Below are 144,179 nucleotides of genomic sequence, written 5' to 3'. Positions count from 1 at the left end.
AAACCAGTGTAGACAGTGAATATGGACCCCTGACAGCACAGTACGCCATTGCTGTTTCGGCCACTCCTTTTCTCATCATCTGCTCCTTTGCCAGCATGGATTCCATCAATGTCTGGTCCTTTCCAGGGTGGAAGGACCCTGCCATGGTATGCATCTTTATTGCCTGTGTCCTGATTAGCTGTGCCATGAACTTTACCACCCTTCACTGCACTTACATTAACTCGGCTGTGACCACCAGCTTCGTAGGGGTGGTGAAGAGTATAGCCACCATCACGGTAGGCATGGTGGCATTCAATGATGTGGAGCCCACAAGATTATTTATAGCTGGTGTTGTGGTCAATACCTTGGGGTCTGTCATTTACTGCGTGGCCAAGTACATTGAGACCAGACGGCAGAGCAATTATGAGGACCTGGAGAAAGAAGCTAGAGAAGAGGAGGGGAAAAGGCAGGCTGGGGACCAAGCTCTGTTTGCCATGGAGGCAGTTTCCCAGGGGAAGGGGGCCGAGGAAGCACCAGTGGAAGGATCAGCCACAGGGGACAGCCAGAGTGGAGAGGAAGAGAAGGACATCACTGAGAAGTCTGCCAAGGCACCTGTGCTCCAGGGAAAATTCACCATCACACAAGAAGTGAACAGGAGCTCGCTGAAAGAAGCCTATCTTGGAGTATGGAGGTTGGTGAGGGGTGCTAATTATATAAAGAAGGATTATTTGATAGAAAATGAAGAGCTACCAAACCCTTAAAAAGCAGATTTGAAAACTATTTCTTGAGGACAGACACCTGGTTCTCTGTACAGGGGAAAGGCAGAGCATACATTTTACATCAACGCTTACAAATCCAAATCATGCAGGATGACTTTACCTCATTGTCAAAAAGCAAAAGGTCATAGTTTGCTCATGCTTTGGGCTTGCTTTCAGCTGCTTTCAGTACATCACTTTAGTCCCACCTCAGCTAAGGTGTGGAGTCCTCTGCTGCAGACACAGAGAGAGAGTTGGGTAATGGAAGTCATGGGGTGCTTGCCCAGCAGCCTGGACTATGAGGGACATCAGTACCATTGAGTTAGTCGGCAGTGCCAGTGACACAGCAGTGGCCTAGAGCTTAGCTTGTGTCTGGAGCCTTGTGATTTTAACACATTCGGAGGCTCTGTCAATGTTCTTCCATGTCTATATCCATCCAATTATAGGTACTCTGTATAAATATATTCCTACAATATAGACTCCTATTGACTGTACTTTTTTGTGCTCCTCTATGTCAATACAACTGCAACAGAGCTAGAGGTTGTACCAGTTAAGTTATATTGGCATAAAATCACCCTCTTAACTGAAGAATTGAAACTCTCCAGGCTGAGACTTGGACCTGGTTTAAATTGGGTACTTTGTGTCTTCGGTATAAGTACTTTTGTCTTGTGGTGGTGTACATGAAAGCAGAACCAGGTCTGAACGTCTAAGAAGCTTTGATTAGCAAAAGAAGGATGTTTATCTATGAGCTTTAACTACACATAGCATTTGGAATATTAGCTTGACTCAAGTAAAAGAGTTTGGAAATGTTATGTGTTGATTGGATTTGAGATGGCTATAAAAAAATTAGGGACAAAGTGTGTGCCTTCTGTCATCCCTCCTTGTACCCTAAAGTCAGGTGAATCAGAGCCTGGGCTGGAACCTAGGAATCGTCTCCATCCATTCTTTCATAAGTAGAGGCTGATAGCAGAACTGGGGACACCAACGCTCCGGAGTTCCCAGGGATGCTTTTGCAGGACAGTGCTTCTATATCCTGGCCATGTGTTGGTACATGGCTTTGTGCGTATGAGCCCTTGCTGTCCCTGTGCTGTGTTGTCCAGTGGAAGGAAGCGTGGATGGGCAGGCGAGAGCTGCAGTGTGCTCCAGCAGATCCCATGGCTGAGCACTTGTGGGTCAGGATGCTCAGTGCGCTCAGCACCAGGATGTCCATGGCTTTCATAGTAGCAGCTCCCCAGTGCCCACACTGTCCCTGTGGGCTGTGAGGGACAGAGCTGCCTCTACCCCCAGCCACTCAAGTGCTCCTGTGGGAAGTGTGAAGCAGTCACTTCAGTGAGGCCTCTGGTGAATGTGACAATATTTTGTCACACATCTGTTTAACTGAAAGGACCATGGAAACAAATGTTCGAGTGTTTCTTAGCCTGGGGATATCCTTTTGGTAGGTGGAGGTACTTGAGTGAAACCTTTGCTCAGACTAGAGAGAGAAAAGATTGGACACTCAGTATTTCTCATCCCAAAAGGGTGTCATGGCCATTGGGGCCGTCTTGACCATAGACTGAAACAAGCTATTGTTATCTCCTGAAAAAACGAACCAAGTTTGTTGTTGTTGTATTTAATATTGTTATTGTTGTTGTTAATAATTATTTATTATAATTTATTAAGCCACTGAACTGAAAATCAATTATTCCCACAGCCCTAATTAATCTGTGCCTAGTCCAATACTCTCTCAAGCTGAGCAGGCAGCATTAGCTCACAGCACATTCAGCACTGGAGTCCAATGTGAGCAATTTGCCCAGCAGGGAATATTTGCAAAACTGCTCTCTGGGGGAGCTTTAGATTCTTGTCAATAAATGCAGGCAGAAACATCAGGTGCTGTGACAGTATGTTTTCTGAGCTAGTGCAGAAGCTGGCTGACCTGGCATCACCCATGGATTTTGAAAGAGATGTCCATAAAGACATTTAGGCTAAAAGCCTGTAGCTGCTGAGCTGGAGGACAGGGCATGGAGATCTGTACATCACAGGTTGTGTATAGTTTGTGTTTGAGAGTTGAGAGACGCTGGCTGGATGCCAAAATACATTTACTTTCTGTACAAGCTCCATATGGGATGTTTCCAATAAAAGCACTATTTATTGTTTCTAGGCTAATATAATAGGGCTTTTGTTAGTTTTTCAAATGCATCCTAGACTAAAGACACTTGTGCCTATGAATTATAGTTGCTGTATTACTGGACTCATTATGATATTGAACTGCATTGTAATCATACAGATGGCTGGAGAGAAACCCACGTTTCTGATCTGTCCTCACTGTGCTCAGTGTTTTCTGTCCACAAAAAATGTGGATCTTTTTACCACCTGGATACAAGTCTTAGATCCTGTAGTGCACACTCCCATGTTTGACACGTGCTGTATGAAGCTCTTCCCCTGGACTCCTGTTTCAGGAATTTTTCTCAGGGGGAGTAAATGTTTTGCCACTTACTGTTGTTGAATTATTCTTAGGAATCTGTGGAAATTCAAACAGTTCTGATTATTGAAAAAGCTGCTGTTACAATGTTGTACATTTGCATGTATAATCAAAAATGTGATTATATTGTATTCTGTTTATACGTGTAAATTCCCTAAATTAAAATGGGAATTTGGCAAATGCAATCCACTTTTTCAGTAACAGATGCTGTCGCACAATAAAATAAAAATACTGCCTCGTGCTGAGGTATTTTAATGGCATCAGCGGAAGACTGCAGAATGAGATGTGGGAATAAAATGCATTGCTTTCCAAAAGCCTTCTGGTTTTCTTATTGTTGCTACTCCAGGGTGCTCATTTTTGGTTCATTTATAGTTATTCTTGTGCCTTTATACCATCCAAGTTTTCTCAACATGTGACCACATGCTATAAATACTGTTATGGACAGAGGGACTAAGAACAGAAAAAAGGAATACAGGAATTTGAAGTGCTGGGCCCTCTGTACAGCTTGAAGTTTCTCTGGTTCTCAGCAGTGATTTCTTTGGTTACCTGTTTAAAATGATTTAGTGTCACTGGCGTAACTGCTGTAACTTTAGAATAAATAAAAGTAAGATGATGCTCATAATTAATAGTTCTATTATAAAGTCACTGTATTATAAAATAACTTAATATTAATTTATTTATCAATGTTAAGTATTTGTATTACCAGCTATGTCACATGGCAACCCTAGGAGATGACTTAAGCATTAACTTTTATCTTTTTGCTTCAAATGAAAGGTACATAATGAGCCTGTGGCTGAAACTGAGCTGTGTCAGAGGAGGCTGCAGTTGGTGATTATTACCGAATTCATCTTAGAGCTCCACACAAATGTGCCTCCAGGTTGATTTAGAGAAAGAAACTGTCCTTGTTACCAGATAATAAATGAACCTGATGCACAATGACCGCTTTGAGAATAAACATGAATTTCAGTGTCAACATATCCTCGAGTAACACCTGCTATAGCACTCTTAGATCTTCCGATAGACGCACAGACATGCGCACAAATACACATGCAATAGGACAGCAAAAGCCAAACTGGCTTGTCTTTTCTGAAATAATTTTTTTTCTCAAGGAAATTAAAGAGAGGACAGATTATTTGTAGGCAAGTACAGTTAAAATTTCTAAGGATAAATTCAAAATTTCATACACTGCTGACAAACAAATCTTTTATTTGCCATCACTTCCACAAGAAAAAATTTGCAACAACCTACAGAAAAACATCTGAGAGTGAAAGAAACTTTACAGTTATTAAGTAACACTCCAGAGTCCTGTGTATGTCCGGGGATAGTTTATTGCCAGTGCTTAACAACCTCCTGTAATTCGATTATGTCTGTTTGCTGCAAAGGCTTCAGGAGGCAGAAAGGTGCAAGCCCCTCAGCTCTGGTCTCTAAATTAACATTTGAGCATTTTGCTGCTTATCACGGTGAAGGCTTAACACCTTAACCCTCTCTGCCTGTGTCCTGTATAATTTCACATATCGCTTTGAGGTTTCTTCTGTGTATTTTTGAATTGAAGTGCTGTGCAGGCAATTGACTTTGCGTCTCAATTAGCTGCTATATTCATGCTTCAGTAGCTTGTTGGAGGTCATCAGGAAACCTTTCACTTCAACCTCTTTCCTGTCAGGAATTGATGAGCATGCACAACCCTCCTTTCTCTTTCCTTGTTCTTAATGTTTTTTTTCAAATGTTCTTTTCAGTGCCCATCCTGAAAACCTCTGCCAGTAGTGAAAGACTTGCCACAGAGACTTCTGCTATGGTTTTGGGTTTTTTGTTGTTGGTTTTTGGTTGTTGGTTTTTTTTTTATTAGAATGGCAGGGAAGGATTGGACCAGAGGGAACTTGTATGAGCAGATTTCTTCTTACTACCTTTGTGCATGTTTCTGCCCACCAGCTCCCTGCATACCAGCTCCCTATATAGCTCAGATGTGGCTGTGTACCAGCTTCTTGTGGAGCTGCGCCGGGGCTGCGTACCAGTGTCCCGCAGAGCTGGGCTGTGCACAGGACAGACGCAGGAGTGAGGGCTCTCACTCTGCCAGCCAGCCAGCACTGAAATCTGGTTGTGCATGCCAGTGTGGATATTTATTATACACATAAAACTAGAAGGAGATTTTTTCACAGTAAGAACATTTTAAGTAATAAGGCTATAAACCTGCTGTAAAGCAGCTGGTTTTTATTATAGGTGGAGGCTAAGAAAGCCAGTCACACTTCAACAGTAGACGTATTTGCAAAGCAGAGAGACCATCTGAGAGAGTGGCAGAGAGCATGAAAACAATGCTCAAAGTACCTGGAATGGGATAAAGATGGATGGGGAGAATATGTGAATTACAAATTAGGATGAATGGGGAATATGTGATAGTTTGCAGGAAAGTAAATGTTCTTGCATGAAGGAAAATAGCGACAGCATTAGAAACCCGTGGCCAAACAATACAGTGAACCCGCAGTGAATAAACTTGAATTTGGGGCCCTGAAAGAGCAATGCACATGAAGGACAGAGGCAGAATGAATGACCTGGTTGGTGGAAAGACGAGTGGATTTGCTTTTTGTGGTCCTGTGATTTTTTTCCTTATTGGACAGTTGTGGGAAATTTTGCTCTGGGCACATTAATTTTATTAATAAGTTTGTCCTTTATCAAGTAAAAGCAATGTCAGTTCTGTTCTCAAAATTGCAGCACTTTTTATAATTAGCTGCTATTGATTTTGTTTCTGACAGAACAAGATTTCAACAATTCTTTAACAGAATTCAGGATTTCTCTGAAAAAGAGCAATAACTTCTAAGGTCACAGACTGTATCATACCTGACATGGCAGTCAAATGAGAGAGAATAATGAGTTGGAACTGGTCATGGTAGTAAACCGGTCAGGTTTTCTGGCTGCCATAAATAATGAGTATCATTATTAAATAAAAACAGCTACAGGCTATGTATATCACCATTAACTCCTTGTGTCTTGAGTTGTCTTAATTCTCTTAAGGGAATTTTTTGTCTTCAGAGTATCTCTGCAAATTTGTCCTTATGGTTAGTCCGATTCCAAACCATGTACACCTGATTAAAAGGTAAAATACAGATTTTCCCTTCTGATTATCAAACCACTAGCCAACCTGGGCTCTGAAAAGCAGAGGGGTTCCCTCTGTCAATGCATCTTCTTGAGTGAGTAATATTCAGGAGCACAGAAAAGGTCCAACAACATATGTTATTGAAAACATACGAAAAACAGCTAAATATGTCCTCATCACAATTTTACAGGGAAAAAAATTGCATTCCCTCAATCACAGTGGCTGAGAGGCCACTGAGTCTGCATATTCATTGAACACCAGAAAGCCGGTGCACACACAACACACCACAACTGAGTGCACAGATACACAACTTTGGCCCTGGGATTTACAATATTTTCTAAAAGAAGAGAGACTGAGGTGCATTTGCCTGGCACCGTGGAAAACATTGCTTAACATAGGAAAACTGGGGTGCAGGTCTCTGTGAAGAAGGATCCTTCAAAGAAGGGTCACTGCCAAGCCAGAAGAACATTTCAAAGATTCCTGAGACAAGATTGGACTTTCAAAATGTCTCAATTTTTTGTTTGTTTGTTTTTTATTCATAGAAGTTATGCATGATCAGAATAATTTGTAATATCTGGTCATGTTCTGGGGTGCTTTCTGAGTGCTGAACTCCTCTGGGCCACTTGGATGTTGCAGTGACTTGATCAAACCAGTGCAACTCATGCTGCGTCCAGCTCTGTTATCCAACACAACCAGCACACATTTTAATTCTGGAGAATCTGCTTAACAGTGATTAAGTAAGCTTGTCTTTTATAAAAACAGCTGCTCCAAATATTCAATGCTATAGTTCAAGAAAGACACTAAGCAATAGCTGGCTCATGTGGAAGATGAAAACGACAATCAGAGCTGCCTTTTTAACAGAATGTTTTGCAGGAGGAGTTTGGGTTATTTGCTGTAAAAGCTTTAGACTTTTCCCAGCTTTATCTACTTCAGTGCCTTTCTTCAGAACCTGCAAATATTGGTCTTGGCTGAGCTTTGGTGTTGATTTGGCACTATTAATTTTTTTACTTTTTTTCTGAAAATTTCACCTGTCTCTCTGTTGTGGTCAGATAGGGCACAACATCCAGAGTCCTAGAACACAGCCTGTGAGTCCTCTTCAGGGAAATCAAAGCAGCAGCCAGCAGAAAAAAAATGTCAGATGCCACTCTCACAGACAAAAATAAGGACACATTGTTCTGTACTTAAGCTTCATTACAGATTTATAGTCATAATGAACAAGTACAGTGAGTAAGACCTTCAAAGCCAAGATGGTTTCGCTGCATGTCTGCATTTAAAGCACGAGTTGAAAACAGAGATTATTTCTTGGTGGGGCTCTTCTTTGTGGATTGTATAGATCCAACATGTTGGCACATAAACTGGTGAACTTCGAAGACTCAGGTTGTAGTGTGAACACAGATTCCTAGGTGGCAATATAGAGCAGTCATCTCAACCCTTCCCAGTTGCCATCACAGATGCTCTCATCCAGTAGTTCTCTCCTTTGCACTGAAACATTTACGCATATGTTCATTTTATACCTTTTCTGAGCCTTCATTCAGTAGGGCATAAACCTAAATGAAAGCATTTTGCTGCATTAGTGGCTCGATAGTGGCTGGTGTTCCACTTCCCCAAGCCAAGGAGAGTGTTGGAAGTGGGTTTTGTGATTACTTTTCTATCCCACCAAGGAGGCATCTGTGCTTGAGAAGCTAAGACTCACAATTCCAGCAGTGCAAAGTCAAAGAGACAGCCCCTCTGCCCCAAATCTATTTAGTGACGTTGCTGTGGCAATACAACTGATCGTAAAAGCAGCTGCTGCAGGAGAAAAAACCAGTTCCTTAGAGGGAGCTGGCACACCGCAGTTCACTCGGTCCCCTCCCCATGCACGGTAACAGGTCAGCTCATGTGCTCAGTGGTATGGTGAGGGAGAGGAGCAGTACAGATTTAACCTGTGCAGTTCAGGCAGGCTATTACTGCAGAAAAACAGTTCTTTTATTACTTTTTTTTTTAATGCCAATCACATCTCCCTCTATACTTCTGAAAGGAAATACGCAAATGCATTAAGTTTTCTTAGAAGAAAAGATTTATTTCAGAAGCAAGTTCCTGCAGGCAATACAACGCTGGCTGAGCTTGCAAAATAATTCAAGGTATGGAATGAATAGGTATGGAATTCATTGCCTTCAAAGTGGCTGGGAAAACTAAGATGTAAAGGTGAGGACTGTAATAAAGAATGAGCTCTGTAAAGTGTCTTTGCTACAGTGAACCTTCAAATCCATTTGAGAATGTCAGGGATTTACCATTATTCTTGAGCTGACTTGACAAACCATTCTGGCATCTTTACAGTTTGAGCCTTAGAATAAAAAAAAGTCACAAATTCAATCCCCTGCAAGATAAGAACTAGCCAGCTGATTCCCAGAGTGCAGGCAGCACTGATCTGCCCTGCTATTGGTGAGCTCTGCTGTGATGGGATATCTAATTTAGGTAAGTGCATTTCCAGCATTAGGGCACATAAAGTCTGACTTTGAGTGGCTGCCAGTAGAGACACACAAGATCAATTTTGCAGATTCATGCAAAAAACTACTTTCATTTTAACTAAAATGCTAAACTTGTGTAAGTATTATAAGCTATCAGGGAAGAAGGAAATCTAAGGGAAGCAAAAAAAGTAGAGGCCCCCAGACACATTTCCAAAGACTTACAGTTGCTCTGCATTGTTCAGTCAAAATAATGAATAAACATTTGAGTAGTAGTAAGAAGTACATTGATAATTTGGATTATTTTAAATCCAGCATCACTATCTGAACCAAATACAGGTGTGGGGACCCCATAAGGTGCTTCAGCAGGAGATGCCTGGATCTGAGCCACAGGCATCCCAACACACCACAGCACTTTCAAGGCTGGAGAAGCCCCCATCCAAGGCACGCAGGGATCTGGGAGGCTGTAATACATCTGCTGCCTTATTTTGCCTTTGTGTATCCAGATGAAATTTTAAACTTTACAACTATTTCATTTGCTGACCTCTTTCTTTCAGGAGCAAACCTCTCTCCACCCATACTTTTTTGTGGCAATGCCTCAACTGGCATTCACATTGCAGTATTGCCAGAAAAAAAAAAAAAAGCCAGAAGCATTGTGGTTTTTTTTCTGGACCACAGCCTTCAGACTAATTTAGTAATATATTTTTTTTTTCTACTAGCTTGCTTTCTTAAAGACTGGCAAAGATTTAGATGAACTACTCCATTTGCTTTTGGTCTATTTGGTATATGAGATAAAGGTAAGATGATCCACCAAAGTTAGCATTTTTTTACACCAGTTGTGACAGGAGCTGCTGTGTTCCAGGGCTGATGTGTATGTTTAAATAAAGTCCATTAGACTTGGACTATATCCAGGTTTTTCATTGCTGGGCTCTTTTTAACTGTAAAGAGAATTGTACTCCCTCTGAAACTGTGCTCTCACTCACTTTTGCAAGAGGACACATGAGTATTTGGGGTTTTCATCCATTGATTTTGGACTGTGGGTTAATTCTGTAGATTTGGTGAGATCGATGTGCTTCAAAACAAGTAAAGAGCTGGCTTGCTTCTGCTACACTGTCACTGTCCCATAATGCCAATGAAATTGATTGGGAAAAAGTTGTTTCAGGACAAAAAGGTCCCACGTGAGCTATAAACATCTCTCCTGATCAGGAAATGATGGACATAAAACTACAGAGTTCTGTGGCAGCAGAGAGAAGCATAAAAAGCTCTTGTGAGGGGAGTGTGGTTTGATATACCTGTCACAACAGTTGCTGAGATGCTGTTCAGGATTTTTGCCTTGTTTGTTACAATTTCCCATGCTGTGGAACAGTTCCCTTGTGGGACTTGTTGTCTATCCAGAATTTAGGGATAACAAATGGAAAGCTTTTTACTGGCTATTTTGTCTCTTGGTGCTACACAGTTTGCTGCCATTTTGTCATTAGTTAAGGTTTTCACCCCACTCCCTGTGTCCAACCACAAACACTGTGCTGGGAGATACCTGCCTCCTGAGTTCAGATGCAATCTACAAGCTGTGAATCTGCTTGGCAAAATTCAGGGGCAGGAATGTCTGATGCAGGAAACGGGGAGCAGATGAATTCAACAGGGGCTAAAAACTTCCTCCATCAATGGCAGATCCATTTGAGTTAATAACTGCCCTTCTCCTCCTTCCAACTGCCCACTGGCAGGCTCCTCGTCTCAGTCATCAGCTTCCTTGTGGAAGGACCTAAAGTGATTAATCTTTAGCTAAAAGGTACATTCTAAAAACGACAATATTTTTTACTATTCTGCTGCATTTCACACTGTCAAATCTCAGGCTGATCTTGCACTGTTGACCCTTCGGGACATATTACACTGCAAACAGGGCAAAATTATTATGACTATTCAGTGCCATCAAGGGCAGACTGGCCTCTTCCATGTTTGGCCCTGAGTTTTCTTTTGGGTCTCAGGTATAATTATAATTTGCTTTATGTTATTTTTATTACAAGTAGAATTATCTGATATAATGAGAGGACTGTGCAGTAGCTCTGGGTTCAAAACAAGTAGAAATGTCCTTCACACAGGAAGCATTACACTGGTGTCACTTGCTGCCAAGGGATGCAGCAGAAGCTAAAAGTTTACTTTACAACGTAGATACATGGAAGAGAACTCCATGTACCCATGTACTGCAGGTACCAGAGGGTTAATAAATACTGAAACCCTCATACAGATCAGGAAGTCCTTTGAAATGGAAATATGTTGAGTCTGGGAAAGCATTCAGAGGATGTACCATGCACAGGCTCCTGCTCTCATCCCAGGCACCTGCTTATGGTGCTGCTGAGGATGGGATACCAGGCAAGATAGAGCTTTGGTTTGACCTAGTATGGTCCTTTGTATGTTTTTCTCTAATGCATTCTCTAGGAAGAAAGTCTATAAGGGTTTCTTCAAGATATACTCCATCTTCAAGGGTCTTATAAAACCTTTCCATCAGCCATTTACTTACTCCTTTCTGCCACTGATCCTTATTTTAAAAACTGTGCTTACCTGCTGTCAATTTCTTTCTTGCCCTCTCTGGCTTGGTTTTTATCCTCTGCTGTGCCAAAATAGTGACTCATCATGGTTAGAAGCAAAGAAAGGTCCTTGCAAAGGCCATTGAGTTCTGCTGAAAAAGTTCACCAGCACTGACTGCTTTAGAGTGTATGCCCTGCTGGAATCCTCCACCTCCTCACCTATAAAACACCACAGTAATCACAAACAGACATATAATATCTATCATTATTATGAGCAATGCCCATTTACACTGTGTTCTTAAGAGTGAGTTAGCATACCTTGTAAGTGAATGATGTATCTGCTCCAATCCTCTCAAGGAGCTACTAGACAATGCCCAGTTTACAAGCACAACACAAAGCTGTGTCAATAGATAGCCATCAAAACCTCCATTTTACTACTTCTACCCATCATGTCTACAGAACGTGAATGGATATGGGCTGGTGTCTTGTTGTGCAACACCAAGAGAGGATTGCAGCTTTAGGAGGTAAATGCTTTAGGGTATATGCTTCCCCTTTGTGGTATCCACCATTTGCTTTCTGCTCCCACATCCTTTGCAGGCATCAGCTCTTTGTATTGCAGAATGGAAAATATGTTTCAGGGTACTTTGTGACACAAAAAATACTCCAAAGTTGCTAAAAATTAGGCTCCAGAGGATTGATCTAGCTGGATCTTACATGTGGAAGCAGAGGACAGTTTTAAAACAGCAAGATTCTTTAGCAAATCTAATCAGCCACAGCTGACTGAAATCTGTAACTGCATCTCTAAAATAATCCCAAGAGCACAGTAAAATGCTTTCATTGATTTTTATGTATTTTAATCTGAAGACTTACACTTGTTCTGATTTGAAATGACTGGATTCAATGACAATTTGATTCACATCTCTTAATAGCTGAACAGAGGCAGGGCTGAACTCTCCAAAGACAGAAAACAGTGGATTTAAGCCATGTGGCTTAAAAAAACCCAAACCTGATTTTAGTTGCTCCTCTAGCTGTGGAGCTCTCCACCGTTATATTAAGGTGACCAGCCCCTCCCAGAAGCCAAAGGTATGTATCATGCTGAGTAGTTGAGATGGAGACTTTCCTGAGCTATGTGTAGCCAACAGGGCTGCAAAAAGTAGGATGGGGACAGTGATATGTTGCACTTATGGCTTGGTCTCAGGAGCTGAACCCTGCACCCTCTGGCTATGCCAGCCAGATCAGAGCTCAACAGTTGTGTCCTGTGCCTCGGAGAGAACTGAGGTAGTCAGTCATCATGGTAAATTTCTAACTGCTGCAGCCCACCAGAAAACATGCCAACATATGTTCCTTTGGTGCAGGACCTCAGAGATAGGCAGCAGCTGAGGAATACTTCTGTAAACACCTGGATACGTGTGTATGTGTTTGTGTTTCTCCTTGGGCATATAGTTTGTATTTTTTCCTTGTACTTTTGCAGTAAATGCACAAAGATTTAATTTTGTAAAGGAATAGACACAATGCCAAGTGCATTATACCAACTTTATGCAGTGGAAGGATTCAGGAATAGTTCAATCTTGTGGATTGATAATATTTAGAATTTCCATCCAAAAGTGTCTGGAGGACACAGACAAAATGAGGTCCCTATTGCATTAGGCTCTGCTTATATGAGAGATAGTCTCAGTCCAAAGACTTTGCAATCAAAATACAATGTTGAGTGATACTCTTCAATTGTATGTGCTACTAGAAGATAAAACTGCATCAAGTACATAATAAAATTGCTCACAGTTCACAAACCTGTCAGGGCAGATAGATAGTATTGCCTCATCTAATACCAGGTTCCATCTGTGGGTAAATTCTTGTTAATAAAATGTATTATGTAATATTCCTTAACAATTCATAATAGCTTGTCTCTGAAAAGAGGAAGATGAAGCAATGAAGAGAGCTCACAGGTGTAGAAGTGAGATAAAGAAGATGCAGTGACTCCTCCAGCAGAGCAGCTGCTGTATGCTCTTTTTTGCTGTACAGAAAAGTCCTCTGAGGCCAGGGCATATGGTTTGCAGTGAAAGGCTCAGCCAAGCTGTCACTTGGGTTCATACTGTCTAGTGTTCTATAGCAATGAGCTGAGCATATATGTTGCAGATGAAAAACGTTGCTGCTACTGCTGACAGCTCTTTTTACTCTTTGGTAGAAGAAAAAAAAGTCAGCCTCTTACTGTAAACCAAGTAAGAGAGAGTAATGTGCAGGGTTTTTTTAAACACTTCCTTGCTTCAGAAAAAGTCTTGGGCCTGTGGAGTTACTAATCACATAGACTTAGGCATGTGTGAACATCATTTACTTTAGAAGATAAGGGAAAGTGAGTGCTAAACAGTTTTTCTTAGCTGCTTCTTGTTTAGTTGAATGGAGTTTCACAGATGACTCCAATGGGACCAAACATACTAATAATCAGTGGTTATTTGAAAAAAATCCTGGAGAATTTCATACTGTGATAGAAAATGTTTAATCTATTTCACTGGTAAGTATTCATTCACTAGTAAGTACTTCTGTACGGTGAATCTTTTGTGTTTAGTAGGCTCTCGAGTAACAACATTTTGAATATGATGTTTCTGTGGTAACTAAACAAAGAAGATGTAGAGGACTTGGGTTAGTCCTCATTAGCAATGCAAAAACTAGAAAAAAAATGGCAAACTTCAAGTTTTAGGCAAATTACCACAGGCACCAAGTGAACAAAGAACTGAAATTACCTTGCCAACAACGTCTTCAGGTGCACTGCCTTGATTAGCATTTCCTATGTTAGCAGGTCCTGGTTGGCAGCCTGAGTCCAAACCCCAAGCTTAGGCACCCATTGCTGCCCTGAGCCAACTGCAGGCCTGCATCCCTCCTGGGGGACACAGGACTCCATCGGGGACTGCCTTGCCCAAGGTCTTCTGCAGGGCTTTGAAATTCTTGTTCCTTCTCTGTTAAGTGGATTGTGACACTCTTGGGTTGGTCTGCTTTGGGGATTAGTGTAGGAGTTACTCTCTATAACTCCTGATTGTTCTTGGGAAGATTATCTAAGGTACAGATTGCCTCAGGTGTGGAGACACCTGAGGTAGCCCCGTGTGACAGCATGGGATTACTTGGATTGATTTACATGAGTGTAGCACCATGTGAACAGAGCTGCATTGCTCCTGAGCTGCCCAACTCACATGCCTGGCCACAAAAGCCCTGACAAGACAGCTTTCTGTGCCTCCATAGTATTTTATTTTGTCTTTTTTTGGTTGGTTGGTTATTGTTTTTTTGTTTTGATATTTTGTTCTGTTTTGGTTTGTTTGTTTTTGTGTGTGGTTTTGTTTTTTGTTTGTTTGTTTGTTTGTTTTTAAAACCAGGCTCTCTATTCCTGATACCAGAGAGCATGCTATAGGACCTATGGAAGTAGCTACCCAGACACCTGTGACAGTATACTTACTGCCCTTGTTGCAGACAACTGTTTCTATAGCAGGGAACAGTGTAGTCTCCAGAAGCAAGTGAAAATGGACAAGACTCTCCAGATAGGTGGAGAGTGATAGGATAGTGACTGTCAGAAGGTTGCAACAAATCAACCAAGTTTGTCTTCTTCAGAGGCTCCCTCTATGGTCTTTAGTCTGGGGCTGTCAGTGAGAGAGGAAAAAACCCTCAGCGGGGTCAGGCTTCTATTTCCCTGTCCTTAGAGCCAGAAGGTTTGGGACTTTGAGGTTTGGAGCTGGAGCCCATAAAGAAGGGCTTGCATTTTGTGAGAGACAGCAGATAATTGTCCTATGGCCAAGAAAGCAGAAGCATTTCTCTGTCGTGACTGAGCATAGCACGTTCTTCTCTTTGCATCATGCTGTCACTGCAGAGTTGTGCAGGAAACACAGGTCCCAGCTCCCCCCATCTCTTCCCAAAGTCACAAGTATGGTAAAGGCTTGCACTATGTTGAACAGCAAGTAGTTCTTCCACTTAATATGATATGTGCGATAATCCATTGCAGTGCATTACAGTGCTATGCTCCAACCTCAGATTTTCCTACAACCTCTACAGCTCTCACAGTTTCTGATCCTTCCTGAGTGTTTATGTGAAGCCACTTGTGATTTCTCAAGCAACGTGTCTCTGCAAAAGAATAGGCTCCAACAAATCCAAAAAAGGTGCTGCACTCTAAAAATAAAATTAAATTTTAAAAGGGTTATAAAAATTTGTCATTGACTGGATCTGGATCATCTCCATGAAAGAGAGAACAATATTCTATTTGTCTAAAACCCCAAGTTCTTCTCAAAAGGCGCTATAGAAAACCCTTCAGAGACATAATGTAAATTAGAAAGCCACCAACACAGCTCATACTTGAATGAAACTAATTCCTACAAGAATGTCATGGGTTTACTAGCCCTCCCCTGGAGCTGGTTAGTTCCAGGTGGATTTCCTGGTGTTGAACCAATGAGAAGCCGTAGTAACACCTCTGTGAATTACATATTTAAGGAGCTGGAAGAGAAGGCTTGTGGCGCAGAAGAAATTGGAGCCAAAAGGGTGAGAGAGAGAGAGCCTGGGGGCCCGGGCTGGGGTGGTTTCCCGCCGCTTTTTCCCCCACACTGCGAGCGAGGGCAGCGGCGATGGCCCGGAGCGGCCAGCTGGGGACAGAGCCGGGCCCCCCGGGGGGCAGGCGCAGCGTTGGAGCTGGGCTGGCTTGGGCCGAGGGGCGGCAACCATGACCCTGGGTCCACGGCAGCTGCTGGCCCGGGGGCAGGCACGGCTCTGAGGCCGAGCCAGGCCCCTGGCCAAGACATGAAGCAGAGCTCAGAAGAAATTCCAGAGAGGGAAAGAGAAACTGCCTGGGAGTTCTCCGACTGGCCTCGCCGCCTGCTCCCACCGCGAGGGAGGGGTGGTGGCAGGCTGGCCGGGCCCTGAGGCGCCTGGCGCGACAGCAGCATGCAGCACACAGCGAGTCGGGCCCAGAGGGGCTTGAACCTGGCCCGGAGCAGCAGCAGCGCACGGCACAGAGCGTGCCCTGGAGTGGAGCGGAGAGGAGAGGAGAAGCACAGCCAGCACAGCTACTGCCACTGCTCGAATTTACAACAGACAGAAGGAGAGAGAGAAGCCACACTGGAGCAGGTTATTTCTGGGTAGGACTCTGGTGAAAACTATTGGGGTATAAAGACTGAGATGAACCCCAGAACCTGCGACCCGGAGGACGGGTCCCCCGAGAACCTACTGCCCTGGGGGGGACCCCACGAAGCAGGGAAAAGACTCAGAGCTTTAACTCCCTGTAACCCATGGTGAAGATCATGGTGAATCAAGTTGTACCCTCACAGCCCATGAAAGGACCTCGGGGGGTACAGAAAGCCCCCGCACCCCTACTGGAAGAGAGACTTTAGCTATCACCCTGAGAGTTCTTCTCCTGCATTGATGCAGGGGCCGAGGGGTGGTTAAAAGTGTGTTTAATACTGTGTATTTTGTTACTTTTTAGTTTCTATTCTGTTAGCAATAAATTTTAATATTATTCCTCACATTGAGTCTGTCTTGCCTGTTGTGAACCTCTCCCAACTTATAGCAATTTTGTAGGAGTTTGAAAAATCTGGCCAAAGTAAATCCACAACAAGGATGCAGCAAATATGGCATAAGCACAGCACCACTCTTATTTTTTTATGCCACCAAAGCCTTTCTTTCCTTTGAAGATGGATAATTGTAAGGAATACACTACTTTCGACTTCCCATGTAGCATTATTCTCCCCAGTCTCTCTAGGTTGCACAGTGTATTAGCTACAAGTGATTAAAGCTGGCCTCTTTGGTTGTTTTTCAGAGACTGTCAGTGTCTCCAGTGGGCTGAAGTTACCTAGCAGAAGACTGAGTATGAACATAAAAGCACCCTATTTATCTTCAAAGAGAAAATTAATTGAGAAGTCTCGATAGATCTCTTGATTATTTTGGTTTGTCAGTAAAAGGGTTTGATTTTATTTAAATAATTTTCAAAGAGTAAGTAAACTCAAAGCAAAATACTAATTTCTGGTATTATTATCTCTGCAGGATTGCTACCAGGTCCATATGGTCATTCTAGCCATGGCTCATACCTTCTGAAAATTTATTAATCTTGAGCCATTGATTCAAAGTAGGATCAGGTTGTTTGCAGTGATCTGAAAGTGTTCCAGGGAGTCTGGGCAGCAGCACTTGCCCTTTCAGGAACAGAGCCTTCATTTTCTGGCAGGTCTATGAGAAAGAAGATGCAAGCACCATGCTTTTTCTGATGCACTAGCAAAGAAACTAACTGTGGTACATGCCCAAGTGCTAGTGCAAGGTGAACTCCATTTCAAATGCACTTTTGTGGCATTGCTCCAGCAGAAGGGGGGAGCACTTGTTGCAGAATAGACATCCTTCTCATCCCTGTATATGAGACTTTACTGCTTCTCTGGCTTTGCAGCCTCATGGTCTGGTACTACGGTCTCCTCATTTTAAGAGTGTCAGGAATAGAGGATTGCTGTCAGCATCTGTTTTTGAGTACGATGGTAACAAAATGTTCCCACTCATTTTGAGGACTCATGTCTCCATGTGTCCATACAGGAAACAAAGAGATGGTCCAGGATTTGCTTGAAACATGTTCATTATAGACCACAATCAAGACTAGGAACTTCACTCATATGTAATGCGAAAGCTGAAGAACTAGAAGCAAAATTTGGCTTTGTCTGCATTGTTACCTGATCTGGCTGAAATTTTATTCTATTCTAACAGTGGTTTTGATCCAACAGAAGGGTCATTGTGATTAAGCCTCTCAGGGACCTTGTTAAGTCTCTGTTCTCTGGTTTATGAACGTGAACCTGGAACTGCTAAGGATATCTAGGGTCATTTTGGTCTAGTCAAGGCTGTTCCTGTTCTGGATGTGGCAGTGTGACCACAGGCCTCTGTCTCAGTGCTGCAGTCGAACCAACAAATGCTCATACACCTCCTTCCCCACACCCACCAAAAGATGACTCTCCTCTTAATACTGATGTGTGTCTTCAGACTCAAGTTTCTGCTCACCTGCTTGCAGATGGATAAACTTCTGAATCAGTGTTTGGGTGGCTGTTTCTGAAGTTCCCCCTCAACTTGATAATGAAAGGCTTCCTGTAGAGGAAAATTCCCAGGAATGTTGGCCACCTCATAGATGAAACTATCCAGGTGGATGAACCAGCTAAAAGTATTTAGCTTGAGACACTAATTTTGATGAATAGAAATCAGAGAAGATTATAATCAGTCCTTGAGATAAGATGCAAAATCATGGTCTAGCCTTCCCAAAGAGGTCCCACTTGGAAATGAATATAAACATATGGATGAAAGTGAGTCTGAGCAGTGTGTGTGCTCATCTGTGCTTAGTTAGAGAGCCAAGACTGCTCTAGGTTTATGCAGTAGCCTCAGTTATGTATAACAGTCATGCTCCTTTGGAACAGCCTGTCTGGTTTAGCCTTCTAACGTTATATTGTAATATATTCATCTGGGAGACATCCACTTGGTTTATACTTTTAGATATCAAAATAGCATGTGGATTTCACCCACTGCAAGCTTTTACCTCTGTAGATGTGCTTATTATAGACCAGAAGATTCATGTTGAATCTGCTACTCTGCTGTTTTAGTCCTTTTTCTATTACTGAAAAGATGGAGAGAAAATGAGATGTGTCTGAACTGTGTTCTGAAACTCTTACAACCTGGACAAATAACATAGAAATGGAGTAGCTGAGAAAAAAGGAGATGGACAGTGGGGTTCAGCCTAAGGCAGAGGAACCAAATTCTCAGTCATCTGCTCTCCTTGAAACTCTGACTGACGAGTGTCTGGCTCTCTCCTTCCTCTTGTGCTGCTAGCAACAGCTTTAAAATGTTAAAAAGCAGCAGTGGATTTAGTCTATCCATTTGTGATTTTAACTTCCTAGTCTGTTTGTGAAGATTTTTATATTCAATGAGCAACTTTCTTGGGTAGGCTTCCCACCACATACAAAGACTTGACCATCCTTGGTTTCTCTGATGTACAAAGGGCCTGGACAGCAAACCCTCCCTCTGAGAAATCAAGAGCTTTGGAAGGCTAGGGACTTCTCATCTTGGGGCATTTATGGATTTGCTGACAGGGTTTCAGGTGCCGTCCTGGCCTCCCCACACAATAGTGACACATTTCTGCCAATCAGCTTTCATGGTTTAGCGAATGAATAGGTGGATTTCCCCTGTAGCTCCTGGTCCTAGTTATAAGAAGTTTCAATGTGTCTTGCCAGCCAAAATGCTCCTGCTTCCTTCAGTTCTGCTCCAGCTGAATGAAAGCTGTCTTAGGCAGAAACTGAGTCCCTGCACGTATTGCACCAGGCAAACCAAAGCTGAGAGAGGTTTGGAGAGCTTTCTAAATAGTAAATATGGAGTAATAGAGGCAGAATTGAAATATAGGAAGAAAAATTGCTTTGCCTGAAGTCCTAGGGAAGCATGTTGTAAGCCAGAGGATTAAAGTCTAAATCACTGCTCTGAATCTGAACTGCTAAGAGTTTTCCATCCATAACTGAAGCTACATGTTGCTATTTCTACTGTGCTTGTTACCGTGAGATTTTTATTTTTAATAGATAAAATTTAGACTACCTAGTTCAGGTGCTCAGTTTAACTGAATTTCAACTGTGGCTTCTGGTGTTTCTTTGCTACCAGGAGAGCTGGAGATGGCACTGGATCATGGAGTAATGAGATTACCTTGATGAGACTGTTAGGACAAGGCTCTTTCCAGCTAACTCAGTGTGGAGTCTCATGTGCTCTCTTGCAGAAGAGACAAAAACAAGTAGTAATCAAATCAGACTGAAAGTAATCTTAGCCATCTGCCCTGTGTCATGGTGATCAGAAGTTAGAAGATAAGCAAATTTACAAACCTAGTCTCAATGAAGTCGCTTGATTTGGTCTTTATATGTATTTCCTGGGAACTCTGATGGCCTCACTGTAGCAGATAGCTTTCAGATAAATGTTAACAAAGTTATAAGGAACAGATCTGCCTTCTTACTAATGAAAAACAGAACAGTAAAAAGCTAGGGAAAACAAGCCACAACTGGTCCATTGACTTAATGGATTTTGATAATTGCTGTTTACTGGAATATTTGACATTGGATCAGCCGTGAGCCTTGAAGATGCATGTCAGGCACTTAAAACACTCATTTTTAAGAAGCCAGTAGTAACATGATCACTGCACAAACTACAGATGATAGGGAGCTATGCTTTTTCTTTCACAAGTTGGACTTCAAAACAATCGTAGTTACTGAGAAGAAAGCCAGTAATGGGAAATTCTGCATTGCTGAATGCCACAGAAATATGAGGAAAATATCTGTTGTTAAAGAGTGTTTCAGGCATTCAGAACAAAATCTTCAGTTCCCATTTTTTGTCTTCACTGCATCAAATGTAGGACTGAACCCCCTTTCGTGGGAGAAGGTGGAGTTTCTATTCCAAATTCTCCAGTCCTTGTCAGGAGTGTCCAGCGCTCAGTGCAATCACAGGATTTTGGGTGCTGACCACACTGCTTTCGAGATTCCCCAGGCCTGGCAGAAGCCATGGATTTCTCTCCTTCTCACTTTCCATGTGGTGTTGAGAAGGAAGCTGGCAATTTGGCAATGGCTTCTCTTAAATTTCCTGCATGCTGAGGTGGCCAGGTTGCATACTGGATCTGAGAGAAGCATTAAAATGTCAAGATTGTGCTGAGATTTCCTTTGACATTAACTAGGAAATAAAAACTGGGGTTAACCTTAAAGGACTTGAGGAAACAGAATATGGCACAAGCAACAGGATAAACCATCTATTGCTCTAATAATGTACCACTCACTTCCAGGAGAATGAGAAAAATAGAGCATGTAGTAGTGAGATCTAAGGCCATCTGAAATTTAATGTTGCGCAGCATTCTGCTGTAGAAGAAGGTTGTGGCTTGGCTACTCAATGTCACTTAGTCTGAGGTCAGCTTATTTCTGTCAATCGTTGTAAAGTGATAGAAAGTCTACACAAAAGGAGAAAAAACCCTCCTGATGGTTTCCTGGAAAACCCCAGCACGTGGGGAGACATTCCCAGAAATTGATAAGAGGATTAAAGTGAAGAAAGGAGTGAACATCCTGGCTACCTGGAACTTGGGAAGTGGACCCTTGGGCCTGTTTCATCTATCAGTCACTCCAAAATTAGTTTCTTGTCTATAGACACCCAAACTGCCTAAGAAAAAGGTATAAAAGAAATTGGACATAAGCAAAAATTGGGCAGAAATTCCATCAACTCTGCAGAGGTAACTGATAGGCTACCTTTTCTCCCTCCACCTCCTCGGGACACCTTGGGTTGAGCGATTGCTTTATACATACGTACTAATTTTACTTTTGCTCCATAGCACTTTAAAATTTTTACTTATTCTTTGTAAGTTGTCTTACTTGTTTGTAAGTTGCTTTTGCTTTAGGGCATGTGCTTAATGTTTTTTGCTTTTAAGTTAGTAAGTTGTATTAAGTTGCTTTAGAGCCTGTCCTTTGTAAGTGGCTTTGCTTTAGAGTTTTTGCTTAGGTTTTGCAGTATTAATATTCTTTGTAAGTTTCTTTCCCTTAGCATGTGTGCTTATGTCCAGTCTTGTTGTTGTTGCTATGTGGCTTCAGTATAATTTTTGCAGTTAAACATTATCACCGATGACACAAACCCTATAAGTTGTCGCAAACTTGTATTAATAAACATGTTATTTTGTGAACTGTTAGAGTGAGTCTGCTTTTAGGTGCTGACGGTTTCGTCAACAGCAAAATAATTCATAGGAGAAACCTGCTGAGGGGTTTTCCTACTGCTATTAAGTGCAGTCCTTAAAAGGTATCAAATGTCCTGTCCGTCTGAGCGAATCTGTTAAGTGAAGGGTCTCATTAGGTGAGACGCTGACAGACTGTTTTGGATATTAAAAGGCTTTGATCTCCTGGGGGGACAGTGATAGACAAAAGAAACAAATTAATACAGGTTGGACAGAAAATTCTTCTTTTCTGCCCCTTGTAATGTCACAGTGGTATTGATGCAATCTTGGAAAACAGGAGTGCTTTCTGGTCCATAAGCATACTCTGAAATTTGAAAATGAAAAGGGATAGAGAGGCATGATAAGATTAAACTTGTGTTTGTTATGGAGAGGTTTCTATTAAAGATAATGATGTAAGTGGGGTAGAACTGGTCCCTCCTGAGAGACCTGTTTATAAAAAATTTATTAGTTGGCATAATGGAAGTAAGAGTCTTTTTTCTGTGCCATACAGTTCAATTGTGTTTACTAATTGGGTAAAAGGTGATAGATAATCTTGCATCAGTGTGTTGGACTGGAATGTGTTTACAGAGACCTCGGACTGTTTAGATAAAGGCTGTGAGGCTGCGTAGTTCTGATATCTGTGTTTTTGATGATCTAGAAGTACAACTATCCCAAAAGATAAAGATCGTGATTAAACATTTGTGACGGCAATGAGAAATTATGGATTTTGCAAAATGGAAACAAATTGGTATTTAACTAGTGGTGTGAAGTACACCAAAGGCATTGCAAACTAGCCATCAAGAGATGAATGCAGTAGATGGTTTCAAAGTTTTTTTAGGTTCTTGCTCACATTCTTATATTAAAAGACTTGGGATCAGTTTGCTGACAAACCTTTGCTTCCTTAGTAGTAGAGGAACACACAGACTAGTTCACTGCTGGTTCCAGAGGCTCAGCAGAGCAGGTGACATTGCTGCAGGTGACATTGCTTCAGGCCCTTTCTTAAGCAGCTGCAATAAAATCTCTTAGCAAACAGGAGACTGAGAGAAAGGAGCAGAAGTCAGATTTCCTCTCACTACCCCTGTTGTTCCCTAGAAATATCTTTGCTTGTAATACAGAAGCAGTTTGAGTGCCAGCTTCAGGCAGAGGCTAAAACTGTAGCTAGAATTAATTTGGAGCCTTTGGCAAATGTTGTCATTTTTCATGCTGAGAATCCTGGTAGGTCAATGCTGGGATGTAGGCACTCCTATTTCCAGGAGGCAAGAAATTCCTGCCAAAAAGAAGAGGGGGGGCAGGCACAGGGCTTCTCTGCTCTTCTCTAGCATGATTAAACTCCTGATTCAGTAGAACAGAAGACAACCCTTAAACAGCTTTCACTGTTTTCCTTTGCTCTTTGGCAATGCACACTGTCTTTACTGCAACCAACTGCACTGTCTGTCACTAATTTTGCTGGCTATCTGTGGAAAACTGCCGACTGTTCCTTTCCGACCGAAAACTGCTGGCCTACCATCAAACTGCTTTTTGGCTACAAATTAAAAATGTGAACCCCAGGGAGACCGGGTGTAGCAGGAAAAGAGAGAATAGCATAGAGCAGCAGATCAGACTGCTACCTGTGTTTTCCAACTGAAAAATCTGGAAGGGTTTAAAATTTCTGATTGACCATGAAAGTTATGTGAAGGTTTCTAAAATCCTCATATAAGGATATAATACATATCCTTGGTAAATAATAGACATTTGTTTCCATCAGTCAGTGAGCTATGCAAGATCAATCTTGCATGCCAGGGAAAAGTCCACACCAAGAGTTTTTAGGATTTATCTTTAAAACCTATCTAATTGTAAACATTAAATAATTTTGTTTTCTGTTAGGATGCATATAATATGTGATAACTGCTTAAAGAGTAAAATGTTTTTGTGACCACACGGGAAAACATAAGCACATTCAATCTGGGAGAATTATTTTGGGGTGTTTGAGTAAGTCAGTTTAGAAGGAGACAAATAGAGCATACTATGTTTTTAAGTCCAGTGGGAGAAGAGTAAACAAGTCTCTAAATTACATTACACAAGCTGAATCCCTATGATCTCTTCATAGATGTGGTGGTGCTGCTTGCATTGCAAGGATCAAGGGGTAACCTTAGGAATATAATTTTACCAGAGACAGGGTGAGAAATAGATGTACATACATATTCCAACAACTGTTTATTTTGCACAGAGAATAATTCAGTGGACTCAGAAACTTATAAACATATAAAGAATTTTTATCTTTGAGAGTTTGCAGAGCAGAGCTCATTCAGGAGGAGCACTGGGCTAAGTGTGAAATGACTATAGCTCAAAAGGCCAGAAGCCTGGAAGGTAGCACAGGTAGGGAAGAGAGTGACTGAGAAACCTGAACACTGGTGGAGAGAGCCCCATCTCAGCCCAGGAAATAAGTTTTCAAGAGCAGAACGACTTCCCTCAGCCCATACTTCGTCTGAGGACAAGAGCAAAGGAGAAGTGTAGCAACAGTCCCACCAACATGCAGTGTGATTTTTCTTTACTGTTTGGGTTGATACCGTTTGCTGTATAAAACCGGAGCAGTTTGTTTGATTCTCACCCTGCGCCCTGAAAAGATCGACTGTATTTAAACCACTGTGACAGATGTTTCTTTTTTTTTTTTTTTTTTTTTTTTTTTTTTTTTTTTTTTTTTAAATTCTAAAGGGCTATCTGCTCTTTCCAGACTATCTACTCCACTGGTCTAATGTCCTTCTTGGAAGAAAGAAGTGTTACAAAATAAATTAGCAAACAAACCACATCCAGCAATACAATGTTAATGTCAACGTTAATGAGGCTGTGGAGCAGAATGGGAGAGCATGGGGGCAGTGGAGATCTCACCCCACTCAGCACAGCAGAAATTAATGCCACCTTATGATGGCTACATGGCATGGCTTGGTATCTTTTCTCCCCTAGAGAGTGGTTTACTTAGGTCTTTTTGGCTGACTTTGCCCTGGGGGTCAGGTTTGCCAGACTTCTGCTCTTCTTGTTGGCCTGGGCTGTGCAGCTGGTTCACATACTAAATTTTTACCTTTATTAATTTAATCTTTTTAATTCAAGGCAAACTGTGGGTGTGTATAGCCTTAAACAGCCAACAGCCTGGAGTAACCAGCACTATGGTGACATACTGCTGAGGGAAGCTGTGACCTTAGCACTTAATACATTGGGGAAGAGGGAATATGTGTTTTGTCCTCTCCTGCCCTGCACTCTACACTTACTATATGATGTTTTCTCTCCATTTTAGCCTTTCCATGTGTCAGTTTGCCTGTCTGTAAAACTGGGAAAGCAACTTCTCTTTCTTTGTGTTAAATGACTATGAAATGCTTGGAGGACCTGAAATGAAAACCAAGGCAAAATTAAAATATGAGAATGATATGCCAAAGTGCTGAAAAAGGCTTAAGTATTTTGATCTCTTTCTATCACACCGAAAGAGTCCAAATATTTTTTGGACTTCCCTGCTGTTTTCAGTAGGGGATCCTGCTGAACGTTTTCTTCCATTCCCAGATTGCAATGATATTATCATTGAGAATTTAGAAACCCAGAGCAATTTGCTGCCCTGTTGCTGGGCCACACTGCTGTCAGCTTGCTGACTTTGGACATCTGGAGGACGTTGCTTCTCAATGGCAGTTTTTGGAAGGCAGAGCTGATGATGCATGTTTACAGCATAGGCTGCTGCTAAAGCCAGTACCTGGGCAAGTTACTGGAAAATGAGAATAGGTTTTGGCACTATGGGAGTCACTGCAGCAATTTCAGATGCTAGCAGACAGCATTTGCTGGATGAATAACTCCTTGTAACTTTGACAAGGTAACAAGAAAGGTGGAGTGAGATCAAGGAGGCTGCTTTGCAGTGATACAGAATTAGGACTGTTCCCTTTCTGCATGTTTCTCGACCTGCAGAGACCTTGTGAAGAGCAGTGGCAAGCACCACGCCTTCAGAGCAGGGACCTTAAAACCTAACTTAGTCCAGAAAAATCTGTCTCAGCTAAATTGATCCTGGGGGTATTACAAAACAGAAGGTTTGGGGTTTTTTTGTTTTTGCTTGTTTGTTTGTTTTGGTCTTATTTTTGTTTTTTTTTTTTTTTTTTGGGGGGGGGGGTGTTTGGGTTTTTTGGTATTGGTTTTTTTTTTTAACAGAAAGAGAAAAGACAGTGAGAAATTAAGGAGACCTTAGTGTTACTGTCAGTACAAATTACCAAAAATTGATGGTTTCTGAGAGATTGCACTAAACATGAAAATGACTTCCTACACTTATTGCTGTGTGCTCCTGGGCTGATGAAGCTTGAAACCTAGATGCAAAACCAAGGCAGAAAAATCTTGACATGTTGCTGTAAGGAGAACACTGGCATTTTGAATGAACAATGTGAGACAGCCAAACAGGTTTAAATCTTTGACTTTGCAAGAATGAATCACAACAGACATAGAAGCTGCAACCATTCAAAAATATGGTGCTTGGAATAATTGGTTTTTAGCTCCCCTGTATAGATGAACCAACATTTTTTATTTAAAGGAAAAAAAAAGGATTAATCAATTTTTAAGACTTTACAGCGAATGAACAATTATGTGATTTAGCATATTCCAGGCAAGAAATGTCACCCATCTCTTAGCATTGTCTGAAAGACCTACAGGTATTAGTGAATTTTCACAGCCCTTTGTAAATACTCAATTGTCCACATTTTAAAATGTTCAAACCATTCTGCTGTTCTATTTTAAGTTTCACTTACTTCACATTCCAATCATTTTGTCTAGTTGAACCTGTGTTAGCAGGTTAGACCATGTGGAAGTCAAGACCTACTTTTGTTTTGATATACTTTGATAGATTTTGTCAGTCCCAAATTCAGGAATTCATTCCGTTTTATGGAAATGCTAAAGCATAACTTAGAATTTAATTTAAAATCAGCAAAAATTGAGCATGTTTCTGTGCATTTGTTAATAATGTTGTATAATAATGTTAATAGTATTGTGCAATTTCTAGACCCTGAGAATGTTTCTCAGGGCTCTTGCTGGATGTACCCTACTGTCCATACGAAGAACTGTGCTATCTAATCAATAGTGTTAGCTGCTCTTTCCAGAGCCCATCTCAGGGCTCTCTTGATCACTTCCCTATGCTTCATGTTACAGGTTATCCTGCATTATGTATTAGGAAGTCATCATGTATTCCTCACCTACCCAACTTCATGCCCACTAGATGGGCACTTCGGTTGCAGTCCTTATCGCACCAGGCACATGACTCATACTGCATTTTTTCCCTGATGTATTTGGACTTTTCCATCTGGTCATTCTCATTCTGCAGCAGCTTTACCAGGTCTGCTGTAAGTCAGACCACAGGTATCCTGCACTCAGCTGCCTGTTTCAGTCTCTCCTTCAAAACCCCTGTCACTCTGTTTATGTAGTAAGCAGAAAAACCACACTTACAATTATACTTGCTTTTCCAAAACTGTGTGTACCCACACCTAGCTATCAGTTTCATCACCATTAGATCTCACTTTGATATCTAGGTTTCTTGTTTTTCAAAATGCTCTGAAGAGCATTGCTTTAGCCTTTTATAGTAGCATTTGCCTTTTATCTTCATGGCTTGTGTAATATTGTAACCTGGATGCAGTTTTTCCAGTAGTAGTCACATCAACCCTGTAAACACAGGCAAAGTTCTGATTTAGTTGCTATAACAGTCAATATACATTCTTTTGTCCTCAACAAACTGCTACTTTATTCTATTCATCTCCTACATAATTTTCAAAAGCACTGATTTCACGGCTACAAGCAACCGTATGTTTGAGTACAATCTGTAGTCTAGATATATGCTTCTAGATATATGACCTTGCTTTTGTCTACATTAAGTCTGCTATATGTGACTAACCAACCTTTAATAAAGTGCAATAAAAAGACTAGGAACGTCTTAGTGCTTAGCTCTTCCCTGTACTTAATAGTTACCTCTTGTCTGAAATCTTCTATGTAGAATAACAATTTTACATGAAAGTATTTTGCTCCTTGCTGACTGTTAGGTTTACTGAAGGTACCATGTCCAGTCAGTTTCATTTCCTTGACATAGTTACAAGAGTTTAAGGAAAAATGTCAGTAACTCTGAGGATATTAAGAAAAGCCATCAACAGTTTACTGGTATGATATTGATAGAAATTGGCACTATTTTTTCTGCCTCATCAATTCCAGAACTTAACTAGCTAACCCAAAAAATTCTTTTGCATATAAAGAAGTTCTTAGCTTCATTAATGTGTTTTCCACCACATGGGTTGTTTTTTTTGTTGTTCATTTGGAGGTTTTTTAGGTTTTTTGCTGTGATCATCGTAACACTTTGAAAGTGTAACCTATAAATATGAAGAAGGACTGTTTGCATAATCTAGTATCAGTTCTGAATTTAATGCAAATTCTGATCAAAAGGAAGCAACACCAAAAGTGCTGCAAACTTCTATTACACATATTTTGGTCCAAAAAATTACCACTATTTCTAAGAATAAATTTATCATGAAAATAATTGCAAGAATCTCAATACCTTGTGCCCTAATCATTAGTAATGCTAACTAGGAAGGGGATGCCTTTTCAAGTACAAGAGGAAGTAAATACTATACAACTTAACTGTTACTGAAAAGTAAAATGCCAAGGTCACGCAACAAAAACATTAGCTGAGAGAAAAGATATAGCTGAAGGTCTTTCAAAATACACCTAACCACATACCTAGTTTGTAGGGTACAATTTTTAAACAGCACAGAAAATTTTTTTTCTCCTTTTTTGCTTATCCTCTTCAAAACCAAATAAATCGTTACAGTGTACATACTGTGTGCTGTACATTTTGGTGTACAAAAAGAAAAAAAAATAAATGAAAAAGCGACAAGGTTTGAAAAAAAAGGGTCATCTGCCCTAGTAAGTAATCTCTAGAATATCCTGTAATTTTACTATCATAAATAAATATTACATGACATGAGGAAAAAGTGAACTTGCATCAGAAGTGCTGGTCAAGACATCAGGTAATTAAAGGAAGCCCACAGGTACACTTTCTTGGCCTGTAACAGCAAGTGTGATGTTTCTGAAGAAGCAATGGTGTGTCTGGTGCAGACCTCTCTGTCTGGGCTAGTGCTGCCGTGCTGCCACTCAAGTCATTGGAGCAGAACAGGCACCAGCAGGACCCGATTCACACAGATGCTCTGCTGCACGTGTCCAAGGCTGTGTGAGACACGGTTCGTGCAGTAAGATTATAAGCGTTTCACGGAATTGCTTTGTACTGCATTTTGTCCCAGTTCAAAACACAGCTACTGCTTGCTCTCTTCTGTCCCTTATGCCTGTTGAGCCTGTAGGCACACCTGCTAAAAGGATCGTTTCTGACTGCTTATCAGCACAGCAAAGTATGGAAAGGACCCTGCACCCCAGACACGTCTTTCAAGAGAAACAAGTAAGAACTTCGTTAAGTAGAAGAATATTTGTAAAACAGAAACAAAATGTATACTGGAATACCCTTAACTTGCACAAAGGTCAGCTCAAACCACTACAAGTAGCAGGTATGATATCTAGAAATGACTGCATTGTATCAAGATACATGAAATAGTGCAGAAAAATGTCAGATTGTTGCTTTTTATTTGCTAAAAATAACTGTTTTCAAACGTTGATAATTTTTTTTGGCAGGAATTATGATGTGAAAACATCATCTGTAAAAATATTTATTTTTAGTATTTATATTTAAATTTCTTTTATTTCTTTTATTATTTTATTTTTTAAAAATAATATAATGTCATAACAATCATATTTTACACAAGAGGTATATGATGAAAGTCAACTAATTTATATCGCATCTGGAAACTGTTATCAATAACAGATAATGAATAAATATTCAACTGTGATGGTTCCAAAAACTTCAATACATTTAGATGTGTCTGCTCCCCTGAGTCCATCACTCTCTTTAGCAAAGTAAACAGGATTTTGCATTTTTGAATATTTAAAAAAGTTACTTTTCAGTCTTCCATTTCTACATGAAGCCCCCATTGTTCCTTGAACTGCAGGAGATACATTCCTTGGTCCTTTGATGATTCACTAGATACCTCTTTCTTATACAGTCTGAACAAAATTTCGTCTTTGTTTGGATCATCATACTTGAATACTCCTTCACACACCCGATTTTCAACACTGGACAAAGTAGGAATATACAGTCTTCCATTGTCAGGATCCCAATCAACTACTGTCGTCTGTTCACCTTCTTTATCTGTGAGGCCCTGTGTGATTTTTTCCAGCTGACGATAGGATGTCTGCCCAGATTTTTCAGTATCCAGGTCCACAAAGCTCATATGGGTCTCACATGTCAATTCATCTGCTACATCAACCATCTTCAAATTAAGTTCCTCTGTTTTCTGTCCCAGACAAAGGTCTGCTACCCTCACCTCTAGTTGGGGGGAATATGGCTGTCCTATTTCCATATCAACCAAGTCCCTCAAAGTGATCTGTAGCTCACAGATCTGTCCCCTGGGGGCAGAAAATTTCTCTTCTATTTTCTGACCAGGTCTAAAGTCTTCAGTCCTTACATCATGTTCATACTCTACAGCCCCTGCATTTTTCTTTCTCAAAGTATTCTGTGTCCCAGACTGGCCATAGGATGTCCAGTCTCTAGTTTGGTCCCTTTCCACTAGAATATCTTCTTCGTGTGAAATCTCTTTGTGTGAAATCTCCTCGTGTGAAATATCAACCAAGTGTTTTGTTTCCAGCACTTCTGTAACAACTTCCTTAGAAGGCAAATCCTTCCCTTCACTGCCAGTGTAAACAGTGTAGTAGTGGGCACTTTTCCTTTCCGATAGATGATTGGATTCCTTAAAGTCATCCCCAGTAACGCTGATAAGATTAAGCATCATTTTTTCACTTGGTATGAAAACCTTTTCATTGCATTTGTCAGTGTACTGCCATACCTGGAAAGTAAGAAATATTTTGAGTGAAGTATAATAAAAATACCATCTTGCTTATTCTTATACCATCAGATATTTTTAAAATATAAGGCTAGGTTAGACTTTATTAGGAGGTTATTCCAATTTAGAGAAGAAAAAGGTTCATTATATAAATATTCATGAGTGTCAATATGCTCCCCCTTTTTTATTCTATCCAAAGTAAAATTATATTATGACCAGTTCTAATATCCCTTTTCTCATCTTTCCCATGTCAAAATAATGGTTAGAACAATTCTATCAAATAGTGTTTTTGTTTCCACCAACATAAACTCAAGCAACTTTAGAGAAAACATGAGAGTTGTCCTTGGATCAAAGGTTACTCTTTTTAACCAGTGCAGAGAAAATGCAGCCAAAACCAGTTTCCACAAGCGGAGTCAGGTAGCATGTTAAGGTATAGCTTACAGAGAATAGAATCATATCAGGTTTCCTTTCAGAAAGGAAGCTATACATCAGGTTGAAGTGCTGTGTATGGAGCCTACGTTGTGCAATCTGCCACAGGCTGCTTTTGTGACTCTGTGAGAAATCATCTACTTTTCCTAAACAGGAATCTTTCTGAAATGACTTATATTTCTAACAGGAATAAATTAGTGTGTGGGCAGCCACTAAAGTGAAGTGCAATAGGAAAAACAACCAGAAGCTGCATTTGAATGCTTTCAGGCTTGAATAGAGGACTAAGACCACTAATCGATGTACCAGGTAGTCTGAAAGGTTCTGCAGGTCAGAAGTGCTGGGCCAAAACAAACTGCTTATTCCACCTCCACCTGACTACACAGTGTGCTCACGTGAAATAGTCTCTAGCTTGGGAAAGATGGAAAGCATCATTAAAATACCAGGTTTTTATTAATTTTTTACTTTAAGTGAATCTAGAGGTGGAGGTAGGGTAGTTGAACCAGGTGTCTTTGAAGGCCTCTACCAACCCAAACCACTCTGTACTTCCATGGTTTTGTAATAAAGTTGGTGCCTTGTCTAGTGCAGGAGGTGTCTGTGCACATCTGAACACGCTGCAGCAATAGCTGCTCTACTCCTTCAAAGCCATTCTGAACCCACAATCCCTCTGTGAAGATTTCTCCTGTCACCTCTGTGCTGCTCTAAATTCCTTCAGAAAAGTCAGCGTGTTGAAACCAACTCCCTTGTATCTCCCATCCCACGGTGTCATGCAGATTGGATTAACACTGAAGTGTTAATCCAATTCATACTGTAATTGCGTGTTTATGGTTGAGCAACTTGTTTAAAGATAGCCGTGAGAAAGCTCTGCTCAGCTCATGAGCTGGAAACCAATAACATTTCATAGACTTTATGTGTTCTTTCTAAAAATTAACAAACTCTGCAGCACTAGAAATTTGCAAACATTTTTTGTAAAAAGTGTTTCTGGGCTGTCTAAATAACAGAATGTGTTTGTTCATACTTTTTTGGGTGTCAGGAAACAGTACAGTATTTGAAAATATTCTTGAAATCCAGATTAAATAATCTGTGTGGTACACGTGTTTAGTCCTTCACGAACACAATAAAGTGGCAAAATCTGGCATTACCCAGCAATAGTCCAAGAGAACATCATGAGGTTTCTGTACTGCTTAATGGTCTTCCCTTCCTGTTTCTGAATTCAACAAATTAATAACATTTTCCAGCTGACTTTCTACAGTGCTTCATCTTAGATACATTAACTGAGTTCTGACTTCCTAACAGAGCTTGCCTCAGTGCACCTCAGACCTTAAGGTTCCAAACTCTTCCCAAACCAACAGCTCTGTTCTGATCCTTCTTACCTCTAGTCATCTTTTCAGATGTGGTCATCTTTTTAGACACGGTTGCTAACTTGAGTAATTACTCTCTTTTTCTTGCATTTAATAACCCTCAATGTAGTTTTCTTTTCTTGATCTCAGTGGCAACTAGAGTTTTTATTTGGAGCTAGATGTGGTTTCCTCCAAACCTGCTCGAAAACCCAGGAAAATGCACAGCTCTGCTGTGACTGCCAAGGTCGGTAGCGACCTCCTGCAACAGAAAACACTTACCAGATTTGTTGGATGTTTTTGTTTGTGGACATGAATATACTTGTGCACACAATAGCATGTCACTGAAATAAAAAGGACAGCCAGCATGGTAGGGAGAACATATCCAAATGCGATTCTTATAGTCTCATCTTCTGTTTTATCTGTTAACAAAACAAAAGTTTTCATTGTAACAAACAACTTTTTAATGCATTCAGATAGTGTATGCATTCACCGCATTGCTTTTTGGATACAGAATGCAAATGTGCTAGATAAACAAGGAACTTGCAGGAAATAAATAAATAAATAACATTTAAGCTACAGACAATTTTTAGTATTGCCTAAATCATAAATGAAATTCTAAAATGAAGAAACAATCCCTCCCTTAGGTTCTCCTGTTGCTAACTTCAGACTGACCCAACTCTGCCACTCCCAAACCTCATCATCATCATGGCTGGGCTTCGCAAACGAAGATTTAGGAAGGCTCTATCCACGTTTGTTACAAGCACGCTGGTGGCTAATGAGGCCAATACGAGATAGACATGTCCGATTGCAAAAGGCACAGCAGAAAGACTCCTTAGGTGGTATATTCTGCAGGACACGATTCTTTCTGCGTTGTCTTTTCTCCTCGAGAGTGATCCTGCGTGTGTTCTCAAAGGAGACAGCAGCGTTATAGATGGTGTGTCTCCAGACCTCCCGATTGGAGGCCAGAGTAGACCAGTTATGGTGATCAATATGGCCAAGGCTGAGATGTTGTTTCAGGGAGTCCTTGTATCTTCTCTTTGGGGCTCCTCTCATGCGGCAGCCAGTGGCAAGTTCACCATAAAGCAACATCTTAGGGAGGCGGTGGTCCTTCGTCCTTGAGACGTGTCCTGCCCAGCGCAGCTGTGTTCTCAGCACCATGGCCTCAGTGCTTGTGACTGCTGCTTGTTCTAGAACAGATGTATTGGTCACATAATCTGACCAGTGGATGTTTAGGATTGTTCAGAGGCAGCGTTGATGGAAGCGTTCTAGGAGACACAGGTGGTGGCCAAACTTCATTCGAAGAGAAAAAAAAAAAACATTCTCCACGCACTAAGACAACTGAAAAAATGCAGATACTCTTCTTCAGAAGTACTGATGTACCTTCCTGTCAGTAGTTCCCAGCTATGTTTTTTTTAAAGGCAAAGATTTTTTCATTGTTACAAATCCACAGAGAAGGGAGAAACCATGCTAGTTTTCACTCTCAGAATGGATACATAAAAAACTCACAAATTCAATCACCATGATTTTTTCTAACTCACCTCTTCTTTTTGTAATTTACTAGCTTGAACATACCTTTCAAGGTAGCAATGCAATATTCTTTGGAAAAGCCACTGTCCAAAAGCGGTGTGGTGACATGTATCTGTGCACTGACACAATAAGCTGTTTCAGGTTCTAACCAGGGCACAACCAGGGTGTGGTTTCTGATGGAGAAGAACCACTGGAAGACATTAAAAATAGATATTTCCCCACCCACCACTTTTAATTCCTCAGCTACAGAACAGTAACAAGCACACACATTTTCTGGAAAGAATAATGATACTGTAAGAGCTGCCAACTGCATCCTTTTTTTCCAAATGCAATCAACATTCAAGTTACTTAGTAGGTCACATCCTCTCTGAATATTTTCTCTTCCAATCAAACATTCTTCTATCACTATTGAAAAATTTCATGCTTCATATGAAGCAGGACTATGTGCCACTACTAGCCCACGTTCTCATGCTGATGTTGCAACAGAGCTAAAGCATCACTCCAGCCCTGTCCTGATGCATAAGCCAATGAAAAGCATGTGGTACAGTTCCACAAAATCCTTCCAACTGGAATGTTCTGGTAAAGATAGAAGCCTTAACATAACCGATCTTACATAGACTTTGGAGTCCAAAGTAAAGGAAATGCTATATGTCCTGCATCTTTATGAAAAAACAAACAAACAAAAAAATCCCAACACAACTAACCAAAACACTAAACCACTTTTGTCTACCTCTAGTTGCTAATCTTGGTGTTTTAATATCCGTCTCGACAGAAGGTGATCTTTTTGGTGTAAAATTTCCGTCTTTTCAGGAAATTCAGAGATTTGTCATACAGAGATTTTGCCTGAAGGATGGGAACAAATGCATGTTTTTGTAGCTGATCACTGAATCAAAGCTGATCATCTACTGGTTTATGCTGGGAACTATTACTTGCTAATGAAATGTAAACCTCCATAAGCAAATGAAGTTTTCACATGTGGTAACAGAGAATGTGTTTTTGTCATGATGTATTTTGAGTACTGCTAGTAGACTGAGTGGCTGTGGAGTGTCTTACAATCTTATAATTCCTATAAGGCTATGAATCTTATTTCAATCCTTGCTGTTACAGACACAGTGCATTTCAAGAAGCACAAAGCATAGATTTAATATGAGCAGTTCTACAGCCCTGTCAAAGCTTACCCGCTTCTTTGTTTTTTTTTTAAGGACAGACACGTTGTATTGCAGGCCAGGATACACTTGAAGCAGAGATATGGATTCTTCCTCAGGACTTCTTTTCCACTTCTCGGGAGCAGTCAGAATGATTGAAATAGATTTGTCAGTAGAAGATACACTTACCATGGGTGGATCAATTTTAGCTGGAAAAATAAACATATACAAAAAGCAGTTAAATTCAGCAGAGGCACGCTGACTTGAGCAATTTTTCAAAGGTGATAATATTAATTTTTTGCCATGTTTGAGGGAGTCTAAGTAGGACTTTGAACAATTTATTTGTATCAGTAGAAAATTATTTGATCTGAGGAGAGGATCTTTAAGGGAGAAGGTGAACACTGACTTGGAATTTTGCCTAGGAATTCCTGGGACTTCACAGGATAAATAACCTTGAAACTCAATTTGCTAAAACAAGCTAAATTACCATCATGTTCTCAGATTATTTGGCACAGATAAGAAATATTGGGATCTAGAGTACAATTACTGCTTGGCTTAATAAAGCCTTTTCAAAATCAGAGTTCTCCATACTCTGGATATGCCAAGGCTTTTATTTACCTTGAGAAAGGCTTTGCCATAGCATGACAGACTATTCAGTATATGTAAGACTATACATATATATATATATATAACACATATACCCAAATTCCAATTTGATTATTTCAATTACATCTGCCAAAAGCATGAATTGGAAACAACTGCAAAAACAGTAACTTCATGTTAAAATTAAAATATCATATGCTATAAAGGCACATGTAATCTGAGCACACAGTATTAAACAAGGCCACTGAACATCTGGCTGTGTGCTCAGCTTTCCTTACTGTCTGTAAGAGGGTTGAATCGTGTGGTCTCCACCCAGTCAGAGAACATTCCATTTAGGAAGGCTTTAACGCTTGCGTAGTATTGTTCTTCGTAGTCAGAGGTCTCACTGGAGAGGTCACACCATGTTCTGTTTATATTCCTGCATTCTGGCTTTCTAATCCATTTGCCAACACCATACCTATATTGAAAAAGGAAGAGAAAGGAGTTGTACAAAAGCTATTGCCATTATTTCAGTCATCTGATAACATAATTTTCTGTGCTGTATTATGGCTGATAAAACAGCTTGCTTGTTTAACAGAAATTTGCAACTTTAAGGAATTCCCAACTTTAGCAGAGATGAAGCACAAGACTTCTGCAAGTTTTTAATGAAAAATAAGTGAAGGGTAGGCTCTATCCAGAAGAGGCCAGCTAGAACTAACTGGGATGTTACTGATACCAATCTAAGTCAAGTTTTGCTTGTGCAGATCAGAGATCTCTCAACTTCAATCACCACTGCTGTAGTTTAAACTTTAAACACACAATAACAAAATCAGGATAACTAGAGACAATGAGTTCTCTCAGAATGGTCAGTCACTCATCCTCGTGTACGGACACAGATGATGCTCAGGTTTCCAAGATGACTGAGAGGAGACTACTCATTCCTGGCTGTGACTTCTTTTTCTAATTTAAAAGAAAGACTCCATTGCAGTACAATGAACTTCAAAATCCTTCTAGTTGAAAAAGTAGCATAAATCTGCTACCAGCAATGCCTCGGTACCGAACAGCTCTTACACACTAGCAGAACAAATCAAGACTTCCTTGGAAAATTCCTGTTTGGATCTGCTCAGAAGCTCCTGCTCCTCGAATTTACATTATTAAGAATTCCCTTTAGACTGCTAATTAGTAAGGGCATGTGGCAGCTTCTGCATGACTGCAGGACAGGATCACTCACCATCATTTTCCACCTCTCACACCTCTCCTAGGTGAGTACAAACATATGCATGTTTTTGTATTCAGTGTGAAAGATGGCCATACCTATGGCTACAGACTCTTTCGTGGACCAGCTGGCCCTGCAGAGTCAGTGTAGCCAGTGCTCTCTGAACATTTTACTTCCTACACAATTATCATTCATTCCATAATTGCTGAGCACTCTCCCCCTTTCTAGGCAGTGGACTGTGTCACTCCTGTTAGCACAGAGGGCAAGATCTGAGCAAAAGAGGTTGTAGTCCATTTCCATTTAAATGTGTACAGAAGACTCATGTGGACAGATGCCAATCCACAGCACAGTCCTTCTTCATTCCTCTGTCTCATTTTTTCAGGAATGCCTCTGAAAGATTCTGTAGTATTAGAATGTTGCATCCTATACTTATTTCATAGGAAGAATGTCTCCTTACACATTTTTTAATTGGATGTGAAGTAAACAGTTGCAGAAGGAAAAAATAAAAACCACATTGCTTAAGTCTGGCCCACACTTTAGTTCTCCTTTCTTTACTTTATATCAGCCCTATCTTGCATAATGTTTTAAAATTTGTTATTTAAAATGCTAAAATAAAAGTCAGTGGGAGATAAAATAAAGAAGCCAACTTACACTGAATACTTCACCTTGTAGAGTACTCCATTGCCTGTGCCTTCTGGTGCTGACCAGTGAAGGACATTCTTCATATTTACAGATTCAAAACGGACATTCCTAGGGTTGAGCAAAGAACAATACAACTCTCCTGAGAAGTAAAACGAGAAAGGAACAACATGCACTAAGAATCTGCAAATACATATGCTTTCAGGTTATTTTTAAATAAGCCATAAAATTCTATGTTTCTTAACATTCAAAGTGCAAGGTTGTTGGCTATGGAAAATTGATTTTTTTAGAAGTGTCCCTAGCTAGTGCAGTCCCAAATTCCAAGTGTATTTTGTACACTGTACAAGTGTATTTTTTCTCTAGCAAAAATGTCTTTCCCATTTATAACAGGCACTGACATGGAAATATACATGGACTGAAAGCTAAAGCTAGAAAAGCTTGGCCTAGAAGAGATGCACATTTTCAAAATTGCAAATGCATTTGAATATTAGAACACTTTAACAGTGAAAATTGTAAAAATATCCTTAATATTTCATTAGAATCTTCTTGTAGCTGAGTGGATTTTTAAAAGTCAAACCAGGTATTTTTAAAAAAGACACATGCAGTCTACTGCAAATACAGCTTTACAAACTGATGTATGACTTTGCACTAGAGAATTGGACTGGATTATCACAATAGCCCCAGGGTCATTCGACCATCCCTGTTGATTCTCCAGAAAGTCAAAAGCAAACATCTACTTTAGGTCACTCATCTAAATTGCTGTTCATTCCACCAGCTTTTGAAATTAATAATCAAGCAAGTCTGAGTCTCTTACGAACTCAGTTTCATATCTTTCTAATTCCCACTCCTAATCTAATAAATGTAATGGAGATGCTCATATTGCTAAATTGCTTGCAAAACGGAGCCTGTGGGCCCATGGGAAGAATCCCAAGTTCAAAGTTGTGTCTCAAGCCCCAGCACATCCTGCCAAGTGCCCACGGGAGCAGCTCTGAAGCTGGCACTGCTGGCAAGTAGCTTGCCATTGCAAGTAGCCATAAGAGCACAGCAAAGAGAAAAAGTGACTCTGTAGTTCTTCAGGAGTTTTCAAAATCCTTTAAGCTCTTCCTCCAGGGATGTAATTCTAGTTCTTAAGATAACAAAAAGAGGAAAAGAAAGAGGGAAATAAAATATATCAACAAGCTGTAGGAACCTGTCTGAATGAATAGTCCTTGACCTCTTACTTCTGTAAGCAGACCTTAAGGCTTTCTTGTAGTATATTTCACTATTACTAGAGTAATAGTGTTCATCCTCCTGTATACATAACATATAGTTGCTTTTGTAAGCAAGAGTCAGCACCATTTGCCTGATTAACTTGCAGACGTAGCTGTCTTTAAGCCAAAAGTAAAAGCTTTTCTCTTCAATGGGTTTATTAAAATAATCACCTTGCAGTTTTGTAGAGACCAATTACTTTAAACTGTCTCAGTGCAGACTCCGGGTTTTCCAAGCCTCTAGCTGTATGCTAATGTTCAAAACAACCTCCTTGTATACCTTGCAGGTATATGCCTGCATCCATATTTTCAGATCACAAAACTGTTTATGTATGGTATTTCTAATGTTACTCTTTTTTATCTCTAGCACTTCCGTACTGTTCAGTGGCTTTCATTTTCTCTAGTCAGAAGAAGTTTTGTCAGGTACAGTCCTTAGGGCAAGCTTATTTATTTACAAAAAGTATGTAGAAAGTCCTATTTCCTCGACACTTGGACACAGAAATGTCCTATGACTGTCAGCTTGTAAGAGCTCAAACTATGGACTCAGTTATAACACAATAAAAAAAGTTTCAGGACACTCAGGGATGTAAATGCAGCAGAAAGAGACCTCCTGGCATTTGCCTTACTCTAACACTTAATTCCAAGTGGGAGATAGAGAACCTAGAAAATAAAAGGTTTTGATTTCCCCCAAAATAAATGTCCTCTGCAACTGCTTTAAGTGGATACTAATGTAAAAATTAAGTTCTTCAGGAGAGCCAGAAAAACAGCCTAAAACTTGCAAAATCTCTTCAGTAAAACAGAGAAGCTCCCAAAATACTCATGTGCATGTTACCAAGAAGAACAAACCAAAACTAGCATTACATGGACTATGAAAAATCATTCATGCATCAAGTTTCATTCTTTGTACCACATCGCAGCACCACAGTGTATGACACTACAGGAAATCCAATTGCATAATCAGTAACTGTGAATAAGAGATTAAAAAAAAACCTAAAAAATCTCACACAGAAGTCACACAGTCCTGCTGCTAAAGTTCCCAAGTAGAAGGAAATACAACATAGGTATTTTCTTAGATTGATGGGAATCAAAGTCATAAAAGGTTTCTCATTATAAAAACAATGAGGAAACACTAAAAAGCCCAACAAAGAGATATTAAATAATAAAACAGAGACTGGAGAATAATACTGGATATATATTGCACACTCCAAAAACCTCTGGAGAAAAGATTAAAACAATTTTAAACAGCAGCAGATGAGAAGGGGATTTGTCTCTGGTAACCTGGGTTCTGAGCAAGGCATCTAGTTTGCAGTGGCCATAAAATACAGAGGAAGATAAGCTCTTCCATAGGGTAGTTCATCTCTCTAGTCAGGATGGACCAGACTGGGTGCATCTGTTTCCCTCCAGTGGAGGAGGTGGTTATGCCAATTAGCCTTTGGCTCTGCTTCCTTGGCAATTAAACTTAGGAGGGATGCATCTTGTCCAGGGAACAGTGACAGGGTACTCTCCAATTCTTTACTTGAAAAGGATAATCTACTTTCCTTGTCCACCACAAACAAGGAGGAAAAGGAACAGAGTTCAGTTTCAACAAGAAAGTGGGCACTGGGAATTACCCCTTGTGGGAACACGAGCAACACATGAGGATGGGAGGGCTGCTGGATGCTTCAAAGGACAGATAAGAAAAACATCTGTTAGAAGTGGCAGTAATTTAGCTGATTCTGCCTAGAAGTAGTGGGACAGACTTAAGGTCACCACCAGTCCCATTTTGATAGGCCTTCTACATACATCTGATAAATCTGGCTTTGTTCAGTGTACTACTAAATTTGGCAGGGGTACTGCTGAATCAAGTATAAGACAGCTAAAAGCATCCCTAACAGCTCACTTTTCATACATTTTTCTTTAAAATTTTTTAAATGTGTACTACTTATCAGGCTAGTCAATAGTCACCAAACTGAACTGGCTGGAGGCAGCCAGCTCATCACGGACAAGGGAAATTACTTCAGTTGGTTTACTGAAGGCTTTTTGTTCACCTGTACTGTTCCACATTTGTCCACCTTTACATAAAAACATTTATATTCTTCCAGCATATTTTAAAGTAGCAGGAGTCATGCATTTGTCTGTTACACTAAAATATTTTTAAACTAGTAACATGTAAAGGTAGTTCTTTGACTCTTTTTTTTTTTAATTTCTCTCCTCCCAGTGTGGTTTCTGCTGTGGTAAATGAAGTTTCAAAACAGAAACACTGACTGCAGCAGAGGAGCCAATCTCAGTACACAGAAGCCACAGACTCTATCTTTACAAGATCTAAAGCATTACAACACTGCTGGTGTGCTCCCACCTACCCCCAGCTCAGAGTGATTTGGAAGGTAGAGGGATGGAGACTGTTAGCTTTCCATGAGCTGCAAAAGCAGAGATTTGGTTTCTATTTCTCATCCCTTCACTAAAGGCTTCTGTTTGCCCCTACAACAAATCACGCAAGTTGGTTATACCTCAATTCCGAATACGTAAAACAAGAATAAAACTACCATGTTCCCTATTTCTCCAGGAAGAGTTAAGAATAAACTCCATCATGACTATTTGATGACCAATAATATCAGGGGACATGCACAGAAAATAGATCACACATAGAGTTTGTATGCTCCATGGTTATCAGTCAGGAAGGGGCTCAAGTATGTGCATCAGCTGCTTATTTCAGTATCTTGTCTTTGAACATACTTATTTCAGCATCTTGTCTTTAAAAACAATTTGTCCAGTTACATTCTGATTTTATTTCAATTAAATGCGATTAATGGCATGGGTATCACATAGAGTATTTTCAGTTCATACTGGTCTAAGAGCAGAAATCAGTCATACATGTTGCTTTGCTAGGTTTAGTCTGCCTCATCAGTAGCCTGCAATGGCTGTCATCACTTTCCAATATAACAAGGCCACTTTATTTATTTATTGCATGGTAAAAACTGGAACCCTTATTACTCTCTTTGGAAAGGCTGTAAATCAAACCTTGAGTAATATCATTCCTTACGTCTTCTTGACTGACACCTGGACTGGAAATAAAGTAAACTTCTAACAGGCAACTCCTGATCTCAGAATAAGCTGTTGCAAGACTCTCCAAAACAGACATGACTTAGCCTGAAAACACCTTTACATGTGAGCGAAAAACTCCATTGACGTCAGTGAGACTATTCACATGACTAAAAGACTGTATGGTAGGTGCTTCATCTTCTCTTTATGAAAGCGTCTGCTGGGTTTCAAAACCTGGTCGGTTTTAATCATATAGAGCCCCCTGCCAGGTACATGCCTTTTCTCAAGTCAGTACTCTTCAAAGCTCAGTCTTGGTTACAGCTGTATCTATCTATCTATACACATGTATACTCGATGATCCTTCTGGGTCCCTTTCAACTTAGCAGATTCTGCGATTCTGTGATTTATACAAACACAAGTATAAACGTACGCAATTTCCATGTTACAACCATTATCCATTCAGTGCATCTGCTTTTTACCTGCTAGGAGGCCCTGCTGCCTGTCTCAGTGACAAACAGCTGCGTTTAATGTCAGTGCTGCAGAACAAATACAGCTGCCAACTACCCATGTCCTCTTGCTCTAAACAGATTCCTTAGCTTTGCACTGGAATCAGGTAACCCAGCAGCTGCAAAGCACAAAAATACACAAATACATAAAAGCACAGATATTTTTTCTGTACACTAGCTATAGTTCTGGGGTGGTGAGAAGGCAGAGGATCCACTGAAAGATGACCTATTGGCATCACAGTGCCTTCTGTGTGAGTACTGTTGTTGTCTGTACTGTGTTCAAGCAGTGATCATCTGCTGCATTTTACTATGGCAAAGCATAAAGGTCCAAAAACCAAATTATCCAATAAAACATAGCAACAAAGAAGGTCACAGGACTCTCTAGACAACTATAAGATATAATTTAAGACAATGAGTGATGTGGAAAGCATTAAAACAGAAAGACAAGCCTTACTGCAACAGGTTTTCCCTCTAGTCACAGCAATAAAACCCAAGGACTCCTCCCCTACAGTTGTCTCAGAATTCAAAATGGGAACCGCTTTTCTGACAACAGCAGACTTTGTTGTCAATTACTGTCGTATTTTCCTTTACGAAAGTGGCCTTTGGGAGCACCTCTGATGGAAGCACCTTAGTGCTGGGCACCAAATTTGTGGGCAATGCTGCAGGCACACCCTGTGCCTCACCATTTGCAGCCACTTCAACCCCATGAATTGAACCCACGCTTACACATCTCAGAGAGAGGACAACCTCTCAAACTGTCTGAATCCCTGATTTACCTTTTCCCACTGGTATCTTAGACCCACCAGTGAAGCATCTGGCAAATTAGGAGCAATCTAGGAAACACTGCTTCTGGCAATGAATGCTGTAAGCCATTGCCTTTTCTTTAGTCTTTCTTTTCAGCTTTGTGTGAATTCCACCGAGCTCCTATGACATTTTGCTTGCTCCTTCTATGACGTTGCTCTTCGTTTTTCAAGGCATTTTTGCTCTTTTCTTTCTCCATCTCATCTGTTTTGATGATTATGTTGTTCTCAGCAAAAAACAGTCCCTCAAACACATGCCTAAGCATAACATTAAAATAAAAATGGTCATACTCAGTGCAAGTGCCCATTTAACATCATGTTCAGTGGCACTTGTGAGCTGAGGGTTCGGGTTGTCTTTTCTGGCTCATCTCCAGCCTCAAGCAAGTCAGTGCTGGCCATGAAGGAATGTGGGGGAGTGCACCAAGTAGTAAACAGAGGGACTGAGCCAAAATTGGAAATTGTAAGTTACATGGAGGAAGGAAAACCCAGTAAAGCCAGGAATACGTTTTAGCAAATGTACTACTTATTATCTTAGCAACAATATAAACAAGTGAGCTAACTTTTTAAAAATTCAGTGAGCTTGAAAGGTTTTCTCTGTGCTGATTCTTTTTGACTCGAATTCAGCAATCTGGGTGAAAAGAAAGAGGAGAGGTATGTAGAACCGTTACAGCTCAGCTGGCTTTCTCCAGGTGGGTTTCTGGAGCTCTGGTGTTGCCTGGTATGAAGTCAGGCTAGCGAAACCTTTTGACTTGAGCAGCACTGGTGGGAATGTGGGGAGGAGCACGGAGGTGATTTCCTGTTTGAGTCGTAACGCTACTCAAGAGCTAACCACAAAGCACACACTTGCCCTCCCAGAACAGGAGCCCATCACTCCCATCACAGCCTGTTTAGGGGGAAGAAAGACAGACTACAGGAAAACCAGGTGGTGAAGTAGATGAAAAAGCATGAGAGAAGAGGTGGGGATGGGTGGGAGAAGGATGAGACTGGGGCATGTGGGGATTGTTTTTCAAGAAACAGGCAGACTGCCATTGGAAACAGGTGAACCTGAGGAGGTCATTTGGCGAAAGATTGCAAGTGGAAATACAGCCTGAAGAATGGGAGATGCAGAAGTGGGACTGAAGCTGTGGCTTGCCCTGACAAGCTCTCGTCCTCCATATGAAGCCTTGCCTTTATCCAAACCACTTCCTAATTTATAAAAATACCTCTGCAGAGAATATTGGTCAAAGAACGTTATAGACCTAGTCCAGAAATACCCAACTCCAGAAAGTGTTCCTAGCCCATTGAAGGTTTGTTAGGAGACAGCTGAAGAGGGCCATGGCAGCTGACATCCATTGCTTTTTGGTAACCTGTATGACAGAAAAAAAATAAACTGAATTTTCTTCCCACTGTGTTGAAGGTTTGCAAGTGCAAGAGTAGAGCTCGCACTACCTAGCCATGCCCTGCTACAGACACTTTCCTTGACACACTGCAGCAGGCAGAAGTCGTTGTGGGTATGTTTTCCATTAATTCTGAGTGATCAATGCTGCCTGAAACAAGGAAACAAGGTGAGTGAAATTCAAGGTGTGCTTGTCTCAAATTAGTCACAACACCTCTAGGCTTTTAGAGTTGTAATCTGTTGGAGGTGTTTTAGGCTTCATGGTTTTGTTTAGTTTTTGTTTTGTTGTTAGGCTTTTTTTTATTTAATTTAAAATTGAGTGAGGTTTTGTTAAGTTTGGAATGCAAAAACATTTTCTGTCAAAAATTAATTAATTTTAAAAGCCCAGTGGTGACATAAGGCCATGACATAATAGCTGTTTTTTAGAACAGATGTTTTGAAGTTATATAAAATGCTAAAAATAGCCTGACTGTCCAGCATTTAACTTTGAGGATTTTCTTTTCTCTCTAGAATATAATTAGCATTACCCATTTGTTACTGCTTAGATCAACCACAACCCAACAAACAAGAAAATGAAACCTTAATTAGAATACCTCTGACATCTTACATTTGTTTTTCAAAATATCCAAGGGTTACAGTTAACATCTCTATTTGAAATATTGTATAAATGATGCTCTCTGACAGTTATCATACACCTCTAATTCATCCCTACATCAAAGATCTATTTTTTTACATATAAATGTAAAATGAGCAAATGAGCAAAATGAGCAAAAATTACGTTTGGCTTTCATCATTCAGTGATGACTAATAACTATTAGGCAACAACAGTCCATATTTATTGCCTAATCAGTGTTGCTCCTGGCTCTGTGACCTACTGATGGCTTGCCTAGAGAAGGGATTTTTCTCTTCTTGGTGTCAAGACTATTTCAATTAGTGAAATCCACGATTCTGAACTCACATTTTTCCCTTGGACAGGAGATTGAGTGTAATGTCAATGGAGGATGAGCACTTGCCTTCATATCTGAGGGAAAGGCAATCCTCAGAAGATGCAAGTCAAACACCTTCTTCTGCATCGAAGATCTAAGAGGAAAGACCAACACTCCCAGCAAGCTGTCACTGAGGTTCAAGGGAGCAGCCAACACACTTCGGCGAGATCAGGAGGAGCGTGACTGTTGCCTGGGATAGCAGAGAAGCTAATTTTCAAGTAATTTAGGTTGATTTAGACTTGGAAATCTGAACAGGTCTACTTCTGTGCCTGTCTGCTACTTTCTTATGGTGGTGAAAAGCCCTGTCAGCAATTGCACGTGCTTCAGCCTTCTCAGGGCACAGTCAGGTTTCAATGCTTCTGAGCCACATCCTGTACACTACCATTACTACATCTAAAAGCAGAATATTGATGTATTTCCAGAGAACACAAGGAAAGCCATGAGAAGCAAAGTCTTTCAAACCAGATGCAATAATAAATACTAGCTCAACTGCTCCCTCCAGCCTTTAAGAAAGTAGAAGGAAACAGATCAACCCCTTTCACTTAAGAGCTATAATACCCACTCATGTGCTCTTATGCATGGAGTGTGATTAAGTTCAAATACATAAGTCTTGGTAACAGCATGTCAGACCCTTTCACCACCTGAAGCAATATTCTTCTTCTTTTTCTTCTCTTTGGACACATTCCTTTTTCCCATCAGAGAAGACGAAGTGGGAAATGGAAGGCTGAAAAATAACTAATCTATCAGGTGAGATTTAACTAAAGGTGCTGGGATATAAAGAAGGTAAGGAGAGACTTCGGTCTTCCTCCTGTTCATTCACTGAGCTTAAAATACTCTTGCAGTAGCCAGACAAACAAGAAAACTCATCCATTTTCCATGAGAAAGAAATACAATTAATTTAATCTCTTCAATTGTAAACTATCCCATACCTCCAATCCTACAACTTATTTCCTTTTTTTTCTGATTGACTAGTTTTACTGTACTGTTTTCAAAATAGGATGAACTGTGGATAGAAACCTGCAAGTTACTGGCACACCAAGTACAAAGCACAAACAGAGCTGTATGTCATTTAAACACAGCTCTCTAGTAAAACCTCATTTTTATTTAGAGCTTCCAGAAATCAGGCTCTTATAAAAGTAAGATTTCTAAAATATGGAAGCTCTTGTTTGGCTCATAAAGGGTGGCTTTTCTCTCTTAATCCTGCAGTTGTAGATAATCAACACTGCTTCTTGGAGAGAAATCAATCAGCAGAAATCAATCTGTACAAGCCACAACTGTCAAACCAAACATAAACAGGAACCACACAAACACAAATGACCTGAGTAATCCTAACCACTTGCTTCGCTTGGAATTAAGACTTTAAAGGCCACTAGACAACAACAGGCACAGAAGGGTATGGTTATCAGCTACACCACCTGAGTGTTTGCATACAGAACTGCAATGCACATCTAAGTGTTGGACTTTAATCACGAATCCCAGCAATGTTGGAAGTTTCTCTATAGAATGAACTGCCTCCTCTAAACATTTCCATTCCTAATTAACAGTCAATAAGAATTTGTCAAGTTGAGGAAATCATAAGCAAAGCTCAGCACTAGGGCAAAGATCACAGTGTTGTCCAAAACAGCCTGGCATGAGATTGGAAGCTGGAGATGAGAAGATAAGGATGAGCCTTTTGACTATAAGAACATGACACTCCTTCATATACTGCAGTTCTCCTTATGCTAATATCCATTTTTATTTATTTCTATTTTACGCTTATTCTTCTTTCCTTCACACTGTCAGAGAGCAAGGAAATATGTAAAAACGTGAAGCTCAACCCTCCTATTAACTTCCACTCAGTACTGAAGCTTAATGACTTCTCTGGCAAACAAGAAGACAATTGTCTGTGAGTTCTTACTGCATTTGGGTAATGTACAACCACCACTTGAAGTGCCATCTATTAACTCCACACAGACATCCCAGAATACATCTACAGGGCAATTAGCTTATTTATTACATGCACACTGCATGCCTTATATATGAAATAGTGTGATGCTTCAGTACACCATTTAATAGTTTAATAGTTACTTGCTGTGTCTACACAACAGACCAGACTCTTCTCAGTTCCAAACTGTACCTTAAATGACCTTGTGTCAACATCACAACATCTCCCCACTGCTCACCTTGGAGCCAAGCATTTCTCTTTAGTTAGTCACAGATTATGACTGGTGCTTAAAGACCATGTATTCACGGAGGAATAAAAGTGGTTGTTCAGGCTTTGTTTCTATCAAAATAAGCTGTGCAAGCTGCTTCAGTTGTCCCATTTTTTTGGGTGAAGGAATTACAAACAGCGGTCTCACCTCTCCTCTCCAATTTAGGAGCAACATCCACATAGACAATTCAAGTTTTTAAAGCACTGCATGTATGCTGACCTCAGAAAGCTTTCTCAAGTCTTAAATGAGAAGGAAAGGAAGTGGATTATTAGCATTGGAATATTGCCTGCCTTTTGGATGGTTTTAACATTAGTGTGGTCCTTGAACTTCAGCTTACTGGCTTAACTGCAAAGTCCATACCATGACCCCTTTTAGCTTTTTATTCTGTATTTCCCAGAACAACATCTCGATAAAAGGGATGCTTAGTACATTTCAGTGCTCTAGTAACTGTGAAAGAAAACACTGAAATTTGCTTAAAAAGAAGCCTGAAGCTGTTTCTCAAAATGTAGGTCTATTTATTTTAAAAAATACAATAAAGTGGAACATGAATGACAGGTAAATTAAATCAGGTGTGCCAATGCAGACCAAGCAATTCACACAGCCATTAGAAAACATTGGAAGTGAGAAGTTTTTAAAGTCACATCAAAAGAAATGCTGCTACTATAGAGTTCAGAAAAGAACTCGACAAGAGATCCCAAAGGGACAGGCACAGCACAGATCCTGTAACATGTAATGTAAGAATCTGAGTTTACAAGGTTCTGCTGGCACTTGGGTGCCAGCACAATCTGCTTCTATTCCAGCACAAGATCAAATGCTCAGATTGCAATACTGCAACCACAGTATTTTCAGGACTGCATCTGCTCCCAGCTGGTAATCCAGGCTTCTTCTATTGGAACAGAGTACCCAAAAGGGACTCCTCTACCTATCACTTCACTTTGGAGAAAGCACATGAGCACTGCTATAACAGTTCTACACTTCATGTAATTTCTTCCATTATTAGCAAAATACCGCTAGGATGAATCAATCTAACATTTACTCTCTCATGCTGAAAAAGGTGAAAATGGAAGCCCTAAACTTTCAGTGAAAGGCACAGCTCTCCCTTCCTTGCTAGTATTGCTGACTGTCAACAAAATCCTGAAATTATGTCCAGCTAAAACCTCAGGAATGTGCAAACAGATTCACTTCTGCCTTGAACAACCATTAGACAAAAGCAGCATAACCCCCTTGACATTTTTCTAAACTTTCTTTGGAATCAAAACCAGTAGTAATCACATTTTACAGGTTTTTTTAAGGGTAACTGAATACCAATTATACAGATTTTCCACAACACTTGCACTGATGATCAGTGGACTTAAATAAAATGAGAATTATGTGGTCAGTTGCTTAAAAAGAAGCTAGCACTGGTACCTCTGAAAGTCACCCAATAGCACTGATGCATATTGGAGTAGTTTGTCAAAAGAGTTAACAGGGACACATGAGTTGAATATCTCTGCCAAACCCCTATCGTGACTTTTTTTTTAATCTGGCTCTCGACTGCTTAGCTGGGGATGGCACCTGTCAAGCAGAACGGAAGATACAAACACCAAAGGTATCTGGGGAATTATCTCAATGGGTATAGCACGGACTATCTCAACAGCACGCTATCAATTTACAGCTGACAGTAAATTAACACAGAGCTCTGTAAGACCTAATTCCAGCATAATTATGGAGAGAAGAAAAAGATGAAGCAACATCACAGAAATACCCAGTCGTTTTCTTTCAGTTGAGTGCCGGAGGCCAGAAACACGAACGCCAAATAAAGGCACGATTGCCTAACACGGACGGCAGTAGCACCCCACACCTACTCCAGCCTGCCGCCTCCCTGGCTCCGGCCGGCCGCGGGCTGAGGGAGCACGGCTCGGCATGGGGACGCGGTTCCCGCTACCATCCCGGGGAGGGATGCGCATCCCCGCCGTGACGGCGACAGGCGGGCAGTGGGATGTGCAGCGGCACCTACCTGTGCACGCCGCGGGGGCCGGCGGCAGGAGCAGGAGCACCAGCAGCAGCCAGGCCGCCCCCCGGCACGGCTGGCCGGGGACCATCGGGTCACATCTCCCGGACCGGGCGCCACCCGCTCCCCCGCGCCGCTGCCACGCAGGTGGAAGGAGCCGGCGGGCGGGCAGGGCAGGGCTGGGCAGGGCAGCAGAGGTAGGGAGGAGGAGCTGGGCGGGCGGTGCCGGGCTGGGCGGGGGCTGCAATGCCGGGCGAGTGCCGCGCGGAGATGCCACGGCCCCGTCTTCCCGCCGTGACGCTCGAACCGCGGGGTGACTTCTGCTGCACCCCTCAGTGCTTTCACCGATGAGTAACTCTCCCTCGAAGTCACCGTGAGACGTGGGTGGGATGTTGTTGCACCCTTCTTTTTTTTGCAGAGAAAGCTGGAGGCCAACGTGCTACATAGTGTGTTCAAGTATCTGATTTTCCCCACTGGACATGGGAAGAGGCTATGGAGTCTACATCCTTGGAAATACTGAAAATCCGTCAGTGATAGAGCTGAGCACCCTGCTCCACCTGACCCTGGTTGGAGCAGGAGGTCTGCAGAAGTTTGTTCCCACCTCAGCATTTCTGGGCTGTGAGAAATAACATGTTTTTGCTGCGAACAGAGCTCTTGATGTTTTTGTGTGAAGCTGCTCAGTGCAACCAACACCAAGAGCAGAAGGAGGTGAGGGAACTGGACAGGGTGCACACTGTGCTCGTGGGGTCCTACAGACTGAATACTTGGGGAGGCTCTAGCAGGTGAAGGTGATTTGACACAAGCCCTTCTTCCCTCAGATGGATACATGCCAGCCCTTCTTCCCTCAGATGGATACATGCTAGCTCCTTTCTTGCCTACTGACCTGATTTGCTGTCTTCCCACTTTTGTTCCCTTCAAGTTTACCTCCTCCATCCTGGCACCCTTCAGCTGCTTTTTGATTTCTCAGTCCTTTCATCACCATATGCTTTCCTGTCATTTCCCTTAGGTCTTTCTGCATAAATGAAATATCATGCAAGCAAGAGTCAGGTATCAATACGACTGCTACATATCAATCCATTTTGAAGTGATGGTCAATATGGGTTGACTAGTAAAATAAGAGACTCTGTCTGGAAGTTAATGTCTTGCTTATTTATCTAATTCTAATTTGCAGAAAATTAGAAACTAAGAACTGCATATGGTAAATATATAAAATAATATATATTGTAAGTATATATATATATATGTATATATATATACACACTACAGTGAAGCTCCTGATGGACCTCTCTCCCCAGTCACTGTTTCCATGTGTTCCATGCAGGTTCCTCTCCCAATTAGCTGACTCTGTCACTCTGACTTGTTTGCCTGTTGTGCTGACTGCATTAGAAATGAGGTACTTGGTGCCTTTGTCTGGATGCAGAGGGCTACTCTGTGAATGTGGTGAGAAAATGAGGGGTTTAGCCTCAGTTCTGGCTCCATGGACAAAGTACAGCTTTTCCAAGTTCAAAGCTGTGGTCATAACAAGTAATCCTGCTTGCTCATGGGCTTAAGTATACATACAGTGATGAGAGGACTTAGAGTGAGTTCAGATACTCAAATGGACAACATCTATCCTGTCGATAAATTTTGTCCAGATTTTTCGCAAGGACTGAAAAGGTACTTTAATGAAAGATCACACTACTTTCTCTGACTGGAAGTGTTTCTGCATTCAGCTGAAACTTCTTGAACTCTTGTGGATAAACATTGTTGGCATTTTAAGCAGAAGCGGGGGGAGGAGGGCTTCTGGTGGTCTTTTTATTCCCCTATCCTTGTTCTTGGAAATGTCCCATTGACTTGACTTAGGAAGACTGCTTGGCTTCTAGACTGGAAACCTTGTCAAAAGTGGCTGAAATTTCTGAGTATTATAAAGAGTGAAACTAGCCCCTCAATTTCAGTGTCTCCTTTTCCATTTTCTGTTTTTTTCTTGAAGAAAAAAATTAATACCATTTTCCTAGCAGAGTTTGGCACTGCCAATACAGTTTGCTATCACCTCTGACTACCTCTACAGTCATGACAGTGGAGACTTGTTTCCATTGTAATTTGATCTTTTTCTTCTCCAGCTCCATTTTTTGTATAAAATAAAAGATATACGTAAGAAATTAATGATGGAAGAATATAATTTTAGCTGGGTGGGGTCCCTCTCATTTACATCACAGTGAATTTGCATGTAACTCTTAACTTCTACAGATATATTCTAGATAGATTGTACAAAAGAGCGGTTAAGAGTAGAATGCAATTGCTATCCAAAGTGTCTAGAAGACTGAATGGGCTGAATAACTTTTATTATAAAAGAATATTTCAAGAAGTGAATATAGTTATACAATGGAAAAAGTCAGAAGAACATTTAGGGTTATGTATCATAAATATGAAAAAATCCAATCCTTGATATGTTGATTTATCCCCCTTTTTAGCTGTTGGGGTGTTGAAATGGTGTCTGGATAAGTTCCTGCCTTTGTCAAATAAGTGTGAGAAACAGATGTTAATCTTTCCTGATAAGATGTTGTGTGACAGGTGTTCAGGAGCAGTTTGCTTCTCCTAGGAACTTGCTGACAGCTTGGGGTGTTTTTTCACCTGACATCCTTAACCCTAGTAGTCCAGCAGGAGGGAGGAAATTCTGTCCTTGACAGGGTGAGGACATCAATGAATGCATCAATCTGGGACTATGTCTTTTTCTTTTCTTTCCCTTTCCCTGATCACAAGAGCTGCAGTTGAAATTAAGTCGTAGTTGTGCTTTTCAGCAATCTCATTCTCAGTAGTGCTCATGTTTCTAAGAAAGATGTTTATTTTACAGAACAGTGCACACACAGCTTTTGGCTCCAACACTACCTGTAATCCTGTGCTCCTTTCTCAGTCTAAGTTGCTGTTGGCTTTCATTGGAAATTTGCCTGAGTGAGGCATGCAGTGTCTGGCCTTGTGTTTATGCCAATATGTTGACTAGGCTTGGGTGGTGACTGTTATTGGGTGTGTTAGCGAGTGACGAGTGAGGTAGATGGACTGCACAGATATTAATACAGGCCATGTTTGTTGTCCACAAGCAACAAAAAACTCACTGTTTGAACAAAATAGAGCTTCAGTCAAGAGCACTGTGTTGTTGATGCATCGCCCCTGAACTTTGCCTGCTAGCAGTGAAGACAAAAACTCTTCTGAGACTTCCTCCCACCAGCAAATAAAGAGGCTGTCTCAGAAAAAAAAGAGCCTATGTAAATAGTTTAACTTGGGAGTGTAAATAAAAGATGCATTTCAATGCAGATAACATCAGACATGGCCAAATGTATTCATAAAGAACAACATGAGCACTAGGAAGGAACTGAAAAGTTCAGAGATGTGACCACAATCCAATCCAGCCTTGCAAAATGGATCTTTCTATGGAAATATTTAAATGGTTGTAATTTAAGATGCAGGGAGGCTGCCCTGGACAATTTTTAAATTATACATGGAAAAGATAAACTTACACTGTTCCTCAGAAAATATTCCAGGAAATTTTTGCCTTTGCATTAATTCAATAGGACATTAGCAGCTTAGTATTCTTCTGAGGAACTTAAAGAAAAAGTACTTGAAAATACTAGAAGACGCTATCAGACTTATGTTTTGAAATCCAGATGTAGAACTGAGAAAGGCCTTATTTCTGTTTTGTACTCAGCGTAGGAACAGATCTGTGTCTTGTGTATCTTGAAGGCCAATCACCTTGCAAGCCATGAATAAGTTTTTTTTGGTTTAACCAATTGATTTCAGGTTATATTGGGGTGCTTTTGTTCTGATAATGTACAGTTTTATGCCTGTCATATTTGCAACATCCTTTTCCTATTCATCAGTTCTCTGCTGCCAATTGTGTATTCTACCAGCCAGGTTAAAACTCAGGTGCAGACTACTAGGTTTTGCTGGTGCAATCAAGAGGCCATGGTCTTGCTATTCAGCTCAGCAGAAGATAGATGGGAAAATGTCTCTTGCTAGACGCTGATACTTGTTGTTTTGCCCATAAGTGCCTCTGACACTGTCCACATTAATGGGAAGACTGCTCAACTGCTAGTTTTGCTACCCCCCGTGCTGTTATTTAAAAAATTCTAAGGAAGTATCCAAAGGAAAATACAAACAGAACTCATTCCTTTGTGATACTTCCTTTCTGATTATGAACGTCACTCACATTTTGAAAATAAATGTATACTTCAGCAAAAATAAATTAAATAGCATTTTTTCCCTTCTTTGATATGTGAATCTATCAGAGCTTTCAAAGAGAAAACTGAGGGCAAAATAAAATTGCTCTGTTACTGAAGAGAGTTTTGGGTGATGATTCATATTCCTCCAGACAGAGTTTATAGGTTATTCCTCATGCTACTGCTTTCAATGTAACAACAGTTACTCATCTTCACCCATAAAGTACCCCTCGTGAAATTCATCATCATCCTGTTTCCTAAGTTATTTCTGTCATTTACTATAAAAGATTAAATAAAAGTTCATGATTTTCAAGATATGCAAAACAGCACCGTTATTTTCAATCATAGGCTGAAAGAAAAGGATCAGATGTTTACATTTCTCTAAGATTTTGGGTAAAGAGAACAACAGATCTCATTAAAAAATGTTTTTCTCTGGAATTTTGGAAAAATAAACATCTCAGAAAATCCTGCTATTGCTCACAGTGAACTGAAACACCTTAAACACTGCTTGTTTGCTCTTCATAGACAGGTTGAATACACCTGTACTTTAGGGCACTCCCTGAAGTGCAGGCTCTGATGAAGGAGATTAGCACTTCTAAACCCTGGAGACAGTTCAGCTGGATCTTTTAAAAATGCTTTGTCTCTTACAAGGTGTTGCTAATAAATGCAAACTCGACCAAGGAGAAAGTTCTCATATCCAAGATCCAGCATGTGTGTGGATGCTTTGCATATAGGCTCCCTTCAGTGAAAAAGTTGGAAATGGAGATATACTTCCTTGTCCATCCCTGTCCCCCTCCATGGCAGCCAGTGCTGTCTCAGATGACATAGTCCCACCTGCATCTGACCCTCATCTCCCCTAAATCATGTCTGAATTGAAGAGAATTTTCTTCAGGATACTGCCTTGACTGTTTTCTATACATACACTTTGTTCTGGGTTATACTGACAGTGAAATCACAAAGTAAAAGGTCTTGTCCCAGAACAAAAAAAAAGCCTCAGACTACTTCATCTATCGTGCTGTCAATAACCTCTATAAAAATAAAATGCTTATTGTAGGACTAAGAGACCAGGAAAGCATGGTGAGCCTTCCAATGACCACATGTATTAATACCTTTACCAGAGCTGTTCCCTGTTTCTAATTCAACTAAGAGCAGTTATGATTCACCATCATATTACATGTAGGAGGATATGGCATGAGGTCTTGCTCTGACTCCATCTACTGATACTACTAAAACCAGTAAAGTTAAGCCATTGCAAAAAGGGAAGTGAAAATCATACTTCCACCCTCCAAAGTCACAGCTGCAGAGCTATTTTGAATGGTATATTCACAAACCCTGATCTGCATAGCCCAGGCAGCAGACCCAAGCACTGAGCACAGACAAGAGCATGCCTCCTGATTTGTAAAGCCAAATCCAAGGTGAGTTTACCAAGATGGAAAAAACTAACCAAGACAGAGAAATAATAATCGTAACAGCACTCTTCCCAACAGAGCTTGAAACAGGACACTCTCTGAAGCACAAAGTGCTCTGAGAAATGTTTGAGCCCAACAGCCTGCCATATTGCACTGTTCCTCTGAGTTAGGATCCTCTGCTGTGGGTGGAAATTAGTTAACATCTCCTCAAGAGGAAAATAACTGACATCCTTGCTGAAGAGCATAATTTATCCCGTCCCCAGAAAGCAACCCTCAGAACATCAGAAGGTTGTACCCAAAGATTAAGCGAGATCAAGAGCAGCCTGAATGGACTGACCATGAATTGCATGTCACTCCACTGTTTCTTTGGGAGGGCTTAGTAGAGGAATAATGACTCGGTATGTAATTTCTGTGCATAGGTCTCACTGGGCTACTCAAGCCATTTTATTTCTTTCATCCCCTTCTCTTTATTAACTTATTGGATAATTAAATGGTATGTTGAGACATAACTAGTGCAGTCCTGCTGTGACAAAGTAGAAAGGATTGAGCGTGACTCTGGGAGGTCTCTCATGAACCTTCAGAAAATCAGCATGATGGTATGCTGAAAAATGTGCCTGTTGTGCAAACCAGACTTCATAAATTGTTTATCAGAAACATTACTAACCTTAAGATACGGCCTAGGACCAAAATGAGTCTAGCAAACACCTGCAACAGGAGGGAAACCTACTCCTGCCTAGGTCCTCAGAGTACAACCTGCCCTTCATACTATGGCACCTGGCCTAGAAACTGCAGGCAGGTGTCTCCCCTGCTGCTATATCTGTCATTCCTGACCTGAGAAGTAGAAGAATGATGCAATCTCATCAGGGTTTAGATCAGACATCTGAATTTGTGGGCTTACTCTATGTTCACAAATTATTTTTGAACAGCTGCAGGTTTTCTAAGGCTACCATATTTGGAACTTTACAAAGCCTGATTTTCAGTTACCTGTTCAAGTGTTTATGTTTCGACAACAACATGTAATTTAGATGTCCTTCTAAATGAAGGACTTCAATTCACTTTGGAAGACCTTCTTGTGAGTAGTGCTGTTGCTGAGGCAGCAAGAAAGCCACATAGAATTAATAACTTAAGTGCCTAGAGTCAGTCAACTCTTAAGAATCAGAGAAGCCTGAATCTGGATAAGTTATATTGTCAGGACTTTTCATTACATGGGCAGTAAGACTGGAGCCACCACATGCAGGGCAGAGTTCAGTGCAGACATGTTCAGAATTTTACTTAAAGTGTGTTTCTGTGGGGATCATGCTTCAGGCTGTGCCTGGTTAGCCCAGGCAATGCTGCCATCTAGGAATTAGATGCGCAAATATGGTCATACTCAAGAAATTGTGAATAAAGCATTCAAATATTTAGAGGTTTTGATGTAATGTAGTCAATACAGATGTTACATTGGTCTGTTACATCCCCTTGAGAACAAAGTGTCCCTTTCAAAGTGATACCCCCATGTTATGGTACTACAACAAAGAAACGGAAAAACACTGCAAATGCTTAATAAATCATAAGAGACAGTTGAAACAGTTATTCAAATGAATGGAGAAGTATTAGCTCCATATAAATAATGAATTACTTCTCCTGTATTGAAATGAAAGAGATGGCAAGTATGCAAGAGGGAGCAGTGTCACTAGCAATGTTTTTTAAGGAAAGAGAGATGCCTAAAGGAAGGAGTTTGTCCTAACATTCGAAAAAAGTGCTTCCAAGTGGAGCAGGAGCATGCACAGCCAATATGACATGGTACTTCCCATCAGCTGGTTCAAGCTGTGGCACGCACCTGAGATATGGTTGTTGGCATTGAAGGGTAGCTGGATGCTGATTGACAGAGAAGGTGCCATGGTTGGCTGCTGCACAGCACCTTAGTTGAGTCAGGGGGTTTTGCTGGTTTGTGGTAAATTTCTGAGTCTCTACTGAGACTCAGTAGAGGCAGAAGACCTTTGGCACTGCAATGTTGAGGGCTGCTGTACCAGAGTGAACAGTTCAGGAGGGTGAACTTCCCCTTGGGTCGTTTTCCCTGAGTCACAGAATCAGTCAGGTTGGAAGGGATGACAGAGGGTCATCTGATCCAACCTCCCTGCTCAAGCAGGGTCATACCAGAGCACATTGCACAGGATTGCAAGATAGTTTTTGAATATGTCCTGTGAGGGAGGCTCCACAACCTCTCTGGGCCATTTGTTCCAGTAAAAAGTTCTTCCTCATATGCAGGTGGAACTTTCTGTGCATCAGTTTCTGCCTGTTGCCTCTTGGCACCACCAAGAAGAACCTGGCTCCATCCACTTGACACTTTCCCTTCAGATACTTCAGGTCACCTCTCAGTTGTCTCTTCTTGAGGCTGAACAGTCCCATCTCCCTCAGCCTTTCCTCATAAGAGATGCTCCAGTCCCCTCATCATCTTTGTTGTTCTCTGCTGAACCCTCTCCAGGAGCTCAATGCCTTCCTTGTGCCGGGGAGCCCAGAACTGGACACAGCACTCCTCACTAGGCCTGAATAGAGGGGCGGGATCAGCTCCCTGGGTCTGCTGCAATGCTCTTCCTAATGCACCCCAGGGTACCATTGGCCCTCTTGGCCACAAGGACACACTGCTGGCTCATGGAGAGCTGCTTGTCCACCAGGACCTCCAGGTCCTTTCCACAGAGCTGCTTTCCAGCAGGTCAGCCCTCAGCCTCTACTGGTAGGGGATTATTCTTCCCCAAAAATAATACATTAATAGTAATTCTTCCCAACTACTACTACTACTACTACTACTACTACTACTACTACTACTACTACTACTACTACTACTACTACTACTACTACTACTACTACTACTACTACTACCAATTCCTAATTCTAATTTGTCCTCTCTGAAAGAGTGGCAGCATGATGAGTACCCAAACTGAGGTTCACAGCAGCTTGAGGGCCGTAGGAGCTGGGCCGATGGGTTTTCCTCTCTCAGGGTTAGGGGTGAACTATGCACCTCCACTCTACAGTGAGGTGAGAGCCTCTGGGATAATGGTTAATAAAACACTGACCATTGAAACATACATATCCTGCTGATGGCCTTTCACACCTCCACAGACATTCCTTTCTGGATCAAGGAATTTAAGTCCCCCATGCCTTAACTGAATACGGTCCTTCTAGGATCAAGTAGTAAAGGTGGTTATTGTCACCATTTCCATTTTTAATTGAACTCATCAAGGAGTGTCACAGAAACAGAAGGCTTAGTTGAAAGAGTTAGATCATAGAATCATAAAATCATTTAGATTGGGAAAAACCCTTAAGATCATTGAATCCAACTGTTAACCTAAAACTATCAAGTCCACCACTAAATTATGTCATCAAGGCTCCTGCCTTGGCATGGTCCAGTCTCCCAGGTTTGGCATGGTTTGAACACACTTTGTTCCCTCCTGAGGCTCCTCCTGAGAACACATTCCCAGTAGTCTTGGGTGAGAAATATGTGCTTGGGCATCACCTGTCAGCAAAGGCAGAGGTAGAACTGGACAGCTTCAAACACCTCATCATCTTGTACTGGTCAGACTCACTTGTTTTCCTGACTGTGTACTGCTCCTTGGTTGCCAGGTGGAAGGTCTGGCTGACCTGTGGACAGCTGCAGTTGTAAGTAAGTTCTAATCAACATGCACAGAGGAAATTGGGGTAGGTTGTTCATGAGGACAGCAGTAAAAAGTAAAGATTTAAAAGGATGTTGGAGGGTGGTCCTTGGCTGGAACAGGGTTACCAAGTGGAGGGTTTTCTGCATTGCTGCAGCAAAAAGAGACCAGGGAGATTCTGAGGTGTCTGAGCATCATCTGAAGAATGTAAAAGAACAGGTAAACAATGTTTTGTGCTGTTTCCTGAAAAGTATGATATTAAGCCAAATATCCTGATGGCTACCTCCTCTGCAATGTAGACTTTCTGAGATTACTGCCTAAGTCCAGCCTGCATTTGATGTGTCTGGATGTAAAAGGAAGGTAGGGCATTTAAAGTATCTTGATGTGTTCTAATTGGCCTAGAGGTCTAATAAAATAATTCCCTGGATTTTTCTTTCGTTATTAGTTTTCTTTACCATCAAACATTTTGTGGCAAGGAATTATGGGAGTTGTAGTTTTTCGGGCTCTCACGCATGCTCAATCAATACTTGATTGTCATTGGTTGGAAGATCATGTGACATGTTTAAGCGCTGTATTTAAACCAAAGTGTTTTGTAATAAACCTTAATTATGCCCTGGCACTTGATTGTGTCACCGGTGGGGTTCGTGCCTTATTCACCACCTCACTTCCTGACTGCAATAAGGCTTTGCCTCCAGTAATTCTTTGAATCTGGTTCAAAGAGGTAATTTGCATCCAGTGCAATCCCTCATGAAGCCTGCAACTGTATGTCCTGGGACAGTCACAGCCATGGCTGTGTTTCTTAGGAACAGGACATGACACGCTACTTCTTGAAGATAGCTGCTAATTTGCAAACATATTGGCAATGATCATAGGCATCTTACTGTGGACAAACAAGGAAATTTGAATAAATTAATGGCTTAATTAATAGACTGTATTCTACTGCCACTGCATGCGATAATTGTTACTACGATGCACACAAGTCCCTTGAAACCCATGGAAGTGGAATGTGATTCTAAAGCTCACAGAAGCAGAAACAGTGAATGTGTGCATATGGAGAATTTAATTTAATGAGGCTACTAATTAGAAATTACTTATAGAAATCACAACCCCATTTTTCAGAGGCTAGAGGATGAGTTTGCATTTATAGAAGTAACAGCAATAAACTAAACAGAAATTTTGCTTCCATTATAGTTGTTCAGAAAATGAGCAAATCTCACAGCTTCTGAGTAAAGTTTCTGTTGATTTCATCTTCCCTGCTTAACTCCAGCATCAGACTATTAACTCTTGAAATAAAGTTTTTAGAAGTATTTTGTTGCTGCAGGAAATTGAAAAAAGAAACAAATAGCCTATGAAGAAGCCATAATGGTATAATTTTGAAAGCATTAGGTATAACTCACTGTTAACTTCTGAAGGAAAAAAGCATTGTTGCTACTTGATTTCCATGCACTGATAAAGAAATCAATATGACCACACAAATGATTGATATCATGAATACTCGAGTCATTGTAAATTCTGTTAAATCTGTTTTTTAAAATGTCAGCAATTCATCCTTTGCAGGAAGCTGCAACTTCTGCATTACATTTATCAGCATCAATGTCATGCAAAACATATTTGCTACAAAAATCTCAAAGAGCTTATGGATAATTTTTATTTGTGTTTTCTTACTATACCAGCTCTTATTTAAAAAAACCTTACTGGAAGGATATCAGTATTCATTGCCTTAGATCAGTGTTATTTAGGGAAGTTGTACTCAATGCATCAGTTTATCTATATAATTAAATACTAAACAAAGAGGAAATACACAGTAAAAGTTGAAGTTGCAGCTCTGAGTAAGATTAGTCTCAAAATTAATGTCCAATTAGCCAACTGATGAGGATGTGCAAGCCCTTTGCAGGTCTCAAATGTCCTGTCAAATAGATGGCAGCATTCATCTCACTGAAACAGCAAGAATTACTTAAATGTAGAGAATGGATATGTGTTCTAAGTTGGCTTCTCTTCTTTGTTGTTACAATGTGAAGACCTGCCCTTTAATTTGCTTTTAATTTTTGCCTTTCTACATAGAAGAATCTTTGGTTTTTGACTAATAAACCTCCTTTTCTCAAGAGCTTATGTGCTAATTTGAGTCTTAAACCTGATTTCTGCTGGACTTGGTGAAAGCCAGCAAATGTTGTTGGGTTCACATCTGCCTTACTATGTGTCTGACTCTATGATACATGGTTTTTTTCCTGCTACTGATTCTGCCACCACTGGCTATTTCTAAGCTTCTGCAGCTGTTTAGTACTCATCTGGAGTTTGCTCACCTGGCTTTTTCTCAGTGCAAAGGTTTGCAATAAACCAGTCCATGAAGAGGTATTGAAACTCCTTCTGATGATCCCACGTTATGCCATTTTATCGATTACTTTCATCTCATGAAATATTTATTGAGCTGAAAGTGGAAATATAGTTAAAAATAATAAAGATGCAGCAGGACTCCACAATTTGTTTTTTTCTTTAGAAGGCTCATGTCATCATGCTTAGTACTTCTTTTCTGGGATGGAATCACTTTCTCAATCAGAAGGAGTCTTAGAGTAAAAGTTAGAATTTCTTACCTTGCTCAGATAGATATGTCTTCCCAGGATGAGCTTCTAATATAAAAGGTTTTTTGCTCTATCAGAGTCCTTGCTTCTTTTCCTCTTTTTCTAAAATGTCCAAATTAACTAAAAAATTTACCAAAGTAGTAATTGGATGCCATCATTTTCTTTCAGTATCTACTGCAACTTTTTACTGCAATATTGCAACTCTTGTGGGTGGCCCACAAACCCATAATACAAGCCTAAAGTCAAGGCAGACCAAGATACTGCATACCTACCAATGAGGTCCTTGGGGACTCACTTTGAAATTAAACTAAAGTAATTTTCAATATGGAATCGTTTTATTGTGTGGGTGCATTTGCACATAAAGTTTACTTCGGGGTCTGAACAGCATATAAAGACTTGTGAGAGATAAATTAGACTAAGTAAAGCACTCATCATTAATCAGAGTACTAAACAAGCATGAGCGCTAGAGAATGAACACAGCTGCTGCTTCATTTATCTTGCTGTCAGAAGGTAACTCTCCTACAGAGAGAAGCTCAGAAGTGGTAGCTTTAAGGTCTTTTGTGTCTCTCAGCTTGCAGAGAATATATATGCTCATATATAATAAATACATATCTACATTACACACATATACGTTTTTATATTCACAGACAAATATATAAGCACGTTTTTGTACTGGTGTGTGTATACTGATGTTTATGTTCTCAGCAGTGCTAAACTCTAGTTTGGAGCTGAGAGGTGAGAGATATGCCTGGGTTTTTTGATGAAAAAAAATGTATTACTTTTTTTTTTTTACTCTGGATTTTCTGAGTCAATAACAGAAACCTTGGCTACAGTCTTATTGTGGGGTTATCTTCTGTGATAACTTTCCTCAATTCACTCCTCGTGATCATGTGATGTATAGGAAGCTGATATGGTAAATCAGAGTGTCATCTTCCATTTCAGAGTGAGTATGCGATTCTGGAAGGCAACAGAACCTACTTTCTCATTTTCTTTGGGGAAAAAAAGAAAAACAGAAGAGCGAAGTACAAGTTATTGAAAGCCTCCAAGTGTTATTTTTATAGCAGCTGTTCTATGTCAAAGGATGTTTTGAAGACAAGCTAACAAACGGCTTGTCATATACTAAACTTACAGGGCAAAAGACTCCGGTGACTGGTCTTCCTTAGTCTGACCTTTTGCATGACAGCAATAAATCAGTGAGCCTTCCATGTCTCTTGTATTGTCCCAAGCTCTTGGGAAAAGGATGATTGAATAGGAAGAATTAGTGCTGCTGCACAGGATTTAGCATAATGGATAGATCATTAACCTTTTAAGTCTGGTATCCTGGCTTCCAAACTGGCCTACCATGGCTGCTTCAAGTAAGCAAAAATCTCCATACAATAGCGGGGTGGTTGGTGCAGGGAAGGGGAAAGATTTTGCCGAATGGAGTCATGAGAACGGGTTGCTGTGAGGCCCAGTGGCACTGCAGCCACAGTGGGACAGTGCTGTGAAGTGCTCAGGCCCCAGGTACACAGACAGGGACATGACATGTGTGTCCTCAGTGCAGTGACTTACTCCCCACTGCACGACCAGAGCTATGCACTCACTGTGCCAGGGTTATGTTATCCCAGTGGCAGCTGGAGGCCAGGCAGAATACCCTCAGTACCTAAAATGTACTTGCTTCCCTGATTTATGCAACGACATCATGTCCTAGATGTATGTTAACAATGGAGTCCTATTACAATGAAATTCAGTGTTGAAAATGAAACAAAGCTTCTAGTCTCTTGTTGGATGTTTAGTGTGAAAGAGGCTGCGGAAAGGTACAGTTTCAATTTCATTTGATTTGAATTTACCTCATAGGATGTGTTTCAACACTTGAAAACATATGTCAGAGGATTTAGCTTGACAGGGTTTTCTGCAAGAGAAAGCAGCTAGATGTAGACAAAGATCAGTGACACATAATCAGATCAACCTCAAAAGTACCAGCTAAGCATCTTCTTCATTTCTGGTAATTTTGATGAGCCCACACTGAAAACAGGTCCATAATGTAGTTTATCTCTGTAAAGTCTATGAAAAAAAGACTTTATGGTCCAGGAGCTTTAATTCATGTCTTAACAACACCCTACACTGGTCATTACAATGCTTTGTGTGTTGTCTTGCCATCTGCCTACAGAAAGAAATTACAGTCCCATTACATTATGTTGTTGGGATCATGCTAAAATGCAAGAAAATATCTGAGAAGTTTTCTGCTTGGTTGATGCTCTGATATTTTTCAAATAATGATAAAGGTAGTAAGTGTGTCAGTTTGAGCTGACTTACACCTTACACTAGCAATGTCATGGAAATCTCATCGTGGTATTTTGTACTTCCTCCTTTCTTACTGCATGTTACTGACAAGCAGCAGTAGCACAAGACATCAGAGAGACAGTCTGACTCTAAAGAAACTGAGAAGAGACATAAACTTGTTTCTAGGCACAGTGACACCTCTTTCCAGCAAACCACATGGCAAAGTGGGAAATTTATGGGTGGACCAAAGCTGGAGACTGACTGCTGAGGCTGTCTACTTCAAAGGTGATCAAGTATCTAGTCAGAAAATTGGCTGCCTGAACTGTGTGCATGTTCACAAAACCCTGTATAAAATCTCTAGGCATATATATGGTAAAGGTTTCTATTTTAAAAATTGGCTTTTTCGTGTCTAGCCCTGCCTACCTTTATATGGCCCTCTGAGCTTTGTTACCACCCAAGAGCAGGTATGCTGCCACTTGCCCATCACCTGACTAATCTCACCTCAAGAAACTTTCTTTTTCTGTACTATGCTCAAATCATGTCCTTACTGGTCTGGTTCTGCTGCTGCTGAAAAGTTTTTAGCAGTTTCACTAATAGTGTAAAGGCAAATTATTTAAATAGCGGCACGCATCACAAGCATCTGAGTTTCTACCAGTTATCTTCTGTCAGTGGTATGTGTACTCACAGCATAACAGGTTTCACTCTTGGGAAATCAGATTTCTAGCTTCTACCTCTGTTTTTTGCATTGTTAATTCGCTGTATCAGGGGAGGAATTGAGGACCTAAGCTTGTTCCATAAATGAAACTGGAAAAAATCAGAGCGTAGACCTAGCTGTATGGGGAAACTTAAAATTCATAGATCACCCATGGAAACTTCCTTGTATGGGCAAGGTTTGAATGTCAAGAAAGCAGAGGACTGCCACAGCATCACTTCCTGAGGTGTCCACCTTCAGAGGAAATGCCGAAGTTCAAGAGGAAAGCAAGGCTTTTTGCCTCTTCAGGTTTCTCTGGAAAGACCATGTATACTGTATCTAATGGCCAGATTTAAAATGCTAATAGAATTTGCAAAGCAGGCTCTCATTTTCAAGCATTCAAATTATATGTTTTTCAAGCTAACACATGTACCCTTACAACAAATCACAAGATGTTCTGATGTGGTCTGTTTTGAGCAGTGGTGGGGTAGGTTGACTCCTCTGGAGACGCCTGAACTCCTCCTGTTTGCTTTCTGCAGAGGGTTGCTAGTCAGCACATGGCTTGTGTAAGCCTTTATCTAAAAAAATCTTCGCTTTTGACAGGGCTCCATGGGCTAGGGAAACAAATAGGATTCATGGACTGCAACATTCGGCATTCAACATTGTAATACTTAGTTTCTAGGCATTGTGACTAGCACAGTGCCAAATCTCAGGTATAAGTGCCTGACTTGCTGGGGAGAAGTCTCACTGCTGTCCTTGTCTCTTTCTTATTGCCATAGTCCCACACCAGAATTTCTCTGTATCTTGCCTGTCTTGTGAATATCTGTCCTGTCGACACTCCCTAGCTGCTGCTTTCTTGCCTTGCCCTAGCCTTCCTGGTGTGCTGGAGAGCCTGTAGGCAGTCTGAAGCATTCCATGCATCAAGCTGTTGAAAGGGAAAGGTGACAGAGCAGTGCTTTCATCTCCCCTCTGTTTTTTGGAGGATCGGGAGTCTATTGATACTGGATGGATGCTGTTGCTCCCCTACAGGTACAGCCTTTAGCACAGTCTGAGAGGAGCCTCTGCATTGCTGGCAGCTGTACAGCTCCTCGAGAGGTGAAGATGGGTATCACAAAAATCAGGCTGCTGGCACGGTGGTGTGTGCCAGGGGGCTAGCCCAGTCCCTGCTGGGCTCCCCCAAGACAGGGGCAGCCCACTTACACAGTGGTTCAGTGCACTCCTCTGGGATGTGGGCAGTGACATGTACAGAGAGGGAGGGTGAATTGGGCTGCGATAGCCAGCATGTTGACTGGAATGGCTTTCTCTAGTCTTGCAGTAACATAAAATACAAAAATAATTACCAGTGCGAGGCAGCACAGTGCTATGTGAGCACCAGAAGCACTGGATTGTGAAACAGCTTTTTTCAACTTCCTTGTTTATGACCAAGGAAGTTATAAGTATATTAAAGAAATACTGATCTAAACCTTCTCACCTCTGGTGCACTTTGAGTGTTTTACAGACCATGTTTGTTATTTTTCTTGTGAATAAGCCATTTAATATTTGTATCTGTATTTATTCAGATAACTGACTGTTATGTCAGGACAGAGACGAGAATTATGCAGGAGACAGTGCTAGGGATGTGAAACTACACATAGAAAAAATATTCCTTTTAGTATAGATATTCTTTATACCATAGATAATAATTCCACATGTAGTTCACTTCCAGAAAACATTTCCTCAGTAGGCACAACAGGCACTGCCTGCACATTTTCTGTGGACTGAAAGCAGCAAGTTCCTTACAGAAGGAGTCAGAGCTCTTCTGTAGTTATATGCTACAAGTACTGTGCAAGTTAACAGGGAATAACAACACTAATTTCACCTCAACATAAAGTTCATTACAGTCAAAAGTGTGGCTCCTTCATGAAATTCCCTTTGTACATAATAGTGGCATTAATACGAATGTGTTTTTAAATTACAACAGAGGTTAAAATGTCAGGACATAGCAGTGATTAACACATCTCAAGCCGTAGTTTGAAGGTCTACATTTTTGCTGGCCTGAGAAGTTGGCATTTTCTGCTGCAACACAGAACATACTATTTTTGTTCAATGAAAAAATCTTGCTGCTTTTTTTGTTCTTTCAAGTAGCAAAAAAAGGAATGGTCTTTAGTCAATCTAGGATTGACTGAGAGGAAGGAGCGTCTTTTCTGTTGCTGAGCCAGCTGTTCTGTAACTCTCACATCTTTTGAAGCACAGCTTGCCAGAATGGATATTTCCCCTTAAAATAAGTTGGCACTTATGATCCAGGCTGACCTTTAACCACTGAGACTGTTGACTGTGATGTAGGCTTTCTGTGTAATCTTAGCAAATCACTTTGTTCAAAGGGGATTGACTGCCTGTATATCTTTACAAACACTTTTGAATATTTTTATAGACCAGATTAGAGCCCTTCCCTATTTCACATGGATACTGCTAAGACAAATACATTAATGGGTTTAAGGCACTCTGAAACTAGGGCTATTTAGATTACTAACTCTGGTTGAAGTCAGTAGTTTCTGAATAACGTGTTCTTCACAGGAACTTTTCCTCTTACCTAGGAAAGATAAACTCTGCTAGCTGCCTTGCTGTTTAAGTAACTGCAGTCTTTATGGTCCTACAAAAACATCCCATGTTTCAAAATTCTCTCATAGTCCAGAAGGAAGGTGCACCAAGTAACTCTGCAGAAGTCTTCCAGCTTGTGCAACTGATGGCATGGTGGAACTGTGGTTGGTCAACCTTGGTTCATGTCACCCTTTACCTCCCTACTACAACTATTCACTAGTTAGGATGAGTTGTAGCTCTCCAGCACTGAGACTGATTCTTGTGACTCCACAGATGAAAAGGCTTTATAAGTCCACACTTGAGGAAAAATTATTGTCAGAATTCATTAGGGAGCAGTCAGTATTTTCTTATGAATGATCTAAGGCATTGCTGTGAAAACAAGAGAGGTTCCAATCAGTGATCAGATCACATGAGGAAAGAGAGGTACCCAGTGATCATGCTCAAAATATATTTTCAGGCTGTCTTTTCTGAAAGGGCTAGAGTTGTTAAAAATGTGATTCTGAGCTCTGCAGGCTGGGGACGTCCTGCCTGATTGCCTGTCCCCATGTCCAAGGGGACTTTCAGTCCAGAGAGCTTATTCATTGCTACAGTTCCGTTAATCATTTTTTTCTGCATGGTCTTTTCCCTCTGAAGACGTCACGTCTCAGGGCACAGCTTGTGCCTGAACTTCTTTTCCCAAAGTATCAGTGGTATGGGAAATATTATTCAGCTGAGTCATTCAGGAATAATTCTTTGGAAAACAAAGACCTTTTTGGCTGGATGAAAGCTCAGAGTTTGGAGGCCTCCAAATGCACATCCAGGGCTTTCATCTATGGATTCAGACAAGAAAGCAATTTGCTCTGCATCTCTGTTATCTAGACAAGACTTTTCGCTATGCTAAGATGTGGAAACTACTTCATTGTTCCATATACCATGGTTAGAAGCATTGGAAGGATCCAGTGATGCAGTCTGGTTTTTTATTTTCTCAGTTTCCTTGTACCTGTCCTCAGTCTGGGACTGAGGACCCTAGACTTCATTCTTCTCTTCAGCCATAGGGAGGAGAGTAGCAGAATAGCTGATGGTCACGAATGTGATTAAGGCATTGCGTTACTTCTCTCTTGCCACAGCATGTCAGTATAATCCCATATATGGTTCAGCCAGACTTCTTTTTATAGTTCCCTGGTTTATTTAGAAAATACTGCCTTGGGATTTGGAATTTTGCCCTTCTTTTCAGCTTTTTTCTTTTTTTTTTTTTTCAATCTGTGAAGTAACAGCTGCATGAACCAAGTAGAGATGAACAAATGTGCCCTTTTAATGCTTTTATTTAAAAAAATAGAGTGCAAGTATTCATGAAAGCCTCAGTTCTGAAATGTACTTTTCCAGGACCAGCTCATGACAAGCTAGATACACTTAGCAAATAAAAAGAAATTATACCTATGACTGTGGATAGAATTTTTTCTTTCTTTATTTAAATCAGGATGCTCTTTACCAAGTAATTCTGATTTTTCTATGGCCATAAAACATTCATATCTTGTGGTTTTATGCAGACCATGGCTAAAATGCTGTCCCTAAGCAAGTGAACAGATGACCTGTGTCATTTAGTGAAGTTAGCCTTCAGATTGTGAAAGCTGGTTCTGATTTTTGCACAGCCTACAGCAAGAAAGAGTCTGTCCCTACTTCTGCTTCACAGCCTCTCCAAATAACTGTGATACTACCCCAGACTTATGGTCATCCACACCCATTACGTCCAGTACCACTCAGCAGTACTTGCTCAATCCTTGCCTAAAACCATGAGTAAAGTTCTTGAGAGGGTTAAGTATGCAGCCTCCTGAGTAATGACAGCAAATGCAAAAAGGCCAAGAGGGAATACTGAACTTCTCATTCTTTTCTTCTACTTTGCCAGCAAGGAACTGTAAATAGCTCTGGGGAATTCTGTGTTCTCCATCTCCTAAGGATGCCATAGGATTTGAGCACACTGGACTGGCTGGCTTTCTCTTGTTGAGCTTGTCCATGTTGTTCTTCAGCTAACAGAAATGCTGTAAGGCCGGAAGGGACATAATCTGCAAAAGCGCCTTAAAACTTGCTTCTACTTAATAAATATTACTATTCATACAGTATATTCAATAATACAAGCAGCTAGTTTCTCTGTTCTGTTGTGCCTGCCTGCAGGTTGCTAACTGCATAATTCAGACACGTAATTGGAAATCTCACAGCTTGGAAGATTAAGGACACAGGGTTGTTGTCATAGAGAAAACAATCTTGTTTTGGTTTTTTCACTTGAAAAACATAATGTTATGAAAGATATTTTAATAAGTGATATTTTTCCCCTCAATAAAATTCCAGTTTTTCATTAGGAATGTTTATACTATTCACATGCACTGTGAGGGCTTAAGAGAAATCAGCTGAAGCTTCTCCACTATTCAGTTTGCCCTCCCCTGTTTGTCTTATTTCTCCAACTTATCCCATAATGTGACTGGCTATTGTTGTACCTTGAGAGATCATGTTTCTTGCCACAGATCACCAGGTGTTGGGTTCACCAATGCTCAGCTCTTTTGTTTGGTCATATTGATGGCCTCACTCTGAAATGTTACTTTTCCTACTTCATCCGGAAGTAGCAGAATACTTTTTGTTGTAATGGTTGGTCATTGTAAAATCAACAGCATAATGTTTCTTTAGATGGTTAATGGTAATATAAGTTGGTGCTTTCCTCCGTCTTTAATACACAGCAGGCATGAAAATTATGGAAAAAACCTTTTTCCAGCCAAAGCCATTTTGGCCAGCTTTTCTTTGATGCATCACAGATACTGTGTTTTCATACACTAAAAGGATCTCACAGCTGCAGTAGATCTTGCTTGTTTGTGGCTCTGGTTCTTTTTTTGAGGTCATAGAACAGCCTGTAGAGCAAGGAGGCGTATGCCTTGAACATGTAGAATAATAGATCTCCCTGTGCCTCCCAGTTGTACTTCCTAGTTGTGGGGATGTGCTGCTCAGCTCTTCTCATTGCTGATGCTTTATCCTAGCCTCTTTCATTTCAAAACTTAAGCACTCAAAGTACGTTACACTTTATGTCATTGTGTGTCCTGTTATTTCTAGAAATCTATCTTTTTGTGGCAAACACCATTAAGGAGCAAACTGGCAAGAGACAATGGCCTTGTGTGCTCAGGGATAGCATAATGATGCAGCTTGTGCAGCTGAAAGGATTTAGGTTATTTAGTATTTTTGTGTACTTTTAGCATAATTTTTCGTAGTATTTATGAGAGTGGAGCAATATTTCAGTGAGTGAGAAAATCAGCTTCAAGGCAGTATTCAGAATGAATGTGCAAAAAGCAGTAACAAACTGGGATCTCATTAAATTTCTGCAGTCTCTTCACATTCACTTTTCAGAGTTTCTCTCATCCTACTCCATTTTCCACAGGATGATTCAAATTTAAAAGTGATAATTCAAGCATAAAAGTAATCATTCAAGGCAAGGAGAAGGCCTTTAGCATTAGAGAGGCTACTGTGCCTGAGGCACTCTGCAACTCCATTGTACACATCAACGTTTTCTCATCTGTGTTTCACCCCAATAACCAGATTTTCTCTTTGTATTTATTAATGTAACCCTACAAATCATGTGCACATGACTTCAGGGTCCAGCTTATACCTGGTAAATATCCCAGTAGTACATTACAGTATATTTCAGTAACTGGGATAGAGCTTCAGTCACCCAAGCATAGATGTTGAGTGTATAACTGTGGGATGTCCCGTCATGACTTCAGCTGCCACCCTCAGGATGTGAGGGTCTCATGCAGATCCCTCGCTGTATCTGCCAAACGTGCATGGATTTCTCACTCTGGCTTTTCCCTTCTCAGTAATGGCTTTTTACCCTCTGAGGTTGCTGCTGAAATAGCTGAAATGGTCTCTCTGATCAGAACACATTAGTATTGTGTCCTTATAGGTGTATCTTCTCCTTGACTATGGACACATATGAAATAGTTTTGCTCCATAGAAGTATATGGCTCCCTTTCTGAGGCAGAAGCTGCCTAATGTCTGTGTTGTTTGCCAAATCACTTTGCTCCTATTTTGAATGCTTGTTGCTCTAATGCTGCAAGTTCTCTGCTTCCCAGGCCCTCTATGTGTGCACTTTGTCTTCTTGCCTTTTCTGCCTTTCCCAGCAGTTTCTTTCCCAGGTTTGTCTCTCTGATTCTCATTCCACTCAGGACATGCTTAGTGACTTCACAGACCCTCTGAAACTGTTTGATTTAACAAAGACAACCCTATTGCTTGTGGTTTTTTCTGATATCTTTTAGGAGCTTTATTCTTTCAAGTATAAGATTTTATATTTAGATATTAGCCTAGAAATAAGGCCTTAGCCCAGTCCTATAACAATCATGTGCCTGCCAGCTATTAAACCCAGTGTCTCATGACAAGCAATGTTAAAGAAATACTCATCTGTTGTTAGAAAATGAAAAACTGTTTCTTGGAGATTTGTATGATTTCTCACTCCCCAAAAAAAGAAAAAAAGTATCAGAATGACAGTGCCTGAAATGAATTAATTAATGACAATTTTGTTGCTCTTTTGTAGATATAGAAATTAGCACAATGGCTCTTCATTGTCATCCTGTTCCTGTGTTTAAAAGAGTCTAATCCTCAGAGCATGATACCACTGGGCTGCATTTTGTCATTGTTGAGGGTATTTAGGCAACTCAGCATCAAATCCCCACTGCCTTAGAAAAGAGCACAATGATAAAAAATTTAAAACTATCTTCAGTATTTACCTCAGATGATGGAGCTTTTTCAAGTATTCCCTTTTTGAACTTTCCTTGTAAGCACCAAGGCTCAAGCCTCTCATTTTTCCTCATCTCAAGCCAAAATTCCGGCAGCAATGACCCCTTGAACTGGGCCTTCAGCAGACTAAACACATAAGACAATAAAACAGCCAGTTACTTCATCATTTGGGGAATTACATTTTAAAGGTTCTTTTTCCTTGGAAAACTTTTATAAAAGATTATGAAAACAAGTTGCAAAGGAGACTGTAGCTTTCCTAGCAGTGAACACCGATGTCTTTTCTTTCCCTCCCCTTCTCCAAAGAAGTACTCTCGTTTTGTGTCTTGTGTCCTTTGAGACAAACTAACACTCAGGAGTTTGGGTGCTTTTTTTTTTTTTATCAGGCAGATTTTACAGATTAATATCTTTGTAGTAAACATTGAAATCCATAGAAAGCCCCACCTATTTATGATTAATTCTCTGCAGGCTGGAATACTTGATAATATCTAATAGATCTGTGGCAAAAGCCAACATCATTTCACAACAGAGCTCCACCCCTAAGGGGTTCTTAGATGAGATCAAGTCATGCAAGTAAATAAACCCCAAGTTCACATCTGATTAAAGCAGATACATGGGAGGTGTGAACAAGACTGGCCAGATGCTACATCATATGATAAACATCAAGGATCATGGCATCATATAAAAATGGGCATTTATATGGTACAGCTGGCTATGCATAATCTTCTCCTAATTTATAAGGCTGGAGCATCTGGTCCATTGCTGTTTCTCTATCAGCTTTTCTGGAGCCCTGTTCTTGAATTTCTGGTAGCTGAATACTGCTCTTGTGAGTGCCAGCAGAATGGGAAGATAAAGGCATTTATAGTAGGAGATAAGCACTTATTCCATCCAACAGATAAGATAATGTTCAAACACAATCATGAAAGAAAGAAGGGTAGACCCCTGTAGAATGGGCTCCACTTCACAACAGAGTCCATAACCTCAAATTCTCAAAGACATAGTATCTATTTCTCATTAGAGGGACCCTCAGCTGTGACAGAGGGACCCAGTCAGATGAGGCTATTGTGACAGGCAGACATCCCTCAGCAAAGTGGTAAGTGAGAACTTACAGAATAGGTTGCACAAGTCCTGCTTTTGTTACACTGTTTGGTCTTTCCCACCCAGTGCCATATCCCGAAAAGTCAGCATTTATTTATCTCTTTCCTGAAACAGAAGCTGGCACTTGGGTAGAAAATGTCTCCTCTGTAAGTGACTAAAAAAACAAGAGAAGGGTGTTTTCAGCTGGGCCTTGCAAACTTTTAGCCAGAAGGAGCCAAGCCAACGATGTGAAAGCATCCTGAACTGAATGGTGTACATGCGCATGAACCACTGCAGAGTTGTGTGCCAATCCAGGCAGTTCTGGAGATGGTCTGCTTGTGCCCATGAAGAGAAAGGAGAGGTAGAGCTCACTTTTCCAGGTATTTCCAAACTGACTTGCCTGCAGGAAAGTCCCAGCTGTAGTTAAGAGAACTCTTTCTCCATTCCACCCTCATGGAGTCATAAATAGCAGTGCAGCATACAGTCTAAGGCACAATAAGTTGTTATTAAAAGTTACAGCATTGCCAAGGCTATCTAGAAGCTGTGGGTACAGATCCTTCAGCCTTTGTGGACTAAAAATACAGCACCAAGCCCTTCCCTGGTAAAATTACATGTCAGAACAGCACTGAAAGGAAATTTGCATTTCAAATGGAAAGGGAAAATTTGCTTTTGCAGAACATCATGGGGCTGGCAATAATAAATCATGGTACTGTCAGAATGGAAGTGGGTTCCTGCAACTCTTGCATTGCTTTTCGTAAGCCTGTGTTGTTGCTGAGGAAGTGAAATCTGATTAGCAACACAACTGTGCAAGACTTCTTAAGATCTTTTATTGTTTTTCTCAATATGCATGCTGCACATTTTTCATAATTTAATAAAATTGAAAAAAACTTTCAGATTTCAAATGTCCCTGTGGCTCTGCTGCTTCTTTTTTTTTTTTTTTTTTTTTTTAATGTTTTCTTTAGAAGAGTTTCACCCTCTGCATCTGACAAAGGTACAGTATTTGGCATTGTCTTCTCTGGCTAGGGTTAGTAGATGTTACCTTAACAATGCTTTATCTTTGTGTAACAGTGGCAACATGAGCTGCACTAAGGAAAGAAGTAAATTTGAGAAAGAACTTGAATTACTACAGAAATAATTTTCAGGCTGTGATGACCCACAAGTGGATGAAGTCACCACTGCTGAAATATAAGACAGGCTATTTCTTAATAGTTTGCCTGGTCAGTTTTATTGTTGTTCTGGCCAGTGCAAGAGGCGCAGCAGGGCAGTGCTTGATCCGAGGCTTGTCTTGGTGCTAGGTATTGTACAGAGATTTAATAAGACTCACGTCCTAAAAAATCTTCCCTAAATAAAGAAACTGTGGGATATAGGTGGGGAAAGCAACTGGAAGAACTGAGAAAGGAGTGAAAAGAGGAAGTGTGGTGAAAGAAACCTGGGGTTATGGACTAGATATATGGGCATGGCTAGACGTCTGCAAACTTAGTCATTCAAATATATAATGTATTAAAATCAGGTGGTGGAAATATTTATTTATGGAATGATCTCTTTCATTTTGGTAAAGGCAAGTATGATGAGCATTCACTTCCTTAAGCACAGCCTCTTCCCAAACACCTACTGCCAGCACCCTGATGCAGCTGTCAGCTGTGATGCCTCCAGCTGAGGTGTTAGTGACAGACCATGAAAAATGCTTTGGATGTGGCTTAAGTAAATTGAATCTATTCACCTTTGTGTATGTGATTTAAGGGAAAAGTAGATAGTGATTATGTAGCAGGGAGCTCCAGTATTCCCAGGGCTTGCTTTGCCCTTTTGTATCTGCTCCAATCTCTCCTCCTCTCATTTCATCTGCAGTAAGAGAATGTAATTAAGTACTAATATTGTCATTGTCCTTGTGGTACCTGCCTTTGAGATATTTATATGCATTGATAAGATCCCCTCTCAGTCTTCTCTTCTCTAGGCTAAACAGGCCCAGCTCCCTCAGTCTCTCCCCCAAAGAGAGATGCTCCAGATCCCTAATCATCTTTATGGCCCTCCGCTGGACCGTCCCCAGCAGCTCCTTGTCTTTCTTATACTGAGGAGCCCAGAACTGGACAAACTACTCCAGATGGGGCCTCACTAGGGCTGAGTAGAGAGGGAGGATCACCTCCCTCAACTTGCTGGCCACACTCTTCCTGATGTACCCTGGGATACCATTGGCCCTCCTGGCCACAAGGCACACTGCTGGCTCATGGTCAACCTGTCATCCACCAATACTCCCAGGTCCTTCTCAGCAGAGCTGATCTCTAGTAGGTCAGCCCCCAACCTGCACTGGTTATTCCTCCCCAGGTGCAGTTCCCTACACTTGCCCTTGTTGAACTTCATTAGGTTTCTCTGTCCAATTTTCCATCCTATCAAGGTCCCACTGAATGGCAGCACAGCCTTCAGGTGTATCAACTAGTCCCCCCCAGTTCCTTTTTAATTGTCTTTCATCAAGTGAAAGAAAGGATCTTTCCTGTTTTCGTTTAAATGAGTTCCTGGCTAATCACATACTGTTTTCACTGACAGAAATGTCATGTTGAGGGTACTAGGAAGACACTGTGAGCACGGGTGTACTCCTGTACTATACATTTCTTGTTTTAAAGAGAGGACACTTTTTACATATTCTGTTGCAACCGTAGTTCTAGAAGACATAAAATATCTGAAACTTCTATATTATAAATTGTATTTTAATTCCAAGGCTTAAAATAGAAAAACCCTAAAAGGAATCTTAAGGATATTTCCACAAATGCTTTTTGCACGTTTTTTCTTTTATATTACAAGACTGTTTCCTTTGAAAATGCAAATATATACCATCATAAATTGTAATATAGGACATACAAACAATCCTTGACCTTCATGTAGCATAAAATGATTGTGAGGAATCAAATAATTTAATGCAGCAAAGGTTAGTTTGAAAAGTGTCCAAATATGTATTCCAGACATAGACAACAGATGTTGATTTACAGCTGGATCTGTGATGGAAAGCATCTTCTGCCATTATTCCTGTAATTGGGAAGAGAAAGATAATTGCTGCTGGAGTACGCATTTAAGCTGGGTGGTATTAAACTGAACTGACACTGAACACATGCCATTCTCCTGCATTCCTCCTGCACCTCTGCAGGTTGTTTGGAAGTCCAGCTCTAACCTGAGCTTCCAGCTCTTTACAGTACTGGGAAGGTGAGCAAAACTGCAGGAATGTCCCCTAGAAATGGGGGACATCCTTAGCCTAAATCCACTGACCAAGACTCAAGAGAGACCATATTATGAAGCTGAAGAAAGGAAAACTTTTATAGTTAGGGTATAACAATTAGTGTAGAACAGAAGCCCAGGTTCAAACTCTGATGCTTTTTCAGTTTCCCCCTAGAAAGGGCCCAGATATGAGCTTGCTAAGGCCAATTCCAGTGAAGTCAGCTGTGGGCTAGGTCTTTGTACACTCTGTGCCTTTGCACCTGCAAGACAGGATTAATGGTAAATCTCTTTGCTGGGCATATAATACTTGGAGATAGTCTAGTGATTGAGGTAAGTAAAAAACCAAATTTTCAGACCAGCTAATTGAGCTAACTCTTGCATTTTGGCCCACAGGAACTTATGAAATTTGATAGCTGATTTATTTTTTAAAAAATTACACTGAAGAGTGGCTACAAAAAGGGGCATATTTTAATTAATCCATCAGATCAATTCCTGAACAGAATTGAGATGCAGAGCTTGCAGGAGAACTGCATGTTAATAAAGTTGGAGGTAACTCATTTTCCTAATTAATTCTTACTTGACAGAAAAAAAAATAAAAGCAATACTATTTATAACTGTTTAAAGAAAGGCACGGAGATAATTTTGAGGACAGTGCCAGCATGCAAATAATTTTCTATCCCATTCTTCTAACCTCCTTGGCCTTATCATTCTTACCTGGCGTGCAACTAACCGAGATTATGTAAGAATTCTAGCTAATATTGTCATATGGGATGGCAGTTTTTATGCCACACTTTATTTTCTCCTTTTGGAGAGCATCTGCCTTTGTGATCTTGACTTCCAGAGTCATCTCCACTTTCAGCTAGTGACTTACCTGTCAGTGCAGCACAGTGCATTGCCTGCTGCTGTAGGCACTGCTGCGGTCCAGTATGGGCACGTATGTTTTAGCCACGATGCAGTAGCTGACTCCAGGCCTCAAATCTTTTATTTTAATAACCTTGTCTTTTCCTTCATACACCAGAACTCTGTGTTGCTTCACACACAGTGGAGAAAAAAGAGCCAGTCAAGCACATTTCCCTAGCAAATGTATTTGTCAGTAAAGTTTAACAACAGAGGGTACAGAACAGCATGTGGAGTTGCACAAAGTCCACAGTATTAATAATTTATTTATGATTTTAAAAGAAAATTCTGCCCCTCCCCTCAAATTCTCCTCCTGTCTCAATTTTTTAATATAGATGTTAGAGTATGAAATACTAAGTTGATGACAAATAATACAGGGAGGATTTACAACTCAGCTCAAACAAATTTTATTCCTGAAAAATAAGCCTACATTGTTTACAAATGCCTGTGCAGTCATCAATGCTCTCACAATCCCAGAAGACTATTTCAGCTGTAAAACAAGAATGGTGTGCCCATATTTTCCTGGCTTTTCAACGGTAAAGGGTTCATATTTGAATATACACTTACCTCATCTAGCAAGTTGTTAATTATGAAGACTTGATACAGCAGACCATAATAATTTGTCATTGGTATCTTGCTGCCTTTCTTCCTTTTATATGGAGAACGTGGAGGCTGGAGCTTTACTACAATGGATTTGTTGCTATGAACCACAGTTACTATTGGAGGTCCTATTATAGCTAAGGAAAAAACCCAAAGCTATAAACACAACTCTAGTTTATTAATAATATTTCATAGAATGCAATTTGAATCCATTCAACAAATGGTCATATTGCCAACAATATATTATGCTGTATTTGCTGTTAAAGAGTCACTTTATAAATTCTTCCTTCTTGGTGGTTATTGCTTGGTTATTGCTATTTCAGGGGTGACATTTCCTGTGTTTGTAAATCTAACTTAGAACCAAACTTTTTGAAATCTCTTAGAGCTGCATGTTGCTGCGTGTTGCCTAGTCAAGCAAAACGCTTTGGATTCTTTGTCCTGATTTTCTTCTTCCCTCATATTTGTCTGTGTGCTTGGACTGCATAAAATATCCATTTGAATCATTTCAGTTATGCTAAGAATGCAGTTTCCATCATCACTTTAAAATATTTTGCAATCTACTTGGTTAAACACAGCTAAGGGTTCAAGATACTGCCTGCATACCTGTGTGTGCAGCCCCAGAAATGTGGGGAGACAGGGCAGCAGCTGCCCCATACATCTCTTTAGGAGGAGGAGGTGGCACAGGACAAGATGGGCTATTGCTGCTACAAGGTACTGCTTTATATCAAAGCTTGTGGTTTCATTTGTGCAGGAGGCTCAAGGTAGTTTGCACTGCAGAACTGTGAAGTGACCCACGTTGACAATTCAATTTTGCATTGACCAGTGAGGGAAAATTGGTTAACTCATGGGGAACTTTTGGGTAGGTAGACTGGTACTGTTCAGTGTTTGGACAGTCCTCCATTTCTAACATCCTATGGCATTATAATGACAGAACTAACTAAAAGCTTGGCACATGTCTGTTCTGTGTCCTTTGCTGAAGTGAGGAAAACACATAAATGTGAGGAGAATAGTGGCCACACAGCACTCAGCTCTCTTTTTGCCCCAAGAAGGGAATGTTTCCTTTTTTCCATCTTGTGTCCTGTCCTTCTAGCAGCTGAAAATAATTAATGTAGTTGAAAACTGGCTGAAAATAATTAATGTAGTTCCATGCCCTGAGGAAAAGGGCAATGTGAATTAAAGGGAGCTGGGCACTTCTGATCTCCTAACTATTGGTAAGTGCCCATTTAGCCATAATTGGTTGGCTTTCAAGTGTGGGAAAAATTATTTTATTATAACACTTCACCTGGGAGCAATTGACTCAAAACTTCTTTGGGTACAGCTTTGTAGCTAGAAAAGGATGCTTGCAAATTGTGAGCAGAAATTATGCATTCCATGCCTTAGAAGATCAAATTCCTTTCTGAGAGACCCATATGTTTGCACTTACTTTCTCGCCAGGGAGTGAATCTGCAGCTGAGGCTCCAGTTGGAATAGACACCAGCCAATGCGGCTTTCACTCTTCCGTAGTAAGGCTCCCGGATGTCAGAGGTCTCATGTGTTAGGTCACAGACATGGCTTTGAATTCCCCAGCAGTCATCTTTGTTTTGCCATGTGGTCTGCCCATAACTATGGAGAAAGAGAAGGAAGGATGTAAACTTTAGCTATCACCAACTGGGTCCGTGCAGATTGTTAGCCCTCTGTTTTACTTCGGTGTCACTGACACCGGTGGAAATTTACTGCTTTCAATTTGAGGACAGAGAAGGTTGATTTCATGGGCATTTGGGAGCTACAGGTTTTCGTTTTTTCTGAAAGATACCTAAAGCAGAGACATGGGTCACCAGCCCTGTAGGAAGCCACCTCTTACTTGACCCGTGGAAGAGGCAGGCAAGCTTTGGCTTAGCCAGTGTGTTCAACAATGAGCAGAATGCCAGATTTCACCAGGTAATTTCTCAAGGGCAATGATGATTTCAGGCACTCACCAGGTGCACCAGGGATGGGAGCAGACCCTGAGGACCAGCCCCTAGTGTTGCCTCAAGCTTGCCATCCAAGGTACCCTGAGACACTGTCGTGGGCAAGGTGGGCCACTGAAACACCTTTAATGTCCTATTGCAGAAAAACTTCACCTAGCCAGACATGCTTCCGGCAGGCTGTTGGACCCAGTGACCTTCAGAGGTCCCCTGCAACCTACATTTTTCTTCAACTCTGTGGTGCAATGAGGATACAGAGCATATTGCTGGAGGTGCTTGTTCCTTGTCTGCCTCATGCTGCTTGGCTGCACCTTATGGGATATTAATTGATAAGTGCAGTGACAACTGAGAGCTGGCAGCCAAGCGGGACATGGCTGTTCCCCAGGTATGAGGAGAATATCCCATGTCATCTGAGAAATCCTTTTGATGTGGCCAGCAGGGATAGGCCCTGGCACAGTGGGAGGCTGGAGTTCCCCCGGTACTTACACTTTATACTGCACAAAGTAGAGTGTGTCTCTTGCCTCTCTGGCCCACCCAGGCTGCCAATGCAAAGTGCTGTTGAAGTTTAACGAACGAAACTCTACCTTCTGCGGCTTAATTGAGTCTTGCAGGTCTTGGTTTTCCGTAAGTAAAAGTGCTGCAAATAATATGGAATGATAACATAACGTGTTTGTCCCAGACATGCTCCTCTGTATTGAAATCATGGGGGTATTGCCATAGACCATTTGGTTTCGTGACTAGCAGACCACAGAGGGAAATTAAATCTTCTGGATGTCATGATCAAAACGTTCCAAGTCATGAGATCTAGTAGTTACAGAAGAAGCACATTTAGTACTATGAAAGGAACACTTTTATGTGGACTGTCTGGGTGGGGTTTTTTTGTTGGTGGTTTTTTTTTTGTTTGGTTGTTTGTTTGTGTTTTTTAAAATTTTTGTGGGGTTTTTTCCTTAGTGAGTTAACTGCTGTGTAAGATGCCTCATGCACATCCCAGGAAACAAATCCTTTGGATCTATTCACAGAGTCTGCAGTAAGCAGCCCATTCAGTAGTTGAAAGTCAAATGCCCTTTCCTCTGTGTTCAGCTTTAACCTGAAGAGATTATAGCTCTTTTAACTGTTGCCACAGTTGCATTTACCAGCTCTTGCCTAATAAACAATAACCTGAGATTCACTGCTTTTCCTGTCTGCACTACTGGAAAAGCTGTCTGACAGTTTTTAAGGTCATCTGTTTTCAAACTGCAATATTACTGACAGAATCAGTTAAAAACCTCTCTGAAACATCCAAATCCTATTATTTTTCTGGGTTGTGCAACCTAGATGACAGCAGCTTTTTCCCTGGCGTATCACAAAATCTGGTAAGACTTGTACTGGCTGAACTGAAACTGGTAATACAGCCATGAAAAAATCTAACCGGTAACATGCTTGTTTTATCTGTATTTCAGAACCTTGAAAGACAAAATAACAGACTAATTTGAAAGTGACCAGACTTTTAAAACCCAGCAAAAGATCCAGAGATTTCTTGACTCATCGAGAGATTCAAAAACAGGACCTGCCCCCTCCCCACATAGGAAAAGAGCGAAAAGTCCTTACTTACAAGTTATCTCATCCTGAAGCAGGTGCATCAGCAAGCAGAGGAAGGAAAGCATGATCCTCCTCATGCTTAGGAGAGCAGCTCCATGACTGAAAAGCACCTCTCTTCCTCTTGGGCATGTCTTATGAGGAAGTAATTGTTTAACCACTCCAGACTTCCCCTCAGTGGTTTTCCAAATTCCCCGGTTTGGTTTAATTTAGCTGGAAAACATATGAGTTGCTCTAAATTAAAAATGAGCAATTGTTCTTACTTGGCAGCTGTGGTCACGCTGAAGTTTGGAACTAATTATGAAGCAAACCATCATAAATAAGGTCCTTTTTTAAAGACACTAATTCCCAAATGACATCTGTCACTATTGTTTTATCCCATAAATTTATCACAGAAGCTTGCTTGCTTGCCATCCTTTTTATCTATTAAATTATTCATCTATTTATTTATTTATATTTCAGCTCACTAGTTGCTCACAGCTGAAGAACACAAGAAATTTTGCTGCAAACATATAAAAGACCTACCCAAGGGTTGTCCTCTGGTTTGATGGACTGTCTCTGGGTCAAATGCAAGAGACAGAGTTTGCAGGTGGGTTCACAGCAGGACATCATCTAGGAGTGTATCATTAGAAGAATGAGGGGCTGTGAAATTGCTGCTGGCTGTTGGGCAGCACGTTCACACCACACGGGCTGCTGGAGAGATGATGGGAGGCTGCGAGACTACCAGCCTCCTAACAGGGAATGAGAAGGTAAGCCCAGCCCACTGGGCCAAAGTGCCTCTCTGGGTTGGACTTTCAGACTGCCAGTCATATGCCCCAACTGGTGCAGGTGTGCTGCAACACTGCCTGCACAAATATTGGCATTTGTCAGTGCTGTCATCTGAATCCTGTCTTCCCAATATGTGCACCCCTACAAGCTTGACCCCAGGGCTGGAGATGCCAGGGCTCCCAGCCAAAAAAAAAATCTCACTTTGCACTTACTAGTGCTTTAATGCCATGTGCATTCCTGCCTGGTTGGGAGAGGAGTTTTGTGCTCCTGGGATGTATGGAAAACTCAGCCAAGTCGGTTGCTGGTGGTGGATGTGGTGCTACTGGAGGCAGCTGTGAGCTTGCTGGCCCTCCTGCCTGGCCTTGCCCCTCATGCTTCCCTCTCAGAAAACTCCCTGATGCTGACACCCACCAGTACTTCGCTGCTCATGCACTAGTACAACTAGGCAAAAGTCAGGATTCGCTTCTTGCAAACTCATGATGACAAGCAAGAAGAGAAAAATGCAAATTTTGTATGACTTAAAGCAGCACTATGTAACAACTCCCACCAAAGGAGTAACAGATGTGAAGACCATCTCTCTGCAGACAAAAAACATTTGTCAGAGAATCATCTTTGCTTTGGGAAAAGGTGGAGGCAAAACACTTGTCAGGTTGAAAAAGTGCAAGTTCTGATTCAAATGAAGATATTCTTTATTTAAAAGCAACCAGTTATATTCAGCAAACTGGACAACATCTAATCAAGAAGCTGACCTTGGGCACAGCCTCTCAGTTCAGCTGATCACCTATACCTTATTATACAAGCACTAAATCTGCAGCAGATATACTAAAATGCTAACTGTGTAGCTTTGAATAATTAATTAGTCAAACCAATTAAGGAAATTAAAGAATTGAGAAGAAATGAAGTGAAAAAACACCTACCAAAATGAAGGCAGAAAGCAGAAAGTCTACCCTGGCTGTAAATTTTTTATCTATCCATTTCCCAAACACATTTTCAAAATTCAGTGACCTTTAAGTAGTTCCCCACACCAAATGCAATTAGTATTTCGTCATGTTATATGAGCTCAAGTGCGGGAATAGGGAACTTTTACAAACCAATCACTAGACTGAAAGCTCATCAAAGTTTAGTCACAGGTCACGTATTTGTTTACTCAAATAGTACCAGCACACCTTCCCATACCCCACGTAACAGCCCATTGCCAGGAGCTGAAGTGTGGACCTTTGCCAAAATTGCTTTTGATGGTGGTTCCTCCTACGAATGCAGAACTGAGGGCCAGCCTGTCTGGCGCCGGTGGGTTTTGCTCAGAAAAAAACCTGCTCTGCCACGTGGTGAAATGGGGCAAGAAACACCCGTCACATGGAAAAACTCATGGTTTCGTGCATATTGCACTCTGATAGTGTTTTATCTGCAACTGGGCTCAGCTTTCTGCATTAATTGGTAACTCTTCATATAAATTTGGTTGTTATTGTTATAGCAGCTTATCAGGATCTGTAATGTTGTGCTACTCATCAGCTTCAGTCATGCTGCTTCAGGGCTTTCTGTGATAAAAATGACTGCAGTCAAAGAAGGACCAGCTACACACACACATATAGATACGTACAGACACATATGTCTCGAGTTTCATAGAATATGTATATAGTACATTTTTAAAAAAATTGAGGAACACTACAGGATGATGTGCACTGCAATGCCATTTAAAATACAAGAATTTTTAAAAACAATATAAAGGGTGCTCTGAACTTTATGAAGAAATGAAAAGTCAATATATATTACTTTCTCCAGCAGAATCCACATAAGTAGTTATGCTATTAGCTCAGCCTAGCTTACACACTGAAGCACCTTTTTGATACAAACTACTGTGAAACAGCAGAACTGATGTTTCTGTGAACCAATATAGAACTCTGGGCATGAGGATCTTTTCCATTCCTGGAATTGAAACCTATCAGAATGCTGGGAAAACAGCTTTTTTTCTCTTGAGGACAAACTATTGCTACACAGAGGTAAAGCACAAGTACATTCACAAGTACATTTCACAAGTACATTCTCGCTGAAAGTTGCCTGATTCATCCCACTTCATGGTACCATCTCCTTGGTTATTCCTTTTCTTTCTTTTTCCCTTGAATGAGTTATTTTCCACACATAAGAGGAGACAATTTAACCCTGAAACTGTTACTGTAGCATGACCTTGGGCTGTGAGTCTGATATTTACAGTGGATATGAGGGTGGGTTTTGCTTACATACCTGAATGAGTGTACGGGAGGATGCAGAAAGGGGAGAAATTCCCAAAGCATACAGAAAATACTTCTAGTAACTGGCAGAGGCCAGGCAAGTCTCTCTCATGTCTGGCATTTCACACAAAAATTAAAAAAATGAGTAGTTCACATTACTCTGGACCTAAAGACCATTCACAATTGGAACCAGAGTTTTCAGTCTTTTCTAAACAGCCAGTGTGGACTCACAGGAAAACCTGTCTTAGGACGGGACTCTGGAGGTCTTTCAGTCCAGTCTAATGCTCAGCACAGGGCTAATGGCAAATTTATCCTATACTTAATCACTTTCAGTGTGAGTTTCCTCCTGCATATCCTAGTGGGATTCCTCTGCTGCAATTTATGACAGCTGGTTTTTGTGTTTCTACTGGGGGCCTCGGAGAAAAATCCCTCCTTTCTGCAAATGTTTGTTATAGTTGGCTACTGCAGTTAGATCTCTCCTGAGTGCCACCTCTCCTGGCTGAAGGGATCCAGCTCTCTCAGCCTCTTCTGGTGTGTCAGGTGCAGGAGGGCTTCGCCAGCTCAGTGGGGACAGGGAAAATGAATCCCTACACTACACACACACACACACACACAAAAAAAAAAAGAAAGTAAACACCCACAGTCAGGCAGGAGGGACTTTTCACATTTTTCTTCCCTGCTCTTTAAGGAAGAGGCATTGCATCACATGAGTTCTCACAGAGAAGTTTCTGAGGAAGAGAGGTAGACTTTCACTGCACAGTGTGTACTTTCCCTGCTTTCTGCCACAGGTACAACCTCTTCAGCACTCACTGTTAAAGGGCTTGGGTCAACATCTTAAAGACTACAGTATTTAAGACATTTGAACATATCAAAGACGAAGATCTGCTGAAGGCTTGCAAATAGCAAGTCATTATTTGCACATGAAGTATTTGTTTAAGAATGTGCAAGACACTGAATTGCACCAGGAAGTTAGTAGCCAACACCAACATTTATTAGGAACTGAAATTAATATGAAACCCCACAATAGCTCAAAACATTTTATTTAAATGACAGGTTCCCTTAAAAAATTGTCAGTTTTTCCTCATTTGCAAAGCCATATGATTATATTTTTTCTACCCATAAGGAGTGCTGTAGTTTGTTTAAGACATTGAGAAAAGACCCACTTTTCTTTACATTGTGGATCCCTCACCAAATTATCTGCAGACAAAAAAACTACTAACTTGGAGACACGTGGAATTAATATTCCACAATTTGTTGGGTTTGCTTAAGTAATCTTAATAGTATAGGAAAGGTACCAGGTGCTCAGTCAGCCAATAGAAACCCCAGATAAGTCTGGAGAGGTACAACACAAACATTGCTCATGCTTTCTTGGTCCACCTACTAAAGAAAGGAAGGCTCAAAGCCTGGTAGTGCAAATTCTTGCTCTCTCTGACACACTGCCACCAGAGGCAGCTGAGGCAACTCCTGAAACATCAGTAGTGTGGGTAGGATACGACTCACACATTCATCTTGTAGGCAGTGGTTGGAAATCTCTGTACCGAAGTCCTGTCTAGTTCGCAGACTGCACCAGGCTGACTCACCACACAGCACAAGAAGGCCAAGAGGCTGGAAGGCATGCATTCAGAGAAAAAGATGGGAAGAACTGGAGTGCCTGTCTCCACATCTGTAATCAAAACTTCTGGTAGCCGCTCTGGGCAATAAACCCTGGAAAGATCCAAGCTCCAGGGGTTTCCTTGGCCAAGGGAAAAAACCACCAGAAATAAAAAAAAAAACCCTCGCTTTTCACACATCTCTTCTGCAGGTAGAAGTTTTTAAGCATCACATGTTCTAGCCTGTGGCTCAGTTCTGTGGTTGTGTTTTGAATTCTCATTACCATCTCTCTATCATCCAAGGAGCACAAACTCTAGACCAGAAGTCTATTTTAACAAGTCTTTACCACCACTATCTCCAAATTACTATTGAATATACACACTGTAGTTTTACAAGCCTTTTTGTTTTTTTTTAAATAAATACAGTGTTTCAGATCTTGTGTAGATATAGTTCCTGAGCATTCAGGAATCAGTGTGCTGAGGTTTTCTGTCACGCTCCATACTTAGCAGAATTGGTTTTCACACTTCTCAGAGGTGTTAGTTTCGAGTCTACTGCAATGTGACCATTTAACCAGAAAATTTTGATCACTGTGTGATTCCTAATGACAAAAAGCTTTGTTCCATATTCTTCTTAGAGGAAATGAAGTTTTGTGTATGTAAAATAAAATTGCTAGTTTTGCCGTGCACCCTGAAGCAACAGATAAAGTAATTCTTTGTACTTTCACAACCCAAATTCACAGTGTTCTATGGCAACTTCTATTCAGATTTTGGGGTAACACAAAACAGTCATACCCAGAAAGAAAATACAGTGTATTTATCTGTAGTCTTTTCACTCTGTATTTTCAGTCTGAAAGGATTGTATTTACTCTCCGTGGAAGAGTAGTTTTGAAGGGCTGTAAGTTGTTTAAGCAGCCTTTCTGAGTCTGTCTTATTCAAATGATGTCAGCACAGGAAAAAGCCAGATCAGACCTGACATTCTACTGTGTACATTGCAAATATTTGACAACTGCAGGATTAATTTTGCAGAACACATAGCGATCTGGCTGGCAGAACCACCTGGTTTGCCTGCTCATCATCTGTTTGTAATGCTTTTCCACTTTCAAGGTGTGGCTGGACAGTAGAAATAAAAACATGACACAAATAAGACTTCTGTGATCATTTAAATTTCTATTAGTAAGAGTTTCAAGGAAAGCCAGCTTTCCTCACTCTGCAGCAACTAATCCACTCAAATGGTGCAACCATTTAATCATAATCCTTGTCCATAATTTTTAAATAGAACATCAGGAGAGACTCCAGGGTCAAGCAACAGAACTGGACTGAAGTTACTGCAGGCTGCATCAACACTGTCAAAGTGCAAAAAAGAAATTGCAAAGCTGATGATGTAGCTGGTAAATAGAATACAGTAACTGGTCACATCTAATTAGGCACACATATTTGCCACACACATCTCCCTCAAACAGTGTTTTGATTTTCAATAATGCTCAAGCATACACTACATAAGTAACATGAACTCAGTCATCTTCAAAAGTAGATTTAGTCTTCAGAACAAAAGCTAACAAAGAGGCAATGGCACACATTCTTCTTTTGAGATTATATTTTCATATAAAAACATTTCAAATGTACAGTATTTACAACATTTCAATTACACACTTCAGCCCAATGGTTGCATCCATTTAGAGAACATAGAGTATTAATAAACAAGGACTTCATAGTTAGAGGACTAAATTATAAAAAGAACACTGAAGAAATCTATGCAAGTCATTTATTTCATGAGATGAAAGGTGCTTTGTATTTGGTTTGCTGTTTTGGTTGCATGTTTTTGCTTTTTGGGTTTTTCGGTTTTTTTTAGGCATGCTGAAACTATTAATTTGAACCAAGTACAACATCTTTTACTTATTAATACTCAACTGTTTAGATGGCATCACTTCAGAGCAACTGGTTACTCCTATCCCTGAGAAAAACAGGTCTTCTCACGCAATTTTCTTTTCCTGCAATCTTCTAATGAAGCACTACACACAAATATGCATGTCTCTTCTAGGCAACCAGGACCCTCCATGGTGTCTTGTTTCCACAGATGTCAGTAGATTTGACAAAAATTATGTTTTTTAAACTACATTGCTGATTCAGGGGGAAAACCATATAAAAGCAGAAGATTTGATGCTGCTGTGCCAGCACGCAGTACTGTCACATTACTTCACTGCTAATTGCAGATCTAATGATAAAAAATTACAATGTCCACTCGAGAACAAGCACTGAAGAAGTTCTTAGAAATGTTGTCAAGTATTAGGCCAAATTTTCGTGATGCAATTTCTTTTACATAGGATATGATATTTTGGAGTGCTATATTACATCGTTTCCCAAATCGCCTCTAGGAGACAGGAAGGGAGGAATGCTGAGCAGTCAGGACAAGAGTAAAAATCACCTGAAAAAGTCTGAAGTAGTGAAACTTTCTAAGTGTGTCATACTGAAGAGCTGATAGGTCTGTAAAAGGCATGAATATTAAGTTATTTTGAATGTGTAAATGTTAGGCACTTTCATATCCTATGTCAAGGTGCTCTGCGCAAATACCCAGAAGCTCACCTCTTAATCACAAGAATATTAATTTATTAAAATAAACTAACTTAATTAGGTGAAAATGCACAGATAAATACTCTCTGACAGCTTCCCAACTACACGTACCTTGCTCAGGTACTTGGTATTACAGAACTGCAAAAGCAAAGCTAACTAGCTGTAGCTAGAAAGACATTCTCATTTCCTTGTCCCAAGAAGTCCTCACCCTGCAAGGTGCTGGATTGTATTCTAACAGAGATACTATGAGGCACTTGCCCTGTTTTTAGGCTCTCAATACCACTACTGTCAACTGCTGAAAACAAGATGGGAGAAAGAGAGCTTAATGACCCGGAAAGACATCCTTGTCCCACTGTGGCCTCACATTTTCAGGTAGTCACAGCTAATAAAAGAATCCCATGCTTTGTGCACTCTTGAACTTTATTTCACAATTATAAAACCTGTAAGCTGGCCTGAACAATTTAAATATCTAAACTATTCTTGTGCTATTGGCTACTTGTTAAGTACATAGTACACAGAAGACAGATCTGCAGGGATGGTGTTAATTCAGGGGCTTTTGTAATTAGAGTTCACAAATTTTCATTAAAAAATACATTTAACATTGTGATATTACAAGAGAATGTCAGTTGAGAGCATATGTGTATAGATATATATATGTGGTACAGTAAAAAGCACTCATGTTACTGTCTTTGATTTTCAGCTTACGAAATAACAGTGCCTTTCCATTACACGTGGCTATCTGCCATGCCAAATTTTTCCCATATGTTTATGATTTATTTCTGTGTCATTTCTTATTCATCTTATTGATCTTAACACTGTTGTTCTTAATTATGTCCTAGCTCCTGGCTGGGTCGTTTTACTCACACACGACTACTTATGACTTGAAAGATGGAGAACAATGTACAAATGTAGTTGTATTGCAGGAGGAAGAGAAAAGAATCTGAGACAGTCACTTGGTTTTAAAATGCATCTATCTGCATTCCTCTTCCAGTGTGGCAGCAAAGGAGAACCTTCTAGAACGTAAAACACCTAGTGATCTCTCATGTTCACACAAATCTAAGATGCTAAGTCTTAGCTCCTAACAGCACCAGAGTTTCCACATGCACTGCTAAGAATGTAAATTTAATTTTCCAAGAAATTACATGCTTCTGACAGGATTTTGGCTTTGAGGCAGATATATCAAATGGAACTACAGCTAATTCCTGCCCTTCTTGGAGAACATCAATATATTTTTTTTTGGGGCAAGACTGACAGAAGGAAAACAAACTACTAATTGCAAGTAGATATAATACTCTGAGCAGTTGCAAAGAAGATACTCAGCAAACTGTCTGATCAGAAACTTCTGCCCAAAACCAAGGTAACTTCACAGTTTCTATTTATCCCTTCTGAGCGAAGTTTAACTTAAACAGTTACCTGACATTTATAAAGTCCTGAGGTATTTATTACAGTTCATATTTACCAACAAACCTCCAAACCCAGAAAGAAATTACATCAACTTCAAGCTCCGCACAAGATGCAGCTGCTCATCTCCTTAGCAGATAGACAGCTAGAAGCTTCAGGTACAAACCACATCATTAACTGAAAGGTCAGTTCAGTTGTAGTTTCAAATGCAAATTAACGCTGATTTTCAAAAAGCCTTCTTGTAACACCAAGAGAGTTGTTTTCTGCACTTCTGCCGTGGAGATACCTACACATTAATGGATCCCAAGCAGTAAGTCACTGAGCATTGCCTTCTAGGAACTCAACCCAGAAGACGACATTGAAAAAGTTGCTATGTTTGAATATAATGCAGAAACAAATCACAGCCAGCTAACAAATACCGAAGTCTTTTGAGTCGGGTTTTCCATTACAGCATAACTACAAAATTCACGTGCTTGATTTGGCTTTTTCTATAATTATCAAAATCCTGCTAAGCAATCTGTTACCTTTCTGTGTGTAGTGATGTGAAAAATAGCTATTGTCTTTAAATCTTTTGTATCACTGTGGTCAATATCTGATATATGCAGGAATGGAAGAAGCCCAGAAACTGCTGTGTAGGCTAACTTCATCTTAAGAACACTCATATCACTGAGAAATATAAGGACAGAAGTACTACGACACTGGTTTTCCTTCAAAACCATCTGCTCTAACATGTTAACACTTCTGATAATCCTATAAAAATATCTTTTAAAACAAAGATACAATTTTGTACAAATGGACTAACTTGTGTCTGTAAAGCATCCTTTTGTTCTGAACTAAGCTCCATTAATAATTACTGTAAACATATCCTACAAATAGAAAATATCTATCATATCTTGACTAAGGGTAAATAAATGGATTGCATGGATTTTAATTATTAAAAAAATATAAAAAGATAAGATCTTTATCCCTCAGTTTTCAAAACTACAATCTCTATACTACAGAATTCAGAAGGCCTATTTCTTCTGGGGCATTTTTATCATGATTCTTAGAACAATATAATCCTTAAACAGAAATCAATAGGACTTCTTCCAAACATGTTTTCTAGCAGGTTGAAAATTACTACCATGATTTTGTGTAGTTCCTGAGTTACATCATTGTAGTGGTTTGGAAGAAGTCCTATTGATTTCTATTTAAGGATTATATTGTTCTAAGAATCATGACAAAAATGCCCTAGAAGAAATAGGCTTTTGAATTTTGAAAACATTTTCTGAAGAATTTGTGCAACTACCCATTAGATATTTTTTTCAATAATGATCAGCCAGCATGCTAATACGTTCCAGAATTATCCAGAATGTGACATGGTTACAAAACGTATTTAGGTGATCCAAATGGATGTAGCCATACTCAAATAACAGCAGTTTTAAAAACAGGTAGATATTTTTTTAGTCACAGGACTTAAGCAACAAAGGAGAATGTCTCCTGCTAATTAACTGAAATCTACGAAGCGATGATCCTGAAAGAGTCAAAAGGAGGGCTACAAAAATGGTGAAGGGCCTTGAGGGGAAGACGTATAAAGAGCAGCTGAGGGCATTTGGTCTGTTCAGCCTGGAGGAGACTGAGGGGAGACCTCATCGCAGTTACAACTTCCTTATGAGGGGAAGAGGAGGGGCAGGCACTGATCTCTTCTCTGTGGTGACCAGTGACAGGACCCAAAAGAATGGCATGATGCTGTTTTGGGCAGGTTTAGGTTAGATATTAGGAAAGGGATCTTCACCCAGAGGGTGAAGTGGTTGGCCACTGGAACAGGCTCCTCAGGGAAGTGGTCACAGCACCAAGCCTGACAGAGTTCAAGAAGCATTTGGATGATGCTCTAAGGCACATGATGTGATTCTTGGGGCTGTCCTGTACAGGGCCAGGAGTTGGGATTCGACGATCCTTATGGGTCCCTTCCAACTCAGGATATTCTATGATTCTAATAACATATTTCTAGTCACAGGAAAAACTACAAGTAACTGGTTCTTTCCCATAGTCACGAAATCCGGTTGGAAGGTACCTCTGGAGATCATCCAGACCAACCCCCCTGCCAAGGCAGGGTCACCTAGAGCAGGTGACACAGAACACGTCCAGGTGGGTTTTGAATGTCTCCAGAGAGGGAGACTCCACGACCTTCCTGGGCAGTCTGCTCCAGTGCTCTGCCACCCTCAGTGTAAGGAAGTCCTTCCCCATGTTGAGGTGCAACTCTGTGTATTTTTAGTTTATGGCCATTACTCCCTACTTCTTTAACATGGAATCAAATTCTTAAATTATACAGGAAGAGCTTATAATCATACTTGTCCTTAAAAGAAATATTAGCATTTAATTTAATATAAAAATACTCAAGAGAAGAAGACAATTAAGAGGGCACCTCCAATAATGGCAAAACTCTCAAACGTTTCTTGCACATCTCTATCATAATCGAATAAAGGACTTCTTAAGCACTGTGTTCATTGACTTAATTTTGAAAAGGATCTGAAACAGAAGTGACTAATGGTATGTTTCCTGTAAAGTATTGTTAAAAAACGCAGAATACTATTTCAAATAGGAAATACTAAATTATATTATACAAAAACACTTCTAAAAGTGGTTATTATGAAATTTCCCTACATTGTTTATGCAATTTTCAGGCACTACTTTCACTTGTGTACTGGTTACTTTGGTTGGATCAGAAGTAGTACATCTTGCAGATGTTCACAATTTAACCCAGATTTTCCATAATCTTCAGTAATGCTGTTTTTCCTGAGTTAAACCTCTGGTTAAACACTTCGGTTATCCTGGTTACTCAGTTGGCCTGTAAGTATTCACAGGCTGTTCTTCACCAACATCTATCATCAACATATCTAATGGAACATGAGGCTTGTCATAGCCAGAAAACTTGAAACAGCTGCTTGGAATGACTTTTTGCTCCGTTTCTGTGGGAGAAACCTCTGTACCTGAAGAGTTACTGCATATATCCATTTGGCTACTGTCAGAAATGAAATAGCTCTCTTTTACTTTGTAATTCTGTTCATCAGCATCAAAAGATACCTCCTCTGTGGTTTCCCGCACAGACTCCTCTTCTGCTTTGGCTGGTGCCTCTGGGGTAGGAACAGAAGATTCTCCTTCGCTGGAATTCTTAGGACTAACAGTTTCTTCTTCTGGCTCTATCTCCAGCAAGGTTACTTCACCATTCACTGGCAATGCTGACTGGCCTGACATGAAGCTTATTACAGATATATACCTTCCCTCCGATTTTGGCCTTATAAGTAAGGTGTCTTTATTTAGGTTTCTCATCACACTGACCTTAAATGAAAAAAAAAAAAAATCACTTTCAGTTTAGAGGTTAAAAAAAGATACAAGTTGATAATACAAATTTAAGGTCATTATAAGCAATCCCAAAATAAATTTGCAAAATTAGAATTGGGCACAGTCATTAGCCTATATCCACGTTTTCCAACTGTTTCATTGAAACTTTTATGCAATTTCTCAAAAACGCTTTCTCTGTGCAAACACATTTGCAAGGATCAAATCCATTTCATGTCACCCACTGTATTTTAAGTCATTTGAAGTTTTCAATGTAAAGGAAAATAGCAAAAGAAGAAAAAGACATAATACTCTTCAACTGGCTAGGGAAAGCTTTCATAATAGTTAATGAGTATAACTTACAGTGATTGTAACAATTTCTGACAACTGTCTCAACTGGGAGGGGAGCAAACTTTAGAAAGAGACTGAAAATGGCACAAGAACCTTTATGTATATCTGATATCAAGCCCCTCAAGAGTTGAATCAAACTTTAGTTGTTAATCACTAGCTGTAGCTGGACAGGTATGATTAAGCAATTGCACGGTGAACATTGTATGCTTAGCTAATCTTTTATTTTAAGGAAAAGGGAAGACAATCCCAAAATGAATGGGCTGTCTGGATGAGAGCTACCAGGAGTGAAGTCAGCAGAGCTGACTTTCCCCCCCTTACTGGGGGAAAGGTAATTCTGGCAGTAGAGATTGTGACCACCTACTCAAAACGGACCCCAGACTCAAACGGAGGGAAGAACTGCACATGGAGAGTAATCAGCATGAGAAGGGAGAGAGATAACTAGCAAGGGGGTGAAGTACTAGTTTATAAAAAGTTATGTAACTGTAACCAACGACTGCTGATGCCTTTTTTTGTTAAAACCTATAAATACTGTAAATTTTTGATAATCGGTGAGCGAGCCTTTTGTTGCTTACCACCTAGCTCATTACTTTGCATAAATTAGAATAAAAAACTGAAATACCTCACCTCAGTGCATGAATTGGTGCTGCACACCAGGTAACGAGCCTGTGTTCAGGACAACATACCCAGTAATCGTATGTATGACAAAGTTTTCCTAGTTATTTCACGGTGTCACTAAGTACTCCCTCAAATGCTGCAACAAACTTTAATGTTTCACTTTGAAATCCCTCCACAGGGTGATCATATGAATTCCTTCAATGGCCAGGCTCCAGCTTGTTTTAAGCAATTATGATACGCCTTCAGGCTGTTTAGACCCTTCTAATTTTTTTTAATGAGTTCTCAAGAATACAAACATATGAAAAACAAAGTAGGGCAAATTTTCAGCTGTTTGATGGTGTTCCCTAAAGATAACAGAATGCCTAGGGAGAAAGAGTTAATTAATAGTACCCTTTTCCAAATTTTGTAATTCCCTATATAGATGTGTCACAGACTATCAAGTATTATAGATATGCAAATTTATTAATAAAATACACAATCCCTGTTTTTTAGATACTTTGTAAAAAATAATCTCATTGAAATTTCAGATTGAGGCAAATTAGGAAGAAAGGGATGTAGGTAGGAAGAGAAATGGGGAAGAAAAATAATGTTAAGAAAAGTTACAAACAGGCATAAAGAACCTCCCAGTCTGTATTAGTTTAAGAACTGAGAGGGCCATCAAAACCAGACGATCAAATCTAACTGTGCTATTCAAGAGTCTTCCCTGATCAAAAGGTTTTGAGACTTAAGCTTCACATTCATACCTTCACAGTGTGCTAACTTCATTAGAACTTGCCTTCATCTCTCACTTCAGCTCTGTTATCCTTCCCCTCAGTAGCCCTGATATCTGTTGATGCTACTGTGCTTTAGGCTGGATTGATGAAACCATTGCAATTTAGAAAAAACAAGCAAACAAACAACAACCACCAGAAACCAAACAAACACTCCCTGGAGAGCAGTTATTTGTAATCTAAGTGAGTTTTACAAACAGCTGTGTGAGCACCACCAAGGCGAGACAAACCCTGGGGAATCAAGGGCTGTCACTGAAAAACTTGTAAAAAGTGTCTTAAGGTGGCTCCTGACACACTACAACCTAGCTGCCATTCAGCCATCAGTGTATCTGGATCTTCACTTTCTGTTATGTGGAGACAGTCAGAATACTATATGAAGAATATTCAGAGTAATTTTCATGAGAATTCATGGAAACCACTAATTCATAAGATGCAGATGCTTAAAAGTTAGTTGCAAAAACCAGAATACAATCAATAATGGGTAGATACTGAAAATGCTAAGAACAGCTGGTAGGATAATTGTACTATTTTAAAAACCTCTTTATACAGGTATTTGAAAAAATACTGGATATTCATGCTTACAACACTGACCTTGAAGGGACCAGCATTTATATTTTTTCAGGTATGTGTGGGGGTGTAGTAAAAATCTAGCAAAAATCCCAGCAAGTGACAAGAGAAGATAATTCTCTGTGTAAGTCACAATACTTGAGGAATGTGAATTAAAACAAAATATTAAAGAAACTATTGCTAAAACCTTCATTTACAACTTTCCATCTTAAATCGATGAGTACTTCTTTCTGTCCCTTTAGGATTTTCACATGGCTCTAAAAATCACAGTCCTAAAATACGGTAAGGGATCGCCTTGTACTCTTATACAGGTCCTGCATTTCACAGTGAATATACTTAGAGAGTTTGAGGATAAAATACCTATTCCCTGTACAACTACATCCAAGACTTCTCAAAAAGGAAATCCATTTTTCTCTTGGCAAGTTCCTACCAACGCAAGATGGTGCAAAGGCACTCCCATTCCCATCCATGAAAGAAGGAAGCGATTAGAAGAAAAAACTCCAGGGGATTTCCCAGTACCAAAGGTTTTCTAGGAGTCACTGAGTCATGACTACAAGACAACTTAGCAATTCATACAGTTGTTTCTAGCTTCAAAGATAAGAATCACATCTTATTACACTAACTGAAATGCCATTCAAAGTATCTCAAGCAACAAGCGTAATTAAGATATGGTTGCTACTGCAAGAAAAGTATTTGCCATAGGTAAGTTAATATTTTTTCTTTTTTTCACGTTATCTAATACTGGCAAACCGACAGCCAGTGAGCTTAAGATGGATGTCAGCAGTATTTCCTGGCATATGCAGGTGCTCACACAACTTCCTGTCTCCAATGAGAGCACCTGAGCTTTCAGGACTTTCACTGTCTCAAGAGGCGAGGGAGATATACTGCTGAAAGCCTGGCTCAAGAATACAGATAAATAACATCTCCCAAGCAATCTGTAACAGTTAGTGTAATTAACAGATTCTGTCTTAACTTTCTTTTCTAAGGACTTATCCATGTACGAATTTTCAGGTGCACATTTTCTGGAGGAGAGTTTGAAAAGTCCATTTCAAATCTTATTAGGACGGTGACAAAAATCTGCATGGCCTTTGCATGATTTCACAACACACTAATGATGTGTAAGTTTACAAATAGAAGGCAACCTTACTGCTCTATAGATGCTCACAGGAAAAAAAAACGTTTTCAAAGAAGATAATGAAGCAGCTTCTCTCTTGTAAGATGACAATTACTTGTGGCAAGTATAAGTTAAAATTTACAGGAACAATTACAGTTTCTCTAGATGAAAAATATATGTTGCATAACTAAAAAAAACCAGAGCTGCAAAGAATATCCTGATTTGGAAGGGACCCACAAGGATCAGAGTCCAACTCCTGACTCCACTGAGAGCAACCTGGAAGTTAAACCATACATCTAAGAGCATGGTCCAAATGTTTCTTGAACAAAGATGGGCTTCGGGTAGTGACTACTCCCCTGGGGGACTTGTCTCAGTGCCTGACCACCCAGGTAACAATATTTATAAATAGTTATAGGTCTCCCTCAGCTCCTTAGCGATAAAGCATGATGTAGAATGTGAACTACACTGTGCTACACTGGAACCTGGGAATCGCAAGATAGCATATAGCCCAGTAAATTGAGCATATGGGCACACAAATGAGTTTCCACAAGGTGAGCTCAAACGTGAACTTGGAGCACACATCAGAAAGCTCACAGGCATTAAGGAGCACACATTCTATTTGTGCAACCTTTAGAGGTGATATCACAGTGGTACTGAGAAGCCAAAATAACTACGGATCCATTGAGCACAATGTCGTTCTGAATGAGCCATCTTTTGCTATAATGAACTTCACAAAAAATTACTGTTCTCTGCATGTAGGACATAACTGAACGTATTCAGACAATTACATACTGATATGAAGATGACAAAAAGTCTGCAGTGTCTCTACAGGCCTGTGTGTTTTGATATTGGGGCCTAGCTGCAGATTCCATTGTAGAGCTTTCTCTCATCTGATTTTTTGAAGTCTGCAATGTGAACAGCTATCACCAAACTAGTCTCATGGCTCCATCACAGTCCATGGAAAGAAAAAGGAATTTTAGAGTGCATTTTGTCTAACCAGAGGTGAATATTATTTTAGAACAAGATGAATCATCCTGTGCTGCACAGGTTGATAGACTAGATTACTGCTTTTATTACAAAGGGACCTTGCTCTGGCTTGTTAACCTCCATTTAGTCAGAGCAATCTCCTCCTAATGTTCTATTCCAAAGAAAGCAGGGTCCAGGGGGATCTTAGGCATTGAGCCAGCCCTGCACTATGGAGGGGTCATTTTAAAGGGTCTTGAAGAACATGGAATCAAAGATCATGGGCTACTCTCTCTATAAGCTTTATGAGACTTTCTACACCCACTGAGAAGATACGCTTCCTTTGATTACTGTTTACTACTGCCTCACATGGCAGTTCTTTAAAATCGCGATTGTTAAGCCGTGACTAACTGGGACAGCAGGAGGACCTTATAACAGTACTTGTTAGACACTCCACTCTCGCCTGATGTGAAACCAAGGAGTGCTTCTACTCTTTAAGGAACATCCACTCTGTTTCCTAAGGACAGCTACAAGGAGCTTTTAAGATAGAGCAGCTGCTGACCTCTCTTGCCTGTGACTGCTCAGTGAGAGAAGACTTCCCTAGTTGTTCTTCCCTCTTCCTACGGCTCTATTACTCCCTCCTTCCCCTTACTCTGCATAACTCTAAGAACACTGTAGCAGTTAGCAGTATTGCAATATTACCATTAAATGAAAAGAATCTCACAGCTGTCCAGTGACAGGACAAAAGGAAATGAGCACAAACTGAAACACATGGAATTTTATGTGAATGTAAGAAAAACTGTGAGGGTGGTTAAACAGGTTGCTCAGGTTGCCCAGGGCAGCTGTGGAGCCTCCTTCTTTGCAGGTATTCAAAAGTCATCTGGATATGATCCTGGGTAACCTGCTCTTGCTGAGCCTGCTTGAGCAAAAGGGTTGGACTACATAATCTCAAAAGTCTCTTCTAACCTCAGTGACTTTGTGGTTCTGTGTCTCTGCTACTAGGATGAACACAAACCTGCCTAGGTACACACACACACTGAGTTTTTAAGAACTAAATTCTCAAACTAGACCAACTACTGCTACTTCAGTTGTAAACAGACTGAAGTCTATCTCTAAAAAAAAATAAAAGGCATCTGGTTGCAGGTGCTATGAGAACGTTAGACTGGCATAAATTCTAAACATCTATTACACCATGGTAAAAAAAAAAACAAATTCCCAAACAAACAAAGAAAGAGATAGGCATAAAGATGTGGTAGTTATACAAGTTAAATAGTTGGATATTAAAAACCTGATGCAGATAAGAAGTCTGAACTTACCAAAGATTTAGGCAGCTTTATGTTCTTTTTCCTTAGTCTCTTGCAGCCACAATATACCATCACGATTACGCTCAGGCTCCCAATAACACACACAATGATGATACATAGTACACCTAAGAAGTTAAAGCAAAATCTACTAGGAAGTTTGGAAAAACAAGCTCCTGCTGTATCATTTAGAATAACTTCAGAAATTGTAGTAGCTCAGAATGCTTAGCTGTAATGTGTGAATGTGTCAATTTACTATCTTTTCTTACTCAAGAAAACTTAACTGATTAAATAAAAATTAGCATGACAGAAGATTTTCAATTTATATAAATATAATCATGTTTTTACAGAAATAAAGGAATTTTATAACTAATTTTTTGTTCCTTAAGAGATGACAGATGGGGATGAAGAGATCTGTACATTTTCCCTGTGACAGCATATTAACTAATTACACATAGTTTATGTACAATAAAAGTAAAATGCGAAATCTTCCAAAATAAAGAATTCTTAACTTCTACCAGTAAGATTCCACTAGTCTGACTCTCCTTAATGTCCTCCCCCTCACTCATACTGCACCTCTTGTGTGTACAATAAAAGCACAGCTGCTTCTATCAATTTTATCTCTTTTCTCTACTGAAATTTCAGGCCATAATAAAGTAATATTAAAAACTTTGTAAGAGGTTATCAGAGATATAAAGTTGGGTCACTAGCTGCCTTTTGTTCTCTTAAGAGACAAATTTCATGACCACAAGTTTATAGTCGCTTCAAACTCAAAAGTCTGCATACAGTGATGAGACTGAGCAAAAAGTGAGTTAGAAGACACAGAACCCCCCACATCTAACTCAGTGAATGATTCATTTGTTATTTGTTTATTACATCAATGATCAGGTGCAATGGAAACAGGTTTTGTGATGCCAGTGAAGCAGAAGAAGCAACCAAAAATGTCAGGGTTACTTGAAAATTGTACTTGATCTTTAAAGGTCTTTAGAACTGTCAAAGTGCATCTGGAAAAGAATGATCATACTTTCCCTGTTTTTCTATTTTCCCATAGGCATCCCAAGGCTATATCAGAGCTCAAATACTTGCTAGATCAGATCTCTGGTCAGATTCAGTATTTTCTTACTATAGTTTTAAAATCCTCTTACTCAATGTCTGCTTGACAGGAACAAGAATGCAGCTTTCCTCTGATGGGGTGCCAATCATCAGTTCTTCAAAAATTCCCTTTGCTGAAACACAGTAAGTAGAACCTTCAGCAGGAACTGCAATGTTGAGGCTACATTTATCCACTGTACAATTGTCTGCATAGAACTCTTCAATCTGCAAAAAACCAGAAGACACATTATATGATTTGACTCAAGAGAACAATGTTACAGCACCTTCCAACACTTCCAAAAACATTAAAACACTATTAGATGTGTTTCCTACATTACCTATATCCCTTGCAAAAGCTGTGTGAACTTCAGCTATCAGCTTACTGGCTACCTTAAGATGTTATATTTGATCAGAACATGCTATTTTCCATCTAAAATTTGTGCTGTTCATAGTCTAGATTCACATTCCTAATTCACTTATAAAACTTGAACCAGGATGCATATGAAAAAGGTAACTGTAAGTAAACATACCTACTATAATTTTTCTCAAGTTCACCCTCCATGATTGCTAAATAAACTATTATCAATACCTTGAAAGGTAATTTTCTTAAATGAAAGGTCTCTCTAGACAAGTGAAAGGGGTCTAAGTAAAGTTACCAATATTTTAGCATGTATGTACAAACAATAGTGTGGAATCAAGTAACTCCATCTTGTGTACAGCTAATGCAATAATCTATTTTTTTTTAAAAACCATTCATTTGGACAACTAAAATCCAGACCTTTCAGTTACATATCTCACAGTAATGCACTCAACATTTTAGGATTTCAACTTTTTTCTTGGTATCTGTTTGCTCCATTTGTCATAGGAGTAAATCTCTTGTTTACGCATTTACGGTAAACAAGTGGTTTTAATTTGAGATTTTATTTTCAGAACTTACCTCATTTTCACTCTTCCGAAAAGTCACCAGGTACTCGAGCTTTAAATAAATGTCTTCAATACAAGAATGAGGGAATAAAAGATGGTAAATATCAACCACGATTTTATCACCATGCCTTGAGAGATTCAGTTTTGGTGGTCCTATTTTTCCTGCAAGACATTGCACCATAGAACCATTAGGCCAAAGCTTTTAACATAAAGTATGTTATTTACAGTTAGCTTTCCAAACTTCATCAGAGATTTGAGAAGAATTACACGTTTATTTCAATGCTGTTAAATTGCATAGCTGTGCTCAGACCTGTCTGTTGCTTAGAAGCAGTGAAGGCATTTGGATACATTAATGAATTGGCCTCTAAAATGAAACAGATTGTCCATGAAGAATTCCACTGTTAAGCAACTCAACTCTCCTATACACATAAGGCCATAAAAATTCAGCTGACAACAGAAAAGACTAGCAGCAATTTTACATACACATGAACAAGAACCAAACATGATACTGCTGACTAGATCTCACCATAAATCACCTCGGCTAAAAACAATATTGTACTGAAACAAAGACTACACAAAAAGCCAAACACATCTCACCTTGAGGAACAGTACTTTGGAAACCTGATTTCCCATGGCAATGGCCTCTTTGAATTTTTGGTGTCTAATGATCTGACCGAACACGAGTTTCTTGTTCAATGGGAAAAGGACTTTTTTCTCCATACACGGCTACCAAGTTTCTGCAAACTGTCAAACTCAGCATTATTACTATGACTTCTGTCCCTTAGTCAAACACTAGAAAGCAGCCCCTATTTCAAGTCATAGGACTACTGAATGGGGAAGGAATCACAGCAGAAAACAAAGAGGGACTCCACTCCTTCAGCTCCAGCATTGCAGAAATCCAGCTCTATCTAAGGCATAGCACTAGTAAGAGAATTTCATGGGCCACATTCTGCCTGAAAGGTGTATGTTGAGAATGGAGCAAGCATGAGAGGAATTCTCTTGGTCTTTCCTCACTCTGTAGCATTTCCTTTGCACTGTCCATGGAATGCCAGGGCCTGCCACACGGTACTGCAATGGCCTGGATTCTAGACACAAAATTTACTTTTACAGTATTGATGTGAAAGACTGATTTTTCCCAAAGTAGCCCAAAGGATTTACATGAAGAATCGGTAACTTAGTTATCCAGGTACAGTGATATCCCACAGCTTCTAGATAGTACCCAGTACCAAAGTTGTCAGTACATGGCATTACAGTGTCAAGCAAGGCATAACTACTTCAGTCATGCCTAAAGGTCCACAGTGTCCGGTGACAAGTTTCCTGCCCTAAATTGGTGTCTGGGACAGCAGGGAAGAATAAGGAAAGGATTCACAGAGTGCACCACCAGCATCACCTTCTTGCCTTTAGATGTTTTGAAATAAATATTCAGATACCACAGCATCAAGGCTAACAAGTACTATGGAATCCTACTAAACAATCATCAGGCTTCGTTTCATCCCGGCTTTAAGATATTCCCAAATGAGACACAATAATACAACAAAAAAAGGATAATTATTAACTTTCTAAATTTTGGGAAAAAATTATAAGGTTTAGGTTATGATGCAACTTACCATGCCTTTGCAAAATAAATTCATTTGTCTCAACATATTCAGACTGTTGTGACCCAATAATAGCTTTAAGTCGAAGCCAGTGAGATGAATAAGGCTCACATATCTCCCCTGAGAGATCACAAAAATGAGCTGAAGTGTTCACACAAGTTGAGATGTTTTTATAGTCACCAAAACTGTAAAACAGACCAAGAAATAGTTAATACAATTTCAATTGCAGAATACTGTACAATACACTTCCTACAACAAAAAACTGTGAGCATGGCCAGGTACTGGCAGATTGCACAAGCAGGTTGCGCAGTCTCCTTCCCTGGGGATATTCAAAAGCTGACTGGACGTGGTCTTGGACAACCTGCTTGGGCAAAGGGGTTGGAACAGATGACTTCAAGAGGTCCCTGCCAACCTCAACCATCCTGTTACTTGACTTAATTTTGCCTTAATTTACACTTGGACAACCTTCACCCTACATGACTTCACTACATAGACACAAAACTGACTGAAATTTAATGACTGACTGCTTTTATGTGCTTCCAGAGAATATAAGGTACAGGAAATGACAAAATGGTAAGAACTTACTTGTAAGGCTTGATTTCCACAATAAAATGAGGAGTTTCAGACACAGGTGGATACTGCCAATGCAAAAGAGTTTTGAAATTTTCAGATCTTACTACAATCTCTGTTGGTGAAGGCACTAGAAGAAAGAGAACAATTGTACTTTGATAAACAGACCTATTCAAGTACAATAACAGTCAAATGCACTCCTAAATTATTCGGAAAAGGCAACATGGTAGGCATAAAAATCACAAATACTTCCCCCTCAATGAACTAGTTTGTCACCAGTACAAACACATAAGAGCCCTGTAAGCTGATTTATTATTCTCTCTCCTACGGAGACAGCTTTCATCCTGTTTGCAACCCAGAACGTCAAATAACCCATGCCCATTGAAAGTAAGTCCATCAGATAGCCCAGATCAGGTTCATAAGCAGTGATGATTATACCCCTATGTTGGTATTTTACAGATATATCAGGAAGACAGATAGTATGAATTTACTCAAGTTAGAGGAGATTAGCCCAGCTCCTGCAGGTTTCTCTTTCCGTTCAGAAATTCAATTGGAGTAAGTGGAGGGTGAGGTGGGAGACACCAAAGCTGGACTATCAAGGCCAAAAGACAATAGGCCTGCTGGGGAAAACCTGGATTCAACATGAATTTCTAACAATGACGTCTACCACTCCAGCAGTATTTTCAGTAACATGTGATGAGAAAAATGAATTACAAACATCTGTAAGGAATTTGAACCCTGAAGCTATAATGTACTTCCATATACAAGAAAACATTCAAGGTACACTTAGTAAACAGCATCTGAGGCAATGTAGTAAAACAGAACAAAAATAAAAAGCAGCATTGACAGTTTTCCTTGTGCAGTAAGTATCTCTTCTAAACACAAACAGTGACACAGGGATATCAAGGGAGCAGCTGCAGGGGAAGGAAAATTACAGGATCTTGTAACTATTGAAGGCTGTCACATGACAGGAAGAGAAAAGAAATGAAGGTCACTCAACCAATTTTAACTGTTACTTCTCAGCTTCTCAATGCCTAGTTTGTCATCTTTAGCAATCTCAATATAGCTTGTATGAAATGTTGACAGGTAACTCATATTTTATCTGCTCTAGGCTGCTGCTTGTTCACAAAGCAAGTGCTGCAACTTCACTCTGTGATATTTTGAGGGAAAGTAAACAATTTTCACATCTTGAGAGCAAGACCACAGATATAACACATTACCGAAAGTAATACACAGAGGCTGAGATATGCTATCAACCACCAGGGTTTGATACATGTATGATACATAGATACTCCGTAAATGGTTCTGTGGTTTATGCTTATGTAGTACGTACAAAAGTGGTATTTCAGCTATTGGAAAAAAAGAAACACAATCATCAAATTCACAACCACATGAAGAAAAAGGTGACAAGTTGACAGAAGAGGTGTCAAGTACACAAATGTTACTTCAAATATGCAGTTTTAAGGCACAGTGTAGTTAGCCTTACTAAATTTAACTTTTGTGTACTATTATACAAATAAAACCGCTTAACAAAAGGGGTTGACCCCAGAGCACTGAAGGCAGTAGTAGATGTTACACTAGGACCCTTCCATCATCTGCCAAAGGTTTGGGAAGGTCACCGCTGACTGGACACTAGCCACTATCTCAGTGCACAAGAAGGGCATGAGGAAAAACCCAGGAAACTACAGACAACCATCAGGAACAGTCAATAGGGGTTCACAAAGTGAAAGTATGTTTAACTGATTTATTATCCTTCTACAATAAAGTCATTTGCCTAGTGGATGAAGGGAAGGCAGTAGATATACTTTTTCCAGATTTTAGTAAGGTTTTTGATAGTGTCCCTCACCACGTCCTGAACAAGTTGTGGCATGTGCAGGTTCACAGTGCACTGAGTGAAGAACTGGCCGAAGGGCAGAGCTCCAAAGCCTGCAGTGAATGGAGCTGCATCTGGCTCATGACCAGCAGTGTTCCTTGGGGCTCAATCCTAGGGCCTGTTCTGTTCAGTATTTTTACCAATGATATGGATGCAGGAGTTGAATGCACCTTTGGCAAATTTGCCAGTGCTACTGTAATGGGAGGTGTCGTTGACCTTCGCAAGGCATGTGAGGCCTTGCAGAGGGATCTAAACAAATGATCTTTATTGTCCAGCTCACAGCCACTTTACTCAGACTGGCTGACTTCTAATCATTTCTCCTCCAGCCAGTCCAGAGATCGAGCCTTGGGACACCCCAGCCTCATTTCATTCACTCAATCAAGAGTCTAGACCACAGAGGACATTGTGGATTTTCAAAGTTCTAATGTCTAATCTTTCTAGATGCTACTTCTGCCTATTGCCAATTAAAATGCATAATACTTTACATGAACACTGTTTTACTTAACCCATGATGAAGAATTCTTTTTTTTTTAAACATTACACCATGTTCTATGTTGTTCAGCAGGCAAAACTGGAAGATGATGACATCAGCTAGTGCCACAAAGGTCACTTTTAAACATAAAACTCCTTTTAATTTATAATAAAGATAAATGCAGCAACACTCAAGGACCAAACTCCAACAGTGAGAAAGTGTGGAAAAAGTGAGAAGAAAACTAATCAGCAATTCATGTTGTGATGCATTATACAGAACACTCAACAAATTCTAGTTTTCCTCCGGGTCAAATGAAGTGATTTCCATCCCCACTTCACCTTGCCTTGTAAGACGGCAATACTGGCTGAAGAGAAGCCAATAGACATGGCAGCAAGAACACTCAATTTCACAGAAATTGAGATGTGCATGTGCATTGTAAAACAACATAAAAGAACTCCAGACAGCAACTCTACATCCAGACAATAAAGGAATAAAAGAACAGAAGGCGAGTCAGAGTTACAATTTTTTTAAGCAAAGTAAAAGAAATTAAAACGTGCTTGGATTTTGAGGATAAAGAACTGGAATGCTGGAAAGCAAAGGTAGAAGTAAGAGAGGGGTAAAAGCAAAGACAAGCATGGTCACAGGGTGACCTAGAACTTGAGCATTTAACAGAAAACAGACCTGGGAATGCAACTGCACAGTTTATCTTAGCAAACTCACACCTGCATCAGTTTATAACTTGGACAGAAATGTATTTATTTATATATATAAACAATCCAGATTACTGCTGCCATATGCCATGGCAAAGACCCTGCAGGTGTGATTACTGTGGGATGTCTGTATACAAATAATCAAACATCTTCTCAATGTGCAATTATCTTAACTAATGTATTTAAGATTAAGTACACATTTACATCTTTAGCAAACTTGCACAGCAGACATTAAGGAAATAGATGTGTGCGGAAATAAAATGCCAAACTCCACCAGAAGTGGGGTTTTTTTACTGCAAGTATCTGCTGCTGCTTGATTTCAGGTTGCTAAGAAATAAGGGGGATGTTGGGTTGGGTTGTATTTTTGTTCAAAGTAACAGAAACAAGTGTAGCTAGTGGTATCTTCTAAGACTAAGACACTAGTTAGAACTAATCCACTACTTACACACAAGATATGATGCAGTTCTGCTTCAAAAGCATCCATCACAACATCCAAAAAGGCTTGCTTTTATCTACAAGTGTAACTTGTGAAGAACAAGTCTAACTTGTCTTATTTAATACATTCACTTCCCCAAGTCGAGAACACCACACTGCACATCTCTCACAAATCTCAGCTGGGTCAGACATATGCAGGCCATATGGACATAAAGAAAGATTTCTATAGTAGTTTGAAACTTGACTATCTTTTTCACTTCTGAATAATACTACCTATGGAAAGTACTTACGAAACACAAGTTTGAAGCAGCCATATATCCAATAAAATCTATTCTTAAAGCATATGCAGAAGGACTTAATTTTTTTTATATATGTAGATGTTCTAGCTGTTCATTGAGCTTCAGCAATTCATTGCCCAACAGCAAAAATTAGTTCAATGAACTGGACAACTGAGAGGTGTAAAAATGAGACAGCCTTTCAGCTGATAGTTATACGTTACGCAACTCCAAAATTCCTTCTCTCATTCTGGCAGAGGCCATGAGGCAGTCCTGTATACTCAGAGGCTTTCATCATCACTGTTCACAAAAGCGGAATTTAACTCGAAGTGCAATAACGCACGTAACAGAATAGGGCCTGATGAATCCAAATGCAAACTTTACTGTACAGCTATCTGAGACAACAGTGACCCTAAGAGCCAGAGAGTTGATTTATGTTGTATGTGCCTTTTAGACATCATTTAGACACTGAAATACAGATAGAAAGCACAAATTCAAAGCTTAAAAAGACTGAAAAAAACCTAAGTAAAAACATCTTTTGAAAGCTTGCTCCTTTTTGAGATTTCCATTAAAAACAAACTAATCCTTATAATCCGCAAGTGATACATCATACGAAACCAGTTTTAAGCCACTTCAATAGGCCAAGAGGGACAACAGCTTGAACTCTGCTGTGGATTCATGCCAAGTGGGTAACTCATCATTTTAAAGACAGCCAGCTGCAACGCTAACAGATCAGTCCCTTCTGGGCCCCTGACTGGGAAAACAGTGTGCCTCCCTTGTGCCAGCCCTGTGCTCTACCTGAGCTCACACATCCACTTTAACTCCACCCAGAAAGGGTAGTAGTTTTGATTACCCCACAGACGTAAAAAAGTCCTTCTCCTTAGCTTTCACCATCACTGAAAATGAAGACAAAGGAAAAAAGATCAGAGAAATTTGTACTACCCAGAATGCTTCTGCAGGACTCTGCAGCCATACACAGTGAAGAAAAAAAAAAGGAAAAAAAAGGTGACAAAAAGGCAGCCAATACTCTGAAAAGTGGATTCAGAAGGCAGCAAGTCAATGCTAAGGATGAAAAATAGCACATAAAAAGAGTTCAGTCTGTCTCTGAAGGCTGCATTTCCTTTGGTTTTTTTGGTGCCCAATATGGGACTTGAAGGGTTTGAGATAGTGACATATCGGATCGGGATGTACTAGATTAAATTTATAGCTGTTAGTGCTATTTAGCTAGTAATGAGCAGGCCCTTGTGCTTGCCATGGGGCTCGCTTTCCTGACAGTATATCAGAATCTAGTGCTCGTTGCTTTCACTGCTTGCCATACTGCTTATCAGCTTCCTGTATTCCCTTCCTGGGAACATTCTCATAACAGCCAGAGCAATGCACCAGGGCTGGCAGGTGGCCAGGGTATTGCTGCTGCTTTCTGTGTTCCTGTACTGGACAGGAGCTTTGATGTGAATTTGAGTTGAAGGTACTGTTACATGTGAATGAGTCCAAAATGGAGCAGAGATCCACCTGCAGCCCATGGAGGACTCCATGCCAGAGTAGGTGGATGCTGAAGGAGGACTGACCCTGTGCTGAGCAGGTTTGCTGGCAGGACCTGTGACCCCACCAGGGACACATGCTGGAGCAGTTTGTGAAGAACCGCAGCCTGTGGGAAGGACCCACACTGGAGAAGTTCAAAGAGGACTGTCAGTGGAAGACCACGCTGGAGCAGGGGAAGCAAAGATTCCCTTGCAGACCATGGTGAAGCAGGCTGTCCCATGAAGCCCATGGAGGACCATGATGTGGATTACACTAATGGCAGGCTCTAGCAGGAACCCATTTTTGCAGCCAGGCTCTGGACAAGGGGAGGAGTTAATTGCAATGTTAAACCCAATAACCTGGCACAAAAGGACCAGGGGTGAAGACTGTAATGAATGTGCCTTTAAACTGTTGTAAGCTATGATTTGTGTTACAGGAATTGCTATAACAAGAACCATCAGAAACAACGGAGAAGCCTTACAAGAAACAGTTGCAATGCAGCAGTGTCCTGACCAGGCTTTGGTGCTCACTAAGTAACACATCACCCCTCCTGACCCAAGAGAATATCACAACAGAGCCCAAAAGTCATGGAATAAATGAGTTCAACAGATGTTTTATGGACATTTTGCAGGGGTGGTCCATAGGCTAAGGGAACGATACCTGTGCATTATATCAAAGAATGGGAAGGGTGCTGGTGGTTAACGAAGCTATACTAATAGTGTGGGACCTGGGCATGAGGTAAATGTTATGGATACGGGGTAGAATGTGCTGGTTTTAGCTGGGGTATAGTTAAAATTCTTCACAGTGGTGGCATGAGGCTGTGTTTTGGATTTCTGCTGGACACAGTAACGATAATATAGTGATGTTTTTGTTATTGCTGAGCAGTGCTTACACAGAGCCAAGGCCTTTTCTGCTTCTCATATTGCCACACTGGCAAGAAAGTTGGGGGTGCATGGGAGGTTGGGAGGAGACACAGTTGGGACAGCTGATTCCAGCTGACCAAAGGGATATTCCATACCATATGATGTCATGCTCAGTATATAAAGCAGGGGGAAGAAGGAGAAAGTGGGAGGGACATGTTTGGAGTGATAGTGTTTGTCTTCCCAAGTAAACATTACATGTGATTGGGCCCTGCTCTCCCGGAGATGGCTGAACACCTGCCTGCCTATGGGAAGCAGTGAATTAATTCCTTGTTCTGAACAGCTTTTGCTTTCTCTAATAAACTGACTTCATCTCAATCCATGAGTTCTCTCACTTTCACCCTTCTGATTCTTTTCCCATTCCCTCTGGTGGGGGAGTGAGCAAGCAGCTGTTTGGGACTTGGTAGCTGGCTGGGCTTAATACCATGACAAATAGTCCACTAATCATTTAGATCCTCATTTCAATCTGTTCTGAATCAAACAAAATTGGTCTGTACTAAAGCAGAGCACAGCCATCTGGGGGCTAGAAGAGAGCTAGGAGCACTGCCCAGAACCATCTGAGCAGGAAGGGGTCAGACCTCAGCACAGGCTACAGGAGCACAAAGCACCTGTCATGGCAATAAGTGGAAAATGGCTGTTAGAGAAGGGTCTGTGCCCTCTGCCCTGTTCTCCTTCGAGGTAGCACACCTGGGTTAGCATGCACCCCACCCCTTCTATGTACACTTTTGGCAGGCCAGGCACTAAACAGCCCATTTCTGCTCCTGTCAGACTGCTGGAAGGGAGACTGCCTGTCAGCTGGCTTTGGTGGGGAGCTTGGCAGACTGGTACACACCAAGCAGCAAAGTGCTGAAGAAATTTTGTGCCTGCTACTTGCCCAGCCTTCTCCTAAGTGGCAGAAGCCACATAGTGTATGTGGAAATGCTTGCATGTGCTTGCCTTCACTTGCTTTCATTTATCCCTCCAAAAGAAACACAGGACATACATTACTCTCGTAATGTCACTCCTGCACCTTGATGGTACTTACTTGACAAAGTTACTACAAACAAGCTTAAATTAATGCATGTAACAGCAATTCTATGCAGAAGGTTCTACCAGAAGTTCTCAAAAGATCTTAAATTCAAAAAAGAATTAATCTACAAATGAAGGGAGTACAATGACCAGGGGTAAAATTTAAAGCTTTTTTTTTTAATATTTAGTGAAATGAACATAAATGATTTCATAAGAATCAAGAATAAACACTATACATAGTATTTAGAGCATTTTTACAGCTTCTATTTACGACAGGATTTTATTTTCTTAGGGCTCAAAGGTTTGACGCTGTTCTGTGGAGCTTTTAAAAGCACTGTTTATGATAAAAATCTCCACAAGATGGTAAGTTGTATGGAGACGAGAGGCAGACTCACATCACCATCTTAAAAAACCACAGCAAGTTGCACAGAATGGACACTAAAAAAAATTATGTAATAGTAGAAGCTAAATATTGTTTTATCTATTTTATGACTATTCTTCACTTTTATTATGGATGAGAAGTCATTATAATAGATGATATCTAAGCATATAACTTTCTACCATCTAATTTGCTTTTGTTTTCAGCTGGACAGACAATTGCTATGACTGCCAGTAACCTGAACCATAAAAGAACAAATCAAGACCACCATGATTATCACATATAACAGGAAGTTAGCTGCACAAATGAATGACACATGTCCTTGGAAATATGGCTTTCAATGTGCAAAAAGCACCTGAACTGCTACCACAGCATCCAAATCTTCTTCTAATACTGTAATCTTGACCAGAGACCTCCTCTTGCAGGATACTAAAATAGAGACTGAGAGTTCCCATCAACAAGTGCCTAGCTCCACTGAGGAGTCACAGTTTGCATCAATGCAAACACATTAGACACTCAGCTGTAGGAAATGCAGGAGGTGTTGCAACACCTGCTAGCTTGTCTGGCTTTTCTAAGGAAAATGGTGTCCTACAACAGAATGTGAGGATGACTGGGAATTGCCCCATTACATACTCAGTCTTGAGATAAGTATAACACTACTGGCATATGGAAAGCCCTGCTAAGACGTAAGAAAAAAAAAAAATCATACAACTGTTGCCAACGAAATTCTGTACAAGAATTCCCCAGTACAAGAGAGACATGGAGTTCCTGGAGTGGGTCCAGCAGAGGGTTCAAAGTTGTTCAAGGGACTGGGGCATCTCTCCTATGAGTAAAGCCTGAGAGGACTGGGTCTTTTCAGCCTCAAGAGGAGAGGACTGAGAGGAAACTTCATCAATGTTTACAAGTCTCTGAAGGGAGGGTGTCAAGAGGATGGAGCCAGGCTCTTCTCAGTGGTGCTCAGCAGTAGGACAAAAGGCAATGGGCAGAAACTGATGCACAGGAAGTTCCATATGAACATGAGGAAGAACTTCTTTACTGTGCTAATGACCATGCACTGGAACAGACTGCCCAGAGGTTGTGGAGTCTCCTTCACTGGAGATATTCAAGAACTGTCTGGACATAATCCTGTGCCACATGCTCTAGGATGACCATGCTTGAGCAGGGAGGTTGGACCAGATGTGGTCCCTTCCAATCTGACCCATTCTGTGATTCTGCGTGTGAAAGCATCACAAACATCCTTCAGACTTCCCCTTGTACTTCAACTCTTCCACTGTAAGTCAACAAATCTGCTTGCATCAATATAATCATGATAAGAACATTGTATTAGTCATTACACATTCAACTAATATACAGCAATTAGAATTCAATTAGAATATATCAATTAGAATTCACTTCATGGTTGTTTTTTTTTTTCACTGAAAACCTAAGTTTTTACTTAAATGATGAAGTCTCTGAAGGGCATGGTTATAACTGGCTGAGACCAACCCGAGTGCAAGTCACCAGGAAAATGCTGCTTGTTTTCAAAACCTAACTCAGAAGCATATTCTGCTCCTTTGAGCTGAGGGTTTACTACACTCATGGGCAGAAAGACGAGATTTTTGCTTCTAGGAAGCTTGCTACATCACCTACACCACAGCACTGCCTGTACTGTTACACAGAGATAACTGTTCATGTGTTGTGCTGGATTATAGCAGGTTTTTTTACAAGTGATTTACTGGTATTGTGTTTTTTATCTTAAAAATGCTTAATGCAATGTAAAAGTGGCATAGTTTACTAGCAATAAAAGCACACCCTTAAAAGAAGTTAAGTCAGATCATGGAAGACAGTATTTCACATACCAAGTTACCCTACCACTCAAATGTGGAAAAGAAGGGAGTTTCCCCTGCAAGATTTACAGATTGACAATCAGCCACCAACTCATACAAACTGGATAGTCAAGATGCAAACTATCAAGGGACAAGAAAGCAGGCAGACTACCATTTTTAGTACTCTTAGTCCACATAAGATAAATTTAAATAGACTTCAATATGGTGTGGCCCATCCCCAAGGGCAAGCAAGTTCAGTCACTTCACCTGGGTATGGCTCTAAACTCCAGGACATCTCCATCTGCAGAATCCAAGGAGCCTGGGCACACAGCCAGCATTTCTGTGACCTACTGCATGTACCATTTCAGGTAAATGGATCTTGCTTAGTTTGTGAAGCTCAGGAGAACACTGCTGCATTTATCTAACGTGTGGGCATGCTTCCCATATCGAGTCCTTTCATGAAGGGCATGATGTGCAACACCTGTATACAGCTCTCAATACTGCTAAAAATTAAATCCATGTTCGCGTTTGACTTTGGATAGCAATCCCTGGTTTTAATGAGCTGTTCCAGTTTGAATGTAAACTTGAAACCTGACTATTTCTCTCATAATTTACTCGCCGCATCTCTGCACAAACAGCTCTCCGCTGGCCAGCCACCCCGTCACCCCGCCAGCACTTGGCCGAAAGGTTCCCCCACACGCGTGGTCCAGGCCACGAGCCCGATGCCTTATTTGCGCTCCCCAGTCCCGTGCTCCCCATTTTCGCACTGAAATTCCCAGCTTCTCTGCCTCTTTGGACATGTGAAGTTATAAAGCACAGTGGAGCACGCCTGTTCGATGCACACGCTGCTCTGGCTTTGCGGAACAAGACGCCCAAAGACCTGAAACAAGGGCTGATGCCAGCACCGCACGTCTGACGGTGCGGGCGCTTCCAGACGGCCTCTCCGGTAAGGGTGAACCGAGAGCGGGCTCGGCCGGCGCCGGGGCTCCTCGGAGGGACAGCACGGCACCGCCCCGGGGAACAGGGGGGCGACGCTCAGCAAAGTGGGGCGCGGCTCCCCCTCGCCGCCGCCCGGCTGCTCGCACTCCCCCGCGCCCGCAGAGGGCGGCGGCAGGACACGGGCCGGCGGCCCCACCGGCAGCGCTCGGTCACGGAGCACTCCGGGACGGTCCCGCCGCCCCTCAGGAGATCCGTGCTGACCAGAGACAGATCGGTCGGTCGGCCTGCCCCTCCCCTCCCGTCCCGTCCCGTCCCATCCCACCCCCGCCCGCCCGTTACCTGCGGGCGGCTGCTCCCCGCGGGAAGCCGCGCTCCGGCGGGCCGCCAGCAGCGCTGTGAGAGCCAGGAGCAGCGGCGGCACCCGCATGGTGTCCGGCAGCGCCTAGGGGGGACCGAGCGGACGTCCTTCCCCACCGCGGCTCGCTCGCTCGCCTCCACCCCGCCCCGCTGCGGCGCCTGCGCCCGGCCGGGAAGGGGCGGGATGCCGGCAGTGAAGGGGCGGTGCGGAGGTCACTACCGGGCGGTGCCTGGGGTCGCCGCGGGAAGGGGTGGGGGTGGGGGTTGCGGAACCACGGAGGCGGTTGTGGTTTGGAGTTGGCCCTGGTTCGAAGTGATAAACGCGGATGTTGGCCTCTGCGATGCCTCCCCTGACTTTGTTAATGCTGTGTTTTAAGTGCTGTGTCATATCTGTCAGCCCCAGCCGCTGGAAAAGCCTTGTCCTCCTCCTCGTCACGTTGGGACTTGTGCTCTCTCCCCATTTTTAAAAAAAAGCGCAAAGCGTTTACCTGTGGAGTGTTTCAGAAACAGTACTCTGAATTAATACATGTAGAGGAATCCTAATTTATGGTGAGAGGCTTTATTCTGTTTTTGCAAATGTGTATGCACTTCAAAAAATTGAAGTGCTGCAAAAGCAGGATGGAGACTTCAACTTTTTCCACCCTCCTGTTTCTGTGTCTCCTATCCAGTGTCCCAGTGCCAGGTAATTCTGCACCTTAACCTTTCAGACTCGAGGCCACCCTGGGCCAGATGAGTAGATGAACACAGAAGAAACCTCTTCTACTACGCACCACCCCAGCTGTGAGGAGGATGTAGCAACTTTTTAAGCCCCTGTCAGACATTCTGCAAATAACACATTTTCTAAACCTAAAATGGAGGCACCTTGAGGGATCCTCGACACCTGCACATCTCAGGCTTTCAAGGAGACAGAAAGGAGGAAACAGAGCCATTATGCTTATGCTTTCTCATACCTGTCTTGGAAAAAGTTCAGCTGTTCCCTTGCCCTTATTTCCTGCCCCAGACTTTGTCTCACTTCCTGAGGAAAGGTGTGAAGAAATTGATTTTCTTGCCATCTACTGTCCATATTTGCAAAACTGAGAAGACTTCACAATTTGCTGTGTGGGGAGGAATGAGTAGCAGGGGGAGGGGAGATCAGAAGCCAGCACTAGATACTGAAGAAAACACCTCACTGTTACAGCCTCAGAAATTATGGTGTTCCCACAGGTGATGAGGTGGTGCTGTGGGGTGTAGGATCAGCATGGGACAGAGAGCTAAACCAGCTCTGCTAAGGCTGAAGAAAATGGATTGTGAAACTACACTGACATTATGTAGTCACACTACACTCAGACTGACCTTTGTGCTTAATACAAGTGCAATAACAAACTTAATGTGAGTACAAGCGCTTAACTGTCTTGATTGAAGTATTGACCATTCACTTGCATGTGAATTTTAACTTCCTGCATGGTGACATGCTTGCCTGATATTTTCCAACACAAAATGTATTTTCTGGCACATAATGACAGGACGAGAGGAAATGGCCTCAAATCGCATCAGAGGAGGTTTAGGTTGGATATTAGGAAACGTTTCTACATTGGGGGGGTTACCAAACATTAGAACAGGCTTCCCAGGGAAGTGGTTGAACCACCATCCCTGGAGATACATAAAAGAAGTGCAGATGTGGCACTTAGGGACATGGTTTAGTGGTGTACTTGGTACTGTTTCATTTGATCTTAAGGGTCTTTTTCAACCTACGTGATTCTGTGACTCTATGACTGAAATTATATTTTACACAAAACTAAGTAGGAACAAGGAATCACTAGCCCCGGATAGAGGTTAGATGTTCTAACAGTCATATCAAAGGCTAACAGTGTGCTTAAGATAGTTGTCACATAAACAGAGCTTAATAAGGTTGTGGGTTTTTTACAATAATACTGCACAGACTTGACAAAACGTGAACGATGAAAGCAATGAATAAAGATTAAACTGGATTTGTATGGAAGAAGTAAATGTAATTCCAGTTATGAGAGCTGTTCCTGGCACACCTGCTGCCTGTGCCACCAGAACCCCTGTGCAGTCAGTGGAGTTCATCCCCACTGAAACATTGCAAACTTGATAAAGTTTTTGCTTGTCTTGTTACACACTGGAAAAGAAAAAAAATTGCGATTATGTAAAGCATCTTGTAACTTCCTCCTTTGCACTTCTTCCCATACTCAACCCAAGTGGTGATCATGTGCCTTTCTGTCAGAAAAGGTCCTGATGAGATAAACAACTTCACACATTGTGGAACAAGTTTCCACAGCCTTTTGCTTGCTTGTTTGCTTGCTTGCTTTTTTAGCTATCACTTAGTTGTGTCACGGTTATTGTGCCTTCACATGCATGTACTGCAGCGTTTTTGCTATCCTTGCAGAAGTAGGTACAGGATTTTCACTTCACTTAGTCTGAAATGCCTGCTCCTTTGATTCACTGTGACAGTCTTTGCGCCGCCTTTTCCTTAAATGTCATCATAAATAGAAATCACAGACACAAAGAAGTTATCGCTAACCAGAACTTTCCCCATGATTAAAAGCACTACCTGTGTTCACCTTCAAAACGCAAAAGCAATCAGATACCACCTCTCCCCACAAAAGAAATGCAATAAAAAAGTGCTCATTAGTAAACATTTTGCTTCTATACATCCCATTAATCTTTCAGGAAGTTCACTGATCTTCTCATACAGACTTATGGCAAAAATATGCATTTTGATCTTCCAGGAGTGTCATTCCTAACTCTCTAACAGTCATTTCAAATTTATGCCCATTTTTATTCTCCTCAGCTACCCATTCTGTCCAAATTCAGTTCCAAGAGCCACAGAACTGAGTTAATGAGCCTTGAAGCAGTCTAAGCTGTGCTCTTATCAGAGACTTCTGTCATTCGCTCCAGAGGAGAAAGAAAATGTCCCACTACTCAGGAAATTATCTCTATCCTAGGATTAGAGCTCTTTTAAATGCCCATGCTGCATATCCTGTAATTAACTTTGCACTGAATCCTAAACGAAGAAGATAAATAAAGCACTGTGAAACTTGTGGTATTACCAATTGCTATTACTAGTCTGGTGGCAGCTGACTAGGGTGGCCACCTCTCCAGCAACAGTGAACTCTACTTATTAGTCAAACATCAAATCAAAGACAACAGGTTTAAATGAGGCTGAGGAAGGCACCTGCTAGAATTGTAAGAGGAAAGAAAACAAAGAGAGAAAGGCAGCATGGATCGATTAGAAAGATGGGGTTCTGTGCTGATGAGAAAGTCTCTAAAAAGCTGCAGCGTTTTCAGCATGATGGCTGCTCAGCTGTAGCTGCTGCACTGGCAGATGACCTCTCATGCTCTCTTACTTGTGTTTGTCTAATGCATGGCTGATCTGATATGCACCCTGAGACAAAACTAGCAGAATGGGCAGTAATGCAGACCAGCTTTTGCATGGCAGCCAGACTGCTGTCAGACTGGGACAGGTATGCCCTGATGGTTTGGGATAGAAGAAAAGTAATTAACATTCATCAAGTAAAGGAGAGGGCGTAAATTTAGTTGGATCTGTGAATAAGATAAAAGAAGAAAAAACAGGAGCTTCTCGCTTTCTTAACTATATTTGAATATTCTGAGACCCTTAAGAAAAGAGAAAACTTAGAGACAGTAACTTAGAGACAGTTACTGCATTTGGGAGGTGAGTGTTTGTTGATTTGTTTTGCTTTTTTTCTCCTTATACTATAGTCTGTTGTGCTTTATATGTTAAGTTTAAGCACAAACCTTCCTTTGTGTTAGTATGATTGCTAGTCATATCCCCAGATACAAGTCTGAGTAAAAGGCTAACCACCTTGCTTGGCAGAAATAGCATTGTTACAGGAATGAGACTAATCTACCTTTTTGGTTAAGAGGTGAAGTGGCAAGGTTTTGGTAGCAAGGGTGCTACAGGGATGTCTTCTGTGAGAAGCTGCTGGAAGCTTCCTCTGGGTCTAATAGAGCCAATGCCAGTTGGCTTGAAGATGGACCTGCCACTGGCCAAGGCCGAGTCCATCAGTGATGGCGGTAACACCTCTGGGATAACAGATTGAAGAAGTGGCAAAGTTACTGTGCAGGGGCAATTGCAACCAGAAAAGAGAGGAGTGAGAACATATGAGAGAAACAACAGTGCATACACCATGGTCAGTGAAGAAGAAGGGGGAGGAGATGCTCTATGCTTCAGAGCAGAGATTCTCCTGCAGTCCATGGTGAAGACCTGGGTGAAGCAGGCTGTCCCCCTGCAGCCTGTGGAGGTCCATGGTGGAGCTGTCCCACTGCAGCCCATGGAGAGATGCCGAAAGGTGGCTGGGACCCCATGGGAAGCCTATGCTGGAGCACGTTTGCTGGCAGGAGCTGTGGACCCTTGGACAGAGGAGCCCATGCTGGAGCAGGTTTGCTGGCAGGACTTGTGACCCCACAGAGGACCCACACTGGAGCAGTCTGTTCCTGAAGGACTGCACCCCGTGGAAGGGACTCATGCTGGAACAGTTTGTGAAGAACTTCAGCCTGTGGGAAGGACCCATGTTGGACAAGGTTCATGGAAGACTATCTCCCATGGGATGGACCCTATGCCGGAGCAGGGAAAGAGTATGAGAAGTCCTCCCCTTAAGGAGGAAGGAGCTGCAGACACTATGGGTGATGAACTGATTACAACCCTCTTTCCCCATCCCCCTGTGATGCTGCCAATAAATTATTTGTCCCCAAGTCAAGTCTGTTTTGCCTGTGATGGTAACTTGTGAGTGATCTCTCCTTGCCCTTACCTTGACCACAAGCCTTCCTTTGTATTTTTTCTCCCCAATGATCTGAGTAGGGGAGTTATAAAGTTACTTTGGTGGGCATCTGGCATTCAGCCAAGGTCAACCCACCACAAGAGATAGGGGAGGGGTATCTATGTATGTCCTTCCCTGAACATAGAAGGAATTTTCTGGGAAAAGGTGCCACTAAGCTAGGTGCAAAAATGTCTTCTAATGAAGAGTCCCACCTCCTCAAACAGGCTGGCATCATGATCTGCCTCAGAAGAAAAGATGTTGCGTCCTTTGTTCTCTTTCACTAATCCAGTGTCTCTGTCTGATGTGGAAAGTGCTGTGCAAAATAATTGCCAAATATTAACTGTGTTTTAGAGATACTGCATACAGTGCCTTAAGAATCCCTAATTATTCCATTATGGAAATAAATCTTATACAGACCGCACTGTTGTAAGACTACTGCGGACAAACTAAAGAATACCTGTTTCGATGAATGTTATGAATTTCTAAAAAGCGTTTTCATAGCATTAGCAAAGTGTCACGATGGGAGATACTGTAATTCTGCATGGTACACAATGATTAAAAAGTCATAGCAGAACCATCATGTATAGTCAGGATAAGCATTAATCCATTCATGCCAAATTAAGTATTGTTTCTTGTAAATCTGTGTAGGTACTATTCAAAAGTAGAATGGAATTACAAATAATGAGGAGGTCTGAGAACAGGCACAGATACTTTTGACAATACACATTTTACAGAATAAGATATTTTATGCAAAAAGAAGTGAGAACCATAAGGTATTTTTCAATCCTCCTGACTGAGTGAATTCAAACAAATTTATCTACGCTTATAATATTTGTTGTGATTTTACTGATATTCTTACTTCATCGGAGGCCCCTTTATTTTAATTTAAAAGTAATCTAAGAAACATTTTCCAGTCAGAACAAGGTATGCAATATATTCTCTTTGGCAACAACCACAAGAACATGATATCTGACTGACTGGAATGCTGAGCCAAGCAGTAGGTGTGTAACACATCAGCCATTTGAAGTGCTGGTTTTGCATAGTGAGGGTATTGCAGGAGACAGGATGTGAGAATGAGACTTGGGAATCAGCAACGTAAACCCGTAGGAAACCAGGCTTTGTTAATTCTGCTGGTCAAAAAATTTTGTTATATGAATATATGTTTGCTAAAGCGAGCTCAATTATCTGAAAAGGGAGGAGGTCAAATAAACTGTAACTGAAAAGAATAAGAGAGGAAGAAGGTGGAGTCAAATAGAAACATCAATATATTAAAATGCCAATGTGTATACTGGTACTAGCCAAACTTTTGTTTCTTTTTCACAAATATCCAAAGAGAATTAAACAACTATTGCAATAGGTGTTGTACGGTTGATCAGCAACAAGAAGAGGAAAATGAGGATTTTCAGATATTTATTTGTGCACAATGTTATGATTTTACCCTTAGGTGAAGTTGAGATGGGATATGCCTCAGTTCAGGATCCACAAGGAAAAGGGGTATTCTTGAGCCCGGATACTGTTAGGCTTGTCTATGACATGTGTTGCTGATAGATAGCCTCAGAGAAATCTCAAATGACAGACACTAGTTTTCAAGTAATTTTTTAAATATCTTTTACATATGCACCCACCTTTCCAAATTTATCAACAATTTTTTTGTTACTTTAACCTTTTGTTAGGTATAATTTGTTGGGTTTATGCTTCTGTTGTTTAAAAATAACTACTAATATTTGATAAATTAGAGGTGCGTTAGGAAACTGGCGCATTGATTGAAGCCACAATGAGTACATGGTCTTTATTCTATGCAATAATTTCTTTTGTTGGGAAACTTGTTGTTATTGAGCTGTGTGCTAATTAACAAGACTGTGGACAATGATATCAGATGGTTTTTATCAGCTATCAGGCTAATAAACTGTAAATGTGTTGAATTCGGTAGAAAGAGGGAAATAGCAATTCCAGCACTTGAGGAAGCAGATAGATACCTTCTGCAGCATTGCACTGGGCTGCTCATGTCTCCCAAGAGGACAATGCAGTCAGGAACAGGGGCTGAAAGGAGCTATTCTGATCAACAGTTGAAAGTGGTATCCTCTCATCTGAGGAGAGGCTAAAAGTCCTTGACTTGTCCAGTCTTATAAAAGAAAAGGCTGAAGGAAAAGGCTCCTCTCTGTAAATATATTAATGGTTTTCAAACCAAAAAATAAAATTTACACAAAATCAAGAAATAGAAAATGTTCCTACCAGAATTAAGGCTGAAAATTAGAAGAAGGTTTCTGATATTCACAAGATCAGAGCTTGGAACAGTTTCCAGTTAAGAGTAATGGGAATTAAAATGTGGCTAGTTGTAATAAAGGTTATTTATGTTATAAATAATTACTTGACAACACTACCTGCTATAGCAGTGAAAAGTGTTCTGGAAGAATGTATATAAATATTAACTGCTAAGAATATTGTATTTGAGAACTTGTTTTTCTTGTAAAGTGTATAATTGATATCCTTCAACCCTTTTTTTAAAAAAAGTTTCGTAGGACAAAAATCAAACTACACCCCCATAAGAGAAAAAAAATCTTCTGACAATTCTTTGAAATAGTAGTGGCAAAAGAGAAATAAAACCTGATGAAAGGAGAAAAAACCTACTGGATTTAATAAGGAGTCTTTCTGATTTCTACTGGCCATGGGTTTAATTTTTAAGTGTACTGAAACAAAATGCTCAGCAAAGCTGCACACAGACTAGGTAGTTCAAAGATCTGGCACAATTCTGACATAGCAAGGTGAATAAATGAATGTATACATACACTGTATCAATTAAGAAATTAGTTGTAAAAAAACAGATGTCAAGAATGATTTAGATTTTGTAAGACAATTACTTGTTCATGAGACTGATCTGTAACAGTTACATAGCATACTGTAGGATGTAAGTAAAACATATTGCTATTCAACAAACAGGCAACTAACCAACCAATTAGTAGTTTGTGTGATTTTGTTTTTCTGAATTTTTCCTCACAATAAACTTTTCTACAGTTCTTTATTTTTTCCCTGAAGAACAGCATGAAACTTGTGGTGGTTTTCTGCTACTGGGAGGAGAACCAGACAAAGCCAAGGAGTTCAACATCATGCATGTGTCAAGAAACAGGAAGTGATGTTAGAAAAACAAATTACTTGGCAGTAGAATTTCCTTGTTAAGGTTTAGGGCTTGATGTTCTTCAATGATCTCAGACCTAACAGGAAGTTAACAAAGCTTGGGAAGAAGGATGTACTACTGATAGCGAACACAAAGAATACCAAATTTACAGGAAATAAGGACATTTGGCAGAAATCCTTCTCCTTAAGGGTGGGTTATCACAAATTCCCAAGGCAAGAAAGAAACTAACAAAGCCAGCTCAGAAACTGTGCTGAAATCAGCTCCAACTGGCTAAAAGGTAATTCTGATGGGAAGATCATGACCACCAGCTCACAGCCCACCAGCTCAATAAACCCACAGACTCAAAAGAAAGGAAAGACTGAGCATGTGTACTAATCAGCATAAGAAGCGAGGAAATAATTCAACCAGTAGAAGGTAGAACACTAATTAATAAGAGAATTAGATAACTTGTAGCCAATGAATATTAATGCCTTTGTTTGCTAAAATGTATAAATAGTGAAAAGTTTTGATAGTCATTGTGATGACTTTGTGGATTTGCCACCCACACCTCTTTCTACATAGAACGGTAAATAAATCAAATACCTCGGCTCTATGTGGGGATCAGCCTCTTGCACACCATGTGAAAGAATCTATTTTCAAACAACAGGAGGATCTCAGAAATATGTGTAAAGATAAAACCACTCCTCTAAAAAGTGTAAAGCTGCTAGGACCAGACACGTATGGTTTGTCCAGACTATACAGGTACAGTTTCTTATTGCTTTTTCTCTAAACTACTGATGTTCAGTTGCAGAGCTAATAATCACTTTTCCAGGAGAGACAGTGGGAGCCAGAGATCACAAAGGGCTGTGCGTACTGTAGATGTAACACCATCGGAGTGTGATAAGTGAAACAACAGCTTCTGCCTTCCAGTGCATTTTATTTGGTGGAGCAACTTTCTATAAACTGCAAAACTTCACTGCAGGTGGCAGACACAACTGCAGTTGTGCACCAAGGATATGCACACCTTTTATAGCTGGAACGGTCAGAGCTACTGCTCAAACACAGGCCACTATACAAGTCAGAAGCTGAGCTTTGTGAACTTGATAGTAAGGGGTACGTGGCAGAAAACAATACTCAGAAGCACGTGGAGGACAGAAAGGAAAAGTAGAAAAAAAACCCCTAACTATGTACGGAAGAAATAATTAATAGGGAATAAAACAATGACCAAGAACATTCTAGGAAGAGCAGCAATTTGGAAAGAGCTTGTCTGAAATAGAAAATACCTTTCTTCTTCTTGTTTGCTTCTTAAAATGTTCAGGTTCTGTTAGAAAAGAAACCATGGCTCAATCTTCATTTTTTGCTACTAAAGGAAACCAAAATCACTGTAAGTTTCTGCAAGAATCAAAAGGAGTAACAGTGTGTTGAGTAAATAATAGCAGGTATGAGATAAACAATGAAGACCCAAGACAGCACTTCCAACACTGTGGATCTTGTTAAGATAAAGTAAATATAAACTTTGTTTTTGTGTTACAGATCAGGGATGAAGTCTTCATTTTTATATTGGTTTCACAACACTAATAATATGGTAAGAAGCAAAAAACGCTCCTTTTTGCATTTTCATCCTTTTTCTTCTGATGTTATGCATTTTGAACAAAATTTGATAAATGTTAAGACATGTAATGAAAGCCCATTCAGATTTTAAGCTGTGACATTTAAGTACTTACAGAGAGACTGCCTTTCACAGGAATTTCTTTGTCAATGAAGATACTTTTGGCCATTGAAGTTTATCAGCAATTTTGGGCTGCAAAATGGTTCCTGTGCCTTCTGTTAACTTTTGTAGTTTCTGGATGGAGGCCAAAAACTGCATCTGTAGTTTTTAATTTTTTTTTCTATGGCAGCCTATGTACTGAGATGTTTCACCATGTGCTGCAAGCCCAGCCTTCATATATTTGCAATGGACTGTATACCCCAGAGTTTTGAAGAGGAGAGCATGAGGTGTTTGTGCTGTGCCTGCTGTGGCTGGGAGGGGGTTGTCTTTGGCTGACAACACATGAATAAAGCTGTAGGTTACGGAAATGGGGAGTGGGTCTAAAAGGGAGCCAGAAATAATTACTTAGTTTTTAAAAGCAGAGATGTAGCAGAGGACTCTGTTCGTTGCCAAGTCTTTGAATGATTTTCATCAAAGAGGAAGTGTGTATTTTTTCAAGAGGCAGAAATTATAAACAAGCTTTTGCCTATCCAGTTGCTGCTTTTCTGAGAGATCAGTGACTTGGCTGACAAAATAGAGTCACGAAGCTGAATGTTATTCTTTGTGCTGACACTTACAGGTATGAAGCTTTCTGCTGGAAAACAAATGTTAGCTATTTATATGTTTCAAAGCATAAAAAGTAGATTACTAGATTTAATCCTCTATCGTAAAGTAGATTATTCAATTGCTTCTGTATTTACATGAGTGGTTGTAATATATGCCCTAAGGCTGTAGTCCTGACATTTGTTGTTGGAAAAGGGAGGCAAGCAGGCAAAATATAATGATTGAAACCAGCATACAGACTAACACATATTTGCAGAGGAAAATGAATGTAAACATAGTAACTACCCTTCTTTACCTGTCTGAACACATGACTGAGTCATCTGTTTTGCATATAAAATTCCCATAACAAAGATTTTGCTATGTTAATGTGTCTTGGGGGATAAACAGAAGTGGGTAGCTGTGGTGAAGGGGCCTCTGCCTTTCCCTATGTGTCTCTGTGTGGCTGTTGCTATGACTGGCCACAATGTCTGCTTTCTTGTCCTTATGAACTTGACAAATGATTTGGATTTCCTGTTAATTTTCAAATTCATGGCTGCCAGTCTAATGTATGATCTTCAGGACAAACAGAATTAATTCAGAGGAAGCTGTGAAGAGTCTGCTAGAGAACCAAAAAGGAATGTTAACACAGTAACACCCAGGCCAGTCTCAGGTGCACAGAAGAATTAAGAAAAAAACAGCTAGAAGGGTATTGACTAAAACACTTCATGCTTCCAGAGGCAAGAGTGCAGAACAGAAACTTTTATGGGATTTTAAGAGCTGCCCAAGTGTGTCAGTAAAAAAGCTAACTTGCTGGTGTGACCTGTAAAAAGAGAGTAAGCAGTCAAGGAGGTGTTGGTTTGCTGGGTTTTGTGCTTTGCTTGTGGGTTTTTTTCCCTCAGAGATCAAGAGTGTCAGCCACAGTCTGGTAAGAAAATTTAAGGGAGAAGACCTGTAGATATCTTTGTTGGTTTCCTGCTTTAGTCTTGTATGTGTTGTAACTTCAAGGGAAAGGATAAATAATGCTTTAATATGGAGAAATAGATAACAAGTCCCTCTGAAGCGGTGTCAAATGTTAATATGCAAATCCCTAGGTGAATCCGACAACAAAGTAAAGGGTGCCTGGTGACTCTGAGACCTTCAAAGTCAGAGGCTTTGGGATCACAGATTTATCAAGGATTACAGGGGTTTTTGCTTGTTAGCTCTCCTTTCATCTAACTTGATCTCCTCATCCCCACTGCGGTACAGGCAACTCATTCACACAGCACTGCTGCTCAATCCCTCCAGCTTCCATCATGCTCCTCCACAGCTACCAGCCAGCGCAGCATCTTCTGCCACACCCGGTCCCCCTGGTTTCCCCCTTTTGCTCCAAAAGCCCATTGCTTTGACATGTGTGACAAACATAGTAGTCCCATTTTTGTTTCTTCATGTCCAAAGGGCTCAGGTAGTGATGTCTGGAACATGTTTGGTTTTAATCTCCAGCAGTAGTTGTTTAGATTGTAGGGATAGATACAACTTCAAAAGAAATTGTAACGGAAAGTTAGGAACTTGGTTTTCACTAGGAAGGCTTTCTGCCTAAATGGTAACTCTTTCTCAAAGGCAGTTTCAATGCTTTCCCCCAACCCTGCATAGCAGGAGAAGTTCTCAATCTCTCTCTCTGATGTGTGAGAGGAGAGAGATAGCCCTAACAGACATGCACAGAGGTCTTGGGAAGGCAGAGGAGAAACAGAGAGGATAAAAGGGGCCGTGAGGGGGCGGGAACTCGCCTTTTTTCCCTGGAGGCCCAATGCGCGCCACATTATGCGCGCCTTGCGTCTGAAATAAACCTTTTCTTAAATCCTTCCACTGCCTTGGCATTCTTGGGAAGAATACCTGCATATGTTTACCTTACAAGATGTACCTGTGCTAAGGAATGTTATGGTTGGGGAATCACAGAATGGTTTGGGTTGGAAGGGACCTTGAAGTTTACCTAGTTCTAATCTCCTGCCATGGGCAGGGACACCTTCCACAAGATGAGATTGCTCAAAGCCGTATACAACCTGGCCTTGAACACTTCCAGGGATGGACATCCACAACTCTGGACAACCTGTTCCAGTACTTCACCACTCTCACAGTAAAGAATTTCTTCCTTATGTCTAATATAAACCTTCCCTCTTTATGTGAAACATGCCTGGTGTGTGAAACTGTACAGCTGAAGCATCTTACCCCTACTAGTGACTCTTTCTCTGGGGCTGTTTTGCTGCTACAGCCACTTGTTCAAGATCATTCTGCTAACCAGCATGCACCACTAGCTACAAATGCACAAGGAAGTCAAATTTGTTTCCCTTAGCACTAAGACCCTGCGAATTAACATCCCGTCTTCCTGTACTGTCACGAAAGACTGAGTGTTTCAGCAGTCTGTTCCATTTAGTCTTAGAAGGATTCGTAAGCCCTGCTGTGAAATCTGAGGCTGCTGAGAGCGAGTGTGTGCTGAACTCATCGTTACGTGTCTTTCTACATGTGCCTCCAGAGACATCTGTCAGATCAAACTGGAGAACTATTTGTACGTGATACGATACTTCCTATGGATTGAGGGAGTACTTAAAGTTGGAATTCTAGCATTGCAGCATTTGTAATGCATCTAAATAGAAAAGAAATAGCCTGATTTACAGAGTAAAGGAGGAACAAGAAGAAGGGAAATATGAAAGCACTGGCCAAGACTTGGGAGCCAGGGTTCAATTTCTTGTCCTGCTGCTGGCCTTGTAAAATGACTTTTTACAGGTAACATTCCAGCACCTCCTCAGTTTCCCCTCTTTCTAATGAGAGGAACTAATAGGTGCTATTGTTAGCACATATGTCGGGTAGTAACTGTGGAAGAAATCAAATCTGTGTTTGAAAGGCAGTGAAAAACCCACTGACTGAATTACATTTCTGTCTACAGCTGGATATCCTTGAATTTTGCATTAAAAGAACACATGCAGGGAGAAAAGGATGTAGCTACTTCACTAATGTGCATTTTTAACATAGTAAAATCTGCAAGCTACGCATTGAAGGACTGCTAAATCTAACACAGAGGGGTTTACATCACATTTTAGTTGATTGACTACAGTGTCATTATTTTAATAACATATAAACATTCTCAAGAAATAGATTCTGTTCTCAAACCTGGAAGACTAATAAGATCCCATCTGTATGGTCTTCTGAAGGTAAACATATGTTTGGCTGAAATTACAGCAACCTTATTTTGTTTTAATTTCACATCACTTGCTTTCTGTTTTGTCCGAGCCAGAGTCTTACTATTAATACACATAATAATAATTCTATAGGAGAGCAGTCAGTGGGTAAATTCATAGATTCATCCTGCTGGTAAGGACTAACAGATCAAAGTGAGCTTTGCAGGTCTGACCTTTTGACTTGCTAGCTTCTCCTTAAATTTAGTAACACTGGTTCCATCCAGAGTCAAAGCAAAACTTTGTATGGGAACAGACTGAGGCCATCAACTGAATGTAGTTTGCATTCAGGAAAATCTAGAAGCGTTATCATTGAACTTATGTTTTGGGGCATATGTTCGTGGTGAGGAGTTTTATCTAACTGTGGTCTTTTTCTACTTCTAGCAAAACTGTACCAAAATGTCTTTATATTTTTATAGGGAAAAAAATAAAGTTCAAATTTAAGAAGAAAAAAAATCAAAAAAGCACTTCCTCTCTGTCCAACTGTGACTTCGGAAGTACAGCATGTTTGTGAGGAAGATGTCCAGAATGCTGCTATGCTTCTTAAAGTAACAATATCAAATATTTTCTTGCTTTTTCTTCAAATCAATTACAGCTGACAAGGTGTATATCAAGTTGCTTATAGTGTGAATAAAAAGGCACTGATGTCACACCTTTTACCTATTTAGCATCACATGGTGCCAGTAATGGATTGATGAGGAAAACTTAACTGCTGAGTTTGCTGGGGAGGTACTTTGCCAGGTCTAGGCTGTGTTATCAAAAAGAGGGTCTCTCTGTATGTGCCCTGTATCACACACCCTGTGTGTTCACATACACTATTCTGAGCTTCTACATACCCTTTCCTAAGTGCCATCATGAGGATACAGGCTGGATGGACTTTTGGTTTTACTTAGGATGCTGGTTTTTGGTGAGCTCCCAGTAGCAAGCTGTATATCAGAGAGTTAATCTAACTCTGGAATGCATAAGCAGGAGAGTTAATCTAACTCTGGAATGCATAAGCAGCAGATATACTCTCGTATATCAGAAAGTTAATCTAACTCTGGAATGTATAACCGGATATAGAATGGATATTATGCTATAACCATAGCATAATTAGGTAGATACTTCAATGTTGTGAATATTTATGCTGCCTAGATTGCTTAAAAATTGCAGAGCATTGAGGAAAGAATAATTTGAGATCTGGAAATTACTCCTGGTAAAAAGAAACCAAACCAAGTCAGTTAGTACAGTTTATCTGACAGAAGGCAAATTGTGGTCTCCCTAGATGTGGAAGAGGTTTCTGATAGAAGATAGATAGTCACAGGGAAACTTTCTAAACAGATGCAATGCAAAGAAGTTATCTATATATTTCTTAGCAACGTATCCTGTCAGAACAAATTATGCAGAAAACAGACAGGATATTTGGCACTTGATCTGAAATCAAGAGCAAGAATCTTTCTTGAAAATAGACCATAGCTTAATAGAAGTTCTAAGATGAATGCAGAAACTATTAAGTGTAATGCAGAAATTAAGAAGTGGTCACACTGTGCACAAAGATGGACTAGGTGATCATGATCGTCTCTTCAATTATACGAGAGTACATAAGAGTCTGCAAAAATTACCAGCTGTGGCTGGTAAAGAATGCTAAAGGCTCACGTTGCACAAGAATGCTACATGATAGAGAACATTTCAATTACCACTTCCCTCAAAGAGTTTTGAAATCCTTGTTCTGTATTGTCTGCAAAACTGTAAAAATAGAAGGCAACCTCTGTTCTTAAATAAGCTGATGTTACATACCACAGGAAGAAGACAAAGAACCCTAAGAGATTTCATAAAATCTATTTCTTGCCCTGATAGTGCTGACCATATTGTGCTACCTCTTTTTGACCTGAGCTGCTGATATTGAATGCCAATGTCTTCTAGTAGGAAGGAGAACTGATGACAGAGTATATTATTTTCCTGACAAAATCATGGTTTACTTGCAATACTATGTCATAACTTCTTTGTAATGGTTTGGTTTGGTTTGGTTTTAACTTTGATATAAAGAGCTTGAAAAAATCTTGCTGTTGTTGGGGCTTTGTGTGTGTGTGTGGTTTTTTTCCCCAATTTTTAAAAAAATTCCAGTTGCCTCTTTAGATGAGGGATCCTATGGCAATGGAGAGATGCTTGATATGTTAGTTAAATGGTCCCAGGGGTTTTAAATTATGGCTGTGATACAACTTGCTGTTGTGTCATCTAAGTGTACCTTTTGTACTTTCTTTCTGCTGGGAGCTGTGCCTCATTGCCCAGGACGGTGGGAATATATCTTGGGAGACCTAGTCCTCATGCTAGCTCCTGCAGAAACAGGGTAAAACAATAATGGCATTTGAAATGCTAGTATAATGCCTGTCCCTCAGGATGCTATTTTGCTGTTAGCAGACCAAATGTATGCTGTGTCACTGCCTAACAAGTTCAACACCTGACTATCCTGGCTATGTGGCCCAGAGTTGTTTGGGAAGGTCTTGGTGACTCAGGCAGCAGATTGTGGGGAGTTTTGACTATGCCAAAGACTGGTATCCAGAGGCTGCTGACATGGTTTTCTGCAGAAGACTGCACTACCTCTTTCCCTGCTCAGGTGCCCTGGAATCACAGCATGAGCAGGCACTGTGTACTTACTCACAGTTGTTGATAGTAAGTCCATAAACTGGACACGGAGTTCCATGAAAGCTGGCTAGAGATCCCTTTTTCTGCTAGCACAGTTATCTCAGGGGCTATGAATGCCATTTTCAGCTCTTGCACAGTTGAGGGATCTGCATTGAAGGGATATTGATGGCCCAGTTTGCTCCTGACCCAGCTGCCCTGACAGGATTTTGCGATCCAGATCTCTTCTGGGGAGAGAGGAGCTGGGTATGATCAGCCTCTTGAGGGGGTGACTGTCCAGGTGGGCACTGCTCTAGAGGAGGTGTCCTGCCACTGCAATTTGGGACGCTTACTGCTGGACACTTGCTGCTGGTCATCTCCTGTACATCTTTTAATCTGTCATACATGACAAAATATCCTGGAACCACAGAAGTGTTCTAGGTTCCCCTTATTTATGAACAGAGAGGAAAATCACCTTGTGTATAAAGCCAATAGTTGTTAGTATAAATCAAATCTCAGCAGTCTAATACAAGAATTATTAGTAACTGTTACAGAAAGGGAAAGAATATGTTCCTGCAGAAAAAGTATCAGTAATGATAACACAGTTAAATCATTATACACACACTTCTTAGTTTCTACCTCTTTTCACAGTGTTTTGCTCATCTTTCCTGTGCACCTCTGGCTACTAGGGTTGGTGGTTTGATTCTGGTGGTGGTGGAGCGGATGTTAAGGAACACTGTCAGCATCTGGAGTCCTTCGTTGAAAGAATGCTCATGATGATGGTTTCTTGCTTTCTTTTTGTATGCTTGCTAACATGCTTTTAAATCTTTATTTTTGCAGGCCTGCAAATCCACATTACATCTTAACGAACTCTATCTTGTGCCTTTTATGTATGTCAGGTACTATTTCTCTGTTCTCCTTGTTGCCCTAAAATTAATTTTGTCCAAATCTACATTTCCTTTTTCCGTCTTCTTTCCTGAAAGAAGCAGGTATTTCTGTTCTTACAGAGACATTGTTACATAATTGTCTGAGAGCCAGCTGAAGCATTTGAAAAAATTGGCAGTTTCATTACAACTTCTCGTCTGGATATTGCTCCCCACATAGATGAGCTGCTGAAACAGATCTGATGGGTATTCTCTGCATTATGAAACTGGACATATTATTGCAGACTTCAACAGTGATTTCAGATAAGTAAGCCAAATTTTTCCAGAAGCAGGTTGAGGGTGCTCATACAACTCATCATTGTTCAGCTTCTAGAACTGGGGGTTCCATCTGAGCAGGGGGCAATCAAACAACTTTCCTTCAAAGTTTTATTTAAAGCATAAATTTATGCTTTAAATTGGGATCAGCTTTTGCTGATCAGTGTTGGGATCAGCTTTTGCATCCTTTGTCGTGAGATGTTTGTTTTCTGGCCCTTCTGTGGCTGAGAAGAGCCAGAGATTTCATTAATCAATACAAAAACTGAGGGTACAGAGAACAACTGAGATTTCTGCATAAGCTTTGACGTCTGCCCAGTTCTTCTTCTATTCTACACCCAGTTCTGTATAATATCTTTAATATTTTTATTAATGATCTGGATGAGGGGATTGAGTGTACTCTCAGTAAGTTCATGGACAACACTAAATTGGGTGGGAGTGTTGATCTGTTAGAGGGCAGGAAGGCTCTGCAGAAGGATCTGGGCAAGCTGGGTGGATGGGCTGATGGTATGAGGTTCAACAAGGCCCAGTGCCAGGTCCTGTACTTAGGTAGCAACAACCTCATGCAGTGCTACAGGCTTGAGAAAGAATCAGGAAAGTGATTGTCCTTCTGCACTCTGCGTTGGTGAGGCTGCACCTCGAATCCTGTGTCCAGTTCTGGGGCCCTCACTTCAAGAAAGACATTGAGGTGCTGGAGCATGTCCAAAGAAGGGCAACTGAGTTGGTGAGGAGTCTGGAGAGTAAGTCATATGAGAAGTGGCTGAGGGAGCTGGGGGTGTTTATACTGGAGAAAAGGAGGCTCAGGGAAAACCTTATCATTCCCTAGAACTACCTGAAAGGAGGTTGTAGCAAGGTGGGGGTCAGTCTCTTCTTCCAGGCAACTAGCAACAGGATAAGAGGACATAGCCTCAAGATGCACCAGGTTCAGGTTGCACATCAGGAAGAATTTCTTTACAGAAATGGTTGTTAAGCATTGAAACGGACTGCCCAGTGAGATGTTGGAGTAACCATTCCTGGAGGTATTTAAGAAATGACTGGATGTGGCACTTAGTGCTGTGGTTCAGTTCACAAAGTGGTGATCGGTCAAAGGCTGAACTTGATTTTAGAGATTTTTTCCAACCTAAATAATTCTGCGATTCTGTGACGTGTCCATGCTCTGAAAAACAGCACAGTAGGGCCATTCTAGCCTGGCTGGCCATGGATCTGCATCTTCTCTGGTGTCTAATAAGACCTTTCCTGCAGCTGCAAGGATATGTATGTGTGTGCATGTGCACGTCTCTCCCTTTTCTCAAATTTCTGATGAGTAGCAAGTGTGGTACCTGCACTGCAGCTTTCCTCTCAGCACGAGCTAGAATCTTTCTCTTTCTTTAATATCTTTTTTTTTTATTTTCATGATATTTGTAAGAATTCACGTGATATTTAATTGAAATTGTCCAATTCATTTGCAAGTTATTGGAAGATAGGAAGACCACTAATGCAGAAGTACACATGGGAGAATCACTCATGCATGCACATAACCAACTACTCCCTCCTAAATGGAAATGAGGCTATAAACATTTTAGCTGTAAACTGTGTTTGCAGCCATTGCAACAATTTCACGTCAAAAAAATAAACAAACACAAGCATATGGGTAAAAATACAGCAGTTTGTTTTTCTTTGCTGATTCCAAGTGGCAAAACTAGAAATAAGCACTAATACATAAAATAAACGCCTATTTAAACTTCTGTTTTTGTTGTTGCTGTTCTGCTCATCTGGCATAAATAAAAAAAAAAATCTTCTGGGGGCTGTGATTGTTTTAACCTGCCAGTATCCCACTTGAGTTCATCAGAGCAAAAGACAGCAAAAGCCTGTTTATTGTCCAGCAGGCACCTACACATGTTGTAAGTGAAGTTCCATCTGGTCACAACATCGTGGATCATCTGGGTAACAGCCAGGCTTCATTTGCTTCATGTCCTGGACAGCATGAAGGCAGACAAATAGGAATATTTAAATGACTGACCAACCGCAACCGAGTTTGCCCCTGAGAATTCATCTAATAATGACTGCTCACTATGGAGCAGTAGTGGCTCTGTGAGTTGTTTTCTATTTTAAATGACTCAAGCTGGGCTCCGAGGAATGATTTAGCCTTTTTATTAGATGCCAACAATTTCCTGGAGACACGCTCTGGCCCTTATCTTGGAAGATCTGGAGGTGGATGTTGACCGTGCCTAAAATTCTCCCTGGAGAAACTTGCACCATGTAGCACAGCTGCTATTGTGGGCCTGGCAGAGTGCTTGTATGGGGTGTATTTTACACCTGTGCAGAGGGCACCTAAAGCTCTACTGTATCAGAATTTTCCAGGCCTTTGAAATTATTCACACCTGTTTCACACAAAGGCAAAAGGTGGAGAATACGAATGCACCACTTAGTTCGGCTTAATCCATAACCTGAGCAGCCCTCAGAGAGACTTTTGGTGGCCAGCACTGCCATCCTGATGGCAATGGTGAATGGGTAGAGACCTCCAGGGTCTCTACCTCCCAAGCTTCCCCAGCTCCCCAGGCTGGGCAGGGGCAGCTCACAGCTGGCTGTGATGCCCTGCTGCCAGATGTAGGTACCTCTTGGGAAACTCTGCTGTGCAGATCTGGAGGCAGGTGCTGGGCTATGAAAGGATGGCAGACAGCTGCCTAACACAAACACCTGCAGTTCCAATTACAAATCTTGACGGAGGCAGTGCTTGCTAGGTGAGTAATACCCTTCACCTGCGGCAGGGAGGATATGCAAATTCCAGTTTTCTGCATGAATGGTAATAAGTGCTTCCAAACATTTATTCTGTCTAAAAATACTTTGTTGGCAGAGCCCAAGAAAGCCTTTTAAAGCACTGCAAATCTTTTTAAGTTCTGTAAGTAGCTCACTGCTTGTTTATAATAGCAAACTTATTCAATAAGTAATATGGAGAAGTACCTGAATTTACCTTCAGAGGCAGCTGTGAAAGGTATTCCTTTCTGCTTTAAAATGTGGGCATTTTCTACGAAGATGTCATTCCTGTGAATGACATTGGAGAAACAATTATCCAGGAAAAAATGGCTTAGATCCCACAATAAAATCTATCAGGATGGTGCATGGGCTGTTCCTTTCAGAAAATCTCAGTAAGAAAGTATCTAGATGAATTACAGGGGCAAGTCTATCACAATTTGCAGATAGTTGCTGTAGAGGTCGTAGGAGTTTACAAAATTAGATTTCAGAACCTTTTTGTCTGTGTCACTCTCTATATAACCTGTATCTAAAGACTCAGACGCAGGCACACACATAAACTATGCATTAGTGAGGTCAATAACACTCTCCAGATAAAGCTGTCCACGAGCTTAAGGAGGCAGTAAGTGAAGTTTGGTTCAAATCAAACTGCCTCGAAGTATCCTTTCCTTTCTCGGGCGCGGCAGTATCTCCCCAAATCCACTTGGAGTCACTGTAACACAGCGGCGGGGCCGGGGCCGGGCGGGGGCGGTGGCGGTGGCAGAACCGAGTGGTGGCTGCGGCCGCCGGCTCCATCTCTGTATCCCCTGAGGGCGCTTCTGTGAGCAGCGGGACTGACCGCCCAGATCCAAGCTGCTGATAATAACTGACCCTTCATTTTACATTTGCTTGAGTTTATGGTTATGAAAGCAGATATTGGCATAGTGTATTTTTCTGGACGTTTGAGGAACACATTTATGTTTCACAAAGTGGTGTAAAAGCAAAACAAGACAATTATTTCATTACTGCTTCTGCAGGGTGCGTGTTCATGTGAGGTGCATGGCCCCATTGAGGGGATGGGGTTGGTCCTACAATCCTGTATATCTGTAGACATATGCTTCTGTGGAGCTAGAAGCTTTGGGAGAAAGGGAAACATGACTGGGAAAGAACCCAGTGTCAAATGAAGATTGCAAAAATGGACAGAGATTGACAGAGCACAGCTATTGAGAAAAACATTGACCCCGGGTTGTAAGCTGTAAACAAATGGTGTATTTTACCAGAAGAATTTTAATTTAAAACTTCCATCTCTTTTTCCACTACTGTTATACAGTAAGTCTCATAAATGCTGGAAGAGATTAAAACACAAAGCACTGTACACTATTCACTGTACACTATAAATTGATACAAAGCATTTTTAGCATACCCTTTAACAAGATGACATGCTGTATATTCAAGTCAACATGAAAATTGTTGTCCTTGGCAGAGAGGTAAAAAAGTATCATATAACGGTAAGGAACAGTGTTAAAAGTCTATTAAATTATTACCTTACACTTTCAGTGACTAATAATGACTTGAACAGATATGAAACCATTTCAGTTTTATGAAGGAATCTTGGGTGTATTTCAGAGATGGGATGATTTTCCCTGGGCAGGAACAGCATAGTCATGTTTCTCACGAAACATTCTGCTATCTTCTGTCCCTTCTCCACATTATCATTTGCAATCTGGATATTTAGACCATGCCAAAGTATCAAATGAAACATTTACTGTACCACTGCTGCCCTAGTTCCTACGTCTCTTTTTGTCTTGAGCATTTTTATTTCCAGGATGTCTTCCGAACAGTATCCTAAGCCACTAGACAAATACATATTGAGTTTGTTTAGGAAAGGATCGAGCCAGAATGCAGAAATGACGCTGATCAGGCTTCGATCACAGGCTGCAATTCTCGGGACAATCCCAGAGAGGCTGCGGCAATCGGTATTTAACAGCATTTGTCAGAACGGTAAACGTGGTGTAAAATACTGAATAGGAAAGAAGCTACTGCCTTTAACCTTTTAACGGCAAGGGATATTTTAAATCTAACTTAAAACATACACATTAGCCCTTGTTATTCTGAATAAAGAATATATTGTGTTTCTGCCTAAGAGCGACGAAACAATAATAATTAAAAAATTATTTCAGTCATCAAAAACCAAAAGGCTTTTTAACAATAATCATCACATAATTATATTTACACATATTTACTTCTCAGATGAATATTATGTTATGTTTAGGAGCAATTGATTTATTTAAAATTGTTTTCAACACTGAAGTTATAATGATTGTCATAACACTGATCTTGTCAACAGAATATGCTGAAAAAAACCAGAGGATTCTATCTGAATATTTCTATAAATGTGCTTACTTACCACAGAATAGGACAGTGATATTTTGCAGTGTTCCAAGGTTAAAATAAACTGCAGCGCTGTGCAGGAGAACATCAAAATGGAGACTTCCACAGTGTCTGGAGGAATCTGAAAACCTTTCCCACATAACTACTCAGGAAAAATGCTGTGTTTTGCTTCTGGCTGGGTAGGATTTCAATCCATCTCAGGTAGACCTGAATCTTAAGAATGCAAATGGCAATATTTAATTATATAATTTTTTTCCTTCAGCTACTTACTTGACCTGAATTATGCTTTCCATCTGAAGCCTAATTTTTCTGTACTGAATGGCATAATTTCCACTATCTGTGTAATTAGAAATGAACAAATGCACACTTAATAGTTTCCACTGTGGCAAATGGCATGTTTAATTTAGTTTCTTTATCTTCATTCTGTCTGCTCAATCCAGCCCCAATTTGCACACAACCTAATTCTACAGCAAACCCTCTTTCTATATATTATAGAATGTATATATGGAGGGTTTTATATGATACTTGTGACTTGCTTTAGCCTTGCGGATTTCATAAAGAGCCTGAATGCAAAGGAGCTGAAGAATCTGAAAAATTCCCAAGAAATACAGGTCAAAGCAAATGCAAACATTTTCAATTCGAGCATTTTCAAAATGAAGATAAATCCTTCAATAAACTTCCATAAATGTGCAGTCTCTTTTCTAGGAAGTGCTGCTACAGAAACTATTAACTGCAGTTTAGGATTGTATATACTATAAATGTGGTCATTTGGCTCTTTTTAGCAAGCAGTGACAGCTTAAAATTTTCCAAATGAGCTGTATCACAGCATTTTTTAAGGTAATTGTTGCACTAATTTTTTATTTGCTAGATAGAAAGTGCTCAATGTTCAGTAAAACACAACTGTAAGGAATTAATGAATTGGTGACTTCTATAAGTACATAAAAACTTCCCTTTAACTTCATAAGAAGGACTTGCTGACATGGAAGGTGAAGCAATAGGTCATGTCAATTTTACTGTATGCTGCTGATACCTATTGCGCCATGAAGGATTTTTCAGTGCAAAGCCTGGAGTTCAGTAGTTGGCAGTGAAACCCCTCCGAATTCCAGGTAAATATGTTTAACTCATGTTTCTGTGATACTTTCTGGGTTAAACTACTCATTAATTTGATCTGAAATTTGCTACTAGATTTTAGGGGACATTTGAGGCGTTAATAATTTATATAAAGGGAAACCAATTTCTTGTGTTATATGCCTAGCAGATACTTTTTGAAGCTTTTAAAGGTAAATATGCAACACCTGCCTAGGACATTGCCCTGGGGCACCTCTGGGGTGATCACTGAGTTGCTCTGCAGTAATGGGATGCTCCCACCTCTTTGCAAGAAGAGCACCTCAGGTGAGTCCTTCCTGACAACAGAAGAAGGATTAATTAATTAAGAATTAGGAAGTGTCCCAAAAAGGTGAGGATCCTGGTTTTGTCCCATGGTCATATGAGAATGGAGGAGAGTGAAATTCAGCCCAGGGGGCCCCAGGAAAGGGCAGGTCTGTGGATGCTATTGGAGACATGCCACTGGCACCCAGATGGCACTTCCTGCCCACTTTTGGTCTGCTTGGCATTGCCACGGGGAGAGGAGACGTGACCCTGGAGCAGGTGCAGGTACTGATGTCTATCCAATGTGGTGTGTCAACAGGGACCCCCCAGCCTGGAGCACCTCCATGAGAGTAGGTGTTTCTTGAATTTGGCAAAGGATGAATGAGGAGGAGACCAGCATTGGTGTGGCATTGCTAGAACATCTCCTCTGGCTATTGCTCCTTGGTGTACAACACATGCACACTGCTGCCCTCAAACACAGTTTGTAAAATGTTGTGGATAGGGCTCATCTGCTTGAGAAATCTCATGGCGTGTTTAATTGTTGAACCACTCAGAAAGAACAGGTTGGGCTTTAGGATGGTGGAATGAAAGCCACCTGAACCCATCAAGGCACAGGGCATCCCCCATTTCACTAGGGAATGTGTCCTTGTCCAATGTCTTCCGGCATTGTTATTATTTTACTTGCGTTGGACTGGGAGTCCAGTTTTGCCCACCTAGCAGCAAGGTTGCACTTGCCAGAAGTCCTTCAGAAAGCAGGTTGTCCTGTCAAAAAAGACAGATACCTCTTCCCAAGACTTCAGTAAGGTAATGACTCAGTCTAAGGGTGTAATCCTACATCAGTTGGAGCCAGGAACAAAAGTCCCATTCACCTCGATAAGATTGGATTAAGCTCACCAAGTGAAGATTTGGAGGTTGGTCTCCTAGGTTCTAAGTCACCACCATAACCTGTGAGTGTAGAGACAACTGCTCTGGCAGTGGTGGGAAGAGTCACACTTCTAACAGTGCAATACTGGGGACATTTTCTCCCAAAAGACATGTATTTTGCTTTGAAAGCCTTAACTTTAAAAAATATTTTGCCATATACTTGGAGGCCCTTGTGAGAAAAAAAATTGAAGAAAATGAGAAAAATTAGAAAATTTAAAATTACCTTTAACAGATAAAATGACATTTTCAACTGGTAGGAAAATGATGAGAACTAACATATTGAATGTTGGGGTTTTTTAGTGTCTGCTTTATTTGCTTTCTAGGTTTTTTTAAATTATAATATGTTAATGATGTTGATAGTCTTACATGAAAAAGATGACTACTGCAGAGATTTCCGTTTAAACAAAACCAGCAAAATTTGTTTTCTACTCATCTATCTGAAGTCATTGAAACAACAATATAGATAGTTTATCTGTGGTAGCACCAAGTGTTTAAGGTGGTAAAAACCCTGGACTTCTTATCTATACATAAAAATAATTAAAGGGACAAAAATGTTATTTATATTGCTATGTGACAAAACCAAATTCTTCCGACCAAGGCTCACTCTTGCTAGCTCTAGCACAACAGTGTTGTTTCTACCTTATACATGTGTGTATTGGCGTGCATTACAAATACTAGGCTGCCATATAGGTTTCTAAACTCACATGGTGAACCATAAAGTCTGTGCCCCTCTTCAGTCTCCAGCAGTCTTCTCCCTTGGCCTTCCCCAGCCAGCTGCTGCTCCCTTGCTCCACAGCCCTCTTTCCCAGCGCTGCCAGCCGCTGTGATGTTAACGCATCTCTCCAAATGCACCACTCTGTGACCATGTGAGCACGGCAAAGCCTCAGCTGGCCCTTCAAAATGAGACAGAATTTTCTTGTTTGGAAAGGTGGCAAAGAGAGGCTGGAAAAGTTGAGCCCTAAGTTGGGCCCACCAAAAAAACTCTCGGACTTTTCAGACATTAAATGAAGCTCAAAATTTTGCTCATTTTTTTAAGCATTTGGAAACATGCATTATGATTTATTTTGGTTTATTTTGTCCTGTTTTGTTGGAGTTTTTTCTAACAGTTAGTTGCCCAGGGTCCTTCCTTATCAGTCCTCTAAGTACTGATGACGCAAATGTTTGCTAATGAGCTATTGCTGTCTTTGCTTGAGATCAGTCTGACAACTTTGCTCACATCTGTCTGATGCCATAAACATTGCTTTTTGTTGTTCACTGGTGTGAAAGGTGAGGCAGATCTTTTCAGTTCTGTGTTTATTCATAAATATCTGACAGGCTAGCCCCTGCCTTTTCACCTATAGATCCCAAAAATGGTTTATGGAGTCCAAACTGTAACTTATCATAGATATTAATGAATAGAAATCTCTGTCATTGTGGGAAGAGGGAGGAGGAAAAAAAATACAACAGCGAAAACACCAGAGAAGGGAGATTAAAAGCTCTGCAGACAACTTTTTTTTGCACTGTGAGTATGGACACTACAGTAACTTGCCAATCTCCTTATTTTATGTCTTCCTGTGAGTCTTTGCAACCAAACCTGATCCACAGGCAAAGCATTTGGTTTCAGTCTGGTCTTTCGGGCAGGCTGGGCAAAGGTGTCTGCCTGGGAGAGCACCATTGGCAAGTTTTTTTAATTGGTCTATAACTGCATAAAGAGGAATCACATTTTTGATAGCGCCAACAAATCGTAGTACAACCACCAAACAGTGACAGAACTGATGTCAGCAGTTCTGATGCTGAATGGCACTGAAGGCATCAAAAGACAGTTTTCAATACCTCATCCTTCACTAGTGATCTGAAAAGGTAGAAGAAAGAGAAGATGGAAGCATTAGGATAGTCATTTATTCTGTAGGGAAAGGAAAAACTTGGGTTCCTATCAAAAGCCCCATAAGCTTGGGCTTTTTTTGTTTAATGCCATTTCATATATTTTTGCTGCAGAGTAGGCTGAGCATTATTCCCATTTCATTGCCTGTGATAGGAGTTGTTAAGTACCATATCCCACATAGTTGTGCACCGAGTGAGTCCTCATGCTGAGCTGGGAGCAGATCCCATGTCTGCGGGATGACATTTCTGGAGGCTGGGAGAAAGCAGGGGCAGGCTGAGTCATTCTCTGTCTCCTCATCCTCCCTGGTGGTGTCTCCGACTTGGGCTCCTTTCAGCCTTATTCATGAGCAGATCACTGAGGGAAGGGCATGAGGAAAGTTATTTGCATCCCAACATTACATTTAAAATCCATAAATTACTGGCAACTATAAACAATCTCCCTGCTGACAGCACAGCTCATAAAAATTTGGGGTTGCATATGTGTTGCATTCGCATGTGATTGCGCATATTCAGCCTTGTGGGATTTCTCCCACAAGGTTATGATGACAGTATTTATTCTTCTGAACTCTGGATGCAATGCCCAAAGGAACGAAGATTTTTGATTCTTTTTCTTGTTTGATGTAGGTCTGGCTGAAAAGTACAGTTGTTGTCACTGCCTTGACTCAAGTTTCGGCTTTAAATGCAGAGAAAAGATTGTGGAGATTTGGGCTGAAAGCTAGACAAATGGCAAAAATGCTTTCGAACCCATGACATTTATTGTAGCCATAAGGCTGCACACTTCTAATTACTGCTGAAGTCTTAGGTAGGGAGAAAAGGGAGGAGGAGGGCAAAGCCAGTGTTTGTTATGTGTCCACAATCTGACTACTGAGTGCTTGGTAATAAGGTTTGCAAATGAAGGGAAAACTGCTCTATTTCTGTCACTGCCATGCCCCAGTTTAAGGATGTGAATGTGAGAGTAAACCGAAAGTAGTGAGTCTGTATCTCTGCTCTGCAAAATCTGGTACATATGATGGTGTCACAGCAATGCAATTATCCTTCAGCTTGGCAGATTCCTGGTATCCGAGTATGCTTTTCAAAGCATATTCAGATCCCCAGTTTGATGCATAATGGAAAGAATGAAATTCTGCTGGATAAAATCAGTCTGTTTCATGTGTATTTTATATAAACATTCTCGTAGGTAAATATACAATAATAAACTGCCAGATTTTTCCCTTGTGGGATTTAATTCCTGGCATTGCTTCATCTTGTACTTGTAATGTCCTCAAGCCAGTAGAGTCCTCAGTCTTTGTGCCTGGGAAGTTTGAAGATTTTGACTATCAAAATCCTTTTAAATCCATCTCTACAGCAAGCAAGAAGAAAAAAAAAAAAAGAGATAAATCCACTGTTGCTGCAACAGGCTGAGCATCATCTATGTACATCAAGAAGGGGCTGCTTAGGCTGAGGTGGCCTGACTGATGACCAGGGAAGAAGGAGTGTTGCAGCCCACTTTCCCAGATGGGGAAAGAGTGCTGTGAGTGCAGTGGAGGCATTCATAGCAAGAACCGCAGAGTTTTTGGCTCAAGAATAGCTGTGGTCTGTAACAGTTTCTCATGTGGTTTCAGCTGAGTGTGGTTAAAACTGTCTGTAGAAGAATCACAAGTAAAAACCCTGTCAGGACAAGGTCACGGGGCAAGGATGAAATTCTGCTATGAATAGCACAGCCTCCATGCAGGGTTAGTATATTCAGTCTCCTAACAAGGAGATGCTTCCTGTCTCCAGCCAATGTTAGGTACAGTGTCATGGCTACTCTGTTGCAGTGGCATGGCCTGTGTGGGAAGACCAAGCGGGCTCGTCCCAGCTAACAGGCAAGTTGCTACTGAAAAGCCACCCAGGAGTTAGCGCTAATGATGAATTACTGAGAATGACTGTCCACACCATGTCTTTGGAGCATCACAGAGAAAAGTAGGGCCCAGGCTCAGAGATGAGAAAAATGAAGCGGTGGGGGCAAAGGCTGAAGGAGACAGGGAGAGCATATGCTGTCAGCAAAGTGCTGGCAGAAAAGGGTTTTCTGTGCCCTGATCACTCTCGAAGTGCAGGGCATCACCCTTCCCCTGTGCCCTGGTCCCCTCTAAGGATAGGCAGGAACTGCGTGTGTCATCTCATAGGCTATTTGGAGATGTGGTTTTTTCCCTAGCTCATGCTCTCATATGTCCCAGTAGCAACATTTTTCAGATCATTTTCCACACTTGCATTAGGCAACTAAACCTGGAGCAGGAAACATGACAGAATCGTGGCAGACTTTCATAGGGCTGGTACCATGTACCGGAGACCCATCAGCTTCTCTCCAAAGAAGGATGTATTGACTGGCTGGGCCAGCACCCCAACAAAGGCAGGGCTTTCCTTAACACACAGGCCATGCATGCTGAGGCCCAGGTAACTCAATTTATTGAAAGCTGAAATTTGGCCTGGATCAGCTCAGGGCAGTTTCAGGGCTAGTAATACTGGCAAAAAATCCCCCTCTATTTGGTTTTGTGATGGTTTGGGATAGCAGCATACCAGGAGCATGAGCCTGGACCCTGGGCATCTCCAACTGGATGATGCAGTTCACAGAGGATTTACTCTCCATTTCCCTTCAGCCCTATGGGCTGTTCCTGGAGTAAAGACGCAAAATGAAAATCATGCAAAAGTACTCAGTTGTCTACCTTTTGCATGGCTCTGTGATCTTTTCCTGAGATCCTCTGTTGCTGTGCTGCTGCTCTTCACATCTACCCACAGCACCAGACCAAGTCTCCAGCGGAGGTTATCAAGGTCTGATCTCCCACGCTGTGTTCTGTGCACTGGCAGTTAAATGTTCCTACACAAATCTGTGGCTGATGGGAATGGGGCAGGGAGTGTATGATGCTCTGGTGACTCCTGTGCTGGGTGGAAGGGACAGGTTTAAAACCTGAAAAATCAGAAGTGGGTCTTGGCCAGCCCTTTGAGTGTGCTGAAGGGGAGAGAGCAGGCCCTATAGAGAGCAGGCCCTATGAGAAGCGTCACTTGCTCGGCAGGGAGAGCGGAGCAGGCTATGCCTGCGGTTCACATCTCTTTGTTAATGGCATCCAGCCCCTGGCCTTGGGAACTGACTGGCGGCAGTTTGCAAATGTATGTGCTTGGCTGGGAGCCTGCAGTTCCCTTTGTCCCTGCGGCACAGGGGGGCTAATAGGGAAGCCGGAGCGTGTCATCCCTGACTGCCAGAGCTTCCAAGCAGTAACATGACGGGCAACTTTTCAGACAATATCCAACATGAACATTCAAGGCTGAGCCTATTCTTCTTCTAGACACTGGTACTGACTGATTCCACATGCTGTTTTCCAGACTCTGTTGCTGTAACAAGCTCCAGTCCTGAATATGGACCCTCCTCCCAGGGGAAAGTTCCATTGAATTTGAAAGGGTAGAAACTGTTTGGGATCATTAAAAGCTTAATGTCTTTGAACATCGTGTATAATGCTGTAGATGTAAAGAAACACAGTACTTTTATGGAGTTTCATATAAAATACACAAAATTATTTGTATTTGCTCCTATCCGCTTTGCACAATCTGCTCACAGTTCTTACATGCAACTTGCATGGATGTGTGTGGAATTAAACTGTGCTGTCCTGCACCTTGTTTTAAGATGAAGTAGTTACAAGAAAGAGAGTGTTTGAGATGGGAGTGACAATGGCAGAGGAAACATGCACCATGCTTCCACTGAACTCCAAGCTCAAGGTAAGAAATTTTGTTTTTCTGAAAGCTAATTTTTCTGGGATTTGCTAATGGGCAAAGGCAATTAATAGAGGGATCTTATGCTTCCCAGATTCAGTTCTGGATTCTAACGCTTTCAAGTAATCAAGCTTCAAAGTCACCCCTACCTGCCACTGTCATTGCTCCCCTTTCAAACTGTAAACTGGTGGATCTCATGTTATGAAAGCAAGGCAAATGGAAACATTCACAAAGACATGGGTGCTTTGGACACTTAAGGATGAGCAGAATGTAGACTTACATCTAGTCTTCTGAAGACTGGCACAGTGGCCACAGCTGACCTGATCCAGTGCTAGCGATGGTCCTGCTTTGAACATGGGACTGGACAGCATGACCTCCAGGAGTTCCTTCCAACC

At 40.8% G+C, this 144,179-nt stretch overlaps 4 protein-coding genes across 8 annotated transcripts in view; 1 reads left to right on the top strand and 3 right to left on the bottom strand.

Moving 5' to 3' along the window:
* SLC35D3 (solute carrier family 35 member D3) overlaps positions 1 to 3,507 on the top strand; it is a 5,166-nt gene extending 1,659 nt beyond the window's left edge. Inside the window, exon 2 of the mRNA XM_032684426.1 lies at positions 1 to 3,507. This exon is cut by the window's left edge and continues 90 nt beyond it. Within this exon, the coding sequence (XP_032540317.1) occupies positions 1 to 740 (740 nt within the window). The 3' untranslated portion in view covers positions 741 to 3,507.
* A 26,169-nt stretch (positions 3,508 to 29,676) lies between these two features.
* Positions 29,677 to 49,937, bottom strand: IL20RA (interleukin 20 receptor subunit alpha). Of its 3 annotated transcripts, none has more exons than XM_032682992.1 (7): positions 49,847 to 49,937; positions 37,753 to 37,868; positions 36,171 to 36,349; positions 35,323 to 35,498; positions 34,190 to 34,334; positions 32,897 to 33,036; positions 29,677 to 30,854 (listed from the first exon to the last, which is right to left on the bottom strand). In XM_032682992.1, the coding sequence occupies exons 2-7, from the start codon at positions 37,803 to 37,805 to the stop codon at positions 29,913 to 29,915; spliced, it is 1,635 nt and encodes a 544-aa protein (XP_032538883.1). In that variant the 5' UTR covers positions 37,806 to 37,868; positions 49,847 to 49,937; the 3' UTR covers positions 29,677 to 29,912. The 3 variants fall into 3 exon arrangements, with proteins under 3 accessions (XP_032538883.1, XP_032538880.1, XP_032538882.1); XM_032682989.1 differs by having other exon boundaries at positions 37,739 to 37,868; positions 49,847 to 49,931; XM_032682991.1 differs by having other exon boundaries at positions 37,739 to 37,837; positions 49,847 to 49,927.
* A 25,807-nt stretch (positions 49,938 to 75,744) lies between these two features.
* Positions 75,745 to 81,413, bottom strand: IL22RA2 (interleukin 22 receptor subunit alpha 2). The gene is made up of 6 exons (XM_032682975.1): positions 81,227 to 81,413; positions 80,122 to 80,272; positions 79,116 to 79,294; positions 77,660 to 77,829; positions 77,067 to 77,225; positions 75,745 to 76,009 (listed from the first exon to the last, which is right to left on the bottom strand). The coding sequence occupies exons 1-5, from the start codon at positions 81,288 to 81,290 to the stop codon at positions 77,070 to 77,072; spliced, it is 720 nt and encodes a 239-aa protein (XP_032538866.1). The 5' UTR covers positions 81,291 to 81,413; the 3' UTR covers positions 75,745 to 76,009; positions 77,067 to 77,069.
* IFNGR1 (interferon gamma receptor 1) lies at positions 81,334 to 113,798 on the bottom strand. 3 transcript variants are annotated; one of them, XM_032682974.1, is made up of 8 exons: positions 113,615 to 113,704; positions 102,957 to 103,071; positions 102,384 to 102,568; positions 100,790 to 100,938; positions 99,906 to 100,077; positions 98,776 to 98,888; positions 92,825 to 93,079; positions 81,334 to 81,423 (listed from the first exon to the last, which is right to left on the bottom strand). In XM_032682974.1, the coding sequence occupies exons 1-8, from the start codon at positions 113,700 to 113,702 to the stop codon at positions 81,415 to 81,417; spliced, it is 1,086 nt and encodes a 361-aa protein (XP_032538865.1). In that variant the 5' UTR covers positions 113,703 to 113,704; the 3' UTR covers positions 81,334 to 81,414. The 3 variants fall into 3 exon arrangements, with proteins under 3 accessions (XP_032538865.1, XP_032538864.1, XP_032538863.1); XM_032682973.1 differs by lacking the exon at positions 81,334 to 81,423 and having other exon boundaries at positions 87,369 to 93,079; positions 102,384 to 102,556; positions 113,615 to 113,798; XM_032682972.1 differs by lacking the exon at positions 81,334 to 81,423 and having other exon boundaries at positions 91,657 to 93,079.
* Between the last annotated feature and the right edge of the window lie 30,381 nt (positions 113,799 to 144,179).

Source organism: Chiroxiphia lanceolata, chromosome 3 (assembly GCF_009829145.1).
Source record: "Chiroxiphia lanceolata isolate bChiLan1 chromosome 3, bChiLan1.pri, whole genome shotgun sequence".
NCBI classification, from domain to species: domain Eukaryota; kingdom Metazoa; phylum Chordata; class Aves; order Passeriformes; family Pipridae; genus Chiroxiphia; species Chiroxiphia lanceolata.
The sequence above is the reverse complement of the archived record's forward strand: the minus strand, read 5'-3'. Positions and strand labels throughout refer to the sequence as shown.

Excerpts from the sequence above, each read along its gene's own strand:
- IFNGR1 (XM_032682972.1), bottom strand. The coding sequence starts at position 113,702 with ATGCGGGTGCCGCCGCTGCTCCTGGCTCTCACAGCGCTGCTGGCGGCC. Across the intron at positions 102,569-102,956 it reads GTGGAAATCAAGCCTTACAA|TCTGTTTTACAGTTTTGGTG; the intron begins GTAAGTTCTTAC and ends ACTATTTCTTGG. Across the intron at positions 98,889-99,905 it reads TCCTGTCAAGCAGACATTGA|GTGTACTATGTATCATCATT; the intron begins GTAAGAGGATTT and ends TTAACTTCTTAG.
- IL22RA2 (XM_032682975.1), bottom strand. The coding sequence starts at position 81,290 with ATGAGGAGGATCATGCTTTCCTTCCTCTGCTTGCTGATGCACCTGCTT. Across the intron at positions 80,273-81,226 it reads GCTTCAGGATGAGATAACTT|CACTTTTACTTACGGAAAAC; the intron begins GTAAGTAAGGAC and ends TATTATTTGCAG. Across the intron at positions 79,295-80,121 it reads TACTTTGTGCAGTATAAAGT|TTATGGGCAGACCACATGGC; the intron begins GTAAGTACCGGG and ends CTTTCTCCATAG.
- IL20RA (XM_032682989.1), bottom strand. The coding sequence starts at position 49,931 with ATGGTCCCCGGCCAGCCGTGCCGGGGGGCGGCCTGGCTGCTGCTGGTG. Across the intron at positions 36,350-37,738 it reads TACAAGGTGAAGTATTCAGT|GTATGGTGTTGGCAAATGGA; the intron begins GTAAGTTGGCTT and ends TTTTCAATATAG. Across the intron at positions 35,499-36,170 it reads ATTCAACCCTCTTACAGACA|CTAAAATTGATCCACCCATG; the intron begins GTAAGGAAAGCT and ends TTATTTTTCCAG.